Genomic DNA, 144179 nt, shown 5'->3' with positions numbered 1-144179 from the left:
TACAGACAAGCAAAAGCTAAGAGAATTCAGCATCACCAAACCAGCTCTCCAACAAATACTAAAGGATCTTCTCTAGACTGGAAACACAGAAAGGGTGTATAAACTCGAACCCAAAACAATAATGAAAATGGCAACTGGGTCATACTTATCAATAATCACCTTAAACGTAAATGGGTTGAATGCCCCAACCAAAAGACAAAGGCTCGGTGAATGGATACAAAAACAAGACCCCCATATATGTTGTCTACAAGAGACCCACCTCAAAATGAGGGACACATACAAATTGAAAGTGAAGGGCTGGAAAAAGACATTCCACGCAAATAGAGACCAAAAAAAAGCAGGAGTAGCAATACTCATATCAGATAAAATAGATTTTAAAACAAAGGCTGTGAAAAGAGACAAAGAAGGAAACTATATAAAGATCAAAGGCACAATCCAAGAAGAAGATATAACAATTATAAATATTTATGCACCCAAAATAGGAGCACCGCAATATGTAAGACAATTACTAACAAGTATGAAAGGGGAAATTAACAATAACACAATAATAGTGGGAGACTTTAATACCCCACTCACAACTATGGACAGATTAACTAAACAGAAAATTAACAAGGAAACACAAACTTTAAATGATACAATAGACCAGTTAGACCTAATAGATCTCTATAGGACATTTCACCCAAAAACAATGAATTTCACCTTTTTCTCACATGCACACGGAACCTTTTCCAGGATAGAGCACTTCCTGGGCCATAAATCTAGCCTTCAGTTCAGTTCAGTTCAGTTCAGTCGCTTAGTCGTGTCCGACTCTCCGTGACCCCATGAATCACAGCACGCCAGGCCTCCCTGTCCATCACCAACTCCAGGAGTCCACTCAAACTCATGTCCACAGAGTCGGTGATGCCATCCAGCCATCTCATTCTCTGTCGTCCCCTTCTCCTCCCGCCCCCAACTTTTCCTAGCATCAGAGTCTTTTCCAGCGAGTCAACTCGTCGCATGAGGTGGCCAAAGCATTGCAGTTTCAGCTTTAGCATCAGTCCTTCCAATGAACACCCAGGACTGATCTCCTTTAGAATGGCCTGTTGGATCTCCTTGCAATCCAAGGGAATCTCAAGAGTCTTCTCCAACACCATAGTTCAAAAGCATCAATTATTTGGCGATCAGCTTTCTTCACAGTCCAACTCTCACATCCATACATGACCACGGGAAAAACCATAGCCTTGACTAGAAGGACCTTTGATGGCAAAGTGATGTCTCTGTTTTTTTAATATACTATCAAGGTTGGTCATAACTTTCCTTCCAAGGAGCAAGCGTCTTTTAATTTCATGGCTGCAATCAGCATCTGCAGTGATTTTGGAGCCCAAAAAAATAAAGTCTGACACTGTTTCCACTGTTTCTCCATCTATTTCCCATGAAGTGATGGGACCAGATGCCATGATCTTTGTTTTCTGAATGTTGAGCTTCAAGCCAACCTTTTCACTCTCCTCTTTCACTTTCATCAAGAGGCTTTTGAGTTCCTCTTCATTTTCTGCCATAAGGGTAGTGTCATCTGCATATCTGAGGTTATTGATATTTCTCCCAGTAATCTTGATTCCAGCCTGTAATTCTTCCAGCCCAGCGTTCCTCATGATGTACTCTGCATACAAGTTAAATAAGCAAGGTGACAATATACAGCCTTGACGTACTCCTTTTCCTATCTGGAACCAGTCTGTTGTTTCATGTACAGTTCTGACTATTGCTTCCTGACGTGCATACAGGTTTCTCAAGAGGTAGGTCAGGTGGTCTGCTATTCCCATCTCTTTCAGAATGTTCCACAGTTTACTGGGATCCACACACTCAAAGGCTTTGGCATAGTCAATAAAGCAGAAATAGATGTTTTTCTGGAACTCTCTTGCTTTCTCCATGATCCAGCGGATGTTGGCAATTTGATCTCTGGTGCCTCTGCCTTTTCTAAAACCTGCTTGAACATCTGGGAGTTCACGGTTCACATATTGCTGAAGCCTGGCTTGGAGAATTTTGAGCATGACTTTACTAGCGTGTGAGATGAGTGTAATTGTGCAGTAGTTTTAGCATTCTTTGGCATTGCCTTTCTTTGGGATTGGAATGAAGGCTGAACTTTTCCAGTCCTGTGGCCACTGCTGAGTTTTCCAAATTTGCTGGCATATTGAGTGAAGCACTTTCATGGTATCATCTTTCAAGAATTGAAATAGCTCAACTGGAATTCCATCACCTCCACTAGCTTTGTTGGTAGTGATGCTTTCTAAGACCCACTTGACTTCACATTCCAAGATGTCTGGCTCTAGGTCAGTGATCACGTTATCATGACTATCTTGGTCGTGAAGATCTTGTTTGTACAGTTCTTCTGTGTATTCTTGCCACCTCTTCTTAATATCTTCTGCTTCTGTTAGGTCCATACCATTTCTGTCCTTTATCGAGCCCATATTTGCATGAAATATTCCCTTGGATTCTCTAATTTTCTTGAAGCGATCTCTTGTCTTTCCCATTCTGTTGTTTTCCTCTATTTCTTTGCATTGATCACTGAGGAAGGCTTTCTTATCTCTCCTTGCTATTCTTTGGAACTCTGCATTCAGATGCTTATATCTTTCCTTTTCTCCTTTGCTTTTCGCTTCTCTTCTTTTCACAGCTATTTGTAAGGCCTCCTCAGACAGCCATTTTGCCTTTTTGCATTTCTTTTCCATGGGGATGGTCTTGGTCCCTGTCTCCTGTACAATGTCACGAACCTCCATCCACAGTTCATCAGGCACTCTATCAGATCTAGACACTTAAATCTATTTCTCACTTCCACTGTATAATCATAAGGGATTTGATTTAGGTCATATGTGAATGGTCTAGTGGCTTTCCCTACTTTCTTCAATTTCAGTCTGAATTTGGCAATAAAGAGTTCATGATCTGAGCCACAGTCAGCCCCTGGTCTTGTTTTTGCTAACTGTATACAGCTTTTCCATCTTTGGTTGCAAAGAATATAATCAATCTGATTTCGGTGTTGACCATCTGGTGATATCCATGTGTAGAGTCTTCTCTTGTGTTGTTGGAAGAGGGTGTTTGCTATGACCAGTGCGTTCTCTTGGCAAAACTCTATTAGTCTTTGCCCTGCTTCATTCCGTGCTCCAAGGCCAAATTTGCCTGTTACTCCAGGTGTTTCTTGACTTCCTACTTTTGCATTCCAGTCCCCTATAATGAAAAGGACATCTTTTTTGGGTGTTAGTTCTAAAAGGTCTTGTAGGTCTTCATAGAACTGTTCAACTTCGGCTTCTTCAGCGTTACTGGTTGGGGCATAGGCCTGGATTACTGTAATATTGAATGGTTTGCCTTGGAAACTAACAGAAATCATTCTGTCGTTTTTAAGATTGCATCCAAGTACTGCATTTCGGACTCTTTTGTTGACCATGATGGCTACTCCATTTCTTCTAAGGGATTCCTGCCCAGAGTAGTAGATATAATGGTCATCTGAGTTAAATAAACCCATTCCAGTGCATTTTAATTCACTGATTCCTAGAATGTCTATGTTCACTCTTACCATCTCCTGTTTGATCACTTAGTATATTCAAAAAAATTCAAATCATTCCAAGCATCTTTTCTGACCACAATGCACTAAGATTAGATCTCAATTACAGGAGAAAAACCATTAAAAATGCCAACATATGGAGGCTGAACAACACACTACTGAATAATGAACAAATCATAGAATAAATCAAAAGAGAAATCAAAATATGCATAGAAATGAATGAAAATGAAAACACAACAACCCAAAACCTCTGGGACACTGTAAAAGCAGTGCTAAGGGGAAAATTCATAGCAATACAGGCACAGCTCAAGAAACAAGAAAAAAGTCAACTAAATAACCTAACTCTACATCTAAAGAAACTAGAAAAGGAAGAAATGAAGAACCCCAGGGTTAGTAGAAGGAAAGAAATCGTAAAAATTAGGGCAGACATAAGTGCAAAAGTAACAAAAGAGACCATAGCAAAAATCAACAAAGCCAAAAGCTGGTTCTTTGAGAAGGTAAACAAAATTGACAAACCACTAGCCAGACTCATCAAGAAACAAAGGGAGAAGAACCAAATCAATAAATTAGAAATGAAATGGAGAGATCACAACCAACAACACAGAAATACAAAGGATTATTAGAGAATACTATTAGCAATTGCTGCCGGTGCTGCTGCTAAGTCACTTCAGTCGTGTCCGACTCTGTGTGACCCTATAGATGGAAGCCCACCAGGCTGCCCCTTCCCTGGGATTCTCCAGGCAAGAACACTGGAGTGGGTTGCCATTTCCCTCTCCAATGTGTGAAAGTGAAAAGTGAAAGTGAAGTTGCTCAGTCATGTCTGACTTGTAGCGACCCCATGGACTGCAGCCTACCAGGCTCCTCCATCCATGGGATTTTCTAGGCAAGAGTACTGGAGTGGCTTGCCATTGCCTTCTCCATATCAGCAATTATATGGCAATAAATGAATAACTTGGAAGAAATGGACAAATTCTTAGAACAGTACAACTTTCCAAAACTGAACCAGGAAGAAATAGAAAATCTTAACAGACCCATCACAAGCATGGAATTAGAAGCTGTAATTAGAAATCTTCCAGCAAACAAAAGCCCAGGTCCAGATGGCTTGACAGCTGAATTCTACCAAAAATTTAGAGAAGAGCTAACACCTATTCTACTCAAACTCTTCCAGAAAATTGCTGAGGAAGGGAAACTTCCAAACTCATTCTATGAGGCCACCATTACCCTAATCCCAAAACCTGGTAAAGATCCCACAAAAAAAGAAAACTACAGGACAATATCATTGATGAACATAGATGCAAATATCCTGAACAAAATTCTAGCAATCAGAATCCAACAACACATTAAGAAGATCATACATCATGACCAAGTGGGCTTTATCCCAGGAATGCAAGGATTCTTCAATATCTGCAAATCAAACAACGTAATACACCACATTAACACACTGGAAAATAAAAATCATATGATTATCTCAATAGATGCAGAGAAAGCCTTCGACAAAATTCAACATCCATTTATGATAAAAACCCTCCATAAAGTGGGAATAGAAGGGACATATCTCAACATAATAAAAACTATATATGACAAACCCACAGCAAACATTATCCTCAATGGTGAAAAACTGAAAGCATTTCCCCTAAAGTCAGGAACAAGACAAGGGTGCCCACTCTCACCACTACTATTCAACATAGTTCTGGAAGTTTTGGCTACAGCAATCAGAGCAGAAAAAGACATAAAAGGAATACAAATTGGAAAAGAAGAAGTAAACTTTCACTGTTCGCTGATGACATGATCCTCTACACAGAAAACCCTAAAGATTCTATCAGAAAACTACTAGAGTTAATCAATGAATACAGTAAAGTTGCAGGATATAAAATCAACACATAGAAATTTCTTGCATGCCTATACACTAATAATGAGAAAATAGAAAGGGAAACTATTCCATTCACTGTTGCAACAAAAAGAATTAAATACTTAGGAATATATCTACCTAAGGAAACAAAAGACTTGTACATAGAAAACTATAAAACACTAGTGAAAGTAATCAAAGAGGACACTCATAAATGGAGAAATATACCGTGTTCATGGATTGGAAGAATAAATATTGTAAAAATGAATATACTACCCAAAGTAATTTATACATTCAATGCAATCCCTATCAAGCTACCAACGATATTTTTCACAGAACTAGAACAAATAATCTCACAGTTTGTATGGAAATACAAAAAACCTCGAATAGCCAAAGCAATCTTGAGGAAGAAAAATGGAACTGGGGGAATTAACCTGCCGGACTTCAGGCTCTACTACAAAGCCACAGTCATCAAGACAGTATGGTACTGGCATAAAGACAGGAATATAGATCAATGGAACAAAATAGAAAGCCCATAGATAAATCCACGCACCTATGGACACCTTATCTTTGACAAAGGAAGCAAGAATATAAAATGGAGAAAAGACAGTCTCATTAACTAGTGGTGCTGGGAAAACTGGTCAGCCACTTGTAAAAGAATGAAACTAGAACAATTCCTAACACCATACACCAAAATAAACTCAAAATGGATTAGAGAGCTAAATGTAAGACCAGAAACTATAAAAAACTGCTGGAGGAGAACATAGGCAAAACACTTTCTGACATAAATCACAGCAGGATCCTCCAAGACCCACCTCCCAGAATATTGGAAATAAAAGCAAAAATAAACAAATGGGACCTAATTAAAATCAAAAGCTTCTGCACAGCAAAGGAAACTATAAGCAAGGTAAAAAGACAGCCTTCAGAATGGGAGAAAATAATAGCAAATGAAGCAACTGATAAAGGATTAATCTCCAAAATATACAAGCAGCTCCTGCAGCTCAATTCCAGAAAAATAAATGACCCAATCAAAAAATGGGCCAAAGAACTAAACCGACATTTCTCCAAAGAAGACATAAAGATGGCTAATAAACACATGAAAAGATGCTCAACATCCCTTATAATCAGAGAAATGCAAATCAAAACCACAATGAGATACCATTTCACACCAGTCAGAATGGCTGCTATCCAAAAGTCTACATGCAATAAATGCTGGAGAGGGTGTGGAGAGAAGGGAACCCTCTGACACTGTTGGTGGGAATGCAAACTAGTACAGCCACTATGGAGAACAGTATGGAGATTCCTCAAAAAACTGGAAACAGAACTGCCATATGATCCATCAATCACACTCCTGGGCATACACACCGAGGAAACCAGAATTGAAAGAGACACATGTACTCCAATGTTCATTGCAGCACTGTTTATAATAGCCAGGACATGGAAGCAACCTAGATGTCCATCTGCAGACAAATGGATAAGAAAGCTTTGGTACATATACACAATGGAGTATTACTCAGCCATTAAAAAGAATGCATTTGAATCAGTTCTAATGAGGTGGATGAAACTAGAGCCTATTATACAGAGTGAAGTAAGCCAGAAAGAAAAACACCAATACAATATACTAACGCATATATATGGAATTTAGAAAAATGCAAGTGATAACCCTGTATACGAGACAGCAAAAGAGACACAGATGTATAAAACAGTCTTTGGGACTCTATGGGAGAGGGTGAGGGTGGGATGGTTTGGGAGAACGGCATTGAAACATGTATATTATCATATGTGGAATGAATCGCCAGTTCAGGGTCAATGCATGTTACAGGATGCTCAGGGCTGGTATGCAGGGATGACCAAGAGGGAGGATAAGGGGAGGAGGGAGGTGGGAGGGGGGTTTGGGAGGGGGAACTCATACATACCCGGGGCAGATTCATGTCAATGTATGGCAAAACCAACCAATATAATATTGTAAAATAATTAGCCTCCAATAAAAATTTTAAAAAAAATAAAATAAAATGAGGGCTTCAGCCATTTTGAAGAGTTAAAAAAAATATTATCAGATGGAATTACTAAATACACCCATATGCTTTTCAGTAGAGATTAATCCAAAATATAAGGATACAGATAGGTTGACAAAAAAAGATGGGGAGAGACAAATCATACAAATAACATGTAAGTGATAGAAAACTTGTACAACTGTGTTTGTATCAGACAAAATACACTTAAAAGCAAAAAGCATTATTAGAGATAGAAAGTTATTTTTAATGATAAAAGGTTCAATTCACCAGGAATGATTTTACACTTATAACAAAATCCCAAAATACATAAAGGAAAAGTTAACTTATGTAAAGCAGAAAGAGACACCACTCATAGTTGATCAAGGAGAGGAAAAACATTGTCTCTGAGGATATATTATATATATATATATATATATATAATATTCAAACAATATAATTAATAATTTTGAACTAATAGCCAATGTATAGAACCAAAAACTATAGAATACACATACAGAACATTTGTAAAATTTGAGCATGTACTAGGACAGAAAGCAAGTCTCAATATACTTCAAAAATTGAAATCTGATCATAATGCAAATAAACTACAAATCAATAAACAGAAAAGATAACTGGAAAACTTCTATGTTTAGAAATTAAGATACTGACTCCGAAATAGCAGATTGGTCAAAGAAGAATCATAGTGAAATTACAAAAATTTGTAGTCAAGCAGTAATGAAAATACTCATATCAAAACTTGTGGCATGTAGCTAAAACAGTGCTTAGAAGGAAAAGTATCTTTTGACAATTATTAAAGGCTAAAAGTTCATGAGGTAAGTATCTATTTCAAGGCTTAAGAAAGCAAAAAGTATAAGCCCAACAAAATTAGGACAACATGAAATGATAAAAATAAGAATATAAATTAATGAAATAGAAAGCAATAAAGACAACAAGTCAAGAATATCCTATCTTGAACTGGAGTTCTATCCAGGGAAATCAGACAAGAAAAAGAAGTAAATAGCGCTGGACTAGAAAAAAAGAAGCACACCAATCTTTATTTATAGAGGACATGATTTTGCATATAGAAAAGACTACAGAAACAATTTAAAAAAAAGCTTCTAGAATGAATAAATCAGCTCAGTGATTATAAGATATAAGATCAAGCCTGGGTGCTTGGTATACTGGGCAAGTTCACAAAGTACAAATAAATCGCAACCCACTCCAGTATTCTTGCCTGGAAAAATCCCATGGACAAGATCCTGGTGGGCTACAGTCCATGGGGCTGCAAAGAGTTGGACACGACTGAATGACTGAGCATACACTCTTTCAGAGAAAACTTTAGTCTCTTGTATTCAGTAGACTAGTGTTCTTAGAAGTTGCTTAAATCATAATATAGACATTTCTCCAGGGATGGTATAGAAATGGCCAATAAACATATGAAAAGATGCTCAACATCATTAACCATAAGGGAAATGCAAATCAAAAATGAGATACCACTTTATACCTACTAAGATGTCTGTAATATAAAAGAGACAAATGTTGGCAAGGATATGGAGAAATTTGAATCCTCAAATATTACTGGTGGGAATATAAAATAATACAGCCACTTAGGAAAACAGTCTGGAATTTCCTAAAAACGTCATTAAATGTGGAATTACCAGACCATCCAAAAATTCCACTCCTAGGTGAATACCTGAGAGAAATGGAAATGCATGTCAATATAAAAACTTGTACACAAACGTTCATAACAGCACTATTAGTAACAGCTCCCAAAATGGAAACAACCCAAGTGTCCATCAGCTGATGAATAGTTAAGAGGAAGGAAGTTTTGATACATGTTACAATATGGATGAACCTTGGGGACATTATCCTAATCCATGAGAGAAGCCAGTCACAAAAAGGTCACATATTGTATGACTCCATTTATAGGAAATGTTCAGAACAGGCAAATGTAAAGAGGTCAAAAGTAGATCAATGGTTGCTAGGATTTGATGGAGGAGGAAAAAGGGGAGACTGTCAATGGGTACAGAATTTCTTTCTTTCTTTTTCTTTTTTTTTTTGGCCATGCTAGGCAGCATGCAGGATCTTAGTTCCCAGACCAGGGATTAGAACCCATGCCTTTTGCAGTGGATATAGAGTCTTAACCACTGGACTGCCAGGGAATTCTCCATGGTTTGTTTTTGTGAATTTAAAAATATTTGCTGATATAAAAACATTCTAAAATGATTGTGATAATGATTGCACAACTCTGAATTATTTTTAAAAACATTGAATTGTACACCTTAAAAGAATGAATTTTATGGATGCACACTGTAGCACAATAAAGCTGCTTAAAAAAAAAGAATACTGTATTGGTGTTTTTCTTTCTGGCTTACTTCACTCTGTATAATAGGCTCCAATTTCATCCACCTCATTAGAACTGATTCAAATGCATTCTTTTTAATGGCTGAGTAATACTCCATTGTGTATATGTACCAAAGCTTTCTTATCCATTTGTCTGCAGATGGACATCTAGGTTGCTTCCATGTCCTGGCTATTATAAACAGTGCTGCAATGAACATTGGAGTACATGTGTCTCTTTCAATTCTGGTTTCCTCGGTGTGTATGCCCAGGAGTGCGATTGCTGGATCATATGGCAGTTCTATTTCCAGTTTTTTGAGGAATCTCCACACTGTTCTCCATAGTGGCTGTACTAGTTTGCATTCCCACCAACAGTGTCAGAGGGTTTCCTTCTCTCCACACCCTCTCCAGCATTTATTGCATGTAGACTTTTGGAAAGCAGCCATTCTGACTGGTGTGAAATGGTATCTCATTGTGGTTTTGATTTGCATTTCTCTGATTACGAGGGATGTTGAGCATCTTTTCATGTGTTTGTTAGCCATCTTTATGTCTTCTTTGGAGAAATGTCTGTTTAGTTCTTTGGCCCGTTTTTTGATTGGGTCATTTATTTTTCTGGAATTGAGCTGCAGGAGCTGCTTGTATATTTTAGAGATTAATTCTTTGTCAGTTGTTTCATTTGTTATTATTTTCTCCCATTCTGAAGGCTGTCTTTTCACCTTGCTTATGGTTTCCTTTGCTGTGCAGAAGCTTTTATAGAACAGTCTTTGGGACTCTGTGGGAGAGGGTGAGTGTGGGATGATTTGGGAGAATGGCATTGAAACATGTATATGTGAAATGAATCGCCAGTTCAGGGTTGATGCATGTTACAAGATGCTTGGGGCTGGTATGCGGAGATGACCCAGAGGGAGGATAAGGGGAGGAGGGAGGTGGGAGGGGAGTTCAGAAAGGGGAACTCATGGCCCGGCTCCCGGCGGCGCAGACGCGAGAGACGCCCGGCTCCCGGCGGCACAGACGCGAGAGACGCCCGGCTCCCGGCGGCGCAGACGCGAGAGACGCCCGGCTCCCGGCGGCGCAGACGCGAGAGACGCCCGGCTCCCGGCGGCGCAGACCGGCGCAACCGACCACTTGCAGAATCGTGGCTGGGAGGAGCTGCCCCGCGCCCAGGGTTAGAGCGGTGGCCAAGGGGAGCTGTACCACGTCCAGGAGGCGGTGGCTGCTTGGGCACCGGAGGGCCGAGAGGAGCTGATCCACATTCAAAGCAGGAGGGGCGGCCTTGAGGAGATACCCCTCGTCCAAGGTAAGGTTCAGCGGCTGCGCCTTGCTGGAGCAGCTGGGAAGAGATACTCCACGACCAAGTGGAATATAAGAATCCAGTGTTCTGGGGAGGAAGGAACAAGATGGCGGAGGGATAAGATGGTGAGACCACTTTCTTCCCCACAAATTCATCAAAAGAACATTTGAACGTGGAGTAAAGTCCACAAAACAACTTCTGAATACTGGCAGAGGACATCAGGCTCCCAGAAAAGCAGCCCATTGTCTTCTAAAGGAAAGAGAAGAAATCCAGCTCCACCCACCAGAACACTGACACATGCTTCCCTAACCAGGGAACCCGGACAAGTCACCTGTCCAACCCCACACACAGCGAAGAAACTACATAATAAAGAGAACTCCACAAATTGCAAGCAGAGGGAAAGGCCACCCCAAGCAAAGCAATATAAGCAAGATGAAGAGGCACAGAAATACCCAGCAAGTAAAGGAACAAGATAATTGCCCACCAACAGAAACAAAAGAAGAAGATATAGGGAATCTACCTGATAAAGAATTTCGAATTTTGATGGTGAAAATGATTCAAAATCTTGAAAGTAAAATGGAGTTACAGATAAATAACCTGGAGAAAAGGATTGAGAAGATGGAAGAAAGATTTAATAAGGACTTAGAAGAAATAAAAAAGAGTCAATATACAATGAATAATGCAATAGATGAGATCAGAAACACTCTGGAGGGAACAAACAGTAGAATAACAGAGGCAGAAGACAGGATAAGCGAACTAGAAGATAGAATTGTAGAAATAAATGAAACAGAGAGGAAAAAAGAAAAACGAATTAAAAGAAATGAGGACAATATTAGAGACCTCTGGGACAATGTTAAACGCTCCAACATTCAAATCATAGGAGTCCCAGAAGAAGAAGACAAAAAGAAAGACCATGAGAGAATACTTGAGGAGATAATAGTTGAAAACTTCCCTAAAATAGGGAAAGAAATAATCACCCAAGTCCAAGAAATCCAGAGAGTCCCCAACAGGATAAACCCAAGACGAAATACTCCAAGACACATATTAATCGAATTAACAAAGATCAAACACAAAGAACAAATATTAAAAGCAGCAAGGGAAAAGCAGCAAATAACACTCAAGGGGATTCCCATAAGGATAACAGCTGATCTTTCAACAGAAACTCTTCAGGCCAGAAGGGAGTGGCAAGATATACTTAAAGTGATGAAAGAAAATAACCTACAGCCCAGATTACTATACCCAGCAAGGATCTCATTCAAATATGAAGGAGAAATCAAAAGCTTTACAGACAAGCAAAAGCTGAGGGAATTCAGCATCACCAAACCAGTTCTCCAACAAATGCTAAAGGATCTTCTATAGACAGGAATCACAGAAAGAGTGTATAAACTTGAACCCAAAGCAATAAAGAAAATGGCTACGGGATCGTACTTTTCAATAATTACCTTAAACGTAAATGGGTTGAATGCCCCAACCAAAAGACAAAGGCTGGCTGAATGGATACATAAACAAAACCCCCATATATGTTGTCTACAAGAGACCCACCTCAAAACGAGGGACGCATACAGACTGAAAGTGAAGGGCTGGAAAAAGATAGTCCATGCAAATAGAGACCAAAAGAAAGCAGGAGTAGCAATACTCATATCAGACAAAATAGACTTTAAAACAAAGGCTGTGAAACGAGACAAAGAAGGAAACTACATAATGATCAAAGGATCAATCCAAGAAGAAGATATAACAATTATAAATATTTATGCACCTAACCTAGGAGCACCGCAATATGTAAGACAATTACTAATAAGTATGAAAGGGGAAATTAACAATAACACAATAATAGTGGGAGATTTTAACACCCAACTTACATCTATGGATAGATCAACTAAACAGAAAATTAACAAGGAAACACAATCTTTAAATGATACAATAGAACAGTTAGACCTAATAGATATCTATAGGACATTTCACCCCAAAACAATGAATTTCACCTTTTTCTCAAGCGCACACGGAACCTTTTCCAGGATAGATCACATCCTGGGACATAAATCTAGCCTAGGTAAATTCAAAAAAATTGAAATCATTCCAAGCATCTTTTCTGACCACAATGCACTAAGATTAGATCTCAATTACAGGAGAATAACAATTAAAAGTGCCAACATATGGAGACTGAACAACACGCTGCTGAATAATGAACAAATCATAGAAGAAATCAAAAGAGACATCAAAATATGCATAGAAATGAATGAAAATGAAAACACAACAACCCAAAACCTCTGGGACACTGTAAAAGCAGTGCTAAGGGGGAAGTTCATAGCAATACAGGCACAGCTCAAGAAACAAGAAAAAAGTCAACTAAATAACCTAACTCTACATCTAAAGCAAATAGAAAAGGAAGAAATGAAGAACCCCAGGGTCAGTAGAAGGAAAGAAATCATAAAAATTAGGGCAGAGATAAATGCAAAAGAAACAAAAGAGACCATAGCAAAAATCAACAAAGCCAAAAGCTGGTTCTTTGAGAAGGTGAATAAAATTGACAAACCACTAGCCAGACTCATCAAGAAACAAAGGGAGAAGAACCAAATCAATAAAATTAGAAATGAAAATGGAGAGATCACAACTGACAACACAGAAATACAAAGGATTATTAGAGAATACTATCAGCAATTATATGGCAATAAAATGAATAACCTGGAAGAAATGGACAAATTCCTAGAAAAGTACAACTTTCCAAAACTGAACCAGGAAGAAATAGAAAATCTGAACAAACCCATCACAAGCACGGAAATTGAAACTGTAATCAAAAATCTCCCAGCAAACAAAAGCCCAGGTCCAGACCGCTTCACAGCTGAATTCTACCAAAAATTTAGAGAAGAGCTAACACCTATTCTACTCAAACTCTTCCAGAAAATAGCTGAGGAAGGGAAACTTCCAAACTCATTCTATGAGGCCACCATCACCCTAATCCCCAAACCTGGTAAAGACCCCACAAAAAAAGAAAACTATAGGCCAATATCACTGATGAACATAGATGCAAAAATCCTTAACAAAATTCTAGCAATCAGAATCCAACAACACATTAAGAAGATCATACATCATGACCAAGTGGGCTTTATCCCAGGAATGCAAGGATTCTTCAATATCCGCAAATCAATCAACGTAATACACCACATTAACAAACTGAAAAATAAAAATCATATGATTATCTCAATAGATGCAGAGAAAGCCTTCGACAAAATTCAACATCCATTTTTGATAAAAACCCTCCAGAAAGTGGGAATTGAAGGGACATACCTCAACATAATAAAAGCTATATATGACAAACCCACAGCAAACATTATCCTCAATGGTGAAAAACTGAAAGCATTTCCCCTAAAGTCAGGAACAAGACAAGGGTGCCCACTCTCACCACTACTATTCAACATAGTTCTGGAAGTTTTGGCCACAGCAATCAGAGCAGAAAAAGACATAAAAGGAATACAAATTGGAAAAGAAGAAGTAAAGCTTTCACTGTTCGCTGATGACATGATCCTCTACACAGAAAACCCTAAAGACTCTACCAGAAAACTACTAGAGCTAATCAATGATTACAGTAAAGTTGCAGGATATAAAATCAACACACAGAAATCCCTTGCATTCCTATACACTAATAATGAGAAAATAGAAAGAGAAATTAAGGAAACTATTCCATTCACTGTTGCAACGAAAAGAATTAAATACTTAGGAATATATCTACCTAAGGAAACAAGAGACTTGTACATAGAAAACTATAAAACACTAGTGAAAGTAATCAAAGAGGACACGAATAGATGGAGAAATATACCGTGTTCGTGGATTGGAAGAATAAATATTGTAAAAATGAGTATACTACCCAAAGTAATTTATACATTCAATGCAATCCCTATCAAGCTACCAACAATATTTTTCACAGAACTAGAACAAATAATCTCACAATTTGTATGGAAATACAAAAAACCTCGAATAGCCAAAGCAATTTTGAGGAAGAAGAATGGAACTGGGGGAATTAACCTGCCGTACTTCAGGCTCTATTACAAAGCCACAGTCATCAAGACAGTATGGTACTGGCATAAAGACAGAAATATAGATCAATGGAACAAAATAGAAAGCCCAGAGATAAACCCACGCTCCTATGGACACCTTATCTTCGACAAAGGAGGCAAGAATATAAAATGGAGAAAAGACAGTCTCTTTAACAAGTGGTGCTGGGAAAACTGGTCAGCCACTTGTAAAAGAATGAAACTAGAACACTTCCTAACACCATACACCAAAATAAACTCAAAATGGATTAAAGATCTAAATGTAAGACCAGAAACTATAAAACTCCTAGAGGAGAATGTAGGCAAAACACTCTCCGACATAAATCACAGCAGGATCCTCCAAGACCCACCTCCAAGTATATTGGAAATAAAAGCAAAAATAAACAAATGGGACCTAATTAAAATCAAAAGCTTCTGCACAGCAAAGGAAACTCTAAGCAAGGTGAAAAGACAGCCTTCAGAATGGGAGAAAATAATAGCAAATGAAGCAACTGATAAAGGATTAATCTCCAAAATATATAAGCAGCTCCTGCAGCTCAATTCCAGAAAACTAAGTGACCCAATCAAAAAATGGGCCAAAGAACTAAACAGACATTTCTCCAAAGAAGACATAAAGATGGCTAACAAACACATGAAAAAATGCTCAACATCCCTCATCATCAGAGAAATGCAAATCAAAACCACAATGAGATACCATTTCACACCAGTCAGAATGGCTGCTATCCAAAAGTCTACATGCAATAAATGCTGGAGAGGGTGTGGAGAGAAGGGAACCCTCTTACACTGTTGGTGGGAATGCAAACTATTACAGCCACTATGGAGAACAGTGTGGAGATTCCTCAGAAAACTGGAAATAGAACTGCCATATGATCCAGCGATCGCACTCCTGGGCATACACACCGAGGAAACCAGAATTGAAAGAGACACATGTACTCCAATGTTCATTGCAGCACTGTTTATAATAGCCAGGACATGGAAGCAACCTAGATGTCCATCTGCAGATGAATGGATAAGAAAGCTTTGGTACATATACACAATGGAGTATTTCTCAGCCATCAAAAAGAATGCATTTGAATCAGTTTTAATGAGGTGGATGAAATTGGAGCCAATTATACAGAGTGAAGTAAGCCAGAAAGAAGAACATCAATACTGTATATTAACGCATATATATGGAATTTAGAAAAATGGTAACCTGAACCCTGTATAAGAGACTGCAAAAGAGACATAGGCATTTAGAACAGTCTTTGGGACTCTGTGGGAGAGGGTGAAGGTGGAATGATTGGGGAGAATGGAATTGTAGCATGTATATTATCATAAGTGACCAGTCCAGGTTCGACACATAAATTTTCCTCTGTTCATTTCTTTGCATTTGTGCTTTTTCAATAAAAATGCTTTTAACTGAAAAAAAAAAAAAAAAGAAAGGGGAACTCATGTACACCCAGGGCAGATTCATGTCAATGTATGGCAAAACCAACCAATATAATATTATAAAATAATTAGCCTCCAATAAAAATAAAAATTAAAAAATTTTAAAAAAAGGAAAAAAACCAAAATGGTAGGGGGATTGAAACTATATATCAGTTCAGTAAAGAGGATGTGATTTTTCTGAATAAGCCATGGTTTTAGAAGTGTCATTTGTTTCCATGGCTCAAGGAGAGTTTTTTTGAAGAAAAATAAGTGAGTCTAATTTTAAAATGTGCGTTTTCATTCCTGCTGTCACCTTTACTCTGTGTAGGGTGAAATTATTATGACACCAATCAAAGGCTAGTGAATCACTTCAGTTCTATTAAAACCTAAATGATTGTTAAATTAAAAAAAAAGAATACTTGTGGTATGGATCCATTTATATAAATCTCAAACACAGGTGAGACTATATTATTCAGACATGTATTCAGAGATGATAAAACTAAAAGAAAGCAAGGAAATATTAAATATATACATATTAAATTGTCAGGATAGTGATTACCCTGCCATTGAGGGTGGAGTTTTGATTGAAAAGAAACCTCCAGCGGGCTTCCCCAGTATTTTATTCCTGACCTTGATTGGTGGTTACATAGGCATTGTTTTCTTTGTTTGTTAAAATGTACATATGTGTTCTGTGTACATTTCTATATAAATGTCCTATTTTGGATAAAACAATAAAAAGTTTATGTGAACTACACTGTACTGTTAAAATGTTGGACTGAGCCAAGTTATTCACTCCAGATATTTAAAGAAAAGAATTTCGGTATTAACTGTCAGTGAGAGTCAAAGACATCATAGAGGTGGACAGGAAGTAGGGCAGAGGAAGAAAGAAGAGGATTTGACTTTCTTAAGAAGTACTACTCCTTGGGGTCCTGAGCAATGCACTGAAGACAGGGTAATTGTGTGAAGTATCCAGACTCTGCAGCCAAAGCAACTAAGTTCAAATTCTGCAACTGCCACTTAGTTTCTGACTCCTACTCTGTCTCAGTTTCCACATCTGTCAAGGGACTTTATAATCCCATCTTGCTTTAAATATTATTGTGAGGATTAAAGGAGACTACCCTTGTAAGGTCTTGTGTGCTCGGTAACTATCATCTATTTCTTCCTGAAACTCTTAATAGGGCTTCCCAGTTGGTGCAGTGGTCAAGAATCTCCCTGTCAATGCAGGGGACATATTGGTCAGGAGACTTTCCTGGGTCAGCAAGATCCCCTGGAGGCAGAAAGGGCAACCTGCTCCAGTATTCTTGCCTGGAGAATCCCAAGGACAGAGGAGCCTGGCAGGCTACAGTCCATGGGATTGCAAAGAGTCAGACACGACTACTGAGCACACACAAGTTCTTAATAAGGTGAAGAAGTTCATTCTGAGTCCCTGCTTTATGTCTATGAGATACACAAAAATAAGTCCTTGCACTTCTCCACTTGGAGCCCTGTCCCTTTTCTATTGACAAGGTGATGGCCCACAGATATTAAATATCCAGTGTCCTCATGCTACTATGTTTTCCCTCACGCAACCCTCTTGGGACCAATCATGAAAAGAACGAGAGCTGCCATTCATTGAGGGTTTTGATGTCCTTGGCACTATCTTCTACAGGCACATCCTCAGCTTGATCTTTGACTTCACCCCTGCGTTTAGTGACTATTTTTTCTTGGGGAAAAATAAATGTTAATGGCTGTAAAGTTTTCTTATCTAGGCCATAAGGCAAATCCAACTATAGGAATGGGCATAGTTAGCGTTGGAGTTTCCTTTCTCAGAAGTCTTCTAAGGCCAACTCAAACCCAGTCTTGAAATTGTGTGGGAAGGGGCCCATCTGCCATTGCTGTGCATCAGGCATGGTTGTGATCACTGAGGGCAAGAGCAAGGGCACGGCAGAAACTGGAGCTCTTTGTTCCTGAGGATGTTTCCAATGTTCTGAGGAATTAGCTAAGGACTCTTACTTTTGGTGAGTTCCAGCCTGTACTGAGGCCCTGAGGCTGTTCTATCTCTCTCACAATTACATTGCTGGGATAGAGTGGCTATCCTTCAAATCCAGGCAATTTTTTCAATGCTCTGTGACATTTAAAGAAGCAGATGGAACAACTTGTCAGATGCTTGTCTGAAGCTGCTCACCTGAGCCCCCAAATCCTTCCCCTCAGCCAACAGATTTTTCATAAAGGAACACCAATCTTTCTGGATCACCACCCTTTGCATCCCTACACCCTTAGATGCTGAGGCCATTTCTGGACTCAGAACCTTTGGGTAGGCTCTTTTGTACCACCCTCTGCCCTCATTGACCCCTTGTAATTCTATCACAGCCAGAAAGAATAGAACTAGTTTGTGGAATGATCTTGATTTATTCAAAGTTTCCATGAGAGCAGATGGAATTGACTATCTTCTCTGCTATAGCCACAGTGCCCAGCTTTGCACCTGCCACAAAGCAAATACTCAATCAGTATTTGTCAAAGAATGAATGAATGAACAAGAGAGAGCAAAGTAGAAATGAATAAATGTAATTGTTCTCAAACTGTTGCAAAGCTGTCATACAGAAGACAGAGGATTTTTTAAATTAACTGTTTATTTTGAAATAATTTCAAAGTTACAGAATAGTTACAAGAATATTACAAAGAATTTTCATATGCCATATTATACAGATCCCACCAATTTAAACTGTTTTGGCATTTTATCACTCTCGCTACTTTTTTCTGAACTAGGTCTGTTAAACATACCATGTTACTTTATTTCTTAATATTTTAGTGCATAATTTCAAAGGACAAGGACATTTCCATAGATAACCACAGTCCAGTTATCAAATTCAGTAAGTTTAATGTGATACAATATTGCAGTTCTTATTCTAGTTTTTCCAATTGTAAGGGAAGATTTTTTTTTCTGTTTGGTTCCCCAAGGCAGAAGGAAGATTAAGACGTAGACATATGAGTAATGTAATTTTTGGCTATATAATATAAAGATTGTAGAATGGTCTACCAATGAATAAAATGGCCTTTCTCCAAAGATAGGGAATGCTCTGTTGTTGGAGGTATTTAGGTAGAGACTAGATGACCTGTTAGGAATGAAGGAAGAGGAGATGGCTTTTGAACATGAGTTACAGAACAAGCTTCTATGTACTTCTCTAAACTAGATGACTTACATGCAATATACTGGGCTTGATTCTTTTTTTCCACTTACCATTTCTTTTTTTTTTTTTAACTTTTTTGATGTGGACCATATTAAAAGTCTTTATTGAATTTGCTACAATATTGTTTCTGTTCTATGTTTTGGTTTCCTTGGCCAAGAGGCAGGTAAAATCTTACTACCCCAACCACAGATTGAACCCATGCCCCCTGCATTGGAAGGGGAAGTCTTAACCACTAGACCACCAGGAAAGCTCCTCATTTAGCATTTCTAGTGTCAGAGTTGGCCCTATGTATAGCTGGAGTAGCCAGCCTCTTCCATGACATGGTGTTAAAGCAACCTCAGTGTTCCATTAGCCTGAAACTATTTTCTCTGACATGTTCTATAAACAGGTCAGCCCTGAAATAATAATACTGATGAAAGGTTGCTGCTACAAGTTGTGAATGACGCCAGGATTCTTGGCCTCCAGAGGAGAGGAATTTGATCTGGGCTTGATCACTCAGAGCTTTTTGTGTAGCAAAGTTTTATTACAGTATAAAGAGATAGTGAAGGCTTCTGACATGGACATCAGAGGGGAGAGAGAGAGTGCCCCCTTGCTACTTTTTAGCAAGAAGTTATTTACCTATTCAGTTCAGTTCAATCACTCAGTCGTGTCCTACTCTTTGCAACCCCATGAATCACAACACACCAGGCCTCCCTGTCCATCACCAACTCCTGGAGTTCACTCAAACTCATGTCCATCACGTCAGTGATGCCGTCCAGCCATCTCATTCTCTGTCGTCCCCTTCTCATCCTGCCCCCAATCCCTCCTAGCATCAGAGTCTTTTCCAGTGAGTCAACTCTTCACATGAGGTGGCCAAAGTATTGGAGCTTCAGCTTTAGCATCAGTCCTTCCAATGAACACCCAGGACTGATCTCTTTTAGAATGGACTGGTTGGATCTCCTTGCAGTCCAAGGGACGCTCAAGAGTCTTGTCCAGCACCACAGTTTGATTTACCTATTCAGTTCAGTTCAGTTCAGTTCAGTCGCTCAGTCGTGTCCGACTCTCCGCGACCCCATGAATCGCAGCACGCCAGGCCTCCCTGTCCATCACCAACTCCCGGAGTTCACTCAAACTCACGTCCACAGAGTCGGTGATGCCATCCAGCCATCTCATTCTCCACCGTCCCCTTCTCCTCCCGCCCCCAACCTTTCCCAGCATCAGAGTCTTTTCCAGTGAGTCAACTCGTCACATTTACCTATTAGCAAGTTGCAAATTAGAGAAAGGAAATGCCTCAAAATTGAGAGAGTTGCACCAGGTCCCTCACCCACAATATGCATTTTGATATAGTATTGACACAAGGTGAGTCATCCCAGGCCATAAAACAATTGACATGAATTTTGAAGAAAGGCAGATTTCCAAGCAAATACATAGTTCATTAAAACATAGCTTAAGGAAGACATTTCCATGAGAGAAATGCATTGATTAGCTGAAGGTTTGAGATAAACTTAAGCTTAAGTGGAACCAAATAACCACAATGGTGTGATCACTCACCTAGAGCCAGACATCCTAGAGTGTGTGAAGTTAAGTGGGCCTTAGGAAGCATCACTATGAAGAAAGCTAGCGGAGGTGATGGAATTGCAGTTGAGCTATTTTATATTCTAAAAGATGATGCTGTGAAAGTGCCGCACTCAATATGCCAGCAAATTTGGAAAACACAGCAGTGGCCATAGGACCAGAGGAGGTCATTTTTCATTCCAATCCCAAAGAAAGGCAACGCCAAAGAATGTTCAAACTTCTGCACAATTGCACTCATCTCACACACTAGCAAACTAATGCTCAAAATTCTCCAAGCTAGGCTTCAACAGTACGTGAACTGAGACTTCCAAATGTTCAAGTCGGATATAGAAAAGGCAGAGGAACCAGAGATCAAATTGCCAACATCCTTGGATCATTGAAAAAGCAAGAGAGTTCCAGAAAAACATCTGCTTCATTGACTACGCCAAAGCCTTTGACTGTGTGGATCACAAAAAACTGTGGAAAATTCTTAAAGAAGTAGGAATATCACCTGACTCCTGAGAAATCTGTATGCAGGTCAAGAAGCAAAAGTTAGAACTGCACATGGAACAATGGACTGGTTCCAAATTGGGAAAGGAGCACCTCAAGGCTATATATTGTCACCCTGCTTATTTAACTTATATGCAGAGTATATCATGTGAAATGCCAGGCTGGATGAATCACAAACTGGAATGAAAATTGCCAGGAGAAATATCAATAACCTCAGATATGCAGATGACATTACCCTTGAAAAGAACCACTTGATGAACGTGAAAGAGGAGAGTGAAAAAGCTGGCTTAAAACTCAACATTGAGAAAACTAAGATCATGGCATCTGGTCCTATCACTTCATGGCAAATAGATGGGGAAACAGTGGAAGCAGTGATAGACTTTCTTTTCTTGGGCTCCAAAAACACTGCAGATGGTGACTGCAGACATGAAATTAAAAGATGCTTGCTCCTTGGAAGAACAGCTATGACCAACCTAGACAGCATATTAAAAAACAGGGACATTACTTTGCCAATAAAGGTCTATCTAGTCAAAGCTATGATTTTTCCAGTAGTCATATATGAATGTGAGAGTTGGACCATAAAGAAAGCTGAACGCTGAAGAATTGATGCTTTTGAACTATGGTGCTGAAGAAGACTCTTGAGAGTCCCTTGGACTGCAAGGAGATCCAACCAGTCCATTCTAAAGGAAATCAGACCTGAATATTCATTGGAAGGACTGATGCTGAAGCTGAAGTTCCAATACTTTGGCCACCTGATGTGAAGAACTGACTTATTTGAAAAGACCCTGATGCTTGGAAAGATGGAAGGCAGGAGGAGAAGTGGGTGACAGAAGATGAGATGGTTGGATGGCATCACTGACTCAATGGACATGAGTTTGAGCAAGCTTCAGGAGCTGGTGATGGATGAGAAAGCCTGGCGTGCTACAGTCCATGGGGTCGCAAAGAGTCAGAAACAACTTAGCGATGAATTGAAGTGAACTGATGACAATACAGGATTAGAAGAGAAAGGAAAAAATATGCCTGCCACTTGGCAGTTTTATTTTCTCCTGCTGCTTGGGGACTTCTGGCCTCCCTACTGCTGCTATTAACGCTCTCACTAACACATTCTATGTACTTAAGACCAAGCATTGGTGTAACTGCTTTGGATATGTTAATTCATTATGTCTCCAAACCCACCCACCCCCCCATACATGATACAGCTCTTATTATTAGCCCTATTTTAACAACAAGGAATCTGAAGTTCAGATAGATTTTGATATCTTAATTAGATTCAAGTTCAATGTGCTAGAACACTTAAGACATTATATTCTAGTTCAAGTGAGTGTATATGGAGATTTTAAAAATTGGTTTAATTCATAGAAAAATAAAAATGAAAGAAAGAAGTCAAAATCTAGTATTTCAAGACTTAAAGAAAATTAATATTTCTTTATCTACTTGTATCTATTCTTTTCTGAAAGGGGCAGCCTAATCTGTAGCTACTTTTTATCTCTACTATGTTTCCTGATTTTCTGACTGTTGCTGTAATTATTATTTCGATTTTAGACACATACTTTTCACTTTAATTGACATGCCAGCCCAGGATTAAAGGTTCTCCTAGGATTGTCTGTGAAAAGCTTGAAATCTCCCTATTGCACTATCTTTCTAGAAGACAGAGGAACCAGGAAAATGGCTCCTTCTTTACCCAGCCTTATGGGTTCCATATTTTTCAGAACAGTTAACTCCTGGCTAATTCCCCTAATCCTTCAAATTTCAGCTTAAATGTCACATCCTTAGAAAAGTTTTTGCTACCCTTCAAGACTAGGTCAGATTCCCTTGTTACCTGCTCTCACTGCATCATGAAACTTTCCTTCATATCAGTGATCAAATTTTATATGATTATTTTTCTCTTTTTATAGTTAGACTGTAATACAACTTTTTGAGGGGTCCCATTTGTTTAAGTATTTACTGGCATTATTATGAATAACAAACTCCCTGCTAACTTCAAACCTTTCATTTTTTATTTTACTTATTTACTTATTTAGGGCTGCACAGCATGTGGGATTACTTCCCCTCAGTTCAGTTCAGTCACTCAGTCATGTCCGACTCATTGCGACCCCATGAATCACAGCACGCCAGGCCTCCCTGTCCATCACCAACTCCTGGAGTTCACTCAAACTCATGTCCATCGAGTCAGTGATGCCATCCAGCCTTCTCATTCTCTGTCATCCCCTTCTCCTCCTGCCCCCAATCCCTCCCAGCATCAGAGTCTTTTCCAGTGAGTCAACTCTTCACATGAGGTGGCCAAAGTATTGTAGTTTCAGCTTTACCAGGGATCAAACCCGCTGCCTTAGAACCATGGAGTCTTAACCACTGGACCACCAGGGAAGTCCTAGGGTCCCATCTGTTTTTGCTTCTCAGTGTATCCTCAGCACCTAGCACACTATCAGTTCAGTCAGTTCAATCGCTCAGTTGTGTCTGACTCTTTGCTATCCCATGGACTGCAGCACACCAGGCTTCCTTGTCCATCACCAACTCCCGGAGCTTACTCAAATTCATGTCCATCGAGTCAGTGATGCCATCCTACCATCTCATCCTCTGTCGTCCCCTTCTTCTCCCACCTTCAATCTTTCCCAGCATCAGGGCCTTTTCTAGTGTGTCAAGTAGCCAAAGTATTGGAGTTTTAGTTTCAGCATCAGTCCTTCCAAAGAATATTCAGGACTGATTTCCTTTAGGATAGACTGGTTGGATCTCCTTGCAGTCCAAGGGACTCTCAAGGGTCTTCTTCAACACCACAGTTCAAAAGCATCAATTCTTCAGCGCTCAGCTTTCTTTATGGTCCAACTCTCACATTCATACATGACTACTGGAAAAACCATAGCTTTGACTAGATGGACCTTTAATGGCAAAGTAATGTCCCTGCTTTTTAATATGCTAAGTTGGTCATAGCTGTTCTTCCAAGGAACAAGTGTCTTTTAATTTCATGGCTGCAGTCACCATCTGCAGTGATTTTGGGGCTCCCCAGCTGTGGTGTTGGAGAAGACTCTTGAGGGTCCCTTGGACTGCAAGGAGATCCAACCAGTCCATTCTAAAGGAGATCAATCCTGGGTGTTCATTGGAAGGACTGATGCTAAAGCTGAAACTGCAATACTTTGGCCACCTCATGTGACGAGTTGACTCACTGGAAAAAGACTCTGATGCTGGGAAGGATTGGGGGCGGGAAGAGGGGACGACAGAGAATGAGATGACTGGATGGCATCACAGACTCTGTGGACATGAGTTTGAGTGAACTTTGGGAGTTGGTGGTGGACAGGGAGGCCTGGCGTGCTGTGTTTCATGGGGTCGCGGAGAGTCGGACACGACTGAGCAACTGAACTGACTGACTGACTGAAAATAGTCTTTTACTGTTTCTATTGTTTCCCCATCTATTTGTCATGAAGTGATAAGACCAGATGCCATGATCTTAGTTTTCTGAATGTTGAATTTTAAGTCAACTTTTTCACTCTTCTCTTTCACTTTCATCAAGAAGCTCTTAATTTCTTCTTTGCTTTCTGCCATAACAGTAACATCATCTGCATATCTGAGGTTATTGCAATTTCTCTCTTGATTCTAGCTTGTGCTTCATCCAGCCTGGCATATTGCATGATGTACTCTGCAATAAGTTAAATAAACAGGGTGACAATATGCAGCTTTGATATACTCCTTTCCCAATTTGGAACCAGTCTGTCTGTTCCACGTCCAGTTCTAACTTTTGCTTCTTGGCCTGCATACAGATTTCTCAGGAGGCAGGTCAGGTGGTTCGGTATTCCCATCTCTTGAAGAATTTTCCACAGTTTGTTGTGATCCACACAGTCAAAGGCTTTGGTGTCGTCAATAAAGCAGAAGTAGAGTTTTTTCTGGAACTCTTGCTTTTTCGATGATCCAATGGATGTTGGCAATTTGATGTATAGCACGCTATAGCCCATTTGTTGAATGAATGAATGAAAAGATGAAGGTCTAGTTCCATTACTGAAAAGGAGACTGGCAAAGAAAACATTCAACAATTAAGTGGAGACCCTGAATGCTAAATGTGGGATATTCTACAACAGTATAAAAAATCAGGGCCAGCCAGTGACTCAGTCAAAACCAAGAATTCGATGGATCCCACAAGGAGTTGCAGTCCAGGCTAGCGTTTTGGTCAGTAGCTACAAGACAGCAAGGTCAGCATGAAAGATCTCAATTTAGTGCTGGGATGCCAGACTGGAAGCAGTCTGTGGTCAAGGTCAAGCCTTCAGGAAAGAAATGATACTACGGAACATCTATCCCCAGGTTTCTTCCCTGGTGACAGAAAAATATATCTGGTGGTAAAGAATTTGAGGGGGAATTCCCCGGGGGTCCAGTGGTTAGGACTTGGGGCTTTTGCCACTGAGGACCTAGGTTCAGTCCCCGCTGGGGGAACTAAAATCCCTCAAGCCACGTGGCACAGCCAAAAAAATAATAATTCGAGGAAGAACTGTAAAAGACTTTTGAGAGGCGGGGTCTTTCTTGCTGGCTCCAAAATACGTCCCCTCTCAGTAAGTGGTTTCCGCAAAGCCGCCATTACAGTTTCTCCATATAGCCCCCAGAGGGCAGCAGTGCGTTAGTCTTCAGCTAGAAGGTCCTGCCTAGAGCTCTGTCTCTCCTGTCCCGTGACTGCCCCACAGTAAGCTTCGGTTTGGAGTTTCTTTACCCTGTGCCCAGAAGGCTTGCAACGTGTCTTCTCCTGGGAGTGCCTCCCATCGGTCTTCCTGGTGTTAGGCTTCCGAGACTCCGACTCTTGAAGTCACTCTCCTCCCACTGTCACCCCTGAGTGTTCTCCACCCTGATGGAAATCATGACCCAGTGGTTCCCTCCAACAATCCCTGTCAACATGTCCAAAACAGAATTCCTATTTATAGTCTGCCCCATCCCCCACCCCCACTTAAGCCTGCACATCTATCATCTTTTTGTTTGTTTGTTTTGGCCATGCTGCACTGCATGCGGGGATCTCAGTTCCCCCGACCTGGGATGGCACCCACATTCCTGGTTTGAAGTGTGGCATTTTAACCGCTGGACCACCCGGGATGTCCCGTCTCTCTGTCATCTTGGACACCTTCCATCCATTTTTGGTGAGTCCACCTCTAAAATATTTCAGATCTGCACCCTCTTCTCCAATTTCGCTGGCACAGGAGATCCTCGCACCTCTTGCCTGAGCTCCTATCTCATCTGTCTCCATCATCTCGCCTCCACAATCCATCCTGGTACCATGATCTCTGCCTTCACTCCAACTCCTCCAAGGATAAGAGCGTCCCATTTGATAATCTCTTCAAATTCTACTCACACTTCAAATTGCAGATCAACCAGTACTTTCTTTAAGAAATTTTTCTGGCTCTCCTCCCAGCCACATAACCCATATCACTCTTTACCCTGCCTGTCTACAGCACTTTATTTGGACCTCTTTTTCTAGCTCTAATTTTTAGCATTCTGCCTTGCATAATATTTATTATTTATATAGATGAATATTTCTGTCCATTCCTTAGCCCAGGAGGACAGCTGCGTGGCACAAATTCTTCATCTCACCCCCCCAGCAGCACACAATAAGAGACATCATTATTAGATCCTAGCTGTAATCCTGCTGGGTCCAAATTCTATCTCAAAATCCTTCTCAAAACAGTACTTTAGGCAGAACTGGTCCACAAATGAAACAAGTTTTCCATCCCTGCCCTGGACTATGAAAAACATTAAGACAGAAAGCATATGCTATTCTTCTTTGAATAATAGCATCTTGAATATAATCTATACTCATTTAAAGACTTCTTGAATGAATTAATTTAAAAAGTGGAATGGAGCAGACCCTGGCAGCAGGAATGCTGTTCCCAGACTCCATGGTTCAATTTAATCCTCTTTTTTTTTTTTTATTCCAATATATCTACTCTATCTTGCCGGTAACAGACATAGTGTATATCTATATTTCCCAATGGTATTCAAGGCAGAAACTTACTGAAAGCTGCATGACTAAGTGAACACTTAGCAGGTTTAAGGAGCATGTACTTAACCATGCGTAACTTTTCTGAGCTTAATATTCAGACTCATAAACCTGTTTTTCTACCCTGCTTTCAGATTTTCAGTGCATTTAAAAATACCATAAAGGTGTTGCACTATTTTAGTCTTAATCCATGCTGAAGTTCTCTTTCAGTGTCACATTTTCAACATGCTTATATCGGTCATTACCCTGAGGGAAAAAAATGATGCAACACACGTATGCTTTGTACTGCCATTTGCAAGACCATTCCCTACAAATATTAAAAGTTGCCATTTGGGTGACTGTGTGTATGTGTGTGTGTGCATGCAAACTTGCAGGGTTTTTTTCTTCCCAACAATATTGTGTAAGAACTTTGCTATTTCAAGGCCAAACTTGAGTTTTCACTTATTGCACAGATGTCTTACTGTTCTTATAAAGAATTTCTGGAGTCAGATTGGACATTTAACTAATGTTTAGTCATGGCAATCTGGAAAGGGAAAAATAAAAGCTCCTTTGTGGTGACAGGGTCATATTCTTTACTGGTTGTCAACATCGTATGGTTTGAGAGCCAATGATTATTTGTTACCAAATCCTTGCCCCTAAGTATCACAGAGCATCAGTATTCAAAAACCCACCATGAGCCTTGAACAGATTAAAAAAGGGTCCCCACTTGAACAAATTAAAAAAGACTTATGAGACAATTGAGGAAATATGAACATTGACTGGATATTTGGTAGTATTAAGCAATTATCATTCATTTTTAAGTGCAATAATTGTATTGCTGCTACTTTTAAAATAAAAGGGTCCTCAGCTTTTAGAGATGTATGCCCTGATATGTTTGCTGATGAAATGACAGTGTTTTGGATTTACTTTTTTTAGCTTTTTTTTTTTTTGACATGGACAATTTTTAAAGCCTTTATTTGTTACAATATTTCTTCTGCTTTATTATTATTATTATTTTGGCCACAAGGCATGTGGGATCTTAGCTCCCTGACTAGGGATCCGAACCTGCACTCCCTGCATTGAAAGGTGAAGTTTTAACCACTGGACCCACAGGGAAATCCCTGAGACTTACTTTAAAATAATTTATTGTGTGTGGGGTAGAGAATGGGTGGAGGTTTAGCTGAAACAAGATTTTCCATGTTGATAATTGTCGAAGCCAGATGATGAGTATTTGGTTGGTCATTCATTGTAAAAACCTCTCTACTTTCAGGCTGGAATTTTTCCATAATAAGAGATTTTCAGAAATATATGAATCTTATATATATATATATGAATCTTATCCAGGAATAATTATCCACAAATATCTTGGCCATCCTTGACTTTAGCAAAGATGTACTGATCAAATTTCTTAAAGGAGGTGGAGGCCAAAAGGAAGATGAAATGAGGCAGATAAGTCTGAAAAGAGAGGAAGTTAGGAAAGGCCTGGAACATAGACTCTTGCTACAGTGAACAAGCCACTGCCAGCCACAGAGAGAGCACATTTGGGAGTGGTAGTAGCTAGAGAGAGAATGATGCAAGAAAGTAGTAGATTCAAAAGAAGGAAGGGATCCTGTGTAGGCATGTTGGTGAGGGATGGTGAGATGCAGCTGGAATGTCAAAGCTGTAAAACAAACTTACCTTTTGGGTCAAGCTAAGTGACCCAAAATGAATAAATGAATAAATGAATAGAGAAAGCAAAGTTAGATCATCCCTGACTTACAGGCCTTCTTTCTCTATAATTCTAGTGCCTTTGGAAACATTATGGAGATAAGGCGTTTAGAATTCACTCCTGGTCCAATTCTCAAGTCAAACAATAACTTATAGAATCATCTTCTGCTTTTGTCTACATTTTCAAATCTACAAGTCTTGGGTCAGCTGCTATTTTTCTATATCTGCTTCCATTTTTGGTCTAAAAACAATCAAAAGTTACCATTTTAATGATGGTGGTTGGCAGACCTGAAGGGGCTTCCATAATTCACTTATTCCTTTTCCCAGGAGAGAAAATAGAAACTAAGAGGAAGGAAGTGAGTTGCCTAGCATTGTACAGTGTGGGGACATGGCAGGCACTCAATAAATGTCTGTTGAATCCAGGATTGGTACATTCTAGTATAACTCTTCCCTATAGCTCAAATGGTAAAGAATATGCATGTTATTCATGTTGAGGTTTGACAGAAAACAACAAAATTCTGTAAAGCAATGATTTTTTAATTTAAAAAAAAATTTAATTAAAAAATAAAAGAATCTACCTGCAGTGTAGGAGACTTGGGTTCGATCCCTGGGTCTAGAAGATCCTCTGGAGAAGGGAATGGCAATCCACTCCAGAATTCTTGCTTGGAAAATTCCATGGACAGAGGATCCTTGGAGGGCTACAGTCGATGGGGTCACAAAGAGTCAGATAGAACTGAGCGACTAACACACACACAGTGTGACTGAGTGACTACACACAGTATAACTCTACCAAGAAATTATAGCTGGTATCAGATATGATTGGTTGGTGCCCATGTCACATAGTTTTAATACCATTCCTGGTTGGAAAAAATGAATAAATGAGTAGAGAAAGCAAAGTTAGATCGTCCCTGACTTACAGGCCTTCTTTCTCTATAATTCTAGTTCTGGTCTCCATGGGATCCCTATATGCAGGCAGAGCGGCTCTTGGCTGTGAAGGTCATAGCTAATCCAGGTCTCCTCTTGGGTCTGAGTTTTGTTGATTGTCTGTTAGCCTCCTTAGTGCCGCAGGCACTGGCTAGCCTTATTTTGGGCTGAGCGGCAGAATGTACATCACTCCATAGATTCAAGGTTTGCATTGCACTCCCATAGTGAGAAAATGGTGAGTTGGGTTCCAAAGTACCTATTTTACTGTCAAGGAGTAGCTATCTAGCATTATTTTTCCAGTTTTTGATCTACCCCAGGGGTGAGGGGAGAAAGTGAATCTGTGGAGTGTTTTTTTCCCCAACAGCTTGAAAAGTAGGAAAAAAAAAGAAAGGAAAAAAAAAACCCTACTTTTAATCTTAAGCATTTCTAGAAATGTAAACAAAAGAGTTAAGCCTTGAATTCTAGCATTCTAAGATTCTAATATTGCTAACTAGATTTATACTGTATTTTTTAAAAACAGTATAATTAGAAAATGTCATGCCATTACAAATTCAGTACAATGAAGGTTAATAGTATAATAAGATATTGTAAAAGCAAGATATATTGCTGCCACTAGGACTGTCATTTTCACATAATAAGGAAAAAGGAATTGATGCTAGAAAAACAATATGTTCAATTATAGCCATCATTTATTGAAGTTCACTTTACATGGTTTATTTCATCAACATCTCAAAATAACCTGATGAGGTAGGTCCTTTTATCACCATTTTACAGATGAGAACTGAAGCTCAGACAGATCAAGTTGAGGAAACCTCCCAAAAGTGGAACCAAAAGATGATTAACTGGAGCATGAAAGATGTGAAAATGAGAGAATCAGTCTAAGACATACAATATCCAATTGGTAGGAGTTCTAGAAGTAGAGAAAACAAAAAAAGATATTATGTGAGAAATAATACAATGTCTCAAAAATGAAAGATAAGTTTTCTGATTGGAAGGGCTCACAAAAGCCCAGCCCAGTAAATGGAAGATGATGGATAAGAAGGTATATTACTGTTTAATATTAAAACACTAAAGATCAAAAGAAGACATTTAAAGTTTGTAGAAAAAATGTTGTATACAAAAAAATAAGAAATCTTTCACACAAAAAAAGAAATCAATAGAAGATCAGACTTTTCAAAAGCAACACTAGAACCAAGAACATTGGGGTAAGGTTTTCAAAATTCTCACAGGAAATTGTTTCTAATTAAGAATGCTTCAACTGGTGAAACTTTGAATGATGTATGAAGATATATTCAGACACAGAAGGGTTTTATTCAAATTACCTCCCATGCAATCTTTCTAACGAAGTTAGTGCAGGGTATGGTCCAGCAAAACTAGATCATAAAGCAATCAAGAGGACGACCTGAGATCTAGGAAATGGAATCTAACACAGAAGAGAAGCAAAGGGAATTCCTGGGACGACAGCTGGGTAGCAGACAAAGAGGGCAACCATTCCAGAATGGAGCAGGAGGGCAGCAAACTCCACCAGGGTTGTCTCTAAGAAAAATACATGAATCTCATAGATTACCTAATATACCTGACCATACTGAGTGGATTTTAATGGTTTTGATAGAAAGTTTGAGCCTGGACTCATGGTGGGTTTATAGAAAAACAAATTAAACCAAATGTACAGTGTGGGGAATATAGTCACTAACTATGTGATATCTTTGCATGGTGACATGTTGTAACTAGACTTACTGTAGTGATCAGTTTGCAATGTACAGAAATATAGAATCAATATGTTGTGTAACAGGAACCAACATAGGTCAATTACACTTCAAAACAAAACAAATAAAGTCATAGAAAAAGAGATCAGACTTGTGGTTACCAGAGGCAGGGGGCAGGGGAATTGGGTGAACGCAGTCAAAAGGTACAAACTTGCAGTTATAAGATAAAACAAGTACTGGGGATATAATGTACAACATGATAAATATTGACGTAATTAACATGGCTGTATGTGATATGTGAAAGTTGTTAAAAGAATACAGCCTAAGAGTTCTTACCCCAAGAAAAAAACTGTTTTTTTCCTATTTCTTTAATTTTGTATCTATGTGAGATGATGGATGTTTGCTAAACTTATTGTGGAAATTATTTCATGATATATGTAAATCAAATCATTATGTTGTACACCTTAAATTTATGAAGTCAGTCAGTTCAGTCACTCAGTCATGTCCAACTCTTTGTGACCCCATGGACTGCAGCACACCAGGCTTCCCTGTCCATCACCATCTCCCAGAGCTTGCTCAAACTCATGACCATTGAGTCAGTAATGCCATCCAACCATCTCGTCCTCTGTCGTCCCCTTCTCCTCCTGCCTTCAATCTTGCGCAGTATCAGGGTCTTTTCCAATGAGTCCATTTTTTGTATCAGGTGGCCAAAGTATTGGAGCTTCAGCTTCAGCATCAGTCCTTCCAATGAATATTCAGGACTGATTTCCTTTAGGACTGACTGGTTTGATCTCCTTGCTGTCCACTTATGAACTGCTGTATGACAATTATATCTCAATAAAACTGGAAGAAAAAAAACAAAGCAAAAGAGACAATTTGGGAATCACAAAATAAAGGCACTACAGTTAACGGCATTTTACACGGATCAACTGTAGACCAATAATTATACAGTATAATGCAAATACTGAATATTTAAGCCCAAATTTGTTGCATTCGTGGAAGGGATTTATGGGTGTCCATGGTGTGTATGTAAAGCTAGTTCCTCAGCTTCTATAGTAGAAATTTAGAAATAGATAATCTCTCAGTTCAGTTCAGTTGCTCAGTCGTGTCCAACTCTTTGCGACCCCATGAATCACAGCACGCCAGGCCTCCCTGTCCATCACCAACTCCCGGAGTTCACTCAAACTCATGTCCATCAAGTCAGTGATGCCATCCAGCCATCTCATTCTCTGTCGTCCCCTTCTCCTCCAGCCCCCAATCCCTCCCAGCATCAGAGTCTTTTCCAGTGAGTCAGTCAGCTCATCGCATGAGGGCCAAAGTATTGGAGTTTCAGCTTTAGCATCAGTCCTTCCAATGAACACCCAGGATTGATCTCCTTTAGAATGGACTGGTTGGATCTCCTTGCAGTCCAAGGGACTCTAAGCCTAAGTAAAAATAGGAAATAGCATTAAGTATTAGGGTATTATTCCAAAGTAAAGAGTTCTATGCCAAAATAAACAGCTACAAATGTTAAAAGCAGTTTTAAACATCACAGATTTATTAGCTTACATTTCTGCAGGTCAGAAGGGCAACCCAGCATGACTGAATTCTCTGCTCAGGGTCTCACAAGGCTGAAATCACACCAGGCTGGAAAACATGGGCTCCTCTCTAGAGGTACTAGGGAAGAGTCTGTTTTCAGGCTCATTCAGGTTGCTGGCAGGATGCGGTTCCCTCTAGCACTTTGTCCATGGCTTCTTCCATCCTTAAGCCAGCAACAACATCTTGGGTCCTTTCTGTGTTTTGAATCTTTCCTCCTCTTATGTTTTCAACCAGAGAAATTTCTCTGCTTCTAGAGGCTCAAATGACAACATCCAACTCACCCTCATAACACAAGATTATCTCCTCACTTAAAATTCTGTTATGTTAACCACATTTGCTGAGTCCTTAGAACTGACTCATTGGAAAAGACCCTGATGCTGGGAAGGACTGAAGGAAGGAGGAGAAGGGGACAACAGAGGATAAGATGGTTGCGTGGTGTCACCGACTCTATGGACCTGAGTTTGAGTAAAATCTGTGAGTTGATGATGGACAGGGAAGCCTGGCGTGCTGCAATTCATGAGATTGCAAAGAGTTGGACACAGCTGAACGACTGAAATTTGCCATGTAAACTAACATTGTCATGGGTTCCAAGGATTAGGGTGTGAGCCTCTCTCCTGGGAGGAGGAATCAGCGTAAGAGTGGCAGGGCAGGGGAACTGTTTTTTTTTTTTTTTTACAAGCCCCGTAGTACTCTTTGGCTTTTAAAATTGTTGTTGTTCAGTTGCTCAGTCGTTTCTGACTCTTTGAGACTCCATGGGCTGCAGCACACCAGGCTTCCCTGTTTTTCATTATCTCCTGGAGCTTGCTCAAACTCATGTCAGTGATGTCATTCAGTCAATGATGCCATTCAGCCATCCTATCCTCTGTTGTCCCCTTCTCCTCCTGCCTTCAATCTTTCCCAGCATCAGGGTCTTTTCCAGTGCGTCAGTTCTTTGCATCAGGTGGCCAAAGTATTGGAGCTTCAGCTTCAGCATCAGTCCTTCCAATGAATATTCAGGACTGATTTCCTTTAGGATTGACTGGTTTGATCTCCTTGCTGTTCAAGGGACTCTCAAGAGTCTTCTTCAGCACCACAGATTGAAAGCATCAGTTCTTTGGTGCTTAGCCTTCTTTATGGTCCAATTCTCACATTCATACATGACTACTGGAAAAAGCATAGCTTTGGCTATATGGACCTTTGTCCACAAAGACTTTTAAAATTAGGTACATGTTTTACATTGATTTAATGAAATCCCAAAAGTTAATTGCAATGACCCAATTTCCAAGTATTGAATTCAAAGGGACTATTTTAGAGAATCCATCAGATGTAGTAGCAGATGTACAAGCAATCTATATTATACAAAGTCCATTTTGGCATTTCTAGGCAAAATGACCTAAGACCTGCAAAGCATGTTAAGAAATATTTGTTAGGTACAACCATGGCTGGGCCCTTGGGAAAATTCTGATTTGGATGAATCACAGGATTCTTCCAATGTACCAATTCCTTTGTTCTTACTGTTGTATTAAAGGGCTGACTTTGGTTATTTTTGGCAGATACTGCTGATAGCTAACTGTCTCCTGTAGCAAGAATAGGAGGTGACCATAAACATATTCTCTTGATATGTAAAACAAAAGTCATCATCTTAATTTTTGCAGGATATCAGAACAGAGCCAATCTAGTCCAACCTCCTCATTTTACAGATGAGAATACTAAGGCTGAGAGAGAGAGGAAGCTGCCCATTTGCACACAGCGAAGATCCTCACTTCTAAATGAGCTCTACAGCTTATGGCTATTGTCATGAGCCTTGGATGGGATGATAAATCACTGTCTAACATCTTCATTTTCTAGATGGGGAAGTAGATGCAGATAGGAAGAGATACTGTTAAAGTCATTTGAAACTCCTAAATTCTAATCCAGGTCTCTTTCCCTGTACAAAGTAGCCTCTCCCTGACTAACCACCTGAAAGTGAAAGTTATATTTGTTCAGGCAGGTCTGACTCATTGCCACCCCGTGGACTATATCCCATCCTCTGTCCACGGAATTCTCGAGGCAAGAATACTGGAGTAGGTAGCCATTCCCTTCTCCAGGGGATCTTCCCAACCCAGGGACTGAACCTGGGTCTCCCAAATTGTGGGCAGATTTTTTAACATCTGAGCCACCAGAAAAGCCCACTAAACACTTGATATCAAGACATAGCTTACCCACTTCTAAATTCCTAGTGCCTAGCACACTGCCTGGCTCATAGAGGAATGAATGCACAAATGAATATTAAGACAGTGTATAAAAGCTCACTTTGTAATGAAATGATTTGAATTCTCAGTCTTCCAGTTGATAAGAAATCTGGTAATAATTTGAAATAAGATGTTTCTTCTTTAGCCTCCTAGAACAAATAAGTACATCACTGGCTGTATTATACAGGCTCTAAAGTCAGGTTGACTTGTTTTCCAATTCTGTCCCAGTCATGAGCTATGTGATCTTGCACTCCTAACTGAATCACCTTATGCCTTGCTTTCTTCATCTGTAACATGAAGATAATAATTTATGAGATATTTATTGAGATATATTTATGAGATAACAATTTATCTCATAGGACTCATGGGGATTTAGTGAAATAACACATGTAACTTGGCAGACAGTAGCTACTGGGTAACTATTAATTTTCTCTTTTTATATAATGGTCTACCTAATAAATATTGAAAACTAGCAGTGAAATATTTTCCTGTTGCTAATGGTAAACCAAGTGTGACCATTAGAAAAGACAGCTAAAGGCCAAAGAAACTTCAGGAAGAAATAATGTTGGGGATTGATATAAAAGTACATCCAAATGTCAGCAAAACTCCTCCCTCACTTGAAGTAGAAGCATGCCAAGATTTTGCTACAGTATTTACAAAAAATGTTAATGCTTGATCTAATCATTTAGGGTTTACAAGAAAATAGAGTCTCTGAAATAAGTGTTCTGTTGTTGTTGTTGTTCAGTTGCTAAGTCATATCCAACTCTTTGTGACCCCATGGACTGCAGCGCACCAGGCTCCCCTGTCCTTCACTGTCTCCTGGAGTTTGCTCAAATTTGTGTTCATTTGTTGCTATCTAACCATCTCACCCTCTGCCACGCCTTTCTCCTTTTGCCTTCAGTCTTTCCCCGCATCAGGGTCTTTTCCAATGAGTTGGCTCTTCGCATCAGGTGGCCAAAGTATTACTTTCTTCTAAAACTATTAATATTCTAGTAGCATGAAACACTACTCATGTGAGCACAAAGTTGTGCTTGTAAAAGAGCAGGACTGCAAGGAAATGACAAAACGGTAAATTATCCTGGAAAGCAAATGGGCTTAGATCATTCTGGCTCCTCTGCCCTGAGATGAGGTGAACACACTTGTAGCTACAGGAATTTGTTTTCTATAGATCTCATACAGATATATAATCTCACGGGTCCCAAGTTTAATGTTTTCTGTCCTAATAGTGTTGATGTATTGCGAATCAAAAGGCAATTTCTTAATCAAAATTATACTTACCTGGAGATGGATTTCCAGAATCTTTCTGCATCATTTAAAATAATTACAGAAGCAATACTTTGGCCACCTCATGCGACGAGTTGACTCACTGGAAAAGACTCTGATGCTGGGAAAGGTTGGGGGCAGGAGGAGAAGGGGACGACCGAGAATGAGATGGCTGGATGGCATCACCGACTCTGTGGACATGAGTTTGAGTGAACTCCGGGAGTTGGTGATGGACAGGGAGGCCTGGCGTGCTGTGATTCATGGGGTCGCGGAGAGTGGGACACGACTGAGCAACTGAACTGAACTGAACTGAACCTGACCAAGACCAGCACCTCCTATCCATACCCTAGGGCTTGGATCCTGGAAAGTTGCAGAGCAAGTGACAAATGTCAGGTTTAAGACCCACTCCTAGAACATAATACAATTGAGAAACTCTCCATGACATTCAAACCATTTTGCTATAGTTACAGAAAACATGGAAATATATTACTACCTCTTAAAAGGGAACCTTTTGTAAATGGATTTTCTTAGTCTCAGATCTAACTTGCTTATGTGATTCATTCATAACGAGAGGTCCCTCATCATGGATATACCATGACAGTCTCCTGAAGTACACTGCACTCTGTGCTGTGCTTAGTTACTCAGTCACATCTGATGCTTTGTGATGCTATGGACTGTAACCTGCCAGGCTCCTCTGTCCATGGGGATCTTCCGGGCAAGAATACTGGAGTGGGTAGCCTATCCATTCTCCAGGAGAACTTCCTGACACAGGAATTGAACCGGGGTCTCCTGAATTGCAGGCAGATTCTTTACCAGCTGAGCTACCAGGGAAGCCCACACTGCACTCTATTGGAAGCTTAAAATCAGAAAGGACCATTTCCCCATTTCCCTTGTTAGACCCATGATTTATCAAACACTTATGTCCCTTTAGGCACTGTTTGCAAAGGCTGTGCTAATATTAAACAACATGCACACCTTTATCAGAAAACCCAGGCACGCCAAGAACAGCAGAGAAGCTCATGATAAATGGTTGTAAGATATATTAGTGGTGTTGGAATTTTTTCCCAACTTACATTCTTTTAACTCCAATTTTTTCTGCCACCTACTCCTCATAATACTTTCTTCGAAATAAGACAAAAGGAAAACATTTGGGTGACATACAAAAAACCAATATTTATTTTACTCAAGCTTTTCTGCAAAAAGTTAAACAAAATGATCCCCAGTTGAAGGCATTACCAAAAATGTTAACATAGTTTCACATATTCCTTCTGTGCCAGATAAGGAAAAGACTTATCTGAATGAAAGAATAAGAATGACCATTCTTACAGTGGGTTTACTTAGCTATGTGGAGAAAAAAAAAAACATATAGGTTAGACATCAAATAGTACATAAACCTACTAGTTTCCTATAGGTAGTGGGAATTAAGCTGATGTATTAAAGTATCCAATTACTCTCAAGACCTGGGGATCACTTTTCAGGAATTATAAAACAGCCATAGGCACTCCCATAATTCACCACCTCATTTTTTCCCCCAACTATTCTGCTACTAAAAGAGCAAGATGGAAACAAAACACAATTTCCCACTCCCAGGCTGCAAGACTGTCTGGCATCAGTAGTTCCTTAGATCATCAGAATATTAGAGCATCCCCCACCACTGCCATCTAAGTAGGATGACACGAAAAATGGCTTTGGGTGAGGCATTTAGGTGTTGTGTTTTCTGGAAGTATAAGATCTGGCTAGGAAATAATAATCTCTTTCCTACACAGGAAAACCTAATATTCTTTCTAGAGAACAGTAGGGCAGAATGGAACATCCATGCCTGTCTTTCAGCCTCAACCTGACCTCAAATATAGAAGTACAGGGAGGAAACATCTTGACATCTGCCATTGCCATGAGCCCCAATTTCCTCCTCCGCTGTGGTGCAAGAAGGACATTGCCACTTTTGCCCAAACCTGTAGAGTAGGGATGTCTTATCTCCCTTCCCCCTAAGAGCAGGAATTGGAACTAGCACTATCTTATTAATATGAAAGAATGAATGTTTGGAGAACTTGTGACATAGAGTTCTCAAGTTCCTAAAAGTAATCTGAGTCTATGTGAGGAGGGGGACTTCTCATTTCCATACTCTGAATATAGAGGAAGTAGAAATAGAGGGAGTATATATATATACACATATGAATATGTTGTGGGGATGGGTGAGGATGGAGCCCTAACATAGGCAAAAAAAAAAAAAACAAAAAACTCAAAGGACTAACGTTGGTGCCTGGGATGGCTGGCTATCAGTATTAGAAAATGAAGCCTGCTAATTTGGGGGAGTAAGGGAAAAAAGAAAGATACAACTATTCTTTTTTTCTCAAGCAAATATCAAAGTTCTAAATGAAGAGAACACTTCTGTGTAGAAAATGCATAAACAGTAAATGCTGAAAACCTTCAAATAAATGCAGACTCACGTAGAATTTACAAAATATGCAAGAATTAGTCATTGTTTCTCAATCTACTCACACTTTTCCTGAGATGCAAATTACTCCCTGCTCCTCTAGGTGCTGTGAGCAGATTTATATTCTAATTGCTAATGAGAGGTGAAAGAATACACAGAGGGAGATGAGGGAGAATGCAAAAGGGGAAATCGGGGTGGGGAGTGGGGAGCTAAAACGTCTGGAAAATGACTGGTGGGGAGAAAAAACTGATTGAGCCCCAACTAGATGGTGAATTCTTTGAGGGAGTCAGCGCTTCACAGCTGGAGGCCCAATACAATCTGGACATGTGCTAAATACTTGATCTGAATAGCAGTGGTGAAGAAGAAATTCATCATTAGAGACTGTGTCTTTCAAACTCTAATATCCAATAAGTTGTTCTGCCTCCACTGCCATTAAAAGCCTGCAATGGCTTCAAAAGTTCTAAGTAAAGAAGCTGCCTCTGCTTTTTCTGTAGTCACAGCAGGCCGACATGGATGCCTGGGCCTTTCAAAGCAGAGGAAAATGCTGCTGGAGGGGATGAAGATTCCAGACTATGAAAGAGTTTTAATAGCCGTAGCCCCAACTCAATGGGATCCCAAACAATAGATAACATATTCTATCAATTCTGTTTTGTTAGATGTTCTCTATGACTCAAGTTTCACTTCAGTATTTGCACCCAAAATGAGTTCTCCTACAAATAATATGTGTTGGTATTATCTGAGAAAAAGAATTCAAAGCAGGCATAGATCCCTCAGGAAGTTGTCACAACTCTTGATAAGATTAACTTGACTGCCATCATCACTTTCTAGCTTTTGCTCCCTAGTGTGAAGCCTTCGTAAAAGATGTCTGATTTTATAATTCAACAAGAATGACTCCCTTCTTTTCTCCAAAGGGCCTATTATTTTTAGTTTTTTGGTGCACGACTCAACAGAAAGACCTGTGGCTCTTATGAGCTGCCTGTTTTAAAATGGTCCAGTAGTTTCAGTTTCCCTTTAACAAGTTCCCAGATAATAAATGGAGAAGAGAATGAATCTTCACAAGGTCACATTGAAGGTTAAAATAAATTATCTCCATCACTGAGAGGCTCTCTTCAGGCTTTCTATCAGCACTACAGAGTCAGTTTCTTCTTTGGTTTGCTTCTCATAGATGTCATACTTTTTCCAGTGCTGGAAGGGAAGAAAAAGCACATGATGACTTTTCTAAACAATGTTCTTTTCCTGAGTACCCGCAGTAAGTGCTTATTTTTAGGTTTGTGTGCATGGAACCCTGAGTGTATGTTTTCCTGTTTGTTTTGGGTTTTTTTGTTTGTTTTGACCCAAGAATCTTCGTCTGTTTGGACAATTAAACGAATTGATGAAGAAAAAAAAAGCATGGGGTTGTTATATGATGTTTAATAGCTATCTCAAAAGGTAAACTTATGTGGACATCTCCAAAACTGGAAACAAAGTCTTTTGTAGAAGAATGAAAGAGTGACATGCTTTTCTTCAACTGTTTCTATCTTTAGTTTTTTACTGCTCAAATTTGACCATTGCTCCGGAGCTGTCAGAGGCTCAGAAAGGCATCAAGATTTATGGCAATATACAAAATATCCTAGAAGAGAGTGCAGTTAAAAGTTTTGAAAGACCTTGCATTAACAACTTCATGGAACATCATTTGCAAGAACAGGGAATTGTGCATACAAAGTAAGCACATCTTGAACTCAAGGTAAGTGTGTCTCTTATGGTGAAAGCCAATATCCTAGTCCTTGCCTCCCTTCCTTCCAAGTCAGAGGAAAGGGTGAAATGTGAGCTCAGTCCCCTCATCTGTAAAACACAGTTGTTAGACTAAACCAAGGGACAGCAAACTATGTTTTAAGGGCCAAATCTAGCAGGCTGCTTGTTTTTGTAAATGAAGTTTTATTAGAACATAGTCACGTCCATTTGTTTCTATCACCTACAGCTGTTTTCATGCTACAACAGCAGAGCTGAGTTGCTGTAACAGACCCAAGGGCTTATGAAACCAAAAATATTTACTATCTTGTTCTTTACAGAAAAAGTTTGCCAATCCCTGCGCTAGATTATTTCTAAGCTCCTTTCGGCTCTGCTGTTTTCTGGTTCTGTAAGACTAGAGAAGTAAATGGAAAGAAGAAAAACTAAAAACAAATGACAATGATGATTCAGCTGCCTCATATTGTGCAACTGGAGATGGACCCAGCAAGTCAGGAGCAGCCAGTCTTCGAGTACATATAGAGGGATGAGTTGCGAAACCCTGCTTAAAATATCCAAAGTATTCTAAATATTTAACTGTGATACTCCTAGGAGACAGGCTACAATAAAAAATACTGACAATTCTGAGTGCTGATAAGGATGCAGAGTACCTGGACTTCTTATATATTGCTGGTGGCAACGTAAAATAGCACAATCACTATGGAAAACAGTCTGACAGTTACTGAATGTCTTACACTTACTGAATGACCCAGAAATCTCACTCCCAGGTACTGACCGAACAGAAAGGAAGATATGTCCACACAAAGATCTCTATATGAATGTTTATAGCAGCTTTATTCATAAAAGCCAAAAATCAGGAATAGTCATGATGTCCTTGAACAAGTAAGTGGTTAAATAAAAATAAAAGCAATGGCACACAACAACACAGCAACATCATGCTAAGTGAAAGAAGCCAGACTCAAAAATCTGTGGGTTGCATGAGTATTTTGGGCTTCCCTGGTGGCTCAAATGGTAAAGAATCTGCCTGCCAATACAGGAGACCTAGGTTTGATTCCTGGGTTGGGAAGATCCCCTGGAGAAGGAAATGGCAACCCACTCCAGTTTTCTTGCCTGCAAAACCCCATGGACAGAGGAGCCTGGGGGGCTACAGTCCAATTAGCCACAAAGAGTCAGACACAACTGAGTGACTAACACTTTCACCATTCACTTTAATCATGATTCCATTTATATAATATTCAGGAAAAGGCAAAATCTTACGGATAGAAAACAGATCAGTGGCTGCAAAGGTACAGGATCAGGGATGGGGGTGTACTGTAAGAGAGTATGAGGGAACTTGGAGGGATGATGGGAGTTTTCTGTATCTTGACTGGAGTGGTGGCTACAAAATTGCATACATTCGCTAAAACTCTTCTAACTGTACACTTAAAAGTAAAATGTATGGTATGTAAATCTTAACACAACTAAATTTTTAAAAATGTACAGATATCTGATTAAAAAAAATCTAAAAAATTATATAACCTTAAAGTAATGGTTTATCCAATAAATGGCACTAAGACAACTGGCTAAACATTTGAAAAATAAACCCTACTTCACAGCCTATATGGATAAACCCTCTATGGATTAAAGACCTGTATGTGAAAAACAAAATCAAGTAAGTCCTGGAAAAATGTATTAAGGAGCAATTATATAAATCTGTAGTAGGAAAGAGCTTTCTACACATAAAAAATAAAGGAAGAGGGAGAATAAGATGGCAGAGGAATAGGTGGACATGGAGTACAACTCTCTTCAAGGATACATCAGGAATACATCTTCAGACACAGAAGTGCATGCAGAACACCAACTGACAGCAGACAGGAGTACCTGACCAGAGGAAAAGAATCCGTGTAAAACTTGGTAGGATGAAAGAACTAGGGGAAAAAACAGGAGTATTAGTAGGACTAGACCTGCACTTGGCAGGTGGGGGAACTGAAGCAGGGGTCTGATCCCCACATCGGAGCAATCATCTGAGTCAGAGGAGAAACATTTAAGGCTGAGAGTGAAATAGCTGATCTGTGGCAGCCTAAATGGAATGAGAATCAGACAGTCCTTGCTGCAGCCATACATACCCTAGACAGGGACACAGGTCTCCTGGAAGGTCCAGCGACTGGGAGCTGAAGTTTAGGGACTGTGGAGCAATCCCAGGGCGAGGGCTTCTGTTGACTGGGGCGAGACCAACTGAGGGGACTTGAGGGAGGAGATTGTGGTGGGAAATGCCTGTGTAGGAAAGCCAGGCAGCCATGGAAGCAAGGCAATAGTGCTGAGTCACACGTAGCGGGTGGAGCCATCACCATAGCTTCTCTCTCCCCACACACCAGCACTGGCAGCTGAACAATAGAGAGGCTTGCCCATCAAACCCTTGACTGAACTGAACTACAGAGCAGGACCCCACCCAGGGTGCTCCTTTAAGTGCCTGATGCGCCTATCTATAGAATAAGACCCCAGCCAGGGGGGCCCCCCTCTATGTACCTGACACACCAAACAACAGAGAAGGACTCCAGGCAAGGGAGCCCTTTAAGTGCCTGAATGGGGTTATGGAGAAAGACTGGCCAAAGAGATCTTCTGATCATCAGCTACAAGGGGCTTGAAAAAAAGACTCTGATAGGGCCATAACTCCTGCGGTAGAGGCAGTCTGTGTCCCTGCTCACTTAGTGCCACCAGGGTCCCCGCAGGCCAAGCAGCTCTACCACCTTCATGCTCAACTCTCACTGGGGCAGAGCTGCCACAGGCAAAAAAATTCTTGCATCTACGCATGCAGGGTCACTTCGGTTGTCTGACTCTTCGCAACCCTATAGACTATGGCCTGCTAGGCTTCTCTGTCAAGGAGGGGGGTTCTCCAGGCAAGAATGCTGGAGCGTATTGGCCAATACTGGTTGCCATACCCTTCCAGAGCACTATATTTCCTGCTGCCCAAGCTGCCAACTCCCCTAAGTACCTGGTACTGCCAGGACCCTTGAGACCAAAGCAGCTGCACCACCTCCACACCTGGCTCTCACAGGGGCAAACCCAAATCCTCCAGGGCAGCCTCAGGAGCAAATCCCAATGGAAGACCCACATGCAGAGGTGGAAATAAAACCACAGTTGAAACCCAGGGGCAGCGTGGCTAAGGAAGAAGACCCAAAACCTTCCCACCAGCTGTACAAGCTGCAGATTAAATCCACACAATCAACTAGGCAGACTCTGTCTATGGAATATATAAAAGGTCATGAGAGCTCCCACAAAAGAAAATGCACTAGTTCTGATAGCTGAGGGCATTGGAGGCAAGAACACATAGGAGTTGGACCAGATTAGAATACGAGCTGCCCACACAGCAGGTCCAGAGATCAGCACAGTGTTGGATGGCATCCTAGGGAGGTGAGGTGGACTTTGACTCCTGGAGAGGGAAAGGACTCTGACAGCAGTGACTCAGAAAAACATTTATTATTGTTAGGTTTTGACTTGTTCTGTAGATTCTTTTGGACTTTTTCTTTCTTTTTTTCCCCCTTTTTACCAACCTCTGTTGTAGTTGCAGATTTTATTGGCACTATGAAATCTATTGAATTTTTTCTTTTTTTTCTCAGTCACATTTTTCATTGTTATAAACCTTTGCCTGTACGTTGGGCTTTTGCAGTTCTGTGGAGTTTTCCCTTTTCTCTTTAATTTTAATTTTTTAAACCTATTATTATTTTTCTATATTTATTCCTTTGTTTGCCTTTCCTACTGTTATTTTCCCCTTGCAGTTAATCTTTAATGTATATGAATCTTCTTCATCTATCTCTATTTAATTTTGCATATTTATTATTTCTTTTCTTTCTTTCCTTTCCTCTCAACATATTTGTTAGCTTTGTTTTCATTGCTTTATTCCCCACTTGGCACCTTGAATTAGTTTTCTTTTCCAGTTTGTGCTTTAGTTAGTTTTTTTCTTAACTGGTAAATATAACTTTTGATTTCCATTGTTCCCTGGGTCAATCTAATGTACTTTAATATTGTTGGACTTTTTTGACTTTGCTCATGGGTGTATATGTATATGTGTATATTCCATTATTTTAATTATTATTTGCCTGATTTTGTAACTGCCATTTGTCTGGGGTTCATTTTTGGTTTCTTGTTTTTGGATATGTGTTTTAATCTCACTTAATGCCATAACAAACCACTTGTAGAATCTTCACTCCTGACCAGAGATCAAGTCCTGAGCCTTTGGGAGCACTGACTCCAAGACCCTAGACTACCAGAGAACTAACACTGCTGCTGCTGCTGCTGCTGCTAAGTCGCTTCAGTCGTGTCCGACTCTGTGCGACCCCATAGATGGCAGCCCACCAGGCTCTTCCGTCCTTGGGATTCTCCAGGCAAGAACACTGGAGTGGGTTGCCATTTCCTTCTCCAACAGAGAAGGAAACCTAGGGAGTATCAAATAGTGAGAACTCATACAAAGGAAACCACTTGAATTCAAGACCTGGCATCATCCAACCACCAGTAGCACCCTGTGAAGGACGCCTCATCTAAATAACAAAACAAAAATACAAACCCAATAATCAGCAGACAGGATTACCACCTCACTCAGCCTTGCCCATCAGAGGAAAAACAAACAAACAAACAAAAACTCAGCACAAAACTCACCCTATACGAAGCTCACACAAACCACTGGATCAAAAACTTAGGAGGGCAGAAACCAAAAGGAAGAAAGAATTCAACACCAAAGCCTGGGAAAAGGAAACTTTGAACACAATAACATATCAAAAAAATAATGAAAAGGCAGATAAATACTACACAAATGAAGGAACAAACTAGAAACACAGAAGTCCAAATAAATTAAGAGGAAATAGGCAAACCAGCTGAAAAAGAATTCAGAATAAAGATAGTAAAGATGATCAAAAACCTTGAAAACAAAATGGAGAAAATGCAAGAATCAATTAACAAAGACCTAGAAGAATTAAAGAATAAATGTACAGAGACAAACAACACAATTACTGAAATTAAAAGTATTCCAGAAGAAATCAATAGCAGAATATCTGAAGCAGAAAAATGAATCATTGATCTGGAAGATAAAATGGTGGAAATAACTGCTGAAGAGCAGAATAAAGTAAAAAGAATTGAGGATAGTCTCAGAGTCCTCTGGGACAATAACAAACGCACCAACATTTGAATTATAGGGGTCCCAGAAGAAGAAGAAGAGAAAAAGAAAGGATATGAGAAAAGTTTTGAAGAGATTATAGCTGAAAATTTCCTCAACATGGAAAAGGAAATAGTCAGTCAAGTCCAAGAGGCACAAAGAGTCCCATACAGGATAAACCCAAGGAGAAACATGCCAAGACATATACTAATCAAACTAACAAAGATTGAACACAAAGAATAATAAAGCAGAAAGGGAGAAGCAACAAATAACACACAAGGGAAACCCCATATATTTAACACTGATCTTAGAGCAGGAACTGTGCAGGCCAGAAGGGAATGGCAGGATATAATTTAAAGTACTGAAACAGAAAAATCTACAACCAAGATTACTCTATCTGGCAAGGATCTCTTTCAAAACTGATGGAGAAATAAAAAACTTTTCAAACAAGCAAAAGTTAAGAGAATTCACTACCACCAAACCAGCTTTACAACAAATGCTAAAGGAACTTATATAGTCAGGAAATACAAGAGAAGAAAAAGATCTACAAAAACAAACCCCAAACAATTAAGGCAATGGCATTAGGAACATACATATCAATAATTACTTTAAGTGGAAACAGATTAAATGCTCCGACCAAAAGACACAGACCACCTGAATGGATACAAAAACAAGACCCATGTGTATGCTGTCTATTAGAAAACCACTTCAGACCTAAAGACACATATAGACTGAAAGTGGGATGCAAAAATATATTCCATGCAAATGGAAAGCAAAAGAAAGCTGGCGTAGCAATCCTCATATCAGACAAAGTAGACCTTCAGATAAAGAATATTACAAGAGATAAGGAAGGACACTACATAATGATCAAGGGATCAATCCAAGAGGAAGACATAACAATTGTAAATATCTATGCACGCAACACAGGAGTACCTCAATACACAAGACAAACACTAACAGACATAAAAGGAGAAATTGAAAGTAACACAATAATAGTAGGAGACTTTAACACCCCACTTACCAATGGACAGTTCACCAAAACAGAAAATTAATAAGGAAACATGTCTTATATGATACATTAGATGAGATGGGTTTCACTGATATCTTCAGGACATTCCATCCAAATGCAGAAGAATATAACTTCTCAAGTGCACATGAAACATTCTCCAGGATAGACCACATCTTGGATCACAAATGAAACCTCAGTAAATTTAAGAAAATTGAAATTGTATCAAGCATCTTTTTTGACCACAACACTATGAGATGGGATGAGGTTTTTTTACAAGAAAAAAACTGTAAGAAACACAAACACATAGAGATTAAACAACATGTTTCTAAATAACCAACAGGTTACTGATGAAATCAAAAGGGAAATCAAAAAATTTCTAGAAACAAATGACAATGAAAACACAACTCAAAACCTATGGGATGCAGCAAAAGCAGTTCTAAGAGGGAAGTTTATAACAATACAATCCTATCTCAAGAAACAAGAAAAACATTGAATAGACAACCTAACTTTACACCTAAAACAACTGGAAAAAGAGGAACAAAAACAACCAAAATTAGTAGAAGGAAAGAAATCATAAAGATATGAGGAGAAATAAATGAAAAAGAAATGAAAGAAACAACAGTAAAGATTAATAAAATGAAAAGCTGGTTCTTTAAGAAGATAAACAAAATTAACAAGCCTTTAGCCAGACTCATCAAGAAAAAAAGAGAGAAGAATCAAATAAACAAAATTAGAAATGAAAAAGGAGAGGTAACAACAGACAATGCAGAAATACAAAGAATTATAAGAGACTATTATGAACAACTATGTGGCAATAAAATGGATAGCCTGGAAGAAATGGACAGATTCTTAGAAAAGTTCAATCTTCCATGACTGAGACAGGAAAAAATAGAAATTATGAACAGCCCAATTACGAGCACTGAAATTGAAAGTGTGAGAAAAAAACTCCCAAAAAACAAAAGCCCAGGACCTTATGGCTTCACAGGAGAACTCTATCAAACATTTAGAGAAGAGCTAATGCCTATCCTTCTAAAACTCTTCCAAAAAATTGCAGAGGAAGGAACACTTCCAAACTCATTCTATGAGGCCACCATCACCCTGATACCAAAACCAGACAAAGACAACACTAAAAAACTAAACTACAGGCCAAAACACTGATGAACATAGATGCAAAAATCCTCAACAAAATTTTAGCAAACAGAATTCAGCAACACATCAAAAAGCTCATACACCATGATCAAGTTGGGTTTATTCCAGGAATTCAACAATTCTTCAATATTTGCAAATCACTGTGATACACCATCGGAGAAGGCAATGGCAAGCCACTCCAGTACTCTTGCCTAGAAAATAACATGGATGGAGGAGCCTGGTAGGCTGCAGTCCATGGGGTCACTATGAGTCTGACATGACTGAGTGACTTCACTTTCACTTTTCACTTTCACACATTGGAGAAGGAAATGGCAACCCACTCCAGTGTTCTTGCCTGGAGAATCCCAGGGACGGGGGAGCCTGGTGGGCTGCCATCTATGGGGTCACACAGAGTCAGATACGACTGAAGTGACTTAGCAGCAGCAGCAGCAGTGATACACCATATTAACAAATTGAAAGATAAAAATCACATGATCATCTCAAATAGATGCAGCAAAAGCCTTTGACAAAATTCAGCACCCATTTGTGATTAAAACGCTTCAAAAAAAAATGGGCATAGAAGGAACCTACCTCAACATAGCAAAGGCCATGTATCATAAGCCTACAGCAAACATTCTCAATGGTGAAAAACTGAAAGCATTCTCCTTATGATCAGGAACAAGACAAGAGTGTCCACTTTCACCATTATTATTCAACATAGTTCTGGAAGTCCTAGCTATAGCAATCAGAGAAGAAAAAGAAATAAAAGGAATCCAGATCGGGAAAGAAGTAAAGTTCTCATTGTTTGCAGATGACATGATACTGTATATAGAACCCTAAAGATAGTATCAGGAAATTACAAGATCTAATCAGTGAATTTCACAAAGTTTCAGGATACAAAATCAATACACAGAAATCACTTGCATTTCTATATACTAACTATGAATAATCTGAAAGAGAAATTAAGGAATCAATCCCATTCACCATTGCAACAAAAAGAATTAAATATCTAGGAATAAACTTACCTAAGGAGACAAAATAATTGTATACAAAAAAATATAAGACACTAATGAAAGAATTCAAAGATGACAAAAGCAGGTGGAGACAACAAAAACATAATCCATGTTACTGGGTAGGAAGAATCAATGTTGTGAAAATGGCTATACTATCAAATGCAATCTAAAGATTCAATGTGATCCCTATCAAGTTGCCAATGACATTTTTCACAGAACTAGAGCAAAAAATTTCACAATTCATATGGAAACACAAAAGACCCCGAATAGCCAAAGCAGTCTTGAGAAAGAGGAATGGAGCTGAAAGAATCAACCTTCCTGACTTCAGATTATACTAGAAAGCTACAGTCATCAAGACAGTATGATACTGGCACAAAAACAGAAATATAGACCAATGGAACAAGATAGAAAGCCTAGAAATAAACCCATGCACCTATGGGTACCTTATTTTTGACAAAGGAGTCAAGAATATACAATGGGGCAGAGACAGCCTCTTCAATAAATGGTCCTGGAAAAACTGGACAGCTACATGTAGAAGAATGAAATTAGAACACTTCCTAGTACCACACACAAAGATAAACTCAAAATGGATTAAAGACCTAAATATAAGATCAGAAACTATAAAACTCTTAGAGGAAAATATAGGCAGAACACTCAATGACATAAATCAAAGCAAGATCCTCTATGACCCACCTCCTAGAGTAATGGAAATAAAAACAAAAGTAAACCTGACTAAACCTAAAAGCTTTTGCACAGCAAAGGAAACTATAAGCAAGGTGAAAAGACAACCCTCAGAATGGGAGAAAATAATAGTTAATGAAACAACCGATAGAGGATTAATTTCCAAAATATACAAGTAGGTCATACAACTCAATGCCAGAAAAAACAAACAACCCAATCAAACAGTGGGGAAAAGACCTAAACAGACATTTCTCCAAAGAAGACATACAGATGGCTAACAAACACATGAAAAGATGCTCAACATTGCTCATTATTCATTTCAGTTCAGTTCAGTCGCTCAGTCATGTCCGACTCTCTGCGACCCCATGAATCACAGCACGCCAGGCCTCCCTGTCCATCACCAACTCCCAGAGTTCACTCAAACTCATGTCCATCAAGTCGGTGATGCCATCCAGCCATCTCATTAGTGATGCCATCCAGCCATCTCATTCTCTGTCGTCCCCATCTCCTCCTGCCCCCAATCCCTCCCAGCATCAGAGTCTTTTCCAGTGAGTCAACTCTTCACATGAGGTGGCCAAAGTACTGGAGTTTCAGCTTTAGCATCAGTCCTTCCAATGAACACCCAGGACTGATCTCCTTTAGAATGGACTGGTTGGATCTCCCTGCAGTCCAAGGGACTCTCAAGAGTCTTCTCCATTTCCACAGTTCAAAAGCATCAATTCTTTGGGATTATTAGAGAAATGCAAATCAAAACTACAATGAGATATCACCTCACACCGGTCAGAATGGCCACCATCAAAAAGTCTACAAATAATAAATGCTAGAGAGCATGTGGAGAAAAGGGAACACTCTTGCACTGTTGGTAGGAATGTAAATTGATACAGCCACTGTGGAAGATGGTATGGAGATGAACCAGAGGGATGGGATGGGGAGGGAGGTGGGAGGGGGGTTCAAGATGGGGAACACATGAACACCCAGGGCAGATTCATGTCAATGTATGGCAAAACCAATACAGTAAAGTAAAAAATAAAATAAATAAATTTTAAAAAATAGGAAAAAAAAAAAACCCCATATGACACAGCAATCCCACTCCTAGGCATATACCCTGAGGAAAACAAAATTGAAAAAGACACATGTATCCCATTGTTCACTGCAGCACTATTTACATTATCTAGAACATGGAAGCAACCTAGATGTCCATCAACAGATGAATGAAAAAAGAAGTTGTGGTACATATGCATAATGGAATATTAGTCAGCCATAAAAATGAATGCATTTGAGTCAGTTCTGATGTGGTGAATGAACCTAGTACCTATTATACAGAGTGAAGTGAGTCAGAAAGAGAAAAATAAATGTCATATTCTAAGGCATATATACGGAATCTAGAAAAATGGTACTGAAGAATTTATTTACAGGACAGCAATGGAGAAACAGACAGAATAGACTTATGGACATGAGGAGATGGGAGGAGGGGGTGAGATGTATGGAAAGAGTAACATGGAAATTTACATATGTAAAATAGATAGCCAATGGGAATTTGCTGTATGGCTCAGGAAACTCAAACAGGGGCTGTGTATCAATCTTGAGAGGTGGGATGGAGCAGGAGATGGGAGGGAGTTTCAAAAGGGAGAGGATATATGTATACCTATGGTTGATTCATGTTGAGCTTTGACAGAAAACAACAAAATTCTGTAAAGCAATTATCCTTCAATTAAATAAATAAATTTTAAAAAATAATAAAGGAAGATTTGACTGCAAAAAGGAAAACCTTTTGTACATTTTTAATCACCCTAAATACAATACAAAGGCAAACAGTGATGACAAACCAAAGGATTACTAATTGATATATTAACAGCTTTACAAACCACCAGGGAAAAGAATATTGCAGGGCAAAAACAAGCAATGAACAAGAATTTCACAGAAGAATTAATTCAAGTCAATGAACACATGAAAAATATAAAATTTGATATGTGAATTTAAAATAAGATGCCCTTTCCTCATCTATCACATTGGGAAGAATTTTTTTTTAATTAGATACATTCCTGTGGGCAAAAGCATGGCCAAACAACCAGTGAGTCATGCTACTGGTTGCTATGTAAGTCAGTACAACCTAGTTGTAATCAGTGCTTCTTGTGAAAAATTTAAGTATGTGTATTTTAATGTCACCATTTCCTTAATATGAAGGAATCATACCCTAGATATTGAACCAGAATGTTATACATCAGTAAAATAGACCTACCTCATTTTCTTGAACCTCTGTATAATATTTCATTGTATGACCGCACTATAATTTATTTAACCAGTATCCTTAATATTAATAGATATTTAATTTGTATATCCTTTTTGGATGACAATTTGTCAATGGCAGTTCGAGTTTAAAATGAATATAATCTTTCATCTGGCAATCTTAACTGTAACAATTTATCCCAAGAAAGTAATGAAATATATATGCTAATATTATTAGCTGTGAAATGATGCCTATAATAATAAAATTTAGATTAATCTAAATGGCCAATAATAGGGAACTGATCAAGTGCATCATGATATTGACACTCTGCTGCTGTAGCATGAAAGCAGCCACAGACAATATACATATGAATAGGCATGGCTGTGTTCCAACTGAACTTTATGGACACTGAAATTTGAATTTCATATAATTTTCTTCTTCAGATTTTTTCAACTACTTAAAAGTATAAACACCATTTGCAGCTTGCAGCCTGTATGCAAACAACTGGAAGACAGGAGTTGGCCCATGGTCTGTAGTTTACAGAGAAATCCTATGAGGAAGGTCGTGGATGGCAGCATAATTTTTTTTTAATTGAAGGATAATTGCTTTACAATGTTGTGTTGGTTTTTGCCATTATGACAACATGAATCAGCTATAAGTATACACATATCCCGGAGAAGGCAATGGCAAGCCACTCCAGTACTCTTGCCTGGAAAATCCCATGGACGGAGGAGCCTGGTAGGCTGCAGTCCATGTGGTCGCTAGGAGTCGGACATGACTGAGCAACTTCACTTTCACTTTTCACTTTCACGCATTGAAGGAAATGGCAACCTACTCCAGTGTTCTTGCCTGGAGAATCCCAGGGATGGCGGAGCCTGGTGGGCTGCCGTCTATGGGGTTGCACAGAGTCAGACACGACTGAAGCAACTTGGCAGCAGCAGCAGCATACACATATCCCCTCTCTCTTGAGTCTCTCTCCTCCCACCCCACCCTTCCATCCTGCCCACCCTTCTACTCTCTAGGTCCTCACAGAGCACCAGGCTGAGTTTCCTGTGTTATCTAGCAACTTTCCACTAGCTATCTGTTTTACACATGGTAATGTATATATTTCAAGGCAGCATAGTTCTTCTATTTCCCCAAATGCCACAATAAAAAGCACAAGCAGGAAAGGTGAGTGTGCAGGCTAAGTAGGAAGGCAAAGCTAAAATCTACATAGTCTGCAACAAGACCAGATCAAAGTGATGCTCCAATGAACCCTGAAATATGACTGTGTGGCCAAATTAGAGATGCTAGAAAAGCAGGATGGTATTAGTTACAGGAGAGTCTGGAGACAGAATCAGCAGGGCCTCTGGTAGGACTCTAAGACAACTCACTGAAATGTCAGCAAGCTGATGTATGAAGTGAGTGAGTCTGGTAGGAGTCTGCACTGTCCAAGAGTGACCAAATGAAAGGAGACCATGGGACAGCCTGGGAGCCACCTGGGCCCTTTGAGCTCTCAAAACCACCCAAAGCTCCCTTCCCGGGCCAACTCTACTCTGAAGAGAAACTGATGGAAACAGAATTCACACTGGCTAGGATAGAGCCAGGAGACACAAACTAGAGAGTCCAGATAAAAGTAGAGGAGGTGAACAGGCAGAGTCAGATTTCAGAAAGGAATTTACTATAATTAAATTGGCGAAAATAATAGAAGATGGAACTCTATAGCTATGAAATTAGAAAAAAAAAACTATCCTAAATCAAGCCTCCTTTTAAAACTTCAGGGAAACTACTTTCATGTAAAAATAAGCAACAGAATAATATTGTTACAGAATTAAAGCAGGCCAGAAAGATGTTCACCAAAAAAAATAGATGAAAATTATAATCTAATGTTTTAAAACTAGTGAAAAGATATTAAGAAAAAGTTATATGATATGGAAAAATGTACATGATATTAAAGAATATAAAAATTCAAAATAAGAGCAACTCAGAAATTATATGGTAAAACCCAAGAAACAGAAGTAAAAGAAAATAATCATTTCAGAAATGAAGACTAGCTAGAGGAAACATGGGCAAATAAACACAACAGATAATACCTTAAGAGAAGTAGAAGATGAGAAGAAGGATAATTTTTAAATCAAAAAGAAATGAGATTAAAATAATCAAAAAGAAAGTTATCAAAAGGATGTGACAAACATAGAAGACAGGCAAAGAAAATAAGGGGACAGAATAACAAAGTCTATAAGCAAAGAAATTTTTACTTAAATTTTAAAAAATGATTTGAAACTACATACTGAAAAGGCACACTATATACCTTGGAAAATCAACCCAGAATGACTAACACCAAGACATATCCTAATAAAATTATTAGACTTGAAGGAAAAGCCTTTTGATAAACAGGCAAAAAAGATCAAGTGTTTCAATACAGAGAGAATTGTCAGTAGACTTTGACAACATTTATGCCAGAAGAAAATGGATGACATATTTAAGACACCCAAGGCAAGAACATGTAAGCCCAGGATTTTATATCTAGCTAAAATGACTTTCAATTATTAATGAAGGAAACTCCATCAATGTGTAAATAATTCAGGACATGTTGGTCTCATGAATCCTGAGAAAACTTTTGGTACTTCATAAAACCAAATTACTAGAACGACATCGACAGAAAGACTGGGAGTTAGCATCAAATACATACCATACAGAATTAAGACTAAAAAGGGAGGGCTATAAGGAAGAAAATATAGTACATAATGACCTTATGCATTGGACATGTAGATACTGGACAACTTCAAGAATGGGGAGAGAATGGGAAGAACATATGGAAAATATGCTATATTTGATAATCATTAAAAATTATTTTATAGCTTTGTCAAAGGTTCAGAAATTCCTTCAGTTCCACCTGTTTCTTTCTCCTCTGTTAAATTCAAATAAAGATCTGAGCATTTTATTAAAACATGTTATATAATACAATTGGTTAAAAGCATGGACTGGAGGGAACTTCTTTGGTGGTCCATTGGCTAAGACTCCCCAGTCTCAATGCCGGGAGCCTGGGTTTGATCCCTGATCAGGGAACTAGATCCCACATGCCACAACTAAGAGTTCACATGCTGCAACTAATATTGAAGATCCCACATGCTGCAACTAAAATCCAGCATAGTTAAAAAAAACAAAGAAATATATTTTTTGAAAACTGTGGACCAGAGGATAAGAATGCCTGAGTTCAGATCCCAGCTCTAACACTTGTTAGTTGAGATCTTAGCTCTGCTAGGTAGCAGCTGTCTAACCTCGAATGAGTTATACATAATCCCTCTGGTGCTTCGTTTTCTTCATCTGTAGAGTAGAGATAAAACCTACTGCAGAAGGGGGACAAATTAATTAAGGAAAGACTTGGACAAGTGTCTGACATGTAGCAAAAGTTCAATAAGTATGAACTGTTATTACTATTGCTGTTACTATTTTTCCATTTACCAGTAAAAGAGAAGTCAGTCCTCCAGAGGATATTCATAGTTTATGTGCAAATACTACACCATTTTATATGAGGGACTTGAACATCCATGAATTTTGGTATTTGAGGGGGTCCTGAAGCCAATCCTAACAGATACCAAGGGATGACTGTAAAAATAATTTTAATTAAAAAAATGTAACCTGAATATTACATTTTCATTGGTTTCTGCTCATTAGACCCAATGCTTAAACTGTGTTGGACAGGAAAAAAGCAATCTGCACACTGCAGCAGAAATGGCTTCTAAAAATACATTAATTATTTTAATTGCTTTTGTTTATTCCTGAAACTTTGATTACTCTCATTTTTACCCACCATGAGCATCAGGGCCTTTGAGCACTATGTCTGTGAATATGTTCTGTTCCGTTGCTCAGTCGTGTCTGACTCTATGCGACCCCGTGGACTGTAGCCTACCAGGCTTCTCCGTCCATGGGATTCTCCAGGCAAGAATACTGGAGTGGGTTACCGTTTCCTTCTCCAGGGGATATTCCCGACCCAGGGATCGAACCCGGGTCTCCCGTATTGGAGGCAGATGCTTTAACCTCTGAGCCACCAGGGAAGCCCACGTAAGGTTAAAGGGACAAAAGCAAAAGCTCTGACCTATTATCCAATTATATGTCAGTCTAATGTTGAAATTACTTGTAGAAAAATCCTAAATCCATAAAATTACAGTCCACAACTCAATTCTTACCCGATTGATTTTTTAAATAAGATAATCAACAACAGAATAATGGCCAGAGATGAAAAACATCCTAGGTGAAAAAATGATAGGTGTTTGGGTGGTGAACACAACTAGATTTTAGTTGTTAGTCATCCTAGAAAAATACATGTATGTAACTATTTTTTTTTAAAGAAAGAAACAAAAGTCACAGAATAATGGAACATCAAGTCTCAGTTGAAGAGATTCAAGATTTAGTTATTTCCTGCAGTGAACTACCCACAGGGGTGAAGTGGGCTTCATGCACCTTCAGTTCAGTTCACTTCAGTCGCTCAGTCGTGTCCGACTCTCCGCGACCCCATGAATCACAGCACGCCAGGCCTCCCTGTCCATCACCAACTCCCGGAGTTCACTCAAACTCATGTCCACAGAATCGGTGATGCCATCCAGCCATCTCATTCTCTGTCGTCCCCTTCTCCTCCCGCCCCTAACCTTTCCCAGCATAAGAGTCTTTTCCAGTGAGTCAACTCATCGCATGAGGTAGCCAAAGTATTGCACTTTCAGCTTTAGCATCACACAAAACACTGGACTTGTATGTGTAAGTCAACGGATTACGTGCCTCTGTCTTCTTCAGAGCAACATTCACAATAGAAAATTGTACAATATGAATCATAAATCCCCATGCTTTCAAATCACTGTAGCTTAAAAAGAACTAGCTGAATGTGGTGTGGAGGGGACTAATTTGATATCAGTTGAGGTGGTTATCAATTCAAACTCTCACTTTAAAAATTGATAATTAAAGGGAAAGAATTAAATGTTTCCTGCCTTTCTAGCAGAAACTGAATTCCAGAACAATTAAAAGGAGCCTAGCTAATAATTGAGAGCAGTGTTTATAGAAAAGTGTCAGCTTAGAAATGTAGATTAAATGATAGATGAGAAAAATCATCATCATTTCACAACCACTAATGAGATTATTGAATCAAGCAAGGATACTAACTGGCCAATAAAAAGCATCAGCTGAAGAGCTGACAAGGTGCTAACATAACACCACACAGATTACCTTCCAGTGGCAAGGGGAGGCAACATGTAGATGGCAAGAGGGGACATGTTATTATCACCTTAAATACAGTGGTAGATCTTAGCCTAACTATGGGTGGACAACTGGATATTATCTGTCTCCTGACACCTGGGACAGCAGGAAAGATTGAAATATGGACTGAGCGTTAGATGATGTGCATGCATGCTAAGTTGCTTCAGTTGTGTCCGACTCTTTGCTACACTATGGACTCTTCTGTCCATGGGATTCTCTAGGCAAGAATTCTGGACTGAGTAGCTATTTCCTTCTCCAAGGGATCTTCTCAACCCAGGGATCGAACCTGTGTCTCTTATGTCTCCTGCATTGGCAGGTGGATTCTTTACCACTAGTGCTACCTGGTAAGTCCATATTAGATGATATTAAGGAAATAATCATTTTTAAAGTGAGGCCATGCTATTTTGGCTATGTAAGACGCGATCTTAGCTTTTAAAGATACATACTGAAGTTTAAAAAAAGATCAGCAGTATTTGGTAGTCAATTCAAGTTGAAAAAGCCGTTTTCTAATCAGGAATTCAAAACTGGCACAGGACTGAAAATAAAACTGGTTTCCAAGAAGCAGGGGAAGAATAGATAATATTTTAGGGATGAAGAAGAAATGCAGATGCAGAAGAAAAGCAATTCCCTCTGCAAAGCCCCCACCCCCCAAATATGGCCAGTGGCCCAATTAGTCACAAAGAAAGGGCAAACAGCAAAGCAACAGGAAAAAATGCTGTTGGCCAAAATGTTACTACAGTGATAAACAAAACATTGTCAAAACACTAGAATCCTTAAGGAAAAGTATACAGAAGATTTAATTTATTGGTAGCCACACCTAAATACATTTTAAGTACCACTAGGATAGTACAGCATGGAAAAAGAAAGTGTTTAGAAAGGGCATGGATTATTTCTTGGGATTAGAAGCTGGTTACTTTGGGCTACAGTGACTTTTAGTGCAGGTTCTGGAATTATCTGTCTATGTGATAGTCCTTAAGAAATTTCTCCATGGCCCCCAGTGTCTCCATCTTAAAAGTGAGGGGCTGGACTAGAATCTAGAATTTTGAAAATTTATAATTAAAGGCAACTAAACATGTAAACATATACCTCATTAGATGACCTCTCGGGCAATGTTCATTCCGTAATTATTCATTCCATAATTCAATGGTTCTAGAAGTAAAAGGACAGTCTTTCTGCTAGCATATGCAGTTCAATTTGTGAGGATTATTGCCACGTAGAGAAAGCAGATTAGTCATCCGGTTAAAAAGCAAACACGGAAATTTGTTCTATTACCCTTTCCCCTGCCTGGCATTTTTATTATACTTTTAGTTTTAAACACTGACTTTATTTAATGGTCTGCAGCCACCACAAACAAAAATATCTTATGCTTTTAGTGGTCCATCTTGTCAGTGTATCCGCCTCACTAAATTATAGAATTATCTGACTCATCGGGACAACATATTATCCTCTAGACAGCAAATTGAAAAAAAGCAATTTTCCCATCTCTGAGAAAGATAATTGATTTGATTTTGCTGTCAATGTTATCATCATTCACTCTATCACCAAGACTTGAAACCCTGAAATTATTTTTTACTCTCACCACATTTTATCACCCACAGAGTCACTGAGCCGTAATGAGTTTCCTTTAATAATGTCTCTTGCATCAATCTCCTCTGATACCACCTAAATTCAAATCCCCATTATCTCACAGGCTTGGATGACCATGATATTCTCTTTTCCCTTAATGACTTGTAGGGAGTTTCTTTTTATTATAAAAGTAATACATGCTTATTACAGGCAATTTAGAAATTTCAGAAACATAGAGGGAGAGACAAAATAATACCAATTATCCACAATCTTTCTGCCCAGAGATTATTTTGACCTATTTCCTTCCACTCATTATTCTATGTATATATTGATGAATTTTTATAAAAATTAGGATTGTAATACACTACACATTTATGATACATTTTTTATACTTATGTCTTAAGTATTTTGTTAGGACACTAAATGCTTTGAAAACCTAACTTGTTAAAAAACTTATTCTTGATTGCTGATGTTTCCTTGGCTTCTAATTTTTTGTGTTAGAAACAAATTCTGCATTGCCCATCCTTATGTCATTGTTGGATTATTTTCCTAAAATAAATTCCTAAAGAAATAATTATAAGATCGAAGATGATTCTGGTTACATTTTACTGGAAAGAAGGGCATTTTACAGGCCCACCAGTGGTGTGTGAAGAGTGCCAGTCCCACCCATTTGTTAACACTGGATATTATCACTTTTTAGAAATTTAATAAGCTGGAAATTCATATATCTTAGGTTGTATGTCTCGTATATATCAGTGAGTCCAAACACGTTTTCACAGACATTGGGAATTTGTGTCATGGCACTTTGACTGTCTTCATTCTGCTAAGAGTGGTAGCAAACTCAAATGCCTTTCAGGGGTCTCACATGTTAGGTCAACGTGTGAAACCACAGTGGGAGTTGGGAATGGTAGGGCCTGAGATGAATTGGTAGTCCATGCCCTGCTTAAGATCCCAAATTGAAAACTTTTAAATACACCACACTGGCCAAACAAAACATTTGTGGGACAAATTCAGGACTAGATTATCAGTTTGCAACTGTGCTAGCACTTCCTCTCTCTAATCCATTCCCTTCAGGTTGTTGTCAGAATGATAGGTGTGGAGACAAGGGAACCCTCCTACACCATTGGTGGGAATGTAAATCGGTACTGCCACTATGGAGAACAGTATGGAGATTCCTTAAGAAGTTAAAAATAGAGCTACCATATGATCCAGAAATCCCACTACTGGGCATATATCTGGAGAAAACCATGGTCCAAAAGGATATATGCATCCCAGTGTTCACTGCAGCACTGTTTACAGTAGCTAAGACATGGAAGCAACCTAAATGTCCATTGACAGGGGAATGGATAAAGAAGATGTGGTATATTTATACAGTGGAGTACAACTTGGCCATTAAAAAGAATGCCATTTGCAACATAGACGGACCTAAAGATTGTCTGGGAGTAGTCAGACAAAGACAAATATTGTATGATATTGTTTATATGCAAAATCTAAAAAAAATGATACAAATGAACTTATTTATAGAACAGAAATAGACCACAAACTTACATAATAGATTTATGGCTACCAGGGGCAGGGAGGGTGGGGGAGAGGGATAGATTGGGGAATTTGGGATTGACATGTACACACTGCTATTGATATATTTAAAATGGATAACCAACAAGGACCTACCATATAGCACAGGGAACTCTGCTCAATATTATCTAACAATCTAAATGGGAAAAGAATTTGAAAAAGAATATATACATGTATATGTATAACTGAATCACTGTGCCGTACACCTGAAACTAACACAACATTGTAATCAACTCTACTCCAATTTCAACTATTAGGTTGGCCAAAAAGTTCATTAGGGTTTTCCATCCCATCTTACAGAAAAACCTGAACAAACTTTTTGGCCAGGCCAATCAGTCAGTTCTGTCGCTCAGTCGCGTCTGACTCTTTGCGACCACATGGACTGCAGCATGCCAGGTTTCCCTGTCCATCACTAACTCCTGAAGCATGTCCATCGAGTCAGTGATGACATCCAACCATCTCATCCTCTGTCATCCCCTTCTCCTGTCTTCAATCTTTCCCAGCATCAGCATCATTGGCCATGCCAATGAAAAGTTAAGAAAACAAAGAATGATATTCCTACTACCTTCTCATAGAGACCAACCAAAATGTGACTCCAAATCTATTTCTGGGAACTCCTCTATCCAAATACAGTATTTCTACCATGCAGAACTCTAAGGAAACTGTGAGGCTCTTGACAAACATCCTGTCTTACAAATGGCCCTGTGGCATGGTAGAAAGAGAGAACTCTAGAATCAGAAAGTTCTTGGTCAAATCCCACCTTATTATTTACTTGCTGTGTGACTGCAGTAAAGCTATCTAACCTCACTGAGGCTCCAATTTCTCATCTACAAAATGCTACTAAGAGCACCAACACCACAGGGTGGGTGTGAATGGAGCACTGAATACACAGTGGACATGTGGGAGACTGCCAGTCACTGGTTACAGGTGTTGTTAGAATACTTGCACAATTCTTAGCCCCCAGCATCTATCACAGTAGCTGGCAAAATGAAGACACAGGGGTAATCCTAAGGAAAATGTCTGTAACAGTGATTTTCAAAGTGTGGTCTGTGAATGATCTTGCCAGGAGAGGCATCACTGTTGGGCTCCTGTTAAGTATGCAGATTCCTGGGAACCATCCCAGACCCAGTGAATTCGAACTTCTCGAGGCAAGGCCCAGGATTCTATATACTTACAAGCATTCCAGTCAACAGTGACTCAAAGGTGAAGAACCACTGGTTGCCACAGCCACCTCATTCACAATATACGAGCCCTTCATCAGGCACCTGACTTCTGGATCTCCCTGCCTAGTGGCGCCCTATATAGCAGAGTTAACCACTGTCAATGACCCTCATTTGGTGAAAAAGATCCAGATGACTTCTCCTCTGACAGCATGCAAGCCTCTGTGCCTTCCTTCCCTAGCCACGTAGCATCACTGCCACTGTGAACCACCCGTTATTACAAGAACTGTTTGGGCATTAAAGAGAAATGGGAAGTATTATCAATAGTAATACTAAGCACTAACATTTGTTGTGGTTGTTTAGTTGTTAAAAGAGTCATGTCTGACTCTTGCGACCCCATGAACTTTAGCCTGCCAGGCTCCTCTGTCCATGGGATTTTCCTGGCAAGAATTTTGGAGATGGTTGCCATGCCCTCCTCTAGGGGATCTTCCTGACCCAGGGATCGAAGCCAGGTCTCCTGCATTGCAAGCAGATTCTTTTACCACTGAGCCACCTGGGAAGCCCCAAGCACTAATATTTACTAAGCACCTATAAAGTAACAGACAGGCACACTAAGGAGTTTCTATGTATTAATTTAATCTACATAACAACATTATGCATGCCAAGTTGCTTCAGTCATGTCCGACTCTTCGCAACTTCATGGACTGTAACCTGACAGGCTCCTCTGTCCACGGAATTCTCCATGCAAGAATACTGGAGTGGATAGCCATGCCCTCCTCCAGGGGATCTTTCCAACCCAGGGATCGAACCCACGTCTTTTATGTCTCCTGCACTGGAAGGCAGGTTCTTTACCGCTAGTGCCACCTATTATGACCTTCACTTTACAAGTGAGAAAACTGAGACACAGGGAGGTTAAGCAAGTTACCTAAGGTCAAATAGATGGTACATGACACAGCAGAGATCCGAATCCAGACAATCTGACTCCAGAGCACAGGCTATTATCTACTATGCTCTACTATTTCCCCGAATTAAGTGTCTTATGCCTGAAATGATTACTTTAAGATATATACAATAATATTGATATTTATTTTATTTAGTGTCTTTATTATCTTATTTGGGTGAATGTATTTATCAGAGAAACCACAAATTCTTTTGTTCACACAAGGTCTTAGCTTTCCCAGCCACAAATTCCAGCAGGAATGTCTGTAGCCACCTAACTCTAACAGTTCAGAGGGTGAGAGGTTGCTCTAGTTCCATGTCTTCTGAGGCCAGCTTTCCAGGCAATAGCATGAATAAAATCTATTTCAACTGTTTGCATGCATGTATACTCAGTAGCTCAGTCATGTGTGACTCTTTGAAACCCCAAGGACTATAGCTCCCCAGGCTCCTCTGTCCATGGGATTCTCCAGGCAAGAATAATGGAGTGGGTTGCCATTTCCTCCTCCAGGGGATTGTCCTGACCTAGGGATCAAACTCGCATCACCTGTGTCTCCTGCATTGCAGGCAGATTCTTTATCATGGAGCCATGAGGAAAGCCCTTTGACTGTTTATCTTATGTTTATATTTCCCCAAATCAAATTTGAAAGATTATCCAAAAGTCAGAAGACCTACCTATCGGTTTAGTTTCTTAAAGGAGGCTCTTCCCCCTGTATGTTTGGATCAAATACATTCTCTTCCCCAGAGAGAGAATGAAGCCCAGCGATACAAGCTGGGTGAAGTATTCTGGGGATTTCTTAAATGTTGGCCTGAGATACATTTTAGATCAGCTTTTTAATCTTTTAGACAAAATGTACTTTAAAATAACCAATTTTGAAATGAAATTCTGACCCATGCTACAACATGGATGAACCTTGAAAACGTTATGCTAAGTGAAAGAAGTCAGACACAAAAGGCCAAATATTGTAGGATTCTATTTATATGAGGTACCTAGACTAGGCAACTTCATAGAGACAGAAAGCAGAACAGAGGTTACCAGGGCTTGAGGGGAATGGAGAATTACTGTTTAATGGGTACAGGTTCTGTTTAGGATGATAATAATATTTTGGAAATAGTGAAGATGGTCCAACAACATTGTAAATGTACTTAATGTCATTGACCTGTATATTTAAAACTAGTTAAAATGGTAAATTTTATGTTATGTATGTTTTACCAAAAAATTTTTTTAATCCCATAGCCTCCCCTCAAAAAATCAATTTTACACCCCATAGAGTCAGTACTTACCAGGGTATCATCATTCTGGTCTCCAAACATTTCTTTAAAAATCTTGCCAGGATCAGGAATTGGAGGGAATATAATGATCTTGAGCCTTTAAGAAAACAGGAACATTTCTGATCAAATCTTCCAGTCCATAGAAATGTTCCTCTTAAATACAGCCATATTAAAAGAGGGCTTAGACAAAAGACATGGTACACAAGTCATCTTTAGTGATAATGCAGTTGTGAAGAAATTTCTAAAGCAGGCTGAGAAATCAATGTCTCAAGAGTATCAAGTGTGGGTAAAGCAAAGGACCCATCAGTAGCAGACCACTTATAATCTATCATTTAAATTTTTTTTCCAGCTTTATTGAGGTATACTTGACAAACAAAAATTGTATAAATCTGAGGTGTACAAAGTGAGTTTTATGTAGGTGCACATTGTGAAAAGATCATCACAATCAAGGTAATTAACATATCCATCACCTCACATAGTTATAATTGTGTGTGTGGGTCTGTGTGTGTGTGTGTGTGTGTTATACCCTATCATTTAAATAATAATGGTGTTTTACTTATCACAGATCAGATGGGAGCCTGCTGTTTATAAATTTTTTAAAAAATTCTTCTGAGAACAGGGCCATTCCTCTTTAATTTTTCTTTTCTTTTTCTAATTTGTCTTCTATTTTAATTTTTTTTCAATTTTTCTAATTGAAGTATAGTTGATTTACAATGTTGTGTTAATTAGTTCTGTACAGCAAAGTGATTTAGTTATGCATATAAACGTATATTCTTTTCCACTATGGTTTACCACAGGATACTGAATATGCTATACCCTATGATATACAGTAGGACCTTATTATTTGTCCATTCTATACACAATTGTTTGCATCGGCTAACCCCAAATTCCCAATCCATCCCTTCCCCACACCCCTCCCCCTTGCAACCATCAGTCTATTCCCCATGTCTGTGATTCTGTTTCTGTTTCACAAATAAGTTCCTTTGTGTCACAGTTTAGAGTCCACATATAAGTGATATCACATGACATTTGTCTTTCTCTTTCTGACTTACTTAGTGTGATAATCTCCCATAGCATCAATGTTGCTGCTGCTGCTGCTGCTGCTGCTGCTCCTAAGTCACTTCAGTCGTGTCCGACTCTGTGCGACCCCACAGATGGAAGCCCACCAGGCTTCCCCGTCCCTGGGATTCTCCAGGCAAGAACACTGGAATGGGTTGTGTTGCTGCAGATGGCATTATTTCATTGTTTAATAGCTGAGTAATATTCCACTGTATAAATATACTACATCTTCTTTATCCATTCCTCTGTCAATGGACATTTAGGTTGTCTCCATGTCTTGGCTATTGTAAATAGTGCTGTTATGAACATAGCAATGCATGTATCTTTTTGAATTACTGTTTTATCTGAATTCTGTTTTTGCATCTGATAGTATTACATTGGCCCAAAAGTTCATTCAGGTTTCTAAGATGGTGTGGAAAAACCTGAATGACCTTTTTGGCCAATCCAACAGTACCCTCTGGTGGACCTACCTCATCTCCTAGGTCTCTAAATATTGATGTGTCCCAGGGTTCAGTGTTTTGTCCTCTTTATCTCCCTCACTTTATGAGCACTCTCTTCTGGTCTTAGGGCTTTAAATCTATTTATATGCTGAGGACTCCCAAATTTCTAACTCTGGCCCAAACCTCTTCTTTAAACTCCAGATTCATGTATACAGGTAATGATTCAGCATCTCTACCTGGATATTTAATAGGCATCTCAAACTTATCATGTTCAAAACTGAAGTCCTCACCTTTTCCCTAAAGCCAGATCTCCTCCCAATCTTCCCCATCTCAGTAAAAGGCTGCAATATTCACTCAGTTGCTGAAGCCAAAAATCTAAGAGTTATCCCTTGAATCCTCAATTACTCTTATACCTCCAAAAACAAGCAGCCATTAGCAAGTGCTATTATTAATTTCATCTTCAAAATACATCCCACATCAGAATATTTCTTACTACCTTCATTGCAAACCTCCTGGCCTACACTACTCTCATCTTTCCACCCAAACACTACAATGTTTCTTAACTGGTCTACCTACTTTTACTCTTGCCAAGTCAAGTCTTCACTCAGCAATACAACAATCCTTTATGACAGTCAATCCAATCACATCCCTCTCCTGCTTAAAACTCTCTAATATTTTCCCATCATGCTTATGATAACATCTCAATTCCATGCCACAGCCTACATGATCTGGTCTCACCAGCCTCTCCTGCCTCATATCCTCCTGTTCTCCCCCCTTGTATGCTCTCCTCTAACAAGACACACTAAGCTCATTTCCGCTTCAGGACCTTTGCACTTGCTGTTCTTTTGGCCTAGAATGTTCTTTCTTTGAATATCTGACTGGCTCACTCCTTTAAGTCTGTCTTCAAATGTCATTTTCTCAGAGAGGCCTTCCCTGGCATTCCATGTAAGATTAGCCTCATATCACTTCCTAGCCTTTCTCCCCAGCCCAGCTCCATAACTTTACTACTCACTATGTGAACCCATAGGTAGGGATTTTATCCTGTTCAGCACCACAAATCTAGCAATTACAACAGTGCCTGGCACATAATGCCAACAAAGGTCCATCTAGTTAAAGCTATGGTTTTTCCAGTAGTCATGTATGAATATGAGAGTTGGACTATAAAGAAAGCTGAGCACTGAAGAACTGATGCTTTTGAACTGTGCTGCTGGAGAAGACTCTTGAGAGTCCCTTGGAATGCAAGGAGATCCAACCAGTCTATCCTAAAGGAAATCAGTCCTGAATATTCATTGGAAGGACTGATGCTGAAGCTGAAACTCTAATAATTTGGCCACCTGATGTGAAGAACTGACTCATTTGAAAAGCCCCTGATGTTGGGAAAGATGGAAGGCAGGAGGAGAAGAGGATAACAGAGGATGAGATGGTTGGATGGCACCACCAACTCAATGGACATGAGTTTGAGCAAGCTCTGGGAGTTGGTGATGGACAGGGAAGCCTGGCATGCTGCAGTCCATGGGGTCACAAAGAGTCAGACATGACTGAGCGACGGAACTGAACTGAGCTGGCACATAAATAGGCATTCAACACATGCATGTTTAAAGAATACTGAAATAATGATAAAATATTGATTCTAGAACCACTTTAGTAAACTTATTCCAACTTTAGGTATTTTCCTGAAAGAGCAAATAATAGCACTAGACAAGTCCCTATGATGAAATCAAGAAAGTAAAAAATTCTCCAAGAATGAGTATCATGTCTTAGAACTTGAAATACTTTATCCTATAGCATTAAATAGCAACTCATTTTGCCCTCACATTAGACAAGCCATTTAATTGGTAATGATCTCCACTTCTAAAACTTATGAGCTAGCAACTAACGGTTGACAAATTAGGTGTTTTAGAGAGCTGAGTGAACTTAAGTCTTATCAACATTCTAAAAATGTACAAACAGCACTGCCTGAGCGGCACCTTGGAAGACTAACACTTTCCTCACCAGAAAATGGGCACGTAATACTTGTCACGCCATCCTACCAAAAGCCAGGTATAGCCAAAATGCTGCCAACACACTGGGCAGACATCAAACACACCCACAAAGAATAGCAGCCAGGCTAGCAGAAAGTGTCAGGCCTGCCTGAGCAGCTGCCTTACCTTTTCAGATACAGCAGAAGGACAATGACTGCGGCTGCAACGATGACCGGAATGATGAGTAATGTGGTTATGTAAAATGTCGGATTGGCCTTCTGACCTGGAAAATGGACAGCAAACAGAAAGACATGAGAAATAAAACCCTTTGAGAAATAAACTAAGCAATCTTGTTATATTAGACTAATGATATTACAGCTATTTCTGCCCTCTACATCAACATATTCCCCTAAATTCTTCAATTCTCTCGTCTTTTGTTAATAGTTGGGGGGGGGGGGTTGTCCTACTCTGGTGCCTAAAATTCCATGGATGAATAAGCACCTTAAGGATTATCTGAAACCAGGATATCTTAATTGGTTTTAGACACTATTAACAAAGAAGTTATATTTTTAAAATATGTCATCTCATTAACACTGTTTTATTGGTTACTTAGCATTATTGTTGTCATTATTTTAGTCGCTAAGTCATGTCCAACTCTTCTGTGACCCCATGGACTGCAGCCCACCAGGCTCCTCTGTCCCAAGGAATTCTCCAGGCAAGAACACTGGACTGGGTGGCTATTTCTTCCTCCAGGGAATCTTCCCAATCCAGGGATCAAACTCACATCTCCTGCACTGGCAGGTGGATTCTTTACTGATGAGCCACCAGGGAAGTTCTAGAGATAGATAATATTATTTCCCATTTATACAGATGAGAAGTATAAGGCTGAGAAAGGTTTAATGGCCTGTCCAAAGGGTTTAATAAGTAATGGAGTCAAGCCTAAAACCCATCACTGTCCAATTCCAAATCCTTTCATTAACTGCCTTGCTACACCTAACACTTAGAATGGCATATGTCTATTTATATGTTCATCTTTTCCATGAGGGCATGAACATCTGGAAAGCATCATCAGGACCTAGCATTGTGTTAGGCAGCCTCAAAGATGACTCTAAATGATCCTTGCCTCCTGATATTCACACTCTTGTGTAATTCTCTCCCCTTTAGGGTGGGCTAGACTAAATGTGTCAGAGAAGGCAATGGCAACCCACTCCAGTACTCTTGCCTGGAAAATCTCATGGGTGGAAGAGCCTGGTAGGCTGCAGTCCATGGGGTTGCCGCTAAGACTTGAACACGACTGAGCGACTTCACTTTCACTTTTCACTTTCATGCATTGGAGAAGGAAATGGAAACCCACTCCAGTGTTCTTGCCTGGAGAATCCCTGGGACAGGGCAGCCTGGTGGGCTGCCGTCTATGGGGTTGCACAGAATTGGCCATGACTGAAACGACTTAGCAGCAGCAGCAGCAGACTAAATGTGTGAACCACAACAGTGATGCAATGTCCCTTCTGAGACGAGGTTATAAAGGGCTGCAGTTCTCATATTGGGTGTTCTCTCATATGCTCTTTCTTGCTTGGACCACTCACTTGGGGAAGCCAACTGCCATGTCATGAGGTAGACCTGTTGGGAGGTTCAAGTGGCAAGGGACTGAGAGAGACCTCCATATTAGTTTCCTAGAGCTGCTGTAAAGAATCACCATACACTGGTTGACTCAAAACAATAGAAATATATTCTCTCATAGTTCTGGTGGCCAGAAGGCCAAAATCCTAGTTTCTGGTGGCTCTCAAGAATCCTTGGCATTCCTTGGCTTGTAGCTGCATCACTCCAATCTCTGGCTTCATCTTCACATGGCCTTCTCTGTTTCTGTGTATTCTCTCTTCTTCTGATAAGGATACTAGTCATTGGATTTAGGACCTACTCTCAGCCCTTAAGGGCTTCCCTGGTGGCTCAGATAGTGAAGAATCTGCCTGCAAGGCAGGAGACTTGGGTCTTATCCCTGGGTCGGGAAGATCCTCTGAAGAAGGGAATGGCAATTCACTCCAGTATTCTTGCCTGGAGAATTCCATGGACTGAGAAGCCTGGCGGGCTACAGTCTATGGGGTCACAAAGAGTCAGATACAACTGAGCGACTAACACTTTCACTTTTCACTCTTTACTCAGCCCTAATGGCCTCTATTTAACTTGATTCAGTTCAGTTCAGTTCAGTTCAGTCGCTCAGTTGTGTCCGACTCTCCGCGACCCCATGAATCACAGCACGCCAGGCCTCCCTGTCCATCATCAACTCCCGGAGTTCACTCAAACTCATGTCCATCGAGTCGGTGATGCCATCCAGCCATCTCATTCTCTGTCATCCCCTTCTCCTCCTGCCCCCAACCTTTCCCAGCATCAGAGTCTTTTCCAGTGAGTCAACTCATCGCATGAGGTGGCCAAAGTATTGCAGTTTCAGTTTTAGCATCAGTCCTTCCAATGAACACCCAAGATTGATCTCCTTTAGAATGGACTGGTTGGATCTCCTCACAGTCCAAGGGACTCTCAAGAGTCTTCTCCAACACCACAATTCAAAAGCATCAATTCTTCGGCGATCAGCTTTCTTCACAGTCCAACTCTCACATCCATACATGCCCACGGGAAAAACCATTGCCTTGACTAGACGGACCTTTGTTGGCAAAGTAATGTCTCTGCTTTTTAATATACTATCAAGGTTGGTCATAACTTTCCTTCCAAGGAGCAAGCGTCTTTTAATTTCCTGGCTGCAATCAGCATCTGCAGTGATTATGGAGCCCAAAAAACTAAAGTCTGACACTGTTTCCACTGTTTTTCCATCTATTTCCCATGAAGTGATGGGACCACATGCCATGATCTTTGTTTTCTGAATGTTGAGCTTCAAGCCAACCTTTTCACTCTCCTCTTTCACTTTCATCAAGAGGCTTTTGAGTTCCTCTTCACTTTCTGCCATAAGGGTAGTGTCATCTGCATATCTGAGGTTATTGATATTTCTCCCAGCAATCTTGATTCCAGCTTGTGCTTCTTCCAGCCCAGCGTTCCTCATGATGTACTCTGCATATAAGTTAAATAAGCAAGGTGACAATATACAGCCTTGACGTACTCTTTTTCCTATCTGGAACCAGTCTGTTGTTCCATGTACAGTTCTGACTGTTGCTTCCTGACCTGCATACAGGTTTCTCAAGAGGCAGGTCAGGTGGTCTGGTATTCCCATCTCTTTCAGAATGTTCCACAGTTTATTGTGATCCACACAGTCAAAGGCTTTGGCATAGTCAATGAAGCAGAAATAGATGTTTCTCTAGAACTCTCTTGCTTTCTCCATGATCCAGCGGATGTTGGCAATTTGATCTCTGGTGCCTCTGCCTTTTCTAAAACCTGCTTGAACATCTGGAAGTTCACGGTTCACATATTGCTGAAGCCTGGCTTGGAGAATTTTGAGCATGACTCTACTAGTGTGTGAGATGAGTGCAATTGTGCGGTAGTTTGAGCATTCTTTGGCATTGCCTTTCTTTGGGATTGGAATGAAGACTGACCTTTTCCAGTCCTGTGGCCACTGCTGAGTTTTCCAAATTTGCTGGCATATTGAGTGCAGCACTTTCACAGCATCATCTTTCAAGATTTGAAATAGCTCAACTGGAATTCCATCACCTCCACTAGCTTTGTTCATAGTGATGCTTTCTAAGGCCCACTTGACTTCACATTCCAAGATGTCTGGCTCTAGGTCAGTGATCACGTTATCGTGACTATCTTGGTCATGAAGATCTTTTTTGTACAGTTCTTCTGTGTATTCTTGCCACCTCTTCTTAATATCTTCTGCTTCTGTTAGGTCCATACCATTTCTGTCCTTTATCGAGCCCATCTTTGCATGAAATGTTCCCTTGGAATCTCTAATTTTCTTGAAGAGATCTCTTTTGTTTTTCCTATTCTGTTGTTTTCCTCTATTTCTTTGCATTACATCTGTAAAAATTCTATTTCCAAATAAGGTCATATTCATAGGTACAAGGAATTGCAACTTGAACTATCTTTTGGAGGCACAAAATGAAACCTTCTAAAGCTTCCATCCAGCAGCCAGTGTGAAAATGAGGATTTCCAATGACCATATAAGTGATCTTGAAAGTGGATTCTCCAGTCCCAGTCAAGCCTTCAGATAGAACCACAGTCCCAGTCAACAGCTTGACTGGAACCTTATGAGATAACTTGAGCCAGAGGTACCTAGCTAAGTTGTGCCCAGATTCCTGAGCCATGAAAATTGTGAGATAGTGAATATCTACTTTTTAAGACACTAATTTCTTATGCAATAATATAATGTAGCCTGGATATAGCTTGTTCAATCTCTCAATTAATAGGGCTTGATTACTTCAACAGCCTGTTTCTCTTATTGTTAGGTAGCTGTTGGGAAGTTCTTAAGTTGGTCCTGTTTTGCCCCATAGAGCCACAAAAAAAAAAAGACAGCCTATTCTCTCTTCTACTTGACACTACCTCAAATATTGGAATTCAGCAATCATGACTCCCTAGGCTTACTTCATTAACTGTGCCTCCCCAAATTTTAACATTCTTCAACATCCTGATTACACTTTCAAGGAAAAATTCAAGTCTCCTAATGCACCTCTTACAATGTGGTGCCCAGGATGGAATACTGCACACTTCTGATGTGGCCAGGACATTGTGCCACATGCTGCAGCATTCCCTTATTCTGGATGCTGTACTATCACTGCTACCTATGACTATATATGCCTTTGGGGGACATTTAAGGGTCTGATGTTGAGTCACTTTAAGCTTACCATCTAATAAAACTCTAGACCCCACCCCACAATACACGTAACCATAAGGCACATGTCTTTCCAATCCTATACTTGATTCTAGCACATAGCTTGCACAGCCTCTCAATTAATAAGTGAAACTGTTTTTTTTTCAAACCTGAAAGTCTGAAAGTCACTCAGTCATGTCCAATTCTTTGCGACCGCAAGGACTATACAGTCCATGGAATTCTGTAGGCCAGAATACTAGAGTGGATAGCCTTTCCCTTTTCCAGGGGATCTTCCCAACCCAGGGATCGAACCCAGGTTTCCCACATTGCAGGCAGATTCTTTACCAGCTGAGCCACAAGGGAGGCCCAAGAATACTGGAGTGGGTAACTTATCCCTTTTCCCGTGGATCTTCCCAACCCAGGAATCGAACCAGGATCTCCTGCATTGTAGGTGGATTCTTTACCAACTGAGCTATCAGGGAAGCCCAGATACAGGTTTATTTCTATAAAATGTCATCAAGGTCATTGTCATATTCTTGATTCTGTTACAAGCACATAGGATAGTCCTCTAATACTGCACAATCTGCAGATTTAATCATGCCTGCCTTCTATAGTTTTGTTCAGGTTGTTCACAAAGATGGAAACAGGACAGAAGAGAGAATAACATCATTTGGATGGCAAATTTTCAAAGAGCTGCATAATGTAAATTAACTCAGTGATTTGATAATAATTAAACAGAAAGTACATTTCAAAAGTAAGTGTTCTCTGGCTGATGTCAAGAATGAAGAACAGTCCTTTCCTATAATGTTTTCTGCCTCAATTTAGTTTCCATGCATAAATGGTTTAAATTTTAATGAAATCCCATTCTCTTACCTATACTCATCGCTTGACTCCAATTACTCCAGAGTTTGTCATCCTCATAGCATAACTTATTTGTTTTGACTCTTATTCTGACTGTGTTCAAAGTATCAGGAAGAACACCGGGAACCATGAAACAAATTGTACCCTTAGATAAAGATAAAAACACAAGGAATATTACCAGTTTATTCTCTTTCTCTGCTTCTGCATCCTAAATATAATTATCTGCCAAGTTCTGTAGAGGATGAAGACTTTGTATTGCAATGCAAATTATCTGACTTTAACTCCGGAAAAAGAAAATTGGCAATAATCCACAGAACAAAGTAGTTTGTTTTCTTCAAAGCAGTTCAAAGTTAGGATACGCCTCATCACCAATTACCATATGAGTTTAAGTCCAAATAGCTCAAGTTGAATTTACTGACCTCTAGGTTTCCTTCAAATTCTGTATTCTGACATTTGGCCTCTTCAACCTCAAAAATATAAAAAATACATAAATTCAAAAGAAATTAAAGACCACATTTTAATCATGTAACCATTTTAACAAGTTTTCTTTTATACCATTAACAGAAGACCAGGTATAGTGGGAAAAAGGGAGGTTTTTTAAAAAATAATTGTGCTAGGATTGTCATACTGAGTGAAGTAAGTCAGACGGAGAAAGGAAATATCATAGGATACCCCTTTTGTGTGGAATCTAAAAAGAAATGAAGGGATATATGTACACTTATAGCTGATTCACATTTTTGTACAGCAGAAACCAATACAACATTGTAAAGTAATAATCCTTCAATTAAAAATAAAAATTAAAAAAAGAAATGATACAAATGAATTTATTTATTAAACAGAAACAGACTCACAGACTTAGAGGATGAACTTATGGTTAGCAGGGGGAAGGGTCGGGGGAAGGGATAGTTAGGAAGTTTGGGATGTACGAGTATACAGTGTTATATTTAAAAAGGATAACCAATAAGGACCTACTGCACAGCACAGGGAACTCTGCTCAATGTTATGTGGCAGCCTGGATGGGAGGGGAGTTTGGGGAAGAATGGATACATGTATATGTATGGCTGAGTCACTCTGCTGTGCACCTAAAACGGTCACAACATTGTTAATCGGCTATATCCCAATACAGGGCTCCTCAGGTGGCACTAGTGGGATTAGAAGTCCAGATACTAATTGCTCTTTGGGAAAGTAGTGACCAAAAGCAGTCACAGTTGAGCTTATGGGGATCTGGTTTTGTAAGTGACAAATCATTTGTGAAGAATCACTGAGCTGTCCATAATGACTTCTGCAATTTTTCTTTTTTTTCTTTTTTTAAATTTTTATTGGAGGCTAATTATTTTACAATATTATATTGGTTGGTTTTGCCATTAATTGACATGAATCCGCCCCGGGTGTACATGAGTTCCCCTTCCTGAACCCCCCTCCCACCTCCCTCCTCCCTTTATCCTCCCTCTGGGTCATCCCCGCATACCAGCCCCGAGCATCCTATAACATGCATCAACCCTGAACTGATAATTTGTTTCACATATGATAACATACATGTTTCAATGCCATTCTCCCAAATCATCCCACCCTCACCCTCTCCCACAGAGTCCCAAAGACTGTTCTATACATCTGTGTCTCTTTTGCTGTCTCGTATACAGGGTTATCATTTGCATCTTTCTAAATTCCATATATATGCGTTAGTATACTGTAATGGTGTTTTTCTTTCTGGCTTACTTCACTCTGTATAATAGGCTCTAGTTTCATCCACCTCATTAGAACTGGTTCAAATGCATTCTTTTTAATGGCTGAGTAATACTCCATTGTGTATATGTACCAAAGCTTTCTTATCCATTCGTCTGCAGATGGACATCTAGGTTGCTTCCATGTCCTGGCTATTATAAACAGTGCTGCAATGAACATTGGAGGACATGTGTCTCTTTCAATTCTGGTTTCCTCGGTGTGTATGCCCAGGAGTGCGATTGCTGGATCATATGGCAGTTCTATTTCCAGTTTTTTGAGGAATCTCCACACTGTTCTCCATAGTGGCTGTACTAGTTTGCATTCCCACCAACAGTGTAAGAGGGTTCCTTTCTCTCCACACCCTCTCCAGCATTTATTGCATGTAGACTTTTGGATAGCAGCCATTCTGACTGGTGTGAAATGGTATCTCATTGTGGTTTTGATTTGCATTTCTCTGATTATGAGGGTCACAGTTGAGCTTATGGGGATCTGGTTTTATAAGTGACAAATTATTTGTGAAGAATCACTGAGCTGTCCATAATGACTTCTGCAATTTTTCTATAGTATACTACATAGCAATACATAGTTAAAAAATATTATGCTCCCTTGTTGAGAATATGTGCTCAGACACTCAGTCATGTCCGACTCTTTGTGACCCCATGGGCTGTAGCCAACCAGGCTCCTCTGTCCATGGGACTGGAGTGTATTGTCATTTCTTTCTCCAGGGGATCTTCCTGACCCAGGGATCGAAACTGCGTCTCCTGCATTGGGAGGCAGATTCTTTACCATTAGCGCTACCTGGGAAGCCCAATAATATATCAGAAAATGATTGAGTTAGGACTTGCCTGGTGGTTCAGTGGTAAAGAATCTGCCTGTCATGCAGGAGACACAGGTTCGATCCCTGGTGCAAGAAGATCCCACATGCTGGGGTGCAACTAAGTCCATGAGCCACAACTATTGGGCCTGTGCTCTAGAGCCTGGGAACTGCAACTACTGAGCCTATGTGCCACAACTATTAAAGCCCGTGTGCCCTAAAGCCCATGCTCTGCAACAAGAGAAGCCACAGTAATGAGAAGCCTGCACACCACAAGAAAGAGTAGCCCCTGTTTGCTGCAACTAGAGGAAAGCCCATGCAGCAACAAAGACCCAGCACAGCCAAAAATAAAAAAGTTAAACAAAATTATTGTTTTTAAATGACTGAGTTAGAGAAAAGAAAAGAAAATGCAAATTTCTCCTCTACACAATTTAAGTCACTTGCTGTATGATGTAAAGAGAATAACCAGTTCCTAAAACGCAGATATTTCAAAATTAACACATGAAAGTCTCTTGCTTCATTTCAGTAGTCTACTTTTGGCAACAGGTCCATGAAAAGAGATTCAACATCACTAATATACACTATTATACACTAATATCACTAATATACACTAGTGTATAAAATATACACTAATCATTAGCAAAATATACATCAAAACCACAATCATCTTACACTGTCGATGACAGAATGGCTTTTGTCAAAAAGATAAGAGATAACAAGTGCTGGAAAGGGTGTAGAGAAAAGGAAACCCTCATGCACTGTTGGTGGGAATATAAACCGGTGCAGTCACTTTGGAAGAGTACGGAGGTTTCTCAAAAAATTAAAAATAGAACTATCATATGATTCAGCAACCCCAAGGAAATCCTGCCATTTGTGACAATATGGAAGAAACTTCAGGGCACTATGTTAAGTGAAATAAGTTAGACAGAGAAAGACAAATACTATATGATCTCACTTGTATGTGGAATTCAAATAAGTCAAATTTACTGAGGCGCAGTGCAGCATGGCAATTGCCAGAGGCTGGGAAGTGGGGAAAATGGAAAGATGCTGGTCAGGGGTACAAATTTTCAATTATGAATTCTGGGGATTTAATGGGGCTTCTCTGATAGTTCAGTTGGTAAGGAATCTGCCTGCAATGCAGGAGATCCTGGTTCGATTCCTGGGTCAGGAAGATCTGCTGGAGAAGGAATAGGCTACCCACTCCAGTATACTTGGACTTCCGTTGTGGCTCAGCTGGGAAGAATCCACCTGCAATGCAGGAGACCTGGGTTCAATCCCTGGGTTGGGAAGATCCCCTGGGAAAGGGAAAGGCTACCCACTCCACTATTCTGACCTGGAGGGTCGCAAAGAGTTGGACACGAGTGAGCGACTTTCACATGATGATTACAGTTAATAATACTGTACTGTATACCTGAAATTTGCTGAGAGATCTTGTTTTCTCACCACAAAATAAGCTAAGTCTGTGAGGTGATGAATGTGTTAATTTGATTGTGATAATCTCACAATGCATATAATTATTATAAACTTGTATACCTTGAAATAATATTGTACAACCTAAATACATATAATTTTTACTTGCCAATCATACCTCAGTACAGATGGAAAAAACAGTCAACTTCTATCAGAGGTGTTTAAACATGGGACAAAGATCCGAACACATGCTATGATTTTGGGCATTTAATGTCATTCACTAAATAGTTCCTACCAGCATTTGTGAAGAATGAAAGGCCAACTGAATGATGATGAGCCATCCTGTCAATACTTCATATAAGGTCAGAGAAAAAGCTACTGGGGGGTTACTGTACCCCAGTGCTGGCCATATGGAGTCAGAGGCCTGCTGGGGAATCACAAGTGCCAACTACCCCTTGAGGGACCAGGCTGCAGGCTGATGTACCCCAATCCCCTGGACAATCTCCTTGATGTATATATTCCAAAGTCAGCAAATTATTGTGTAAATTGATGGTTCTGGGCTCTTGTGCAAATGTAAATCTCCTTGTATAGTTTATCAGCTGCTCAGATACTTCCGTGAGAAAAGGGAAACAAGAACACAGATCACCAAGTGGATCTGGTGGGGATGGGCATGCCCAAAGACAAGTCACTCCATGCTTTATGATTCTGTCATAAGCGACCCCTGACCCAGAGCCATGGATGGAACCAGTTCATGCTCCAGCCTATTTCCCCCGCTTAACTAGAACACCAGGCCAAATAGCTCCTCAAAAAGTCTTGCAAGAAGAACCAAGAGAGGGTCTAACCAGCTGAGCTCAAAATCAGTGAGCACACAAAAAGCTGATGACAATCTAGGGGATGGAGCAGCTGGTGAACATCTGCTAAGAGAGAGAACATTAAACTCAAGTGTATAAACAGAGTTAATTCCAAATTGACTACAGTTCTGGTTTTGATGGATAAATTCCACAGCATATGTGCTCTCTTCAGTTCAGAAACTTTTTTTTTTTTCAAAAAAGGTAACAATTCAATAAGAATTTATTAAGTGACAACTGTACACATGGTCTTATACCCAGTGTTCTTGGTTAAAATGTAATACATGGAGACCAACCTCTGATGTCATACTTACTAGCTGTGTGGCCTGTAGCAAGTTACTTAACCTCTTTGAGCCTAGTTTCTCACTAAAACATAGGTTAAAAAGGAACCAATTTCATGGATTGCTATGAGCGACTCTATAAGAAGTACATGAAGTGAAGTCGCTCAGTTGTGTCCGACTCTTTGAGACCCCATGGACTGTAGCCCACCAGGCTCCTCAGTCCATGGAATTTTCCAGGCAAGAGTACTGGAGTGGGTTGCCATTTCCTTCTCCAATAAGACGTACATAGAAGACTGTAATACATCATGAGCAATAAGTGATGGCTATTACTAGCAAGAGGAAGTACTGAGGTGGTCCCCAGGGGGTTAAGAATAAAAGCTTTGGAGTTAGACTTTGCTGAAATCTTGGACTCTAACCCTTACTAGAAATGTGACCTTAGGAATAACCTTTGAGACTGAAGTTTTCTCATCTGTAACAGGCCTAGATCCTTGGGCTTATTGTGAGGACTAAATGAGACAACTCAGATAAAGTACTTATTAAAATAGCTGCTGTTGCTGCTAAGTCACTTCAGTCATATCCGACTCTGTGCGACCCCATAGACAGCAGCCCACCAGGCTCCTCCATCCCTGGGATTCTCCAGGCAAGAATATTGGAGTGGGTTACAATTTTCTTCTCCAATTAAAGTAGCTAATACACAGCAATTGCTTAATACATATTAGCTGGTATTAGTAGCCAGAACAGTACAAAGTAAACACCACCTAACTCCTCCCCCTTACAGGAGCTTATATTTTTAGTCAAGATCATGGGTAACTAGCAGGACATCATTTAGTGCCAAGTGAGTAATGCAAGTGGCATGTGTCTCTGGATGTCAGACAGAAGAGAGCAGTCAAGGCTGGAATAGTCAAGCATATTTGGCTTTCTGATAACTCACTTAGTTGTAAATTCAAGCCTCATCCCCTCCCCGCTTGGAAGCCCTTTGCTTTTTCCTTTTGTGGCATTATTTGGGGACCCTGGTTTCTGGGATGAAGAATGATTATTCTGCTTCAGCAAACGCTTTCACCTGCAAATGTCCAGAAGAGCTCTGCTCAGCTGTGGACCTGGTCGCTCCCTCCAGAGTTACAGCCTGTCAACAGCAGCTTATTTTAGTAAATAAAATACTTTAGTTTTCGAAATTCCCATGATGAGCTAAAACAAGTGAACCAAGGGATCTTCCCACATGTGAGTTGCAGGACTCCTGTAAAAGCCCATGGTTTCTAACCTCTTAAACTCAAATGGACAGAGGGCCCAGGCAGGTAACAAAAGTGAGTGGCACAGTCCCTGTGGTCCTAAGGCGCCACCTTATGGCAACTATACCCTCAGGTACCACAGTTTTCAATCTGGGCAGAAAATCCAAATGTAATATACAAGCAAACAAAACCCCACTTTGTTTTGTGGTCCAAACAAAAATGTTTGAGGCCTGAGTTTGAGATCTCTGTTCTAAAGCATAACAATGCAACTGGGCCCTGAGGTTATGCCACACCCTGTTAGGCTCAGTGCTCCAATGCCTGCGTGTATGCTCAGTCGCTCAGTGGAGTCCAACTCCTTGCGACCCCCTGGACTGTAGCCCGCCAGGCTCCTCTGTCCATGGAATTTCCCAGGCAAGATTACTGGAGTGGGTTGCCATTTCCTACTCCACAGGGACCTCTAATCAGCGTGTTTTATATTGGATTCCAAAGAGCATAAATGTACATGATCCAAAAAATACTAACTACTCAGTACTGACTACTCTAGTTGCTACAAACTCCAAAAAAACTGAACGGCCATACTGGAGCCTCTAAGTAGCTACATAATCTGATCTTGGCTCTAGGCTCAGACACCTCTTCCTACTATGTTTTGGTCATGCCAGTCTCCTGTTTTCCACACATGCCAAGCTCATTCCTGCCTGAGTCTTTGACCATGCTGTCCCTTCCACCTCCAGATCATCAAATGGCTAGCTCCTGCTCATTGTTCTGGTCTCATCTCAAATCTCATCACTGTGGATACCTACCCTATCTAATATTCCCTCAGGCCTTGCCATCACCCCACTTAAATTTCTAAATAGCATTCATTCTCTAAAATTAGTTTGCTCATTTATGTACTTATTTTCTAGTAGGTAAGCTTCATGGGCAAAAATTTTTTTTAATCAGGTATCACATGCACATAAAATAGTGCCGGTAGTACATGATAGACAGGTAATAAAAAACTTTTCAGCAAATGTATTAATGAATGGCTGAACTCTTGTAGGCAACACTACCATAAACCATCAAACCTTCCACCACACACTATTTCAGAGAAACCATCATCATCAAGTGACAAATCTATGAGCTACTTTTCATTGATATTTCAATTTATTACACTGTAAGAAATGCAAGAAAAATTTCTAAATACCAACTATCTTAAAAAAATACTTACATAGAAAATATCATGCGTCTCAGCATGGCTGTTATTGACTTCTACTTCATAAGACAAGCATTTGCTTTGAAAATTCTGTGGATTTGTCCACTGCACGTATAAGTCACCATTTTGGAAGGAGAGATTTTTAATATGTGGAGGATCAGGTTTCACTGAAAGACAGAAACAGAAGAATACAAATTAATTTCCAGAGTTAATTTTGATGAGATACACATATGGGCTTCCTGAATAGCTCAGCTGGTCAAGAATCCGCCTGCAATGCAGGACAGCCCAGTTCGATATCTGGGTCAGGAAGTTCCCCTGGAGAAGGGATAGGCTACCCACTCCAGTATTCTTGGGCTTCCCTGTGGCACAGATGGTAAAGAATCCACCTGCAATGTGGGAGACCTGGGTTCGATCTCTGGGTTGGGAAAATCCCCTGAAGGAGGGCATGGCAACCCACTACAGTATTCTTGCCTGGGGAATCCCTATGGACAGAGGAACCTGGCAGACTACAGTCCATGGGGTCGCACAGAATTGGACAGGACTGAGCGACTAACCACAGCACAGCACTTATACATAGAGACAATGAAGGTCACAAACGTAAACTGAAATAGGTCTGATGCATTTAATGGCCTTACATGATCAGACATACAGTTCTTGAATTTCTGATTAATCACAATTAATGTAGGAAGCTTATTTTTTGTTTCTTTTTCTTGTTTTTGGCCACACCACACAGTATGCAGGATCTTAATTCCCTGATCAGGGATTGAACCTGGGTCCTCTGCAATGGAAGCTCAGAGTCCCGATCACTGGACCAGAAGGGAAGTCCCCTGTAGAAAGCTTAAACTGCCTCGTAAAATAGATCTAAGGAACATGTTTGGGGCTGGCAGATGATGCAGATTCTGACCTGCACCTGGTTAGAGCATGGCTGGGGTATAATCCAGACATCTAGTTACAACAAGGGGGTGGGGTAAAGAAGTGCTTGGGTCCAGATGTGACTCTTCCTGATGGTACTGAGGGGCATTAGGTACAAGGGGTTCCCAGCCAGCACTCATTCATGCCAATCAAAGACCACGATGAAAACATCAGCATAGTTTTGTCATAGATTACAACAGGGATGAAGGTCTTCTCATGTGATGCAGTGGTAAAGAACCCACCTGCCAATGCAGGAGACGTAGGAGATGTGGGTTCGATCCCTAGCCTGGGAAGATCCCCAGGAGGAGGGCATGGCAACCCACTCAAGGATTCTTGCCTAGAAAATCCCATGGACAGAGGAGCTTGGCAGACTATAGTCCATTGGGTCGCAAAGAGTCGGACACGACTGAGTGACTAAACAACAACAGGGATGAACTTTGAGGACATGATGCTAATGAAATAAGTCCATTACAAAAGGACCAGTACTGTATGATTCCACTTATAAGAGGTATCTTAAGGAGTCAAAGTCATAAAAACAGAAAGTAGGAAGGTGGTTACCAGGGGCTGGGGGAGGGGGGAGGTGGGGAGGGAGAATTAGTATTTCATGGGCAAGAAGTTTCAGTTTTATAAAATGAGAGCATTCTAGAGATCTACTGCACAACACTGTGAATATATTTAACACTACTGAACTGTACACTTGAAAATGGTTAAGATGGCATATTTAATGTTATATAATCATAACCATGATTTAAAAGAAAGTAAAAAAAGAAATTAGCCTAGTCAATTTAGTTTTTCAGGAGTCAACTATGCTTAAGACCAAGCAACAAAAGAGAGTGGACAATTAACAGAAAACAACTTCACAACATCCTCTTCTGGCTAACAAGAATCTCCCACTCATCTCTTATATCACCACTCATCTTTAGGTAGAAGAGCAGCAAAATGAGCTTTGAAAGGCCCATCGAGGACAAGCTTCCAAGCAAGGGGGAGGAGAGAGAAGGGATTTGCTTCAAATGATCCCATTTGGCAAGCTGCCTCAACCTCACTCCCCTGGCTTACAAACTAAGCTGCCTTGGGTGCACTATTAGAATTCACTTCCACGACTGTCTGAAAGGGCAGTAAATAGTGTTCTGCTCACAGACTTGGGAACCTTTGTCCATTCATGATTATTTGCTTGTAAATTTTCTGTGTACCACTTTAGCTAGAATCAGAGCTCCCTGTTGGGATACTACAGCAAATAAGTAAATATAATGTGGCTTCCCTGGTGACTCAGGCGGTAAAGAATCTGCCTGCAGTGCAGGAGACCTGGGTTTGATCCCTGGGTTGGGAAGATCCTCTGGAGGAGGGCATGGCAACCCACTCCAGTATTCTTGCCTGGAGAATCCCCATGGATAGAGGAGCCTGGCAGGCTGTGGTTCATGGGGTCAAAAGAGTCGGACACAACTGAGTGACTAAGCACATATGACTCTGCTTTAGAGATTTACAAAATGCTTTTACACATGTCACATCATTTGGACCTTACAACAGTCCTCTGAGTTCAAGAGGGACTGTGTACCCCCTTTTGTAGATGAATACGAAATTAGAGTGTATATGCCATATCCAAAGTGACGAAGCTAAGACCTTAAGCAGGTATTTTATTTTCAAGTTGAGGGCTCTTTGTAATGGGCTGAAACTCGGCTGCACTGGTTGTTCTCATTGATCCGTGCCTGGGTTACACAGAACATTAGACAGTTTGAATATCACTCCAGATCACTCCATCTCCAGTCTAAGCTTTTTTTGTTGTTGTTAAACAAAGAGACAGATTATTCAGGAACTATATTAAATCACATTTATTCTGCAGCATCATCCTCTGGAGTGTAAGTAAAGGAAAATAGATCTTAAGAGTCAGAGAGGGACATCCTTGGTAGTCCAGTGGCTAAGACTCTGTGCTCCCAATGCAGGGGGCCTGGGTTCGATCCCTGGTCAGGGAACTAGATCCCACATGCTCTAACTAAAGATCCTGTCTGCCACAATGAACATCAAAGATTCCGCGTGCCTCGACAAAGACCCAGTGAAGTCAAATAAATAAATAAACATTTAAAATTGTTTAAAAAAGTCAGAGGCCTGAGTTCCAATCTCAGTTCTATAACTAACTGCTTGCTCTAAGGTCCAGCATATGCACAAGTAAACATGGATAAAGCATGTGGCATATGTGCACAATAAATATGAGAATTTACAAACTTGTTACTTTAACAAGGAACAAAGAAAAATATACATAAATATAGTCCCTTTTTTTCTGGGAAGATCTTCAAACCAAAATCATCATGTTTTTAATTATTCATATTGATGACATTAACACTTTCATCCACACTGTCATGGAGTACTTCTAAAACTTACCATGAGAAGTTAAAGGCACTATATTGAAGGATGGTCTGATTTTTCCTGCATTGTCCTTAACCATTACTTGGACGCTGTGCTGTTCAAAACTGGAATCCTTCACCTTAGTTAGATCAAAGGAACAAGCAATGTGCTGGCCTTCTCTGTAGATGTTTTCACACTGAAGAATTTTTCCCAGGCTTCTGTGCCTACAAGATAAAATGAGATAACCTTCTGCATTATATTTTAACCACATATGCAAGAAACAAATACAGATGTCTGTTTGTTTTTAAATGATTAAAGATGTCCATGAAAAGCCATATTTGCAATCTGGCAGGGTAGCTTTTTTTTAAAGCCCTATTTTATAATATAGCTCCATTTCACACTTGAGGATGAAATGAATGTTCCTTTTTCATGAATATGGTATTTTCAATAGCTATGGAAACCATAGGAGTCCTGACTCTTTTTCCTCTTCTGTATGGGAAACAGTCCAAGGCCAGGATGAGAAATTTTATGCTTCCTGAAAATGCCTTATCTGCTCAATTCCAAGTTTCCCTAGTCCCTCTGTCTGCTCCTTCCTTGTTCTCTTGGCTTGTTCCTTTCTTCTATTCTCACAGAATTCACATCCAGTCTTCAGCCCTCTGTGTATTCCTCTCTATTTCTTACTCCCTCATCCACTCACCCATTTATCACTTCCACTCCTCAACTAGAATTTCTGTACTGAGGATTCCTAATCCTGACCTACTGCCTTGGAGCCAGTCCCAGATTTCCAACTGCTCCACTTTAGAGTTACACTCTTGCCTCAAATTCAACAGCCAAGACAGATACCCCCTCTTCCTGGACAGACTGCCTTTTCTTCTAACCATCCCAATGCCATCAGCCAGAGCTCACTTTCTCTGGGTTCCTTGATTAGATTAGAGCCTCTAAAATCACCCCTCCCCCCTTTTTTATATCCTATCACCAAATTCGGTTACTTCTTTCTTTGCAAACCATCTGGGATTCTTTATGATATTCCCCTCACCCTATTTCATGCCCCAATCACTTGAGGCTTCATGTCTTCTCCAGATTGACCTCTCTGACATTATTAGTGTCCTTTAACCACAATCCTTACCTATCAGGGGGCAGCCAGAATGAAAACCACAATCACAGAAAACTAACCAAACTGATCACATGGATCACAGCCTTGTCTAACTCAATGAAACCATGAGCAATGCCGTGTAGGGCCACCCAAGACAGATAGATCATGGTGGAGATTTCTGACAAAATGTGGTCTACTGGAGAAGGGAATTTGACTTTGGAGGCCAGTGGGATTTGCTTACAGAACTTCCACAGGACTGGGGAAACAGACTCTTGGAGGGCACAAACAAAACCTTGTGCACACCAGGACCCAGGAGAAAGGATCAGTGTCCACACAAGAGACTGAACCAGACTTGCCTGTGTGTGTCCAGGAGTCTCTGGCAGAGGCGTGGGTTGACAGTGGCCTGCTGCCACCCAAGACAGACAGGTCATGGTGGACAGTTCTTACAAAACATCCTCCACTGAAGAAGTGAATGGCAAACCAATTCAGTATTCTTGCCTTGAGAACCCCATGAACAGTATGAAAAGGCAAAAAGATATGATACTGAAAGATGAATTTCCCAGGTCAGTAGATGCCCAATATGGAGAAGAGTGGAGAAATAGCTTCAGAAAGAATGAAGAGACGGAGCCAAAGCGAAAACAAAACCCAGTTGTGGATGTGACAGGTGAAGGAAGTAAAGTCCGATGCTGTAAAGAACAACACTGCATAGGAACTGGAATGTTAGATCCATGAATCAAGGTAAATTGGAAGTAGTCAAACAACAACAGTGAACATCAACATACTAGGAATCAGTGAACTAAAATGGACCCAAATGGGCAAATTTAATTCAGATGACCATTATATCTACTATTGTGGGCAAGAATCCCTTAGAAGAAATGGAGTAGCCCTCATAGTCAACAAAAGATTCTGAAATGCAGTACTTGGATGCAATCCCAAAAAAGGAAAATGATTTATGTTCATTTCCAAGGCAAACCACTCAATATCACAGTAATCCAAGTCTATATCCCAACCACTAATGACAAAGAAGCTGATATTGAATGGTTCTGTGATGACCTACAAGACCTTCTAGAACTAACACCCAAAAAAGATGTCCTTTTCATCATAGCGGACTGGAATGCAAAAGTAGGAAGACAAGAGATACCAGGAGTAACAGGCAAGTTTGGCCTTGGGCTACAAAATGAAGCAAGGCAGAGGTTAACAGAGTTTTGCCAAGAGAACCCACTGGTCATAGCAAACACTGTCTTCCAACAACACAAGAGATGACTCTGCACATGGACATCACCTTATTATGGTCACTAACAAAATCAGATTGATTATATTCTTTGCAGCCAAAGATGGAGAAGCTCTATATAGTAAGTAAAAACAAGACCGGGAGCTGACTGTGCCTCAGATCATGAACTCCTTATTGCAAAATTAAGACTTAAATGGAAGAAAGTAGGGAAAACCACTAAACCATTCAGGTATGACCTAAATCAAATCACTTACAATTATACAGCAGAAGTGACAAACAGATTCAAAGGATTAGATCTGATAGACAGAGTGCCGGAAGAACTATGGACAGAGGTTCATGACATTGTACAGGAGTCAGTAATCAAGGCCATCCCGAAGAAAAAGAAAGGCAAAATGGTTGTATGAGGAGGCTACACAAATAGCTGAGAAAAGAAGAGAAGCTAAAGGCAAAGGAGAAGAGGAAAGATATACCCATGTGAATGCAGAGTTCCAAAGAATAGCAAGGAGAGATAAGAAAGCCTTCTTCAGTGACCAATGCAAAGAAATAGAGGAAAACAATAGAATGGGGAAGACTAGAGATCTCTTCAAGAAAATTAGAGATAGCAAGGAAACATTTCATGCAAAGATGGTCACAATAAAGGACAAAAATGATATGGACCTAACAGAAGCAGAAGATATTAAGAAGAGGGGCAAGAATATACAGAAAAACTATACAAAAATTATCTTCATGACCCAGATAACCACAATGGTGTGATCACTCACCTAGAGCCAGACATCCTAGAATGTGAAGTCAAGTGGGCCTTAGTAAGCACCACTATGAACAAAGCTAGTGGAGGTGATGGAATTCCAGCTGAGCTATTTCAAATCCTAAAAGATGATGCTGTGAAAGTGCTACACTCAATGTGCCAGCAAATTTGGAAAACTCAGCAGTGGCCACAGTACTGGAAAAGGTCAGTGTTCATTCCAATTCCAAAGAAAGGCAATGCCAAAGAATGCTCAAACTACTGCACAATCACACTCATTTCACACGCTAGCAAAGTAATGCTCAAAATTATTGAAGCCAGGCTTCAACAGAATGTGAATCAAGAACTTCCAGATGTTCAAGCTGGATTTAGAAAAGGCAGAGGAACCAGAGATCAAATTGCAAACATCCCTTGGATCATCGAAAAAGCAAGAGAGTTCCAGAAAAATCTACTTCTGCTTTACTGACTATGCCAAAGCATTTGACTGTGTGGATCAAAACAAACCCTGGAAAATTCTTAAAGACATGGGAATACCAGACCACCTCACCTGCCTCCTGAGAAATCTGTATGCAGGTCAAGAAGCAACAGTTAGAACCAGACATGGAACAATGGACTGATTCCAAATTGGGAAAGGAACACCTCAAGGCTGTATATTATCAGCATGCTTATTTAACTTATATGCAGAGTACATCATGTGAAATGGTGGGCTAGACGAAGCATAAGCTGAAGTCAGGATTGCTGGGAGAAATATCAATAACCTCAGATATGCAGATGACACCATCCTTATGGCAGAAAGTGAAGAGGAACTAAAGAGCCTCTTGATGAAAGTGAAAGAAGAGACTGAAAAAGCTAGCTTAAAACTCAACATTCAAAAAACAAAGACCATGGCATCTGGTCCCATCACTTCATGGCAAATAGATGGGGAAACAGTGGAAACAGTGAGAGACTTCTTTTCTTGGGCTCCAAAATCACTGCAGATGATGACTGCAGCCATGCAATTAAAAGACGCTTGCTCCTTGGAAGAAAAGCTATGATCAACCTATACAGCATATTAAAAAGCAGAGACATTACTTTGCCAACAAAGGTTCATCTAGTTAAAGCTATGGTTTTTCCAGTAGTCATGTATGGATGTGAGAGTTGGACCCTAAGGAAAGCTGAGCACCAAAGAATTGAAGCTTCTGAACTGTGGTGTTGGAGAAGACTCTTGAGAGTCCGTTGGACTGCAAGGAGATCAAACCAGTCTATCCCAAAGGAAATCAATCATGAATATTCATTGGAAGGACTGATGTTGAAGCTGAAACTCCAATACTTTGGCCACCTGAAGCGAAGAACTGATTCACTGGAAAAGACCCTGATGCTGGGAAAGATTGAAGGCAGGAGGAAAAGAGGATGATAGAGGATGAGATGCTAGGATGGCATCACTGACTTGATGGACATGAGTTTGAGCAAACTCTGGGAGATAGTGAAGGACAGGGAAGCCTGACGTGCTAGATTCCATGGGGTTGCATAGAGCCGGACACGACTGAGTGGCTGAACTGAACAGAACTGAACCACTACCAGATCAATGTTCCATAGCATGAGGTCTTTCTAAGTGTCTTACTCTACTGTGTGGCTCTAAATGCTGATATCTTCTTACTCATTTCCAAAAACCTCTACGTAGACCTTTTCCTAATGATCATCCAGAACAGTACAGGCAGACAGAATGTGCTCATTACATTTTTTGTCTAGGTTATCAAAGGATTCTGTTTTATAGTAACTAGCAGAAGACACAGAGTCAAGCCTTACATCATCAGCCACAAGGGAGATGTGCAAACGTTCTGCAGAAAAGGAAGACAATTTAGAAAATGAACTAAGAGGAAAGAGTCCCAAACCCTTGATTTGTTTACTTTAGAATCATCTGTGGTCATCTGAAAAATGCAGGTCCCTCAACACCTGTCCCAGAGAATGCTACTTAGAAGGTTTTGCACAGGGACTAAGATAAGCATTTTGACAGCAATTCTCCAGGGGACTGTGCTACAAATCCAGTCTTATAAAAAGCAGATCTTTCCCATCAGTTCAGTTCAGTCACTCAGTCGTGTCCGACTCTTTGCGACCCCATGAATCACAGCATGCCAGGCCTCTCTGTCCATCACCAACTCCCGGAGTTCACTCAAACTCATGTCCACAGAGTCGGTGATGCCATCAAGCCATCTCATTCTCTGTCGTCCCCGTCTCCTCCCGCCCCCAATACCTCCCAGCATCAGTCTTTTCCAGTGAGTCAACTCGTCGCATGAGGTGGCCAAAGTATTGCAGTTTCTATTTTAGCATCAGTCCTTGATCTCCTCTAGAATGGACTGGTTGGATCTCCTTGCAGTCCAAGGGACTCTCAAGAGTCTTCTCCAGCACCACAGTTCAAAAGCATCAATTCTTCGGCGATCAGCTTTCTTCACAGTCCAACTCTCACATCCATACATGACCACGGGAAAAACCATAGCCTTGACTAGACTGACCTTGGTTGGCAAAGTAATGTCTCTGCTTTTTAATATGCTATCTAGGTTGGTCATAACTTTCCTTCCAAGGAGTAAGCGTCTTTTAATTTCATGGCTGCAGTCAGCATCCACAATGATTTTGGAGCCCCAAAAAATAAAGTCTGACACTGCTTCCACTGTTTCCCCATCTATTTCCCATGAAGTGATGGGACCAGATGCCATGATCTTTGTTTTCTGAATGTTGAGCTTCAAGCCAACCTTTTCACTCTTTTCCCATAAATACAGTCAATTGATCTTTGACAAAGGAGCAAAGGGAATACAATGGAGCACAGATAGTCTCTTTAACAAATGGCGCTGGAACAACTGGATATCCACATGTAAAAGAAAAAAAGAATCTAATCACAGACCTAATATTCTTCATAAAACTAAACTCACAATGGATCACAGACCTAAATGTAAAGTGCAAAACTATAAACCTCCTAGGACATAACATAGGAGAAAACCTAGACAATCTTGGGTATGGTGATGACTTTTTAGATACAACATCCAAGGCATGATCTTTAAAAGAAATAATTGATAAGCTGAATTTCATTAAAATTAAAAACTTCTGCAAAAGATAATATCAAGAGAATAAGAAGCCAAACACTGGAGGGGCGGGAGAGAAAATATTTGCAAAAGACGCATCTGATAGAAGGCTGTTAGCCAAAATATACAAAGAAATCTTAAAACTGAACAATAAAGCACAATACTCAACTAAAAAATGAGCCAAAGATTTTCACAGACACTCCACCAAAGACATACAGATGATAAATAAGCACATGTCATTGGAGAAATGCAAATGAAAGCAACAAGATACCACTACACACCGGTCAGAATGCCCATAATCCAGACATCGGCAATATCAAATGTTGATGAGGGTGTGGAGCAACAGGAACTCTCGCTCATTGCTGGTGGGAATACAGAATGGTACAGCCACTTTGGAAGGCAGTTTCTTACAAAACCAAACATGTTCCTACTGTATGATCAGCAATTGTGCTCTCTGGTATTTATCAAAAGAAATTGAGACCTTACATCTACACAAAAACCCCAGCATACAAAAGTTTCAGTTCAGTTCAGTTCAGTCGCTCAGTCGTGTCCGACTCTCCGCGACCCCATGAATCACAGCACGCCAGGCCTCCCTGTCCATCACTAACTCCCGGAGTACACTCAAACTCATGTCCACAGAGTCGGTGATGCCATCCAGCCATCTCATTCTCCGTCGTCCCCTTCTCCTCCCGCCCCCAACCTTTCCCAGCATCAGAGTCTTTTCCAGTGAGTCAACTCGTCGCATGAGGTGGCCAAAGTATTGCAGTTTCAGCCTTAGCATCAGTCCCTCCAATGAACATCCAGGATTGATCTCCTTTAGAATGGACTGGTTGGATCTCCTTGCAGTATAAGGGACTCTCAAGAGTCTTCTCCAACACCACAGTTCAAAAGCATCGATTCTTCGGCGATCAGCCTTCTTCACAGTCCAACTCTCACATCCATACATGACCACGGGAAAAACCATTGCCTTGACTAGACGGACCTTGGTTGGCAAAGTAATGTCTCTGCTTTTTAATATACTATCTAGGTTGGTCATAACTTTCCTTCCAAGCAGCTTTATTCATCATTGCCAAAGCTTGGAAGCAACCAAGATGTCCTTTAGTCGCTAAATGGATACATAAACTGTGACACATCCAGACAGTGGAATATTATTCAGCACCAAAAAGAAATAAAGTATCAAGTCATGAAAAGATATGGAGGAATGTTACATGTGTATTATTAAGTGAAAGAAGCCCATCTGAAAATGCTACATACTGTCTGATTCAAACCAGATGAAATCCTGGAAAAGACAAAACTAGGAGAAGAAACAAATCAATGGCTGCCAGGGGTTGGGGTAGGGGAGAGATGAATTAAAGCAGAGACATTACTTTGCCAACCAAGGTCCGTCTAGTCAAGGCAATGGTTTTTCCCGTGGTCATGTATGGATGTGAGAGTTGGACTGTGAAGAAAGCTGATCGCCGAAGAATCGATGCTTTTGAACTGTGGTGTTGGAGAAGACTCTTGAGAGTCCCTTATACTGCAAGGAGATCCAACCAGTCCATTCTAAAGGAGATCAATCCTGGATGTTCATTGGAGGGACTGATGCTGAAGCTGAAACTGCAATACTTTGGCCACCTCATGCGACGAGTTGACTCACTGGAAAAGACTCTGATGCTGGGAAAGGTTGGGGGCGGGAGGAGAAGGGGACGGCGGAGAATGAGATGGCTGGATGGCATCACCAACTCTGTGGACATGAGTATGAGTGTACTCCGGGAGTTGGTGATGGACAGGGAGGCCTGGCGTGCTGTGATTCATGGGGTTGCGGAGAGTCGGACACGACTGAGAGACTGAACTGAACTGAGAGGATTTTCAGGGCAATGAAAGTACACTGTATGGTAATTATAACAATGGATATATGTCATACATTTGTCCAAACCCATGAAATGTAGAAGACCAAGAGTGTGCCCTAATATAGACTATATAGAATTTTGGTGGTGATGATGTGTATCAATATAGCTCCATCAATTATAAGAAATGTACTATTGGTGAGGGATGTGATAATGGGGGAATATTAATTGTAGGGGCAGTGGGTATATGGAAAATCTCTGTACCTTCCTCTCAATTTTGTTGTAAACCTAGAACTGCTTTAAATAATGTCTTTTTTAAAAAACGAAAACAAAAAAAAATTTTTAATCAGATCTAATGTATTTACTTCTTCAAAAGCTGTTCAAAGAAGTGCTTCAATATAGAAAGTGACCTTGTCTTTTTAAGAGATAGTATATAAAATGTTTTTCTCCTAGTTGTTGGCCCCTGTGGTTCATGAATGAAAACAGTTTTTTAAAAACTAAGTTACAGCCATGACTAGTTTTTAGATCAGACAGGCCTAAAATGTTTTGCACCCACAAGAAGTAGAGACTGAAGAAACTTACCACATTATTGTTACGACACTATTGTTACATAACTAAAGAGAACTATGTAGAAAGTTAATTTTTTTCAATAATGAAAGGAACTCCTCTAATGAGTAACCTTTGAGATTCCTTTTCCAATGTACCCTGAGTATTTCACATATTCTCATGGACTCCAGATAAGAAATTAAAAAAAAATCTTTTGTTGTACTTTAGAAAAAATAACAAAAGGGAAAATACTGATTTTGAAGAGAGAGTTTTTGAAATCTTATGAAAGATTAGATGATAACCTAAGATAGGAGGCATTTGAGTGCTTCCTTTTAAAAACCACGCACTGAAATCCACACAATCACTCTGCAGACAGAAGGAGGAAATGGACAAACTAAAGACTATTTCCTGCATGCTAAAGATGATTAGTTTGTTAAGAAATTCCCTAAAATTCATTGGCTTGGCTAGTCTGTAGCTATTAAGGTCAGGCTCCCTTCAATGCCAGACTATCCCTGAAGGACTGGAAGTCATCGCCCTGGGGCTTCAAAATGACTCCACGTTTTCCTGACTGGAGATTAGAGAAACAGTCTCTGGCAATTTGTTTGACGTATTTTAAACTGGTACTTAAACCAATTCTGACTGTTTGATAATAAATGAGTCATGTGTCTTTCTTCTGTGGTTTTGATTGGAAAGGATCTCTCTAGGGGAGAACGGAGAGGAAGAGGTGTGGGCTAGGTGCCAATTCTGTGAGGTGGTGGAAGAGGTCAGCTCTGTGTACTGGCTGCATCCTCAAGGGAGTAGGGATGAATAATAAAAAACCATATAGCTAGCACGTATTGCATGCTTACTCTACAGATGTTAGCAATTAGGCCAACTCCAAACACTCTTCATATAACAGCCCTCAAAACATCCTTAAGAGGCAGCACTAGTGTTACTACTCCCATTTTACAGATTACAAAACTGAGGCTGAGAGAGAAGTGACTTGCCCCAAATCACACTGCTAGTAAGAAAGAGAGTTGGGATTTGAACCCAAGCAGTATGGCTCCAGAAAAGAGAATAAGGTGGTAAGGGCAAAAGATACAGAATTTATACCAGCCTGTCCAAAAAAATTTTCTGGGATTATGGAAATTTGTGCTGTCTGGTACAGGAGCCACTAGCCATACATGAAATTGGCTAGTAAGACTGAGCAACTTAAGTTTTGATTTAATTTTAATTAAAATGTAAACACAGTCATGTGTGACTAGTGGCTCTTGTATTGGACAGTACAGGTCTATGTTATAGGAAGAGTCCATGCTGATGACCGACTCTGGGAATGTGTATGACAAGAAGTGGTGTCCCTGCTGCATTCCCCCCACCACTGGGTGCCAGCGAACCCCCACTCTCTTGGGATGGATGCCATCCCATGGTTGTAGCTTATTCCTGAACCACAACATGAACTAAGGGCTGAAAGCCAGCCAACCAGCCCAAGCACTGTCTGTGGTCAGCTTTGGTAAGATGCTGCATCAGCTCTGAAGATGAACACTTCAGTCCAGAGGAAGAAGAATGCCTTCTTATTTGGTTGGGCCAATTTTTGATAATTTATTCATCCAGAGGGGATGCTAGTTTTGTAATCTGCACTAAGATTCATTTTGTGCTGGTATATGCCCCAAGGTGGGGCTTTCCAGGTGGCTCAATGGTAAAGAATCCGCCTGCCAATGGAGGAAATGCAGGTTTGATCCCTGGGTTGGGAAGATCCCCTGGAGGAGGAAATGGCAACCTACTCCAGTATTCTTGCCTGGGAAATCCCATGTACAGAGGAGCCTGGCAGGCTACAGTTGGTGGGGCCACAGGGAGTCAAACACAACTGAGTGACTGAGCACGACACACTACTATATATAAAATAGATAACTAATGAGGACTCGCAGGAGATATGGGTTTGATTTCTGGGTCTGGAAGTTCTCCAAGAGGAGGAGTGGCAACCCACTCCAGTATTCTTGCCTGGGAGAACCCCATGGGCAGAGAAGCCTTGTGGGCTACAGTCCATGGGGTTACAAAGACACAACTGAGTGACTAAATAACAATACATGCTCCAAGGCACTTCTCTAAATTTGTCTAATAAGAACTCCAAGGGCTAGGCTATCATCTCTCTCAGAGCTACCCTAATTTCTATATTTGGGTTACTTTCTTGCACAGTCTGCCATGGACTGAGGTAAAGTTTTAAGACTTCTTCCCTTCTTTTCCCTGCCCCTGCTAAAAATAGATTATTTGAAGGTTTTCCCTGTGATTTTACCAACTCCAGGAAAAGCAAGGGGAATTAATAGCATAATAAACTCAGGGATTCTACAAGTTATAAGACTTCAAAGCCTATAGTAACGGCTCTCTCCAGACTTCACCAAAACATCACCAGGGCCAGGCTGCTTCTTTTAAGGCTTAGTTCTTGAGGAAGCAGATCTATTCCATCCTTCTCTCTTTTTATTCCTGAATTACAATGCTCCTGAGTTGCTTATCCTTGCCCCCTAAGTCCTCACCCCCATCCTGAATGTTGTCTAACTTTGGATACTACCAAACATTCAAAAACCTATTCACACCCGTGTGTCAGGCATGGGGTGTGGGGGAATAAGACACAGCCCCTGCTCTCAAGGGAGATGGCAGCCTGAAGAGGGTGACCACTAAGTAAACAGGAAATGACAACACAATGTGCTGAGTATTATGACACAGGAAAGTACAAGGTACCACGGTACATGACAACTGGGCACGTACCTAGGCTAGAGAGGTCAAGGAAGGCTTTCTGGAAGGGAATAGATGCCTGAGCTGAGATAAGGACAAGTTAGAAGCAACCAGTGAACAGGCAAGGCCTGGGCCACAAGGGTATGCAGAGTGCTTCCACTATTCTGCCTGAATGTTGAGTCTGTATGCCACTCTTCTGTTTGAGTGTCTGAAGAGTGAGTTTGAGGAACTGAAAGAAGTTCAGTGTGGGTTGGGTGATGGGTGCAGGATGACACTGAGCCAGTTAGGAAAGTGAGCATAAAAGGCTTTGTTGCTCCTGCTGATGAGTTTGGACTTTAGACCGCAGGCGCCAGGAACCACTGAAGGGCTTAAAGTAAAGGAGAAGCAACAGGTACTACCAGCAGGCAAATGAAACTGCAAACCTCACATGAGAATGATCTGTACTGGGGAGTCAGGGGGACTCCAGACTGAACCACGTGAATTCAGTGCTATCTGCCTTCACCCACAGTGCCTCTCAACTTGCCTGGGAGCACCTCTCGGGACAGGGGAAGAGAGGGAATGCCAACCCCCAGGCCACCTGGGAGGTTTCTGTTCAAAAATTCATGTGATTTTTTTGGTGTCCTATTCCATGATATAGCCAGGAGGGTTGTCACGTTCCAAAAATATTCACACTTTTCATCCAGTCATTGGGCAAAATGGACATTCCAGGATAAAGGCCCTGTTCATCCTATAACTTCAGAAGTTCTGCATGTGGCCCTCCATACCTCACTCTCTCAGAAACAGTCTGAATGAACGATAGATAGGGGACAAGGCCACATGCAGGGCACTCTGCCAACATCAGACCTCTTGCTTCCCTACCTGGAATCACATAAACTAAATGCTCCCAGTCCTGAGATCATTCTGCCTCAGTGCCAGCCTACAGCCTCAGAGACACTTCCCCATCTGGGCAGTCCTCCCCTTCAGCAATGCCTCTCACCTCACTCCACCACCATGCCAAGCTCCACCCTCACTTCTCACAGAGCCTGTCTACACTTCTGCAAGCTTCCATCGTGCACTCTTCTTTCTATATAAACAACTGTGTCCAGTGCTGTCACCTCTACACTGAAGCTTCAGGAGTAAAGAGACAGGTTTCTTATCTCTGCTCACCATTCAGAGCTTTACCCACTATGTATGCTCAGGTTTTACTAAATTCATTGATTAACCTGGTTCTTTCTTCCCTGTTCTGTTGTTAATAATCAATTCTAGGCTCCAAAGGAAAGGAAATAATGAAAGATTAATTTAGAAATTTAACAAATTTTGTAGATACAGTCACACATAGGAAATACAAGTTATTCTCTGGGGCACTAAACTACTTTTTAACTCTGGGAATGATATAATTTTCCTTTTGAAAGATAAATACCAATCACTCATACATTGCTGGTGAGAATGTAAAACAATACAGTTACTCTAGAAAATAATTTGGCAGTTTTTTAATAAAACTAAATATGCAATTACCATATGATCCAGCAATTACACCCTAAGGCATTTGTTCCAGAGAACTGAAAAGTGATATTCACATAAAAACCTGAACATGAATATTTACAGCAGTTTTCTTCATACTTGCAAAAAAAATGGAAAATAACCAAGATATCCTTTAGTGAATAAAAGGTTAAACAAACTGATACATCCATATCATAGAATACCACTCAGCAAGAAAAAGAAATGGACTATTGATATATAGAATAGCTTGGATGGATCTCCAGAGTGTTATGCAGAGACTGAAAAATATAGTCAGCCTCTGACAGTTATTAACATATTTTATATGATTCTGTTCCTCTTACATTCTTAAAATGATAAAATTATAGATGAAGAACAGATGAGTGGTTGCCAGAGGTTAGAGACTTGGGGGAGAGGTGTGGAGAGAGGGGGTGCAGGAAGGAGGTGGGTGTAGCTATAAAAGTGCAACTTGGGACTTCCCTGGTGGTCCAGTGGCTAAGATTCCTCACTCTTAATGCAGGGGTCCTGGGTTCGATCCCTGGTCAGGGAACTAGATCCCACATACCACAACTAAAGATCTCTCATGTAGCCACTAAGACCAGGTGCAGCCAAACTGATTAACTGATTTTTAAAAATAAATAAAAGGGCAACTAGAGGGATCCCTGTGGTAATGGAACTGTTCTGCATCTTTGCATATGATAAAACTGCACAGAACTACATACACATCCAAATGCCTGGACGGAACACTGGTGAAATTGGAATAAGGTCAGTGGACTGTACCAAGGTCAATTTTCTGGTTTTAATATTGCACCCTATATATGAGATGTTACCATTCGAAGCAACTGGGTGAAGGGTAGATGGGATCTCTTTGGATATTTTTTGCAACATACCAGTGGATCTATAATTATTTTTAAGGCGTTTTTTTTTTTAAATGAGACACCAAAAGCAGATGCATTTTTCATTGGAGCAAACTGTAGAAAGGAGTAGGGTATTCTGTTTATGTTTTAACTAGGTTAGTTCCAAAGGTTCCCAATACAATCACAGTCAGTCCCTCTGCAGTAAGTGTACTGTCCATACTCACCAGTAGTATAGAGTGTAGTTAGTGTCAGGACTTGTATTCCTTCCAGGGAGCCAAGTGCATTTCATGTACCTCAGGTTGTGCCAAATGCATTGGAGCTCAGTAACAGCAGACTCAGGATCACCTAGAACATCCAGCCAAGAGTTTACGACTGTCCTCTCCTTGTAGTGCCAGCTAGCAAATCACTCTGAGGGCTGGGGGTGATAAGGGTGCTTCAGGCTGCTTCTCCAGAAAGCTGACCCCTAACCTCTCACTCCCATTTGACCCAGAAGGCACCCAGGAGGGAGAAAACCCAAATCTAATTTGCTCACAACTTTCTTATCTCCTCAGATTAAGAAGACATCTTTACTATCGAGGGACCCTAACTCTTATACTCCTAACTGGAGAGAGAGTTTAAAGGTCAAACAATATTTCAATCATAGGAAATGACTATGAAGTTTCCCAAATGAATGTGAAAACATAAACAACCATTATATCTACTTGCTGTTAAAAAAAAACACATTTACTGAGTTATAATTTACCTTCCTGTCATTTGAGCAATACCGACACATCTTGTTTTAAAAATTGAACAAACATTCCTCTTGAAGCAATTTGGGGAAAGGTAAACAAAACATAACTCTTAGTCACTGCCTATGTTATGGTCTTAGGAGCCAGAAAATCTTATTGATCTGAAATCTCTACCTTTAGAAAGCCTTTTAAGTTAAGATATAACATTTCTAAATTAAACACCTTTGTTTAAAATTCATACCTGCTATCTCTTGTGATCCTTAAAAGGCTACTTTTTGTCATAATACAATTTTTTGTATCACCAACCACCTTTTGGTCATAATACAGTTTAGGTTTTATTCAGATAATTAAACTCCTCGGGAAATGAAAATAGGGGAGGTTAAATTGTTATAAACCATGTTCCCAGCCTCTTACTGTATAATATTTTTGTTATTTTTATTTTATTTTTTAAATTTATTTTAATTGGAGGCTAATTACTTTACATTATTGTATTGGTTTTGTTATACATTGACATGAATCTGCCCCGGGTATACATGTGTTCCCCATTTAGGATCTGAAGATCTACAGCAACTAACTCAGTTTCCTTCTTCATAAAATGAATCAGGATAATAATACACACCTTTGTCATTTCACAGAATAAGCTTAAGAAGCTCGATTCAGGGGAAAGGCAAGTGTGCACGTGCGTGTGTGCATGTGAGGGTGTGCCAGTGTATTACTTTCCAAATTATTCAGTGCTCTCCAGCTACCAGGCACGGTCATTCAAGTTGTCTGTGAGCATCTCACAGTTATCAGTGTGCTGTCAGCATCTAGTACAAGTGCCTGACACTTATTAGACTCAAGTGTTTGAAAATGGAATGAATGAATGAACACTGAACATAAGCAGGTAGATAATCTGGATGTCTTCTCTAAATGCCAAGAGATAGTGCTTTCAGTTGTTACCTTCAGGGGGCGAGATGCACTTTTCCACCAAAATGCTGGGCTTTTCACTTTCATTGGTGCTGCACTGGGACCCCACCTGCAGACAGATCCTCTCATTCAGGGGCACTTCTTTTGAACGATGAGTTTCTGGAGCAATTTTCTAAGGTAAAGAAATTTAAAAGGTATTGCTATAGCCAATGCACAGAAATACATTTATGTAATAAAACATTTGCATGCTGAAATACATAAATAAAATGAAAAGTCAGCAAATGGTATGCAGTTCAGTGATTCTCAACTGGGGGTGATTCTGTTCTCCCACCCCTTGATGACATTTGTTGATGTCTAGAAACATGTTTCGGAGAAGGCAATGGCAACCCACTCCAGTACTCTTGCCTGGAAAATCCCACGGATGGAGGAGCCTGGTAGGCTGCAGTCCATGGGGTCGCTAAGAGTCAGACACGACTGAGCGACTTCATTTTCATTTTTCACTTTCACACATTGGAGAAGGAAATGGCAACCCACTCCAGTGTTCTTGCCTGGAGAATCCCAGGGACGGGGGAGCCTGGTGGGCTGCCGTCTATGGGGTCGCACAGAGTTGGACACGACTGAAGTGACTTAGCAGCAGCAGCAGAAACATGTTTAGTTGTCATAACCAGTTGGGGGGGGGAGCAGGGGGCAGAGTGAACTGCTACTGGCATCTAGTGGGCAGAGGCCAAGGATGCTGCTAAACCCTCTACAAGGCATAGGACTGCCTTCCCTCCCCCCACAACAAAGAATTATCCTGCATCAAATGGCAGTAGTGCCACCATTGAGAAACCCTGGTAGAAATAAAAGACAGTTCCTCACATTTTCAGGTGTAAACATCATGACATTTTCTATAAACCTACCATGCTAACATATCAACCGTCTGAGCAATCTCAAAGGAAACACAGTGAGATGATCAAAATTCAATTCCAAGTAGATGTAGTATAACATCAAGATTAAGGTCAAATGAACTGGTCTAAGAATCTGGCAACTCTGGTCACCTCCGAGGAGAGGAAGTAAAGAAGGGGAGCCTGAGGGTTGAGGAACGACTTTTCACCAAACATCTTTCTGCACTGACCATTTTGACGATCTCACATAAACATAGGAATGATAAGGGCTGACCTATGCACTGAGTGCAGCAGACTCTCATTCTGAAAGGGAGATAAGCTTTGTGGAACCACAGAAAGCCAACTTATAGACAGCCTACAGATAAAAATCACAAATCTTGTTATTAGATTTAGAATAATGAGATTAAAGGACTCTTCAGGAAATTCACATTTTCCAAGGTGACAGAGTTGGAATTATTAAGAACGGAGCTGCTTTTAATTAGAGTTCCAAGGCGCTTCCTGTTTTGTAATAGTTTCTGACTCAAGTTGGAGACAGCATTTCCTTTTATATACGTGCTGAGAGCCATGAAGGGGAAATTTTGTCAGAGTTACCTCTATCTACCACTCTAAAGGGGCTACTCTGCCATTTCACACGCCTGCCAGCAGCTGAGCATGAAGGCAACTGAGAGAGACTCTCAAAATGAGGACCCAAGGATGTCCTCTGAGAGGTAGCCAGCCAATCATCAATCAACAAACCGTAGCAAAGACACAGGGAAAAAAACACTTTATGAGACACTGAATAGCTCTAAGGACTAGGCAAGACAGCACTCTAAAAGAGGAGTTCGTTGGTCAGCCCTGGAAGAAAACAAAAAGAAATGTCTGCAAACAAAATTGTGATGGGGAGAAAAGGTGATTCGGTCCATGAACATTGAGTAGGTTTGTCCCAGCAACAAAGCCATGCCTACCCTCAGTGGTGCCTCCAGCTATTCTGAGCCAAGTACATTTTCACAACAAATTCCTGACTCCTTGCCAAGGAACCTACTTATCATTTGGCTTTCCATATAGTTGCTGCCTACAGGGATGGAACATACCAGCTGTGCCAACAGAAGCCTCTCGAGACTGTTTCACCATCATTGTTCTCATGGTGAAGTAAGGAACTGGTCCTGGATTGATGAATGCATGCTGAGGAAATGAAGTTTCTCAAAAGACTCTGGAGAATGTTTTGGCATTATTGTTCCCATGATGAAGTAAGGAACTGGCCCTGGATTGATGAATGTGTGCTGAGGAAATGAGGTTTCTCAACTTGTGAAGCTGATGACCAGTCCCAGGATTTTTGGTGATGATAGGAGGGAAGCTCTGAATGCACATTTCACCAACCACACTATTTTACTGAGCAAAAGTCCCATATACCCCTGAAGGAGCCACCCTGACCAAGAATCCTTGATAATTATTGTGTGGAAGCTGCGTTTGCCCTTTGAGGACACCCGGGGGAAAATGCATGGTCAAATGCCATCAGTGAGAATCATCAATGAAAAATCTCAGTTCTCTTATTATACTAGATATTGTTCCAGTGAGTGGGCTGAGGAGTTTTATTACACAAGTATTTTTAATAAATAGAATTTCTTAAATTAAAAACATACTTTAGTACCTAAATCTGAACCTTTTGTTTTGGGCAAATGAATAATAAAATAACTTAGAAAAGACATGGTAGGGGAAAAGATAAAATAGTTAAAAAAAATTCTCTTCTGAAGCAAAAGGCAAATAATATTAAACTGGCATGAATAAAGTAGGAATCCCAGTTGCCAATGACTGCCAAGTCAAGTGTGCCTCTCTATCAGACCAGGAAGCAAATCCCTCCCAGCGGATCTTGATGACGTATGTCTGATGGCTCCCACGTGACTTTCGGCTTTGGTGACTCATTCTACTGGTAGCTGCTGTATGACATTATGCTCCACCCCTCAGAGAGTCTGGGCTCCTTTGAAAATCTATCAAAAATCAAGGCCAGAGTCCTGACTCGATCCCTCCCCTTCAAGACCAATGTTCATTTGGCTAGGTTGCAGCTTTCCCAATTCCTAATCCTTTCTCAGAAGGAAAGGGGGTCAGCTTGACCTTTAGCTTCTTTGGGTGCCTAGACAGAACAACAGCCTTTTAATTTATTCACCGAGTGAGACTCACCTGTCTCTTGATGATGAAAGAAATCTAAAATCTGAGGCCAGATCCTTCTAATTGCCAGATTAGATATCACTAAAACACGGGTGGAGGGCAGCCACTTGAACTAGTCTTTTATTTTTTCTTTTAATTATCTACGATTCTCTATGTCTCATCTTAATGTTTCTCCAATCTGAAGACTGAAAATGACCTCAATGGTTTACCTCATTTAGCAATTTGGGACCATTAGATGGTCACAAAAACACCATAACACATACAAACTATTATAATGCCACTTCATCAATATGCTTCAAAGCATGGGCCTTCCCTGGTGTCTCAGTGGAAAAGAATCCACCTGCTAAGCAGGAGATGTGGGTTCAGTCCCTGAGTCAGGAAGATCCCCTGGAGAAGAAAACGGCAATCCACACCAGTATCCTTGCCTGAGAAATCCCATGGAGAGAGGAGCCTGGCAGGCTACAGTCCATGGGGTTGCAGAGAGTCAGACAAGACTTAGTGACTAAACAATAACAATATATACATCCCAGTGTGGTCTCACGACATTAATGCTATATTCAAAGGACAGACAGAGGGGAAGAAAATCTCTCCTGCCATTGATTCTCAGATTCAGGATTGTAAACTTCAAAAGGAACAGACAGGAAATCCCCCATCACTGATTGGAAGGGATAAACTGTGTTTATCACAATCCTGACATTGGTAGCCTTCAATGCTGCAAATGCCTGCAATAAATGAGTAGGCCTTAGGCAGAGGCCACCCTTTATAGGTTTCTTTGGGAGCAAAAGGGAGGGACCAAGATTAAACAATAATACTGGTTGAACCATATATATGACCTATAAAAGAAACAATTTTACATGATTCTATCTAACAGTAATCATAATAAAAGCTAACAATTACTGAACACTAACGCTGTACCAGGTATATCACAAACATTATCTCCTTTCATAAATGTACACCATTCACATGAAGTAAGTATTTTTACTAGCCTTCACCACCACCACCCCCCAGCATTTTACAAACAAGAAAATGGAGGCTCAGGCTCAGAGAAATTAAATGACTTGCCTGCCTAAGGCCACAAGACTAGAAAGGGAAAGAGACAAAATTTCCAACCCAATTCTGTACTGAGGAGTCAGCCCCATTTCTAGGCTGGCATGTCAGCATATCCAGCTGACTGATCCTTGAGCATGGCTGACAGGCTAATGAACAAGGCCCTGTTAGAAAGATGGTGACCTCTCCTGGGGGTTTCAGTTAGATTATTTAGGTGACACACTAAAAAGGGTCTTTCCTATAATTTCTCAAGGCTGAACTACCAGAAGCTGTCACTAAGACTCCAACTGTCTAAGGCCCATCCTTAGGAACAAGAGGAAGTCAAAAGTGTGAAAAGGGGAACTGGTCTACCAGAGTTTCGCAGGCTTCCGCATTTGGAGGACCTCTCTTAAAAGGCAAATACTTGGAACTGACCAGCCTCTTATCAATCGACATCTAAACTACAATTATCACCTCTGTGGGAAGGCAGATTAGCAAGTTCCTCTCAGGAGGGAGAGCCTATTTCATCCTCACTTCATTAAGTTTTCCCATATATTAGTTTTGGTGTCCCAGCAAGCCAGAGAAGTGTAAAGTCACAGTTTACACACAAGGAAATGAAGGCTCAGAGAGGTTAAGGACTTTGCCCCAGGCCACTGAGCTAGCTGCATGGTGCACTAACTAGTTCTCCGGACTCTTCCTGCCCACCAAACTGCCTGGACATGATGATTCCACAGTTCACTGAGCCGAAGTACTGTCATTAATAACAACTTCTCATTGGCCTCCTCAAAATCCTTGGCAAATTCAACCCCAAACATCCTCCATCTTCCCCACCCACACACTAAAAGAAGATAGAGTCATCCCTCTTACATGGGAGGGGCATTGGTTCCAGGGCCTCCTGTGGACACCAAAATGTGTGGATGCTCAAGTCTTTTATTTAAAATGGCCTAGTGTTTGCATATGACCTCTGCCCATCCTCTCCTATACTTAAATCATCTCTGGATGACTTATAATACCTAATACAATGTAAATGATATGGAAATAGTTGACAGTTTGAAAAATTCAAGTTTTGCTTTGGAACTTTCTAGGATTTTTTTTTTCCTGAATATTTTCCACCTGCAGTTGGTTGAGTCTGCAGATGCAAAAACCAAGGAGTGTATACAGGTATAAAACAGTTCTGAACAGACAATATGATGCTTTGAGGAACCTGTCAGTTATAAGGGGCTACAAACCAATAAGGCTCTTAAGAGAAATTTCCGTTAAATACGATTATCATAAAGAATCTGAAATCTTGTTAACAAAAATTCACTGAAATCGGTTGCACATCCGACTGGGAAAAGCTGAAAGTTTCTCTCATTTTTCCTCAAACATCAGGGAATCTTCTAGTCAATCCCACCTGTCACGGACATCTTATTTTTTTCACTTTCCATATGACCATTTTCTTTGGCATCACATAGATCTTGCATATCTACCTGTGCATGTGATTAATGAGATGGTAAATGAGAAAATTCCCTGAGAAACTGAGAGTCTTACATAAATACAATACTTCAGGCAACAACACAGAAACCAATTTTAACATAATTAATTATTCATGGAGTGCCTATAGGAACCAATTTTAACATAATTACTTATTTATGGAGTGCCTACTAGACAACGATACCTAATATTTCCTAAGAGAGTAATAACCTCAATTGTATTTGATTAGCAAATATTTTCTGATGTTCAGTTTTGGACATAGTTGTTTCCATAATTTTCCCAGTAAAAAAATTTGGACACAACTCAAACTAAAAACCCCACTTTGAAGTGAGATTAGAATGTGGCTCATTCTTAGCTCCAACTCACAGTTGTTCACTTTACCTTATCAGTGTGATCTGTTCCAGAAAACTTACCTTATCCTGTTTGTTGCCAAAATGACTGAAATACTTTAGACTACAATTCGGACTGGCTCCCTCAGGAGGATTCCATGTCCATATGATGGTACAGAGGTTTTCAACAGAAACACTCAAATTCGTCACAGGTGGCTGTGATTCTGTTCAAATCAAGCACAGGAAACACGTTTATCAACAGCAGCCAGTATTTTCATTGGTTCATTTCATTTTGCCTCCAAGTGCTAGAGGCCAGGAATCGTAAAACTGAGTTAATGAGAGCTAACATTTACTGACCCAGATAGTATCCTAAGTACGCTCCACAAACGAATCTGCTCAGTCCTCACAACCTTAGAAGACAGGGACTATCAGCTTGTAAAGATGAGGCGACCAAGACAAGGGCTTTGAGTCACTTGCCCCATATCCCATGGCTGGTAAATGACAGAGCTGACATGCAAACCCAGGAAGTGTGGCTCCCATGCCGCATCACCTGCTATAGGGTGAACCCAGAGGACAGTATATTCTAAAACATCCAACTTTTCCTCCTGTGGGTATTTGGGATCCCCTACACTTGCTCACCAAAAGGCACTCAATATAGACACTTCCCTCTCAGCAGTTCTGCGAATGTGTTGAAGCGGCTCATCTTTTAACTGTGCTTGCCAACGTGACCTGGTAATTGTTTTTTTTTATGACTATTCCAAAGAAGTATTGAGAGAGAGATTTAATGGCCCTGGTTGCTCCCCTGAGGTCTGACACTAAACAGCTGGAACGGTAGCTCTGGCAAATCTGAAGAGAGAAGAGAAGAGGAGAAACAGTGAACCAACGTCTTGAAAAATGTGTTTCATTTGGAGAAAACCCACCACTGTCTCCACCAAGAATTTACTAACTCTATTATTTCGGACTCAGCTCTAGGACCAGGGAAGGGAGTTTTCATGCTTCTGCCAAATGCAGGGAAGGAAACAGAGAGGGAAAGGAAATATCATTTCAAACTTTCCTGAGAACTTCTCCTGAGGCCAGGACTACCAAAATCACCCCCCAGAGACTGAATAAGGGCTTCTCTGTACTATCTTTGCAACTTTTCTATAAGTCGAAAATTATTGCAAAACTCAATTATTTAAACTAATGGAAACTTAATCATTACTAATTACTTAAGAACTACAGCTACATTAACTTATCAATAGGTAGTTATATTTTATATTCTATGCCAACACTTTGGAGTGCTCTGGGCCTCTTACATGATATGCAATATTTATAGCATTACCTTCCTTTTAACTGAACAAAAATATGCCATCTGTCCCAAAACATCAACCCGACAGGCACTATGTAGTTGTGATTCCCCCAAAAATCAGTTTTCTACAGGGCAGCCTGCACCAGCCCAGAATTCTCAATATTCAGCTCACCATTCCTGACTCAACCATTAGCATTTCTGAAAGGTAGACCAAAGGCCCAGCTGTGGGGAGGAGCAGCCCATAGCAGGCCAAGTCCTTGTAGAAGCAGGGAGTTCCTATTGTACTGCATTTAAACCCAGCTGTTGCCAAGGGGCACCAATGGCTCAGGCGACGATGATTTTAAGTTAAGATTTTAAGTGATTAAAGGTTAGGATTTAAGTTAGGATTTAATATACATTTATTCCATTTCAGCCTTTCTGACATCACGTCAATGATATTTTTGAAGACAAATTGTTTATCAGATATACAGCCTTTAATGAAAACTTTGTTCCTACTGGTGACCATACTCTACTTTAGGATTATCTCCCTTACTGTGCAGTTTCCAGAAATGCACTGCACCAAAAGTCCAGGATAGCTGGTTTAGCCCTTCCTGACATACTGTCTTCTCACCCAAATCCCACTCCCACACAGAAATTAAAGCCCTTACAATAAAAATATTACCTATTTATGGTTTGCTTTAAATCATACCCAAATTTTCAAGGTAGTTTAAGACTTTTTAAAATCTATCTTTTAACCTTGGTATTTTAATAGAAGATTAGCCTCCCCTATTTCCCATCTCTCAAATGGATTTCTTTTTTTCCCATTTGTTCTGAAGTAGATCCCTGGCTAGGAAGATCCCCTGGGGAAGGGAATGGCAACTGACTCCAAGATTCTAGTCTGAAGAATTCCATGGCCAGAGGAGCTTGGCGGGCTACAGTCCATAAGGTCGCAAAGAGTTGGACACAACTGAGCGACTTACACACATACACACACACACACATCCTTTAGTCAGATCTTCTAACTCATTTGCATTTTAGGGTACATGTGGCTCTCTGCCATCCTTTTTACCCCTAATAGTTCCTTCCATTTCTCTTGAGATTCTTCTACTTCCTATACTTTAAAACACACACACTCACAGAAAGTTTAAATACAATCTGCAAAAGTTTAAATGTATCTGAATACATGTATGTGGGTATAATACATCCAGACATATTCATAAACAAGTGGAGACTGTGCTTCTTCATTTGTAAGACATTTTATTTCAGCATAGTGTACTGATTAAGAGGACAGACTATGGAGCCAGGCTGCCTGAACTCAGATGCCAGCTCTGTTACTTACTAGCCGGCAAGTTACTTAACCACTCTGCCTCTCTCTGCATCTATAACATGAAGATGATAATTGTATCAAAGAAAATGATTATTATGAGGATTAAATGAATTACTACAGATGAAAAGCCCCAAACAGTGCCTGGCACAGAACAAGGGCTATGTAAATACGTACTGTGTGCTTTCTTTCTTTTTGAAGAGACCAACAGTTCTGAACGGTTGCTTTGGTTTCCTATGCAGTTGATATCTGCCCATGGCCTTAGAGACAGAACAAGCTTATTCTTAGGCACCTAATTCCAACCATTTCTTAGGGGTTGATCACTGACCAGAAAGGAGAGTGGGAAGGCCATGGGGACTCAAGTTAACTACCCTTGACTAAACTTCAAACCTCAAGTGAGTCCATATGGTCATCTAGCACAAGATCCCACTCTAATTTCGAAATAATACGATCAATGCTGTCTCTAATAATAAGGCTTAACTCAAAGCTTATGCTCTCTCTTGTTCAGTCACAGGAGCTGGCAGAAGCATGCATATGTCGGGAAAAGTCAAGGAAATCACGAGTCATATGTGAGTCATCCATCTCCTTCCTTTACATCAACCTCTTCCAGTGCTTTCCTTGCAACACCTCTCTTAATTATCCTGATCATACTCAGGTGCTCTGCTGCGTCTTGTGAGGCAGGCAGACATACAGCAGTAAGGCCCGAGCCAGGACAGAAGGCGTGCATGACCCATCTTTCTAGGGGCCACCTCTAATCCTAGGTTCCTGCTGAGCTTTGCACTCTGGTGACCCCCCCAGCCCCACACTCAGTCAAGTCTCCCTGTTGACTTCTCCTCCAGTGTCATTTCCCAACTCAGCTTCAAGGGCAAATGAAGCCCTTCTGCCTTGACTGGTCTGGCCAATGCACCCTCCTGCCAAGCCAGACTCCTCGTTGAGACCACAGGGGCACCACCACCATTACTTCTGGGCCTCTGCACCTGCTCTCCTCCCAAACTGGGAATAACTTCTCCTCTACCAATTCAAATGTCACCCACCCTAAAAGTCTAGCTCAAATTTCAGTTCTTCCTCAGAATTTCCAGCCCTCAGTTTCCCTTCTTCTGAATGCCTATGGTACTTATTGTTTGGATTACACAGTCTGACAGTCATAAAGCAAGTCTCCAATACATGATCATTCGCTTTTTACCAGTGGCCTGTACATATTTGCGTGAATGCCCACCAGTCCTGCCCTGCTGCTCTGGGAGAGGCCCAGCTCCCCTCCCAGCCAAGGACTCTCCTCATTTCTGCAGAGAGAGGCACTGAATGCAGTGGTTAGGGGCATGGTCTCTGGAAGCAACTGCTGGGGTCAGAAGTCTAGCTCCCTCCTGCAGTCTACCACCTACGAGACTCCGGGCAAGCCTCTGGGCCTTGCTCTGCCTCAGTTTCCTCCTATACAAAACAAGAATGGTAACAGCACCAACAGGAGAGGTTCTGTGGAAAGATGAAATAGGTCAAGTGGAAAACTGAGAACGCTGCCCGGCACAGAGTAAACACTATATAAATGCTAGTTGTTATTAAGAATGCCACAATGTGGGCTTACCAATCTAAACAGACTAAAACTAAGCTGGTAACCTAATCATTTTTATAAACACTCAAAAGATTAGAGCTGGAGGAGCCCTTAAAACTTATGGAGTTCAATCTCCTTTCACAGAGAACACTGTTGCACAAGGGAGGGAAATGACCAGTCCTGAAGTCCCACAGCTGGGAAAGGTCAGACCATTATAATAGTCAAGTCGCCTGTTTTGTTTTGCTTTTTTTCCCCCCACCATAACTTAATGCAATTGTATCAATTATTTCCAATGGGAAAAAGTTTCTGTATTTCTAAGTAACCAAGTTGCCAATGAACCTCTGTGACAAAACTGATTAAGTTGGGGATTGCCAGTATTAGCTAGAGTCAGCTGTTTGTTGTTCCAGGTGTGAGGTGTGTGGGAGAGGGAGTCTGGAGGAGGGAGGGGACTGGAGTACTGTGGAAATCTGGAGACTAAGGAGATGCGTGGCTTCCCTGCTGGCTCAGCGATAAAGAACCCGCTGGTAATACAATGCAATGCAGGAGATGCAGGTTTGATCCCTGGGTCGGGAAGATCCCCTGGAGAAGGATATGGCAACCCACCCCAATATTCTTGCCTGGGAAATCCCATGGAAAGAGGGGCCTGGAGGGCTACAGTCCATGGGGTCGCAAAAGAGTCGGACGTGACTGAGGGACTAAATAACAGCAACCAAGGGGATGGGTGACCCCTCTTCCTTCTCTGGACTGTAGCTGCCCCATGAGTATGGAAATCAGATCCTCCTAAGTGAGCTAGGAGATTGGGGGGGGGCTCGATGATTACACAACACACTCTAAGGCTCTAAGCCAATGCACAAAACCTGGCTCAGTACTAAAGAAGGCAGGCACTTGAAGGAATGACTGATGAACTACAAACTTCCCTCAAGTCTCTACTCAAATGCTGCCTTTTCAGTGGCAGTCTACATAGTCCACCTTATTTACAACAGCAAACCCCTGAACTGCTTTGTTTTTCTCCATCATACATATTGCCCTCTAACATACCTTATATTTTACTTTTCCCCCCTTACTCTGACTCTACCAATAGCATACCAGCTCCAAAGGGCAAGGACTTGATCTGTTTTGCTCACCACTTGATCTGTTTTGTTCTGCCCCTAGAACACTGGCACAGGGCACAGAGAGTCTGCATACGTTTTGTTGACTGAATCAACAGAGGGCATCCAAGTTTCCTAATCAACATTTCAACTTGGGTTTCAAAGCCCAACGCACCGGCTGAAAAAGCAATAAACAAATTGTGGGTGTTTGTGTCAACGTGACAATAAAACCTATCAACTTTGGAGCTACTATCGTCACCAAAAAAATGTCCAGAAGGTCGCTCAGGCCAAAATCTGTCCCTCAGGAATTCATAAGTGCCCCCCGCCACAAGTTTTCACAGTAACTCTGGTTTATTAATTTAAATGGCCGCACCAGGTGAGGAGTATATGAGAACTCGCATCTGTGCAACTTTTCTGTAAGTCGAAAATTATTCCAAAATATAAAGGTTACTAAAGAAAAAGGCATCCACGCGGATGGTGCTCCGGATTTCCCATGGATTTCTTGTACGCCAGAGGAGACATGTCCTTTGCTACTTCAGAGGCGCTTCAGAGGTTCCCTTCGACTGCCGCCACCTCGCTGGACCCACCGCACAAGGAGCCTCGGCGCGTCACCCTCACTCCCGGACCCTGGTCGGCGTCCCCGCGGGCTCCCAGCCCCTCATCCCCTCTCCGGGCCACGGGCGACACTCCCACCCCCGACCCCGCGAACTCCTTTCGGGCCCCAGGCCTTGGCGCCAGGCTCCTCGGCGCTGCCCGACGGCCCAGGGAAGTGCGGCGAAAAGTCGTCGTCCCGCCGCCCGGGATCCGGGAAAGCCCGGTCGCCCCGGCTCCCTCAAGGTCGAGCCGGGCGCGGGAGGCGCCTGCCGCCGCGGCCGCGATATGTCCCGAGGAGGGCCCTCGACCCCGACTCCCGCCGCGGCCCTCGGCCCCAGGCGCCCCGGCGGGCCTCTCGGCCGCGATTCCCGCTGCCCCGGCCGGGGGTCGGTACTCACCCGCGGGAGCAGCCACACCGCCGCGGCCTGCGTAGAGCAGCAGCGCCCACAGCCCGCAGAGCCGCGCCGGCCGCTCCATGCAGCCCCTCTCTCGGAGCCCGGCCGGGCTGCAGCCGCCGCAGTCTCCGCCTCTTTCGCTCCCTCTCCCACTTCCCGGCTCCGCCGCGCTGGAGGCTGGGGGGCCGGCGCAGACGGGAAGGGCCGCCCCGCCCACCGGCCGCAGGTAACCCCGGGGCCAGCGCCGGCGAAGGGGCGGGGCACCCGCGGCTCCAGCAGCGGCTTCCAAGCCGCCACACCTGGCCCCGCGACAGCCGAGACTCCGTCGCGCCCAGGGAGTTCGATAGCCGGCAGGGCAGAGCGGCCCCGACCTCGTCGCGGCCCGGCCCCGGCGCCGCTGGGCTCTGTGCGAACGGTGTGCACCCCGGAGGAACCTCGGACGTTCCCAGCCGAGCATCCGGGCAGGGCAGGGCAGGGCGGCCTCCGGGAAGGAGCCTTGACCTGGACTTCTGGAGTCTCAGCTTGCAATCGTTGGCCTCTGAGCCCTTGTTTCCTAAACTCTGACTCCAGGGTTAGAAATCCCAGGCCTGACTTCACACGGTGCACTTGGAAGACCAGAGGGCACTTGGTGGGAGCGTGCTTTGTGAACGCTCGTGCTTTGTGGGACGGAAGGTATATTTGAAAGCTGGTGATACATAATGCTAAGTTGAACATAGAAACAAAGAAAAAAGCTAAATTTTAAATATGAGAGACAGTGCCCTACTGGGCTTCCCTGGTGGCTCAGTTGGTAAGACTCCCTCTGTAATGCAGGAGACCAGGTTCGATCCCTGGGTGAGAAGATCCTCTGGAGGAAGGCATGGCAACCCACTCCAGTGTTCTTGCCTGGAGAATCCCGCGGACAGAGAAGCCTGGCGGGCTACAATTCATGGGGTCGCAGAGTCGGACAGGACTGAGCGTCTGAGCACAACAGAGTACCATACTATGTACTTGGATTTTTCAAAACTCACAGCCAACTTTCTACACACTTCTTTTTCATAGATATATATTGGGAGATGGAAGGTGAGCTGGAAAAATGCGCACTGAATACGTTGAAAGTGGGTGATTGTGAGGATTAAGGACGATGAGGATGGAGGAAGAACCTTTTAGTTTTCCTGTGGCTGCTGTAACAAATTATCACAAATTTAGTGGCTTTAAACCACCCAGTTTTATTATATTTATATTAGAGTTCTGTAGGTCAGAAGTCTCTTTAGGCTAAAATCAAGCTGTAGGCAGACCTGTGTTCACTTCTGGAGGTTTTGAGGGTGAATCTATTTCCCTGCCTTTTCCAGCTTCTAGAGACTGTCTACATTCCTTGACTGGTTCCTGCACCACTCAGACCTCTGCTTTCCTTGTCACATCTCTTTCTCTGACTCTGACCCTCCTGCCTTCCTTTTTCATTTATAAAAATCCTTTTGATTTGATTGGACCCACCATAGAGAAGCTAGTGGTTGGGGCAGGGGAATGGGAGGTACAAACTATTGGGTGTATTCTACACACAAGGAATATAGCCAATATTTTGTAATAACTGTAAATGGAGTGTAATCTTTTAAAATTTGTGTACAAAAATTTTTTTAGTGTAAAAGGGAAAAAATAGATAGGACCTACTAGATAATCCATGATCATCTTCCTATCTCAAAATCCTTGATTTATATTAATAAAAAGCTGCTGTATAGCACAGGAAACTCTACTCAATACTCTGTAGTGACCTATATAGGAATAGAATCTTAAAAAGAGTGGATATATGTATATATATAACTAACTCACTTTGCTGTACAGTAGAAACTAAAACAACACTGTAAATCAACTATATGTCAATAAAAATTAGTTTTTGAAAATCATTGATTTAATCACACCTGCAAAGTCACTTTTGCCATATAAGGTAACAAACATATGCACAATTGTCTGGGATAAGGTCATGGACACCATTGGGAGGAGATTATTTTGTCATTATGTGCTATGTGCTTAGTTGTGTTAAACTCTGTGACCTCATGGACTGTAGCCAGCCAAGCTCTCTGTCCATAGGATTTCCCAGGCAAGAGTACTGGAGTGGGTTTGCCATGCCCTTCTCCAGGGATCTTCCCGACCCAGGGATTGATCCCGTGTCTCCTGCATTGACAGGTGGATTTTTTTTTACCACTGAGCCACTTGGGAAGCCCTTGCATGTGTACATTACTGTACAAAATAATGTTTATGAAAACATTATGTAAGCTATCAAGCCCAGCAAAATTGAGACATTACTATTATTTCTAAATCCCCCCACAAATAGACCAGTTACCCTCTAACATAAGAACCCCCTCCCCATCACCACACACATACACTTGTTGACATTTGCTATAAACATTATATGTCTATAACATAACATAAATAAGTTTATAATAATGTTTCCAAAATGATTATATTATCTGCCTTTAAAGAAGTCTCCAGTTGGAACAGGAGTCTCTGGGGACTGGCTGAGTGCCACCATGGGCACTGTCTCGCATAGACTGAGCGAGTACTTAATGAAATGAACAGTAGTGGCAGCAAGTGATTGGAAAATAGGATCATGACTTGTCATTAGCCTCCAGAAAAGGCCCTGAAAATGTGAGCACTGTGAGGAAAAAAAAACAACCCAGGCAGTGGCATGGCCAAGGTAGTCCTGGCTTGCTGTCCTGAGTAAGAGTCTTATATATAAGTCAGTTTCATTTCCTCTAGATCCTAAACATCAAGCAACATTTGAAAAAAGAATTTTTTGGTAGGGTAGGCAAGGGTTAGGAAGGCTGTTTCTTCAGCATCAAACTCTTATTTGTAGTCTCTGTATACATTTATTCAAAGACCATCTTGGATTGAGTTAGGCCACTGCCCAGGTCTGCAAGAAGATGAAGACAAAAGGAAGACTTTCCAGGGACTGCAATAAACAGAGTTCTCATTTTGGTTTTGTGTAATCAAAGTCCTGATGAGTCAACATCAGGTTGAGCTTTAACCTTTAATCCATTGTGCCCTAATGACTTGGGTGTGAGACTCCCAATCACAGCTCTTTTTGCTTTGACTGGGTGGGGCTGGAGTTCTGGGCTGACTGGTGCATCCAATTGGCTTTCTAGATCTTTACCCTTCTCCCTAGGGCTTTCTTCTTTTCTGTAAGTGGAGTTAGAAAAGGACTTGTTGTTGCCCAGTCACTAACTCATGCCCAACTCTTTGTGACCCCTTGGACTATAACCCTCCAGGTGACTCTGTCTATGGGATTTCCTGGGCAAGAATACTGGAGTGGGCTGACATCTCCTTCTTCAGGGGATCTTCCCAACCCAGGGATCGAACCTGCATCTCCTGCATTGGCAGGTGGATTCTTTACTGCTACGACCAAGGGAGCCCTATAAAAGGGCACAAGAAGATATCTGGGAGGCGAGAATGATATCCTTCTTTCCAACATCAAATCTTCCAGCCAGTTAGACGCCACCTCCAAAGTTCATAAAGGACAAGACCCCAGCACAGACCAAGGGCTTAACCAAGAATTCTGGCTCCTTGGGCAAAGATCTCACAAAAAGTCTTCTACATTTTATTAAGCAAAACCAGAACAGACCCTCATCGCCACTGTGATGCAAAGCAAAAAGGGAAATAGCCAACAGAGAACTTCCCTCCTGTCACTAGAGCAGTGGTTTCCAAACAGGGGCAATTTTGCCTCTGCAGGGGACATTTGGCAGCATGGCCTGGAGATATTTTGGAGGGACATGACTTGAAGTGTGAGGGCGTATGCTACCAGCATCTAGTGGGCACAGGACCATCACCCACAGTAGACTTCCCTAGCACAAAAAGACAACAGTTGAGAAATTCTGAGCTAGGATACTCTTATCTTTTGAACTTCATCCCTAGCCAGCTACTGCTCCCCTGCCCACCAAAAATCAGTGAGACATGAATGCTAAAACTTATACTTGACACCTCTCTTCCCTGGATCTAGTGTACATAGTTTGCCCATTCCATCTATTAGCCATGCAGTAACTTAAATGCAATCAATCCTAAAGGAAGTCAATCCTGAACATTCACTGGAAGGACTGATGCTGAAGCTGAAGCTCCAATACTTTGGCCACCTGATGTGAAGAGCTGACTCAATGGAAAAGACCCTGATGCTGGGAAAGATTGAAGGCGGGGAGAGACGGGGACAACAGAGGATGAGATGGTTGGATGGCATCATTGACTCGATGGACATGAGTTTGAGCAAGCTCCAGGAGATGGTGAAAGACAGGGAAGCCTGGCGTGCTGCAGTCCATAGGGTCACAAAGAGTCGGACACGACTGAGCAACTCAACAACAACACTTAGATGGGAAATCACCTCTCAGATCTACCCTCCTCCCATCCTCACCTCTGCTGTTCTATTCAGGTCCTTATCACCTCACCCTTATAGGTCACATGTGTGTGTGTGTGTGTGTGTGTGTGTGTGTGTGTGTGTGTGCTGACTCACTTCAGTCGTGTCTGACTCTGAAACACACTGGATTGCAGCCCACCAGGCTCTTCTGTCCATGTGGATTCTCCAGGCAGGAATACTGGAGTGGGTTGCCATGCACTCCTCCAGGGCGTCTTCCCAACCCAAGGATCAAACCCTCTTCTCCTACCTCTCTTGCTTTAGCAGGCGGGTTCTTTACCACTAGCACCACCTGGGAAGCCCCTGAGTACCCGTGGTACTTGACAAATTCCTCTACTGTAGCAAACAATACAGAGGATTGTAGGCACGTCCATTTTCCCCACTGGATTCAGGTTTCTGGAAGCCAGAGACTGTTCAGGGTGATTCCAGGATTTCCACCTAGAAGGAGCTTAGGGCCACCAATTTGATTGGAAGGGACAACAACCAGGGGCTTCTCTGGAAGCCATGTGTATAGCATGCAAGCACAATAATCTTACTCAAGTTCTGAGTTCATTTGTGATGGCTAGAGGGAAGACACAGTGTGGCACCATGGAGACTATAAAGATGGATGTAACCCGATCAGTCTGGGTTTAATTGACTCATAGGTTCTTTGCTCTTCAGCAAGTACTTTCATCTACAAATTTTGTGGGGGTGCACTCAAGGCAATGCTGTTGACACAAGAGGCCTGTGACGGGATCCTCTGAATTTAACCTTCAGCAGAGTAGCAAGGTGCTGAGCAGAGTCTTTGTCAATGTCCTGAAACCCATTGATCTCTATGTCTTTACACTTGACAGTAGTGATTAAACTGACTCTTAAGTTTCAGGTGTATAGCGAAGTGAATCAGTTATACATGTACATATATCTACTTTTTTTGGCTTCTTTTCCCATATAGGCCATTACAGAGTATTGAGTAGAGTTCCGTGTACTATACAGTAGGTCCTTATTAGTTGTCTATTTTATATATAGCAGTGTATATTTGTCAATCCCAATTTTCAGTCTTATCCCCCTCTCCCTTACCTCCCAGTAACCATGTCTGTAACTCTCTTTTTTGTAGATAAGTTGATTTGTAGCCTTTTATTTTTTAGATTCCACATATAATCAATATTATATGATATTTTCTTTTCTCTTTATGACTTCCTTCACTCTGTATGACAGTCTTCAGGTCCATCCGTGTCTCTGCAAATGGCACAATTTCATTCCTTTTTATGGTTGAGTAATATTCCATTGTATATATGTGCCACATCTTCTTCATCCATTCCTCTGTTGATGGACATTTAGGATGCTTCCATATCTTGGCTATTGTGAGTAGTGCTGCAGTGAACACTGGCATGCATGTATCTTTTTGAATTATGGTTTTCTCTGGATATTTGCCCAGGAGTGGTATTGCTGGATTCTGTGACAGTTCTATTTTTAGTTTTTTAGGGAACCTCCACTCTTGAAATCAATGAGGCACTCCTCTCCTCAGAACTCTCCAGTAGCCTCCAAGGCCCTACCCCATCCTACCTTGCTAACCTCCTTTCCCACTGCTGTCTCCCAGCGTGCCCTCCTCTAGCCCCAGAGACCTCCAGTCCCTTCCTCACACAGGCCTACTTCAGTTCTGCCTCAGGGCCTTTGCCCTGCCCATGTCCTCTGCGTCTTGCCCCACTCCTTCCCCTCATTCAGATCGTTGTTAATTGAGGCCTGCCCTGACCACCTCCTTGAAAATTGAAAACCGCATCAATACTCCCTATCTCCCATCATGGGTCACTCTGTCTCTCTACAGTCAAAAGTAAGCTTCAGGAGGGCAGGGAATTTGCTCTGATTTGTTCCAGCTGTATCCACAGCACTCATAACTATACCCAACACATAGTACATACTCAATAAATATATTTTAATGAACAAATAAATTACACTTTGCTAGGTGCTGTCAGGGATACCAACCAACCAACAAAAGGCAATAGTTCTGGCTGTTGCCCTTGGGAAACTACTAACCTAAGCTATGGAAATACACAGAAAACAACTAGAGAAAATGAAGCAAGTGAAATGCTCTTTTGTGTTATAGGTTTCAGAGAAAGGCAAGACAAACCAATATGGTTGGAATTGGTTGTGAGAGCTTCTTGGAATAGATGGGAGTTAAACTAGACCTTAAAGGATGACCAGAACTAGAGAAAGAAGTGGGGAGGGGGCTGGAGAAGTGGAGGGAGGGAGAGAGCACATGAGTGAATAGCTGTCAGCTTATGGCTGGATCTCAGAAGCAATAAGGAGACTATCATGAGCCAGGTGGTGACATACACAATACAAGTGGTGTTCAGGAGATCTGGTGGTCTAAGATGAGTCATTAAGACTTCTTCATTCTTGCCTAGAGGGAAGAAGGTAGTGGAAGGACAGTTTGAGGTTTGGGCAGTCAGGAACAGGGTCAGCCTCTAGGCAAAGTACGGGCTCCACCATCAGATGCCAGGGGCCTGGAGGCTGATTCTTCCGTGGGCCAAACAACTTGGGGCGCTCTGCTACAAAGAGTACACGGGGATGGGGGTTGGGGCCTGGCAACCCTACTCTCTCTCTCTCTCTCCCCTTGAGAGAATTCAATATCACCTACCAGGGCTCCACGGCCTCACTCCCTTCAGGCCGCAAACCCTTCCTCTATGGAACTGACCCTCTTCTGCTTTCTGACTCTTTGGAGGAAGGGCCTCTGTCATTCAGTTCACTTGCTCAGTCATGTCCAACTCTTTGCCACCCCATGGATTGCAGCACACCAGGCCTCCCTGTCTATCACCAACTCCTGGAGCTTGCTCAAACTCATGTCCATCAAGTCAGTGATACCATCCAACCATCTAATCCTCTGTTGTCCCCGTCTCTTCCCGCCTTCAATCTTTCCCAGCATCAGGGTCTTTTCCATTGAGTCAGTTCTTCGCATCAGGTGGCCAAAGTATTGGAGCTTCAGCTTCAGCATCAGTTCTTCCAGTGAATATTCAGGACTGATTTCCTTTAGGATTGACTGGGTTGATCTCCTTGCAGTCCAAGGAACTCTCAAGAGCCTTCTCCAACACCACAGTTCAAAAGCATCAATTCTTTGGCGCTCAGCTTTCTTTATAGTCCACATCCATACACAACTACTGGAAAAAACATAGCTTTGACTAGACGGACCTTTGTTGGCAAAGTAATGTCTCTGCTTTTTAATATGCTGTCTATGTTGGTCACAGTGTAACAGCAAGGAAAGGGGCAAGGCACAACTTTTGAAAGAATGACATAGCCCAGGGACACAACATAAACTGATTAGAATCAAATGGGACCAAATGACAGACAAGACTAGACCTTAATCCTTAATCAACAAGTGAAATGACACACCCAGAGGTGCCATGAGGGTTCCACAGCACTGTTAAAAGAACAAGGAGTGGGCGGTGGCCCAAATCCAGGAAATCTCCTCCCCTTCCCCAAAATAGTTTGAATAGTCTTCCCACTCATTAGCATCTGAAATTACCCAGCCTATAAAAACTAACCATACCACATTTTTTTTTAATTAATTAATTAATTTTAATTGGAGGCTAATTACTTCACAAAATTGTAGTGGTTTTTGCCATACATTGGCATGAATCAGCCAAGGGTGTACATGTGTTCCCTATCCTGAACCCCCCTCCCACCTCCCTCCCCATCCCATCCCTCTGGGTCATCCCAGTGCACTAGCCCTGAGCACCCTGTCTCATGCATCAAACCTGGACTGATCTATTTCACATATGATAATATAAATGATTCAATCCTATTCCTTCAAATCATCCCACCCTCATCTTCTCCCACAGAGTCCAAAAGTCTGTTCTTTACATATGTTTCTCTCTTGCTGTCTCTCATATAGGGTCATCGTTACCATCTTTCTAAATTCCATCAGTTCAGTTCAGTCCCTCAGTCGTGTCTGACTCTTTGCGACCCCATGAATCACAGCATGCTAGGCCTCCCTGTCCATCACCAACTCCCGGAGTTCATTCAAACTCATGTCCATCAAGTCGGTGATGCCATCTAGCCATCTCATTCTCTGTCGTCTCTGTTGTCTCCGTCTCCTCCCGCCCCCAATCCCTCCCAGCATCAGAGTCTTTTCCAGTGAGTCAACTCGTCACATGAGGTGGCCAAAGTATTGGAGTTTCAGCTTTAGCATCAGTCCTTCCAATGAATATTCAGGACTGATCTCCTTTAGAATGGACTGGTTGGATCTCCTTGCAGTCCAAGGGACTCTCAAGAGTCTTCTCCAGCACAACAGTTCAAAAGCATCAATTCTTCAGCGATCAGCTTTCTTCACAGTCCAACTCTCACATCCATACATGACCACGGGAAAAACCATAGCCTTGACTAGATGGACCTTGGTTGGCAAAGTAATGTCTCAGCTTTTAAATATGCTATCTAGGCTGGTCATAACTTTCCTTCCAAGGAGCAAGCGTCTTTTAATTTCATGGCTGCAATCAGCATCCGCAGTGATTTTTGGAGCCCAAAAAAATAAAGTCTGACACTGTTTCCCCTGTTTCCCCATCTATTTCCCATGAAGTGATGGGACCAGATGCCATGATCTTTGTTTTCTGAATGTTGAGCTTTAAGACAACTTTTTCACTTTTTTTCACTTTCATCAAGAGGCTCTTTAGTTCCTCTTCACTTTCTGCCATAAGGGTGGTGTCATCTGCATATCTGAGGTTATTGATATTTCTCCCAGAAATCTTGATTCCAGCCTGTGCTTCTTCCAGCCCAGCATTCCTCATGATGTACTCTGCATATAAGTTAAATAAGCAGGGTGACAATATACAACCTTGACGTACTCCTTTTCCTATTTGGAACCAGTCTGTTGTTCCATGTCCAGTTCTGACTGTTGCTTCCTGACCTGCATACAGGTTTCTCAAGGGGCAGGTCAGGTGGTCTGGGATTCCCATCTCTTTCAGAATATTCCACAGTCTGTTGTGATCCACACAGTCAAAGGCTTTGGCAGAGTCAATGAAGCAGAAATAGATGTTATTCTGGAACTCTCTTGCTTTCTCCATGATCCATATATATGAGTTAATATACTGTATTGGTGTTTTTCTTTCTGACTTGTTTCACTCTGTATAATAGGCTCCAGTTTTATCCACCTCATTAGAACCAACTCAAATGTATTCTTTTTAATTGCTGAGTAATAGTCCATCGTGTATATGTACCACAGTTTTTTTATCCATTCGTCTGCCGATGGACATCTAGGTTGCTTCCATGTCCTGGCTATTGTAAACAGTGCTGTGATGAACATTGGGGTACACATGTCTCTTTCAATTCCGGTTTCCTCGGTGTGTATGCCCAGCAGTGTGTATGCCCAGCAGTGGGATTGCTGGGTCATATGGCAGTTCTATTTCCAGTTTTTTAAGGACTCTCTACCCTGTTCTCCCTAGTGACCATGCCACATTTCGTGGAGGCCACATTCACCTTCTGCGATCACCCACACTCTGTCTGTGGAGTGTGCTTCTCTCTGAATCTAAATAAATCCACTTCTTACATGTCACTTTGTCTCTCACTGAATTCTTTCTGCGATGAGACATCAAGTAGCTAAGTTTCATTAGGTCCTGAAACCAGGTACTGTGGGTTTTGGCTGGGTTTGAGCCCCAGTCACATGGGTTCAAGTCCCAAGCACAGTTTTGGCTGGGTTCGAGTCCCAGCCATGTGGGTTCGAATCCCAATCTGAGGTAAAAGGTTTCAAAAGCTTTTCATCCAGAAAGCAAGCTTCTTTTAATTTCATGGTAGTGGTCAACATCTGCAGTCATTTTGGACCCCCAAAATTAAAGTTTCACACTGTTTCCATTGTTTCCTCATCTATATGCCATGAAGTGAAGGGACTGGATTCCATGATCTTCGTTTTCTGAGTGTTGAGTTTTAATCCAGTTTTTTCACTCTTCTCTTTCACTTTCTTCAAGAGGCTCTTTAGTTCTTCTTCACTTTCTGCCATGAGGGTGGTGTCATCTGCATATCTAAGGTTATTGATATTTCTCCTGGAATTCTTGATTCCAGCTTGTGCTTCCTCCAGCCCAGCATTTCTCACGATGTACTGTGCATATAAGTTAAATAACCAGGGTGACAATATACAGCCTTGATGTACTATTTTCCCAATTTGGAACCAATCTGTTGTTCCATGTCTGGTTCTAACTGTTGCTTCTTGACCTGAATACACATTTCTTAAGAGGCATGTCAAGTGGTCTGTTATTCCCATCTCTTGAAGAATTTTCCAGTTTGTTGTGATCTATACAGTCAAATATTTTGGCATAATCAATAAAGCGGAAATAGATGTTCTTCTGGAATTCTCTTGAATTTTTGAATATCCAATGCATGTTGGTAACTTGATCTCTAGTTCCTCTGCCTTTTCTAAATCCAGCTTGATCATCTAGAAGTTCACGGTTCATGTACTGTGAAAGCCTGGCTTGGAGAATTTTGACCATTGCTTTCCTAGCGTGTGAGTTGAATGCAATCGTGTGGTAGTTTGAGCATTCTGTGGCATTGCCTTTCTTTGGGACTGAAATGAAAGCAGACCTTTTCCAGTCCTGTGGCCACTGCCGAGTTTTCCAAACTTGCTGGCATATTGAGTGCAGCACTTTCACAGCATCATCTTTTAGGATTTGAAATCGCTCAACTGGAATTCCATCACCTCCACTAGTTTTGTTCATTGTGATGCTTCCTAAGTCCCACTTGACTTCACACTGCATGATATCTGGCTCCAGGTGAGTGATCACACCATCGTGGTTATCTGGGTAGTGAAGATATTTTTTGTCCAGTTCTTCTGTGTATTGTTGCCACCTCTTCTCAATATTTTCTGCTTCTGTTAGGTCCATGCCATTTCTGTCCTTTATTGTGCCCATGTTTGAATGAAATGTTCCCTTAGTATCTCTAATTTTCTTGAAGAGATCTCTAGTCTTTCCCATTCTATTGTTTTCCTCTATTTCTTTGCATTGATCACTGAAGAAGGCTTTCTTATCTCTCCTTGCTATTCTTTGGAACTCTGCATTCAAACGGGTATATCTTTCCTTTTCTCCTTTGCCTTTAGCTTCTCTTCTTTTCTCAGCTATTTTTCTCTCAGCTTTTCTCTTCTTTTCTCAGGGATTCTGTGCCTCATTGTTCGGAGAAGGCAGTGCCAACCCATTCCAGTACTCTTGCCTGGAAAATCCCATGGATGGAAGAGCCTGGTAGGCTGCAGTCCATGGGGCCGCTAGGAGTCAGGCACGACTGAGCGACTTCACTTTCACTTCTCACTTTCATGCATTGGAGAAGGAAATGACAACCTACTCCAGTGTTCTTCCCTGGAGAATCCCAGGGACAGGGGAGCCTGGTGGGCTGCCATCTATGGGGTCGCACAGAGTCAGACATGACTGAAGTGACTTAGCAGCAGCAGCTGTGCCTCATTGTTAGTCCAGGGCTTCTCCTTTGGGCTCAGGTTGGGGTGCTGTCATTGGAGCCACTAGCCCAGGTCTCAGCCAGGACCCCTGCCACCTTCTCACTACACTCTCCATCCTGGAGGTAAGCCCTGTTCAGGTCCTGCCTCCTTCCCTGACCCAGGCAGGACCAGTCTGTACACACCATCAAGTCTTCAACAGCTCTGTCTGTGCTGGTCCATCAGGACTCAGGACTCTTCATTTTAAAGATGCAAATTCATTATTTGCATGTTAGTTTCCTGCAGCTTCTGGCCCTGAAAAATCTCCATTGTAGGACAGTTACTATTTACATCTGAACACCGAAATCTCCAGTCCCTCCTGCCTCTTCTCCATCCCCTCTATCCAAGGTGTTTCTCTGAGGAGGGGGCTCTTTGCATAGCTGTGGCACTGCTCTGGGCATCAGTATGCTAATTTGCACTTCCAAAGAACAGAAGGAAAAGGCAAAGGAGAAAAGGAAGGATATACCCATTTGAATGCAGAGTTCCAAAGAATAGCAAGGAGAGATAAGAAAGCCTTCTTCAGTGATCAATGCAAAGAAATAGAGGAAAACAATAGAATGGGAAAGACTAGAGATCTCTTCAAGAAAATTAGAGATACCAAGGGAACATTTCATGGAAAGATGGGCACAATAAAGGACAGAAATGATATGGACCTAACAGAAACAAAAGATATTAAGAGGTGACAAGAATACATAGATAAACTATACAAAAAAGGTCTTCATGACCCAGATAACCATGATGGAGTGATCACTCACCTAGAGCCACATCCTAGAATGTGAAGTCAAGTGGGCCTTGGGAAGCATCACTATGAACAAAACTAGTGGAGGTGATGGAATTCCAGTTGAGTGATTTCAAATCCTAAAAGATGATGCTGTGAAAGTGTTGCACTCAGTATGCCAGCAAATTTAGAAAACTCGGCAGTGGCCACAGGACTGGAAAAGGTCTGCTTTCATTTCAGTCCCAAAGAAAGGCAATGCCACAGAATGCTCAAACTACCACACGATTGCATTCATCTCACACGTTAGCAAAGTAATGGTCAAAATTCTCCAAGCCAGGCTTTCACAGTACATGAACCGTGAACTTCTAGATGATCAAGCTGGATTTAGACAAGGGAGAGGAACCAGAGATCAAATTGCAAGCATCCCTTGGATCATCAAAAAAGCGAGAGAGTGCCAGAAAAGCATCTACTTCTGCTTTATTGACTATGCCAAAGTCTTCATTGTGTAGATCACAACAAGCTGTCGAAAATTCAAGAGATGGGAATACCAGACCACCTGACCTGCATCCTGAGATATATGTATGCAGGTCAAGAAACAACAGTTAGAACTGGACATGGAACAACAGACTGGTTCCAAATCAGGAAAGGAACACCTCAAGGCTGTATATTGTCGCCCTGCTTATTTAATTTATATGCAGAGTACATCATGAGAAATGCTGGACTGGCTGAAGTACAAGCTGGAATCAAGATTGCCGGGAGAAATATCAATAACCTCAGATATGCAGATGACACCACCCTTATGTCAGAAGAACTAAAGAGCCTCTTGATGAAAGTGAAAGAGGAGAGTGAAAAAGTTGGCTTTAAAGTCAACATTCAGAAAGCGAAGATCATGGCATCCGGTCCCATCATTTCATGGCAAATAGATGAGGAAACAATGGAAACAGTGACAGACTTTCTTTTCTTGGCCTCCAAAGTCACTGCAGATGGTGACTGATGCCATGAAATTAAAAGACGCTTACTCCTTGGAAGAAAAGTTATGACCAACCTAGACAGCATATTAAAAAGCAGAGACATTGCTTTGCCAACAAAGGTCCTTCTAGTCAAAGCTTCGGTTTTTCCAGTAGTCATGTATGGGTGTGAGAACTGGACTATAAAGAAAGCTGAGTGCCAAAGAATTGATGCCTTTGACTGTGGTGTTGGAAAAGACTCTTGAGAGTCCCTTGGACTGCACAGAGATCCAACTAGTCCATCCTAAAGGAAATCAGTCCTGAATATACATGGGAAGGACTGATGTTGCACCTGAAACTCCAATGCTTTGGCCACCTGATGCGAAGAACTGACTCTTTTGAAGAGACCCTGATGCTGGGAAAGATTGAAGGCAGGAGGAGAAGGGGATGAGAGAGGATCAGATGGTTGTATGGCATCACCGACTCAATGGACATGAGTTTGAGTAAATCCTGGGAGTTGGTGATGGGCAGGGAGGCCTGGCATGCTGCAGTCCATGGGGTCGCAAAGAATCAGAGACAAATGAGAGACTGAAGTGAACTGAATTTAGAGGTCACTTTGCTGATCAGGGTGCTGTACATTTGCTTCAGCAAGCAAGGAATGGAAGTCTCACTATTCACTTGAAAAACACCAGGCTTGGGGAAGGGCAGGGGAGCAGCAATGAAATGACACCTTATCGCCCACAGCTCCTTACCTGGATTGCTCTTTCTGACTCTCTGTTACTTAAAGCAGCATGACTGCAGCTAGACCACGTTGTGGGTCGTGTTTCTGGTGCTGGGCCGTGGCCTTGGGCTCTCTGTGCCAGCCTCCCCACTTCTAAGTCACAGAAGTCAAGGCCAGCACTTAACTCCTTTGCATCCTCACTTCCCAGGATGGTACCAAGCCTTGAAGACTGAATGAGGTTTGCTTTATGATACGATGCATAACTGATATTTGTAAATGTTCTATGAGAGTTTGAGGAACAATTCTCCAATTATGGAGTCCAGTGTTCTGTGTATTTACATTATATCAAGTCTGTGGGTTGTGTTGGTCAAATCCATGCACTTGCTGAGTTTTTCTTTTCTTACTGAACCTGTCAGTCACTGAGACATGTTAAAATCTCCCACTATGATACTCTGATGGTGGATCTATCAAGCTCTCCTTATAATTCTGTTCATTTTTGCTTTACAAAGATGTATTTTTGAAGCTATTTCACCAGAGGCATGCAAATCTAGAACTGTTACAGCTTCATAGTGAACCATCGAGGGCTTCCCCAGTGGTAAAGAATCTGCCACTACTGGTAAAGAATCTGCCTGCCAATGCAGACTCATGGGTTCGATCCCTGGGTTGGGAAGATCCCCTAGAGGAGGGCATGGCAACTCACTCCAGTATTCTTGTCTGGAGAATCCCATGGACAGAGAAGCCTGGTGAGCTACAGTCCAAAGGGTCACAAACAACTGGATATGACTGATGGAATGAGCACATAGAGAACCAAGTTATTAATCACTAAGATGTAATTTTCATTAATCTGTGAATGCTTTTGGCCTCAGGGTCTGTTTTGACTAATATTAGTCTAATTTCACAAGCTTTCTTTTGGTTAGTAGTGTGTACCTTGTACCTTTCCACACATCCTTACTTTGTCCCTGCTACTATGTTTTAGATGTGCTCTTGGAAGCAGCATAGAGTGCAAATTTCTTTCTTTTCTATCCCATAGGCAATCATTGTCTTTTAACTGTAGAGTTTAGTTCATGTTTAAACTTATTTCTACCATCTGGCTTTGTGCTTTCTGTTTGTCCCATTTTTTCTGTTTCTTTTTATTGTCTCCTCTTTTGATTTCTTTTAAATGTCGTGTGTGTGTCGCCGGGGGGCTCTTCATTGCAAGAGTATGTTTTATTTTTTGTAAAATATGCATACCACAGAGTTTCTTGTCAGTATTGAATGATGAACAAACTCACATGAAATACTTATCCAGTGCCTAACACAGAGTAAGCACGGCTAAATGGGAACTATTATTAGAGGTTCTAGTACTCTTTCATCTTCAGTTTTCCCTTGTCTCTTGCGGTTCCGCTTCTGTTGTTCTCCTTTCTGCTGACAATATCCCATTTGTTTTCAGTCCCTTTTCTTTCATTTCTCCTTTATGGCCATTTGATTTCCTGTTTCCGCTCAGCCCTCCGTCCCCAAGGCAGCTCCGTGGTGAAGCCCTTTGGGGAGGAGTCTGTGTGCAGGGGCTCTGTGGCACAGTAGGTGCGGGAGAAGACAGTGGCACCTCGACTGATTCCCATTCCACAAGGTGATGGAGGGCCTGCCCAACACGGGGCTGCGTTTGCGTGTCATTCGAGGCTGGCCACGGTGAAACTGAATCTGCTGCGATTATCAGTTTCTGTGAAATGGGTATAAGGCCGCAGAACCCACCAGCTAGGAAACAGTTTAATTCCTTGTGTCTCTTCCTAGAGAGGATGGCCGGATCCTGGCTGACTGCTCTTAAGAAATTGTCCCGCTGTGAGAGTGTGGGTGTCACCACACTAGGAATTTGTGTATGTACTAAGAAAGCCTGGAAAGAGGAACCATTTGTACTCAAACACATTGTGGTCAGAAGAAAACTTTGTCATCATTGTTGTGACAGAACTGCAGCTAAATTTAGCAAGCTACATACTTTGTGTGTGTGCGTGTGCGTGTGTGTGATGCCTGGAGAAAGTAACGCATTGTTTCCAAAAGCAAAAACTCCCCAGACCAAAAAGAAAACCTTCTCCTCACCTGGTATTTGATTGCCATGATGATTCCTCACCCCACTTACTTCATATCTTTGCTTTTTCTGTGTCCTGTATATCATGACGTTCTTTCAAAAGAGATTATATCACTAGCGGAACACTGGAACTTGGTGGAGTTTTGGGTGCTTTTCTGTTCTCTCGTGGTTTCTGTGCTTGGATTGAAATAAACTGAGGTGTTGAACATCTGTATTTTGAGTGGGCTTCACACAAATATGAGAGTTTAATCTCTTTTTTAAATTAATTTATTTAAATTGGAGGATAATTACAATACTGTGATGGGTCTTGCCACACATCAACATGAATGGGAACCCCCTTCCCACCCTATTCCTCTGGGTTGTCCCAGAGCACCGGCTTTGGGTGCCCCGCTTCATGCGTCGAACTTGCACTGGTCATCTATTATACATATGATAATGTATATGTTCTCTTGGCAAAATTCTATTAGCCTTTGCCCTGCTTCATTTCGTGCTCCAAGGCCAAATTTGCCTGTTACTCCAGGTGTTTCTTGACTTCCTACTTTTGCATTCCAGTCCCCTATAATGAAAAGGACATCTTTTTTGGGTGTTACTTCTAAAAGGTCTTGTAGGTCTTCATAGAACTGTTCAACTTCGGCTTCTTCAGCATTGCTGGTTGGGGCATAGACTTGGATTACTGTAATATTGAAAGGTTTGCCTTGGAAACGAACAGAAATCATTCTGTCATTTTTAAGATTGCATCCAAGTACTGCATTTCGGACTCTTTTGTTGACCATGATGGCTACTCCATTTCTTCTAAGGGATTCCTGCCCACAGTAGTAGATATAATGGTCATCTGAGTTAAATTCACCCATTCCAGTCCATTTTAGTTAACTGATTCCTAGAATGTCGACGTTCACTCTTGCCATCTCCTGTTTGACCACTTCCAATTTGCCTTGATTCATGGACCTAACATTCCAGGTTCCTAAGCAATATTGCTCTTTACAGCATCGGACCTTGCTTCTAGCATCAGTCACATCCACAACTGGGTATCTGTTTTGCTTTGGCTCCAGTCGTAGCAAACACCCTCTTCCAACAACACAAGAGAAGACTCTACACATGGACATCACCAGAAGGTAATACTGAAATCAGATTGATTATATTCTTTGCAGCCAAAGATGGAGAAGTTCTATACAGTTAGCAAAAACAAGACCAGGAGCTGCCTGTGGCTCAGATCATGAACTCCTTATTGCCAAATTCAGACTGAAATTGAAGAAAGTAGGGAAAACCACTAGACCATTCACATATGACCTAAATCAAATCCCTTATGATTATACAGTGGAAGTAACAAATAGATTTAAGGGTCTAGATCTGATAGATAGAGTGCCTGATGAACTCTGGACGGAGGTTCGTGACATTGTACAGGAGACAGGGACCAAGACCATCCCCATGGAAAAGAAATGCAAAAAAGCAAAATGGCTGTCTGAGGAGGCCATACAAATAGCTGTGAAAAGAAGAGAAGCGAAAAGTAAGGAGGAAAGGAAAGATATAAGCATCTGAATGCAGAGTTCCAAAGAATATCAAGGAGAGATAAGAAAGCCTTCCTCAGTGATCAATGCAAAGAAATAGAGGAAAACAACAGAACAGGAAAAACAAGAGATCTTTTCAAGAAAATTAGAGATATCAAGGGAATATTTCATGCAAAGATGGGCTCGATAAAGGACAGAAATGGTATGGACCTAACAGAAGCAGAAGATATTAAGAAGGGGTGGCAAGAATACACAGAAGAACTGTACAAAAAAGATCTTCACGATGAAGATAATCACGATGGCATGATCACTCACCTGGAACCAGACATCTTGGAATGTGAAGTCAAGTGGGCCTTAGAGAGCATCACGACGAACAAAGCTAGTGGAGGTGATGGAATTCCAATTGAGCTATTTCAAATCCTGAAAGATGAGGCTGTGAAAGTGCTGCACTCAATATGCCAGCAAATTTGGAAAACTCAGCAGTGGCCACAGGACTGGAAAAGGTCAGTCTTCATTCCAATCCCAAAGAAAGGCAATGCCAAAGAATGCTCAAACTACCGCACAATTGCACTCATCTCACACACTAGTAAAGTCATGCTCAAAATTCTCCAAGCCAGGCTTCAGCAATATGTGAATCGTGAACTTCCAGAAGTTCAAGCAGGTTTTATAAAAGGCAGAGGCACCAGAGATCAAATTGCCAACATCCGCTGGATTATGGAGAAAGCAAGAGAGTTCCAGAAAAACATCTATTTCTTCTTCATTGACTATGCCAAAGCCTTTGACTGTGTGGATCACAATAAACTGTGGAACATTCTGAAAGAGATGGGAATACCAGACCACCTGACCTGCCTCTTGAGAAACCTGTATGCAGGTCAGGAAGCAACAGTTAGAACTGGACATGGAACAACAGACTGGTTCCAAATAGGAAAAGGAGTACGTTGAGTTTGTATATTGCCACCCTGCTTATTTAACTTATATGCAGAGTACATCATGAGGAACGCTGGGCTGGAAGAAGCACAAGCTGGAATCAAGATTTCTGGGAGAAATATCAATAACCTCAGATATGCAGATGACACCACCCTTATGGCAGAAAGTGAAGAGGAACTCAAAGGCCTCTTGATGAAAGTGAAAGAGGAGAGTGAAAAGGTTGGCTTGAAGCTCAACCTTCAGAAAACAAAGATCATGGCATCTGGTCCCATCACTTCATGGGAAATAGATGGGGAAACAGTGGAAACAGTGTCAGACTTTATTTTTTTGGGCTCCAAAATCACTGCAGATGCTGATTGCAGCCATGAAATTAAAAGACGCTTGCTCCTTGGAAGGAAAGTTATGACCAGCCTAGATAGCATATTAAAAAGCAGAGACATTACTTTGCCAACCAAGGTCCGTCTAGTCAAGGCTATGGTTTTTCCTGTGGTCATGTATGGATGTGAGAGTTGGACTGTGAAGAAAGCTGATCACCGAAGAATTGATGCTTTTGAACTGTGGTGCTGGAGAAGACTCTTGAGAGTCCCTTGTACTGCAAGGAGATCCAACCAGTCCATTCTAGAGGAGATCAATCCTGGGTGTTCACTGGAAGGACTTATGCTAAAGCTGAAACTCCAATACTTTGGCCACCTCATGTGACGAGTTGACTCACTGGAAAAGACTCTGATGCTGGGAGTGATTGGGGGTAGGAGGAGATGGGGACGACAGAGAATGAGGTGGCTGGAAGCATCACCGACTCGATGGACCAACTCCGGGAGTTGGTGATGGACAGGTAAGCCTGGTGTGATGTGGTTCATGGGGTCGCTAAGAGTCGGACACGACTGAGCGACTGAACTGAACTGAATTGAATGTACATGTTTCAATACTATTCTCTCAAATCATCCCATAATCTTTTGATAGCAATTTTGTATATACTTTTATTCTTCACAGTAAACAGTAAGTATATGCTCTCAGTACTTTTTGAAATTTGTTCCAAAATTGCAATATCACCTTACAATGTGAATGAGATGCTATACATCCCTGTTAGCATGGACAGTAACAAAAGGCCTCTCTGTGATTCACAAGTTCTAAAAATACAAACTATATATAATATATTTCAACTATCTTCACCAAAGAGAATGCTTCTGCCAGTGTGGAAAACAGGAGCAGTTTAATCTCTTGAAATCCACAGAAAAGATGTGGAGAAGAAGGTGTGATAAACATATGCTGGAGGGGACTTCCCTGGTGTTCCAATGGTTAAGAATCTTCCTTCCAATGCAGGGAACATGGTTTCCATCCCTGGTAGGGGAACCAAGATCCTATGTGCCCTTAGGCAACTAAACCCGCATGTTGCAATGAAGACCCAGTGCAGCCAAAAACAATCAAACCGCAAAATATATGCCGGAGACCTGGTGCAGAGTGAAACACACCTAGAAATGTGAGACAGTTTTAGGAAAAAGTAGGAAAAGGAATGGAGGAGAGAGAGGGAGGAAATGAGAGAGAGGGTATTAGAATTATATTTTTGGCTGCATCAAGTTTTAGTTGCAGCACTTGGGATCTTTGACCTTCATTGTGGCATGGAGTTTTTTGTTTTTTTTTTTTCAGTTGCAGCAAGAAGGATCTAGTTCCCTGACCCAGGATTGAACCCAGAGCCCCTGTATTAGGAGCATGGAATCTTAACCACTGAACCACCAGGGAAGTCCTGGGTCTTCTAGTGTTAGTAGTCAGGTAAGAATTTGATTTGCAGTGACTCTGAGGGGGTTTTACCTCCCCTAATACGTTCTAGGCCTGTGGCTCTCAAATTTTTTGATATCAGGACAACTTTAAACTCTTAAAAATTTTGGGAACCGCAATTCAACTTTGTTTCCCTGTCTCCCACAGGTGTTCATCCCAAGGGCACTCCTTCCTTAACAGCCTGCACTCTGAACTACCTCAGAGTTCACTTCCTGGGAATATTAACCTATGACAAATGTCCAGCCCAGGAACTACCATATTTATGCAATTTACTTTCCTCAGTAAGGGATATACTTGACTTCAAATAAGTAAATGCAATAATATGTGTGGGGATTATTTGTTTTGTTAACAACTTTTTAAAAAAAATCTCGTAAGGTAGTTCTTGGATAATATAGCTTAGGAAAATATGGCATAATCATTAGCGAAATGCAAACCAGAACCACAATGAGGTACCACTTCCCACTCATCAGGATGACTATTATTTTAAAAAGAAAGGAAAAGAACAAGTTTTAATGAGGATCTAGAGAAGTTGGAATGCTGGGTCACTGCTGGCATGAATATAAAATGATGCAGCTACTGTGGAAAACTGGCTACTGTGAAAAGTCTGGCAGTTCCTCAAAAAGTTAAACAGGGTTGTCATACGATCCACACATTCTTTTTTTTTTTCTGGTATTCCCATCTCTTTATTTATTTATTTAAGTATTTATTTTAATTGGAGGCTAAATACTTTACATTATTGTATTGGTTTAGCCATACATTGACATGAATCTGCCCTGGGTGTACATGTGTTCCCCATCTTGAACCCCCCTCCCACCTCCCTCCCCATCCCATCCTTCTGGTTCATCCCAGTACACCAGCCCCGAGCATCCTGTATCATGCATCGAACCTGGACTAGCGATTCATTTCACATATGATAATATAAATGTTTAAATGTCATTCTCCCAAATCCACACATTCTACTTCTCGATATATATCTAAAAGAATTGAAAGCAGTGACTTTAACAGGCATTTGTACATCCATGTTCATACCAGCATTTTTCACAACAGCTGAAACATGGAAACAGCCTAAACATCCCTTGACAGATGGATGGATTATCAAAATGTTCAGTTCAGTTCAGTTCAGCCGCGTCCGACTCTCTGCGACCCCATGAATCACAGCACGCCAGGCCTCCCTGTCCATCACCAACTCCCGGAGTTCACTCAAACTGATGTCTGCAGAGTCAGTGATGCCATCCAGCCATCTCATTCTCTGTCGTCCCCTTCTCCTCCCGCCCCCAACCTTTCCTAGCATCAGAGTCTTTTCCAGTGAGTCAACTCGTCGCATGAGGTGGCCAAAGTATTGGAGTTTCAGCTTCAGCATAAGTCCTTCCAATGAACACCCAGGATTGATCTCCTTTAGAATGGACTGGTTGGATCTCCTTGCAGTACAAGGGACTCTCAAGAGTCTTCTCCAGCACCACAGTTCAAAAGCATCAATTCTTCAGCGATCAGCTTTCTTCACAGTCCAACTCTCACATCCATACATGACCACGGGAAAAACCATAGCCTTGACTAGACGGACCTTGGTTGGCAAAGTAATGTCTCTGCTTTTTAATATACTATCAAAATGTAGTGGACTATTATTCAGTCTTAAAAAGGAAGGAAATTCTGACAATGCTAAAACAATGATGAACACTGAAGACTTTATGGTAAATGAAACAAGCCAGTAACAAATGGACAAATACTGTTATTATTCCTCTTATCTGAGTTATCTAGAAGAGTCAGATTCATAGAAACAGAAAGAAGAGTAGTGGTTGCCAGATGCTGGAGGGGAGGGAAGAGTTGGGAGCTATTACTTAATGCACACAGCATTTCAGATTGGGATGATGAAAAAGTTCTGGAAATGGATATTAGTGATGGCTGTACAGTAATGTGAATATTCTTAATGTCACTGAATTGTACACTTAAAATGGAAAAAAATTGTGTTACAAATATTTTACCACCAAATACTTTTTTGAAACTAAGTATAAATATGTCTTGAATCTTGCAATACATTAGTAAGTTGGTTGCATAAAATAATGTGTCATACCTTTTTATTGCCAAATAATAGTTCATTGTAGGGATATTCATTGGAAGGACTGATGCTGAAACTGAAGCTCCAATACTTTGACCACCTCATGTGAAAAGCCAACTAATTGGAAAAGACCCTGTTCCTGGGAAAGATTGAGGGCAGAAGGAGAAGGGGACGAGAGAGGATGAAATGATTGGATGGCATCACCAACTCAATGGACATGAGTTTGAGCAAACTCCTGGAGATTGTGAAGTACAGGGATGCCTGGCATGCTGCAGTCTGTGGGGTCGCAAAGAGTCGGACACAACTGAATGACTGAACAACAACCACCTTAAAAATATTAAGCTAAGTGAGAGAAGTTAGTCACAAAAAAACACATATTGAAAGATGTCTGGAAGATGCAAGTCCTTAGAGACAGAAACTTGTTTAGTGCTTGCCTAGGGCTGGGAGATGTGGGAAGAAAAGAGGAAAGGCTGCAAAGTGGTGTTAATGGACACAGGGTTGTTTGAGACAGAGTGATGATAAGGTTTTAAGTTGATTGTGGTGATGATCATACAACTCAATGGTAATAATGAAAATCATTAAATTCACTTTATATCTCAATAAAGCTTTTGTTAACAAAAAGATTAATGAAAACCAAAATCATAGAAAAGTCTCTTGAGGAATATCTTTCCTGATTGACTTAGGAAATTAACCTTTTATGCCTCCATGTGGAAAGGTTCATAGATTTTCTTGTATTTCCCTTCAATCATTCAGTAAATATTTATTGCAAATTTTCTGTGGGCAAATAACACTATTGAATAACATAGTGATCCACAAAAAAAATACTGTCTTAAAACATGGTGTCTGCTTTCAGAAGCTTTCTCTCTGATTAAGGAGACAAGCCATACACACACAAAATGAAATTAATTAAGGCAGTGCCACATTGGAGTTCAGTTATTGACTCATGTCCATTTGCCACACACAAAAAACTGAAAGCATTATTATTGTAAAATTAGCGATACTGAAAATAAGATTTCACAGTGGTTAAGAGCAAGGGCTCTGGAGCCAGACTGTCTGGTCTGAATATTGTCTCCATCATTTACCAACTGTGTGACCTTGTGTAAGTTACTTAACTTCTCTGTGCCTCAGCGTCCTCCTGTTGAAAATAGGGATGATTATGATAATAACGGCACCTACTTCAGAGAGTTGTTGTGAGGATTAGATGTGTTAATACAGATAAAGTGCTCAGAATAGATCCTCGCACATAGTAAATGCTCAATGAAAGTATTGGTTACTGTTATTTCCAGAAAACTGTGGGTAACCTCTTTGATGAATATTGAACATTTGTTCAGTGAAAAGCTTTAAGCCTACATTTTAAAGATACTTCTTAACAAGAGCTGTAACACATATAGCAGATGTCATTCAGGATGTCATAGTTTTATTGGTTCAAGGCATGTACAATGTCCCGTATCCTGACTGAGTGTGAAGTACAAGGCTCGATAAATATTAGAATTCAAAGAAAAGACTTAGATTAAAATGTTAACATTTTGGATGATGCAGTTATGTCATTTTTTAGCCATTTTCTAATTTTTTTTCTCAAAATGACTGGATTACTTTTGTTTATATATTTTATTGTTAATATTTCAAGTCCACAGAAATATGTAGAGACTAACATGCTGAGCCCTTATGGCAGAAAGTGAAGAAGAACTAAAGAGCCTCTTGGTGAAAGTGAAAGAGGAGACTGAAAAAGTTGGCTTAAAGCTCAACATTCAGAAAACAAAGATCATGGCATCTGGTCCCATCACTTCATGGCAAATAGATGAAGAAACAGTGGAAACAGTGGCTGACTTTATTTTGGGGACTCCAAAATGACTGCAGATGGTGACTGCAGCCATGAAATAAAAAGACGCTTACCCTTTGGAAGAAAAGTTATGACCAACCTAGACAGCATATTAAAAAGCAGAGACATTACTTTGCCAACAAAGGTCTGTCTAGTCAAGGCTATGGTTTTTCCTGTAGTCATGTACGGATATGAGAGTTGTACTGTAAAGAAAGCCGAGCACTGAAGAACTGATGCCTTTGAACTGTGGTGTTGGAGAATACTCTTGAGAGTCCCTTGGACTGCAAGGAGATCCAACCAGTTCATCCTAAAGGAAATCAGTCCTGAATGTTCATTGGAAGGATTGATGCTGAAGCTGAAACTCCAATATTTTGGCCTGATAAGAAGAACTGACTCATTTGAAAAGACCCTGATGCTGGGAAAGATTGAAGGTGAGAGGAGAAGGGGACGACAGAGAATGAGATAGCTGGATGGCATCACCGACTCAATGGACATGAGTTTGAGTTAACTCCAGGAGTTGGTGATGGACAGGGAGGCCTGGCGTGCTACAGTCCATGGAGTCTCAAAGTGTCAGACACTACTGAGCAACTGAACTGAACTGAACTGAACATGCTGAGCACACATATACCCGTTACTTAGCTTTGTTAAACTGTAACCCTAGGAACTTCCCTGGTGGTCCAGTGTCTAGGACTCTGTGCTTCCAGTGCAGGGATTCAGGGTTCAATCCCTGGTTGGGGAATTAGATCCCACATGCCCCAACTAAAAGTTCAAATGCTACAACTAAAAAATCCCACATGCCACAGCTGAGGATCCTACATTGCAGAGCTTAAAAGAAAAGAAAGAAAAGATCCCTTGTGCCACAATGAAGACCAGGCTCAGCCCAATAAATAAATTCAAAAAAATTTTTAAATATAATAAAAAGTATGGCTGGAGCTTTTAAATAAATAAAAGCAACTAGTAAATAAAAATTCACTTTAAAAAATAAGTAAAAATAAACTGCAACCCTATGCCTTGTGTACCTGAGTTTCCTTTCTTAAGAATTAAGACATTACAGAGTTGACCCCCTGTATGCACGTTTCCCAGTCTCTCAGACAACATCTCTTCCTAGAAGTGCCGTTATCTTGAGCACTTTTATACTACTACTACAGTGAGGGTATTCAGAAATAATATAGGGTTTTTGCATATTTTGAAACTATATACACAGAGAACAAACTTGTGGTTGGAAGGGATAGTTACAGAGTTTGGAATGGGCATGTACACACTGCTATATTTAAAAAGAATAACCAACAGAAACCTACTATGTAGCACATAGAACTCTGATCAGTGTTATGTGGTGGTTTAGATGCTGGAGGCAGGCGGGGGAAGTTTGTACATATGGCTGAGTCCCTTTGCTGTTCACCTGAAACTATCACAACATTGTTCACTGATTATACCCCAATACAAAATGAAAAAGTTAAAAAAACTATATACAAATGGTAATCTGTACATGTATCATTCTGAAACACCTTTTTCATTTACCACTTTCTGAGACTCCTTCATGTTGCTACATGTAGCTCTAGTTCATTTTCGCTGTTGTAGAGAATTCCAGAAGGCCTATGTTTATTATTCCTTCCTTTTGCTGGAGGACATTTATATCCTTTCCATTTTTTCCTTATTACAAATGGGGTTCTTCTGAAAATTCTTGGGTATATGTATAGATTTCTCTAAATGTCCATCTAAAAGAGATATTTGCATCTTCAACTTGACCAGATATTGCCAAATTGCTCTGTAAAGTACTTCTATTCTCACCAGCAGTGCCAGGAATTTTCCATTGCTTCACATCCTTGCCAAAAGTTCATATGTGTTGTGCTTTTAAAAGTTGTGCCAGTTTCATGGATGTGAAATGATATCTTATGGAAAGCACATAGAATGTTGCCTGGCGCATAGTAGGGTCTGAGTAAGGATGAGTTACTATTTTAATGACCATATCCATAATCAGTATGATAAATCAATATGTGTTGGGCACCTTTTCATTTGTTTGTTGGTCATTAAAAGTTTTCTGTAAGATACCTCTTCATATCCTATTCCCATTGTTCTACTACATTGCCTTTTTCTTGGTGATTTATAGGATTCTTTATATTTTCTTGCACTAATCCTTTGTTGTTTATGTATTCTGTGGCATATCTTTAACTTCATTTATGGTGTTTTTAGTCATTCAGAATTATGCTTTTTAATTTAATATACTCAGATTTATTATTTCTCCCTTTGGGTTGTGCTTTTTATATGCTATTTTAAAAAATCCTTCCCTATTAGTGGGGCTTCCCAGGTGGTGACAGTGGTAAAGAATCCACCTGCCAATGTAGGAGACATGAGATGCAGATCTGATCCCTGGATCAGGAAGATCCCCTGGAGAAGGAAATGGCAATTCCCTCCAGTATTCTTCACTATTAGTGGTTGTGAATTCCTAAGGGAACTCTATTTTTCTGGACAGAACCCAGGCCTAGGTAGGCAACCTTTCATTTAGTCTCCTCTGCCAGTGGATGCATGTTTTTCCTTAATTTTCCATTTCACTGAGGGAATAACTAATTAATGGTCCACGATTAATATGAGGGTCTTGGTTCCAAAGCCTTGGCTCCTCTCTCTGTGTGTATACTGAACTGATTAGTATTAGCCTCAGCTGAGAGCTGAACCTGACACTCCCCAAATAATCGATAAGAGCAAAATTGTCTCATGCACCAGTCCGGAGGAAGGCAGTCCACGCTGGCATAGAGTGTTTCTCTTCACTACGTCCTCAGGCACCCAAGCTCTCTCTATCTTGTTGTTCCAGTCTATGTGGCCTCTGTATCTCAGGTCACTCATAGTCCAAGAAGGCTCGAGCTTTCACTGTTACATTCCAGCCAGCAGAAAAGAGCACGAGGTCAAGAAAAAGGGACATGGCAGCTATCTTTTAAGGAAGATTCTCAGGAGCTTCCAAATGACATTTTCTTTACTATCCCATTGGTCAGAACTTAGTCATGGTAGTCTTTATTCTGGGTGACTGTGTCCAACCAAAAAGTAAGGAGTTCAGAGGAGAATGGATATTGGGGACCTGAGTCTTGGCCACAGAGATCAAATCTCAAGTCATTATATGACAAGTTCCCCATATACTACTCTAGTTTTTAGTTCTCTCATCCTTTCTGGTACCTTATTTTCTTGTACTCTCAACTGTGCCTTTCAGACAGTCATTCAATAATTATTTATTGAGCATCTACTATGAAGCCAGGAACTGTTTTCAGAGCAGGACTTATACCAGTGAAGAAGACAAAAGCCCTGCCCGCATGAAGCTTACATTATGATTGAGGGAGGCAGACCGCAAGCAAACCAGAAAATGCAATACCATAATGTCAGAGGGTATGAATCGGGATGGAGAAAAGTAAAGCATGTTTACTAAGGGGATGAGGACTTCTGGGAGTGGAGCGAGTGGTTACTATTTCAGGGAAGACCAACATTTGGGTGAAAGAATTTCAGGCAGAAGTAAGACCAAGTGCTCTGAGGTGGAAGTGGACACTGTATGTTCAAGGAACAACAATAGGGTATGTGTTGCTGGAGCATGGTGGGAAAGTGGAAAGAGAGAAAGAGATCAGCGGTACACCAAAGATGCCAAAGCACCAGATCAGCTAGAGCATAGCAGACTTTTGCTTTTATTGGAATGAGAAGAGATCCACCGGTGGGTTTGAACAGAGGGGCATGCCATGATCTGACTGACATGTTATTTATTTATTTGACCTCACCACGCTGCATGGGGGATCTTATTTTCCCAACCAGGGATCAAACCTGCAACAGAAGAATGGAGTCTTAACCACTGGACCACCAGGGAAGTCCTTGTCTTAAGTTTTATGAAGATCACTTCAGCTGTAGAGTTGAGAATAGACTAAGGTAGTAAACGGTGGATGGGGGGAGATCAGTGAGAAGACTAGTGTGGTTAGCCAGGCAGGAGATGAAAGTCACTCAGATTAGGATGGTAATAATGGAGGTGGCTTCCCCAGTGGCTCAGTGGTAAAGAATCTGTCTGCAATGCAGGAGACTCAGGAGACCCAGGTTCGATCCCTGGGTCAGTAAGATCCCGTGGAGGAGGACACAGCAGCCCATTCCAGTATTCTTGCTTGAAGAATCCCAGACAGAGGAGCCTGGCTGGCTACAGTCTATTGGGTTGCAAAGAGTCAGACATAACTGAAGTGACTTAGCACAGGACAGCAGAATGGGGCGTGACAAGAAAGGGTAAAACTACAGGTATATTGTGAAGGTTCAGCCAAAAGTATATGCTGAAGGATCAAGACAATGTGTGTGTGAGACAGAAAGAGGTGGTAAAACCAAGTCTTAGGTTTCTGGCCTGAGCAAACATTGAGTGGTGATGTCATTTACAGAGACGAGGAATTCTGGGAAATAAGCAGGCTTGGGGGATGGAAATCAAGAGACCTGGTTAAATTTGAGATATGCAAGGGGGGACATGATACAGTTGGGTATAGCATTTGCAAGTTTAGAGATATTTGGGTTGGAGATATGCCTGTGGGAGTCATCAGCATATACGTGGTCATGAGATGGGGGGAGATCAGCAGGAAAGGCAGCAGAGTTTGGGAGAGTTGGCAATAGGGAAGATGGGGACATCCTCTTCTGATTCCTATTTTTTCAGTGAAATCAGAAGAAAGATCATTTGCTGAGAGTGACATGGTAGAGAAGAAACTGGAGGTTTGAGGAGAGGGGAGACAGTGTGAAATATCTATGTGTGATGTTGTATTTTATACAACATTTTTAGGTGTTTTGGAACAGAGTTTTGTGTTATTCAAGGAGCAGTTTGCTGTGGTAGTTCACTTTTATAGAAAGGAAAAGGTCATTTTAAAAGACATGTAGTTACTTCTAATCATCCTATCCTTGGCAACACACAAAAAAGAAACAATCAGAAATTGAAAATGTTTCTTACAGATTTCCAGTTGCCATGAGGGAGCAGGGTGGGGGAGGGAAGTATTGGGAGTTTGGGATTAGCAAATGCAAACTATTATGTATACCATGAATACACAACAGGGTCCCACTGCATAGCACAAAAAGCTATTTTAAGTATCCCATGATCAACTGTGTGGAAAAGAATATGAAAAAATATATGTGTGTGTATAGTGAATCATTTTACTATACAGCAGAAATTAACACAACATTGGAAATCAATCACACTTCAATAATATTTTAAAAAATCTAAAATGCTTTTTAAATTCCAGCAAATGAATAAAATCAAAATGGAGTTGGCTTTCCCCTTTCTTTACATGGGAGGCATGACATCAAAGAGTGATTTGCCTAACGTCTCTTGCTCCCACCAGGACTAGGTGACTGTCATCCTACAGATAGGGTGAACTCCAGGGATGTTTGACCACTGGTCCCCTTTCCAGGGAAGAATGCTGCTGCTCTACAATGCTGCATTGAAAGTGTAGACAGAACAGAGGACTAGAAACTGAGGAGCAATGCCTCAGCTATCTTGGGCAGATTAGCTGAGTTTTAGCCACCTGAAGATGTCATGGCCCCTAACCAAAGTGGATCTGAGTGTCTCAGTCTGGAGATCACTGGAGATAAGGGCCCGACTTTGGCCAGGCAGTCCCTGAGTTTAGACAGAGCCAGCGTGTACTCAGGAACTCTCTCCCATTCTCTGCTTCATAGTCCTTTTCACATGGACTAGATTACAGAGCATCGTTCCCTTCTCCCAGGCCACCTCATGAAACACTGGCAGTCATTAACAGATTTTTTCTGCAGTGCCAGATGTAGGAAGAAGCAAATTCTTCTTTAGCTTATCCTTCCACTGTGAGGAACTTAACCTGGGAGGGACATGTACTTCTGCTTACCATAGTCACAGAGGATCGTTCTTTGTAGTCTTCAATTTCATTTAACTGTCCATGCCAGGAAGCCATGTGGGCAAGTGGTGTAGATATGGACAAAGATCTCACATGGTGTACGTATGGATGAAGTGGAACAGATCCGAGACATGTTCAGGAAGTGAGTTCTGTAGGACTTGCCCTATTAGACGTGGGAAGGAAGGAGCGTGAGGTTTCTAGACCAACCAAATCCAGCCCATTTATTTCTGTACGACCCACGACCTAAGAACGGATTTTACATTTTTAATTAGCTGGGCAAAAATAAAAAGGAACCTATCACTTTGTAACTTATGAAAATTATGTGAAAACTTTTTAGTGCACTTAACTGAAGATTGATTGGAACACAGCCCCACTCACTTGCGCAGTTCAGTTCAGTTTAGTCGCTCAGTCGTGTCCGACTCTTCACGACCCCATGAAACGCAGCACGCCAGGCCTCCCTGTCCATCACCAACTCCCACACTTGCTACATGCTGTCTAATGACTGCTTTCATTCTGCAACGGCAGGGCTGACTAGTTGCGACAGAGACTGTATGGCTGGCCAAGCCTCAAATATTTCCCATTTGGCTTTTTACAGAAAACGTGCACTGACCTAGGTGACTTGTGGGTTCCTGGCCTGGGTAACTGGATGGGAGATATTGTTATCACTGAGAACACAGGAAGAGGAGCAGGTGTCCAGGGAAGAGCAGGAGGTCAGGTGGGGGCATGGTGATCCTGTAGTACCCACGGGTCTCTAAGGGGAGAAGCCCAGCAAGCAACTGTATATAGGCTCTAGAACTTAGGAGAGAGGCTGGAGCTGGACGTTAAGCTGGGGAATACTGATACGCTTCCGGTTCTACCTACTGAAGTAAACATGACAAACCCCATAGTCTTCTTCCCACTCTTTGGGTAAGGAGCTGAGAGCCCCAGGTTTGTTCTCAGGGCCAGTGTTTGCTTTAGCCATAAAGCTGTCATTTCTTTTAGAACCCTAAAGATGTGGCAAGGTTCAGGTGAAGATGAGAGGGCTTTTGAGAATTTATTTGAGAATTGGAATGATCTTCAGTTTAGTCTCCAGTCTTCCTAGGATTTTAAGGCCTGTTCTTATTTCAATTCGGCTTCCCAGATGGCTCAGTGGGTAAAGAATTCACCTGCAATGCAGGAGACACAAGAGACTCAGGTTCAATTCCTGGAGGAGGGCATGGCAACATACTCCAGTATTCTTGCCTGGAGAATCCCATGGACAGAGGAGCCTGGTGGGCTACAGTTCATGGGGTCGCAACGTATCTGACATGACTGATGACACTTGGCACGTACACATGCACACACTTGTTGAAATTACAGCTATATGGTGAGGGAGAACATAAGTGGATCTTTTGATTTTGTTGTCTTAGGTTGTGCTTTGGCAGAGAGATGAAAAGCAAAACCAAAATGTAGCATTTTTCTATTTCTAAATTCAGATTCCTTTGGAAAACCATTGCTTTTTTCACTATATAAAAATAACATTAGAGTGTTGCTGCTGCTGCTGCTAAGTCACATCAGTCGTGTCCGACTCTGTGCGACCCCATAGACGGCAGCCCACCAGGCTCCCCCGTCCCTGGGATTCTCCAGGCAAGAACACTGGAGTGGGTTGCCATTTTCTCCAGTGCATGAAAGTGAAAAGTGAAAAGTGAAGTGTTACTCAGCCATAAAAAAGAAGAAAATAATGCCATCTGCAGGAACATGAATGGACTTAGAAATTGTCATATTGAGTGAAGTAAGTAAGACAAACATCATTTGATACTGCTTATATGTGAAATCTAAAAAAAATGGTACAAATGAATTCATTTGCAAAACAGAAATAGAGTCACAGATATAGAAAACAAATTTCTGGTTACTAGGGGGGAAACTGGTGTTGGGGAGGGATAAATTTGGAACATTAGGATTGACACGTATACACTACTATGACTATGTGTATGTATAACTAATGAGAACTTACTGTATAGCACAGGGAACTCTATTCAATGCTCTGTGATGACCTGAATGGGAAGGAAATCCAAAAAAGAAGGGATATATGTATACATATAGCTGATCCACTTTGCTGTACACCAGAAATTGACAAAACATTATAAGCAACTGTACTCCAATAAAAAAAATTTTAATGAAAGAAAACGTTGATTCCTCTGGACACCATTTATTTCATTGATTTGAACTCTTGCCGAGGTCCAATGTACTTAGGAAGCTTTGGTAACAGAGACAGAAGTGGGTGATCCAAGGGCCTGGAAAAAGAGGCTGGGTACCGTCTAGCAACTGCCTTCTGATGTCAGGGAACTGAAGCTTTCCTCCTCCTTCCTTCCTTCCTCATCATTTTATTCTCCTGCATCTGTCCTCTTTTTTCCTTGATTCATCTCCATGTGGTGGTCAGAGTGTGAATTTCTACACTAGATTCTCTGGGTTCAGATTCTAGCTCACTACTTATTGATTGTGTGATCTCAAACAACTTATCTAGCTTCACTGTGCCTCAGCTTCCACAGTCACAAGGTGGTGGGTGATATTAGTAATTGCCTCACAAAGTTGCAGTGAGTATAAAATGAGCTCGGGTATGTAAAACCCACCTGTAGACCAAGTGCCAGGTTAGAAATGAGGATCAGGAGGTATGCTCCTGCTTGTGGTATGCAGATACGTGTGTGTGTGCTTGCTAAGTCGCTTCAGTTGTGTCTAACTCTTTGTGACCCTATGGACTGTAGCCTGCCAAGCTCCTCTGTCCATGGGATTCTACAGGCAAGAAAACTGGAGTGGGTTGTCATGCCCTCCTCCAGGGGATCTTGCTGACCCAGGGATTGAAGCTGCGACTCTTATGTCTCCTGCGTTGGCAGGAGGGTTCTTTACCACTACCTCCTCCTGGGAAGCCCGGTATGTAGGAACACAAGTG

The 144179-nt window shown here is 41.1% G+C and overlaps 1 protein-coding gene across 3 annotated transcripts; it reads right to left on the bottom strand.

The window, feature by feature from the left end:
• Nucleotides 1-32757: 32757 nt before the first annotated feature.
• Nucleotides 32758-111395, bottom strand: IL13RA1 (interleukin 13 receptor subunit alpha 1). 3 transcript variants are annotated; one of them, XM_088834146.1, is made up of 12 exons: nt 111106-111395; nt 104976-105115; nt 99071-99209; nt 97628-97748; nt 83910-84097; nt 80640-80791; nt 73554-73601; nt 73147-73279; nt 67713-67809; nt 64079-64163; nt 42944-43008; nt 42067-42806 (listed from the first exon to the last, which is right to left on the bottom strand). In XM_088834146.1, the coding sequence occupies exons 1-12, from the start codon at nt 111182-111184 to the stop codon at nt 42698-42700; spliced, it is 1356 nt and encodes a 451-aa protein (XP_088690272.1). In that variant the 5' UTR covers nt 111185-111395; the 3' UTR covers nt 42067-42697. The 3 variants fall into 3 exon arrangements, with proteins under 3 accessions (XP_088690273.1, XP_055293924.1, XP_088690272.1); XM_088834147.1 differs by lacking the exons at nt 42067-42806; nt 42944-43008 and adding an exon at nt 32758-32781 and having other exon boundaries at nt 111106-111291; XM_055437949.2 differs by lacking the exons at nt 42067-42806; nt 42944-43008 and adding an exon at nt 38137-40608 and having other exon boundaries at nt 111106-111289.
• Between the last annotated feature and the right edge of the window lie 32784 nt (nt 111396-144179).

This window comes from Moschus berezovskii, chromosome X (assembly GCF_049115385.1).
Source record: "Moschus berezovskii isolate FMDL1 chromosome X, NW_MosBer_1.0, whole genome shotgun sequence".
Taxonomy (NCBI): domain Eukaryota; kingdom Metazoa; phylum Chordata; class Mammalia; order Artiodactyla; family Moschidae; genus Moschus; species Moschus berezovskii.
This window is presented reverse-complemented; position numbering and strand designations above follow the sequence as displayed.

Coding starts and splice junctions, on each gene's coding strand:
- IL13RA1 (XM_088834146.1), bottom strand. CDS start 111,184: ATGGAGCGGCCGGCGCGGCTCTGCGGGCTGTGGGCGCTGCTGCTCTAC. Junction 80,792..83,909: donor AGTGCCTTTAACTTCTCATG/GTAAGTTTTAGA, acceptor TCTGTCTTTCAG/TGAAACCTGATCCTCCACAT. Junction 67,810..73,146: donor GAGTCAAGCGATGAGTATAG/GTAAGAGAATGG, acceptor TCCATTTTCCAG/GTCAGAAGGCCAATCCGACA.